Source organism: Ovis canadensis, chromosome X (genome assembly GCF_042477335.2).
Source record: "Ovis canadensis isolate MfBH-ARS-UI-01 breed Bighorn chromosome X, ARS-UI_OviCan_v2, whole genome shotgun sequence".
NCBI classification, from domain to species: Eukaryota; Metazoa; Chordata; class Mammalia; order Artiodactyla; family Bovidae; genus Ovis; species Ovis canadensis.
Window position 1 is genome coordinate 24,672,072 of NC_091727.1, and position 144,179 is coordinate 24,816,250.

Genomic DNA, 144,179 nt, shown 5'->3' on the forward strand with positions numbered 1-144,179 from the left:
CTGGAGACCTAAGCTTTGAGCCATGTCCTGACAGTTTTGTGGCTCTGCTGTCCAGCCATCCATGATATTTTCATTTTGCCCTTGTGGCAGCTTAAAACAGTCAGGCTCAAATATAGTCAGTGCTCAGCAGGATTACAGTTGTGCCATGTTTTATGGTCCAGTTTGAATTCCTTATAAATTAGAAGAATAGGGTTAATTTGTAGAGATGAAGAGGGATATTTAGGATTTAGAGATGGTCACTATTTCAACTTTCCTTTGAAAAATGCCAGGGTTGATTTTGAAATTTTAATATTGATTAGGGAATTGATACTTAATTTGTTATTTGATTACTAAAAGATTTGTTATAAACTTTTATTTTCCTAAGTTTATTAATACTTTGGCCTCTTAATGCAAAGGGCTGACTCATTGGAAAAGACCCTGATTCTGGGAAAGATTGAGGGCAGAAGGAGAGGGGGGTGCCAGAGGATGAGGTGGTTGAATGACATCACTGACTCAATGGACATGAATTTGAGCAAACTCCAGAAGGTAGTGGAGGACAGGGAAACCTGGTGTGCTGCAGTCCATAGCGTCGCAAAGAGTCGGACACAGCTTAGCGACTGAACAACAAAAGTTTAGGTAGGAATTTAAAGGCTAGCATTCCGTACCCAGGAAAATTGCTATCTGTGCCCATGCAAAGAACTTTATGATGTTTTTTCATCATTTAACATCTGTAACTGGCAAAGTGATTTTATTGATTGTCTTCATGCTAGGTTATCTAAAGCACCAATATCTGATTGTCCTGGTGAGAATTCTTTATGTTCAGCTTGTCTTTGGGACATGGATGGAATGTGAATTGGAATCCTGAGCCTTGTTGGTAAATAAATTTCATTTACAACATGTTGTAAACCTGAGTTACAGATGACAAACTCATAAAAACGGCCAATAGTGCATTGTGTGTTGTGCTAAGTGAGCTAAGTCAGACAGAAAGAGACAAATACTATATGATCTCACTTATATGTAGAATTTAGAAAAGGCAAATTTGTAACAACAGAGAGCAGAATGGTGGTTCCCAGGGGCTGAGGGGCTAGGGAGAGGGTGGGTAGGGGAGTTGGGCACATGTTGTTTAAGGGTAAAAACTTGCAACTATAGATAAGTTCTGGAGATCTAATGCACACCATAGTGATTATAGACAATGCTATATTATAAACTTCAAAGTTGCTAAGAGACTAGATCTTAATCATTCTAACCATAAAAAAAGAAATGCTAATTATGTGATGTGAGAGAGGTGTGAGCTAATGCTATGGTGGTAATCAACATGTTGTACACCTTAAACTCACACAATGTTGTATGTCAATAGTATCTCTAAAAAGAAATGGCCTACAGTCGATAATGTCAGTGCTGTATCCAGATCCCTCCCACCAAAAACCTTTTAAACATTTAACTAGGGAAACAGCACCTGAGACTCATTCTCTGTGGTATGCCCCCACTCTTGCCCCTCACATGCTGAGGGATAAGAGGAGCCTGGAAATTTATGTTCCCCTGGGGTGGCTCTTGCCTCATGGGTGATAGACTTGTAAATCTCCAGCCCCCTTGTCTCTCTGGTTTGGCAACTCTGAGGAGGAACTTAAATTCCAGCGGCCCCCTGAAGTTTCAGAGACCACCTGCTTGCATGGCTTTGAAATTCTGATTACCGTGTGAAGAATTAGCATAGGACTTAGCATTTCAAAACAACAAAAATATTTTAACACACAGTTCCTGAGGGTCAAAGATCTGGGAGTGGCTTACCTGGGTCATTCTAGCTGAGGATCTCTCATAAAATTGGAGTTAATGGTCATCTGAAGCTGGGGAATCTGCTCTCCTGCTCACTCATATGGCTATTGGCTGGAGAAGTCAATTTCTGGCCATGTAGACCTTTATACAGGGCTGCCTGAATGTCTTCAGGACATGACAGCTGCATTTTTCTAGTGCTAGTGAGACACACAGAGAGAGAATGTGCCCAAGACCAAAATCAGCAGTCTTTTATAACTTAATTGTGGAAATGACATACCATAATCTCTGTCGTGTTCCATTGCAGAGGCCAACTCCGGTACATCATGGGAGAGAACTACACAATGGTGTGAATAGGAGTAGGTGGGAACCATTGGGGGCCATCGTTTCTTTTTAACATTTATCTATTTATTTGACTGTGCCAGGTCTTCGTTACAGTACACAGGATTTTTAGATCTTCATTGCAGCATGCAGGCTCTTTAGCTGTGGCATGTGCAATTGTTAGCTGTGGCTTGTGGGACCTAGTTCCTGACCAGGGATCAAAGCCAGGCCTCCTGCATTGGGAGTATGGAGTCTTATCCACTGGACCACCAGGGAAGTTCCCATTGAGGGCCATCTTGAGAGGTGACTCTTACAGTTTCTCTTTCTTCTCTGTTCTTTGCTCCCTCTTCTCCTTGACTGGTTTCTCATGGTAGGACTTCCTAAATAAATTACTTGTACACTGATTCTTTTCTTCAGATCTGCTTCTGGGGAGCCTGGCCTAAATTCAGGCGATTTCTTTGTCTAAAACAAGGATCATTCTCTGCGCCAAATCCAGCTTATGACTTGTTTTTTACAGCTTGTAAGCTATTAATAAGGATAGTTTTTATGCTTTTACATTACTGAAAAAAACCTAAGGGAAAATAATTTTTATAATTACATATAAAGTTTCCTAACATTTGAAAATTATATGGAACTCACCATTCATAAATGAGTTTTATTAGAGTGTATTTTTGTGTATTGCCTATGACTGTTTTCACATGACAAGAACAGAGTTCAGTGGCTGTGACAGTTGCTACATGGTCTGCAAGGCCTTCATTATTTAATTCCTGACCCTTTTCAGGAAAAGTTTGTTGACTGCTGGTATAAAGTGAACCAACTCTGTATGGTTATGTTCTGAGCATTTCCAAAGCTTTGACACCACTGATCTGCTTGCCCATCAGTCTATGAGTTGTTTCAGTGTCCTTAAATTTTACTCAGTATCCTTTTGTCACTCCAGGGAGGAATAAAAATGAATTATTTTGAATTTTCCGGCACCATTCTTCTTGCAACAGTGGGGGGCTGACAGAAGAAACAAAGTTCTTGCTTGGCCCCGTAACGTGTGTCAGTTGTCAAAACTCGAAGCAGCTATGGCTTGATTCTCAGAAGAGGGAACTTTTAAAATTGTATTAAGAATTTCAAATAACTTAGAGAACAGCCTTTCAAATATCCTTGATGCTTTAACACCCAACCATTTCATGTCCCAAAACGTACTTACAGAAGCAAGTAGAGTTGATTATCATTGATCTTGGGGGATTTTAGTGATGATAAGATGCAGTTTTATAATAAAGTTTTTCTTTCCATAGCAGGATTATATAAAGGGGTAAATTAGTGAGCTGCAAAATGCTTTATAGTTTAAATAAAATGTTCCTTCTCAGTCATTTTCTCGTCTTCACCCAGGCCTCTGAGGCAGGCGAGGTAGATTCAATTCCTGTTTTACTGATGAGGAAATGGATAAAATGATAGATTCAAAGTTGGCTAATTATATAGTGGTGAAGCTGGAGCGAGAATCCAGTCCTCTTGACTTCTAATCCACTGTTCTTTCCACTAAACCACTTGACTATTTACTGTGTGCTGAGCATTGTATGAGGCACAGTGGGAACTTTCAGTGAAATAGTACTTACAATAGTACTTATCTTTAAATGCCACTTTAAACTCCCCCCTCCCACAAACATTTATTTTCTCCACTGAAATTAGTATATATTAGATTACTCTTGTTCATGCTGTCTTGTTTAGTAGCTGTCAAGTGAATTTCTATACACTTGAATTTTACATTATAATCGATGTAACACAATTGGTATCTAGAGGAAAAACCTTTTATCTATTAACTCCTCCTTTATTGGTTCTATATTCCCTGAGAAATAGAGCTAAAGCAAGAAACACTTTGTAATTTTAGGCTTTGACTAATAACTCTATATGCAAAGATATTTTATACGTTTTTAAAGTTAAAATGGGGAAACAATTTCTTGGTTTGACAGGTCTTATGAGTTTAAAAGGAAGAGAAATGGCAGTTTTAAGTGATATTGGGAGACGAATGTTTCATGTGAGAGCCTCCTGGATGAAGCTGGCCTTATTTACCTAACTGGAAAATAGGGAAAACAATTTAAAGGTTTTATCTCTATAATTTATCTTAATATTTGGAAAACATACAGAGTGTTGTTTCTGATTATAAAATTAGTATATGCTCATTATAACAATAATGGAAACTGCAGAAGGTTGTCCAAGATTAATGCATGACCTGCTGGAGGGTCTTTACTCTAAAGTATCATTTTATTCTTTATTTTTTGGTCATTTCATGTGGCATGTGGGATCTTTGTTCCCTGATCAGGATTGAATCCACGCCCCTTGCAGTGGGAGCTTGGTGTCTTAACCACTAAACTGCCTGGGAAGTCCCTAAAATATTCAGATAATTTTTCCTCCTGGGCTATACTGTACACACTTGGGTGAGTCTTTCAGGTTTTGTGGCCTAGATTTTAGCACACAGATTCAGCTTGGATACCGAGAAAAAAGCTTATAAAATCACTTATACAAGTGGTTCAGTTCTTGTCTAACTGGAAATACTTCTTCACTGAAGACAGCCTCACATCATGTGTCAGTATTTTATGCTTAGGAATCATCATTTTTCTTCTCATTAGGGTTATGAGTTCTGTGGGATGACTTGAGAGGTAATTTTTCCCTAGTTCCCCAGGAACAGGAATACTTCTGACTGACAGTCCTGAAAAGAGAATAAAGCCAGTCTTAAACTTGTCTTTAATTCTGCTCACATATTCTTTTGATGCATTTTGAACATCTTTTATTTTCATAATGAGTCATTTAAAAGAGAGATTAGCATTGACTTTTCCAGAGTGAATGGCAAATCCTTTCCTTTGTAGTGGCTTCCTTTTTTAACTGCTAATTTTCTTTCATGGTCTCCTATAAATATTCAGTGTGTTGAAGTTTTCATTTTTTGAGTAGAAAATCTAAATGAATCTTGTGGGATGTGCATACCTGTCTTTAGTATAGTCTTTGTATGGTCTGGTGACCAAGTTCTGATATTCTTGAATAGTAAACTTTTTGAGGGCTGTGTCTTTTAATATGGCTGTATCTCTCATTTTATGTATGTGATTAGCAAGAGATTTTTCTCCTCTCAATTACCACCCCTTTCTGAACTTTCATAGAGTAAGTCTATCTCTCCTGTTTGTGAGTATATTTGAAGATCAGTTCACCAATAGCATGGCAAGGATTCTACTGCAGTGCACAAAGAATGTGGTGGTAAAGTTTGAAAAATTTAGGGCAATAATTATGGATAATTACATATGAGAGAAGAACTCAGATATGTCCTTAGGCCTTTGAGGTATAGATGGAAGGTCTCCAATAGATTATATTATACCCCTATAAGGCTTAGTGTCAGCATGACTTACAAGTGCCATTTTCTTTGGCTAGCACTTCCTCCTCTCTTGCTAGTGGTCCTTACTCACATAGTTCCCATGACCGGGAAAGAAATATGAAAAGACAAATGTTTGAATTCACATACTAATTTAGTGAAGCTAGATAAAGACTGAAATGAATGTTTGTTTGATGTTAGTCTTTTGGGGTTGCCAAGCCATCTGCCTCATTCAGCAATGGTCTCATTATTTTTCAAGCTTATTCTGCATTTTGTTGATAGATTTATTTAATGGATTTTTCAGTTGCTGTTTGCCAGTCTTGCTCCTTCTTTCAGAAAGCACCCAATGCAATAAGAAATGATCTATGATGGTCTTCCTGCGTTCTAGTATGTCAGTAGGAATGGGCTGGAGTCAGTTGGAAAGTTGAGATAATATTTTAGATGGAGCCATCTTTCAAGGAAGAGAGTTGACAGTTTGGTCTGAGCCATAAACTTTGCAAAGGTTATTCTGTTGAATGTGTGTGAGTTATTGTAATTGCTGATGAGGCCAATTCTATGGAGTAAGTTGCTAACATCTAAGTGACACGTTAACTTTTTCAGTCCTGGGTCTTCTTGTAGCTTAGAGGTTAATATCTTAGTTAAATACATGAGTATTTAACTCGTTGCTGGTTTCAAGAATCAGAACAATTATATTCATCATCTGTGAAGTTCTTTCAAATATATCTTTATTGACATTTACTTACAGTACATTTATTTTCAAAAAAAGTATTAAGATAGATAACATGGGGTAAAACTGAAAGCTGATGATATCCCCAAAGCTAAACAGTAGTTAGAATAATTAAATTTAGTTTAAAAAGAGTAATTTTAAATTATGTAGTTAGTGGCATAAATTTGGAGGTGAGGAGTCTGTGTCAAACATTTGATAAGCTTATTTCCAAAAAGGATATTTTAATAGAAATTGTTAAAATAGATTTAATGACCTCATTAAACCTTTTTTTGTAAGGTAGACATAGGCTGTCTTAAAGTGGCTGATGGCTTCCAGAAGGAGGAAGAGTCGTGCCTTCCTTCATTTCTTCTTCCTGGAGGGAGTCAGACAGGAAGTTACTTTTCCCTTTGCTAAAGGAAGTTTAAAATGGTAGAGTTCCCCACTTTCTCCACTGTCTTCCCTCTGGACAAGTTAGGGAGGCAAAGTTAATTGAAAATGGAAAAGCACATTTCCTAGTTATTTTCTTTGAGTGCTATATTATTTTGACTTAACAGTTTTCCCCTCAGAATCAAGGTATTTCTAGAGAATGTTAAGTTTCTCCATCATCCACTTCTTGTGAGGTGTTAGGGAGGGAGAAAGGATTTTGGATTGAGAGACTCTTTGGGGGAAAGATAGCCACTGATGGGTCCTACAGACTGGGGCTTTAGAGAGTCATAGATCATTATGAGGGCAGAATGGGAAGCAGGTGAAAAAGGATGGGTTTTTATGAGGGCATGATGGGGGTCAGAGGTAGAAGGAAAGGCGATTCAGAAAGAAGGAAGGAAAGGCTCCAAGAAGGGTCTATCTATTTTGTACTTTGCCTCGGGCCTTGGAGGTGGGTCAGAGCTGCAGTTATTCTTGTGTGATATTGAAAATCTGCTCAGTACAGCCCTTTGAATACTGCCAGAGAGCCCGTATCTTCAGGCCACAAGGCAAATTAGCTATGTGGTCACTACATGGAACAGCTCAGAAAATTGGCTCAAACTCAGCCACCTGTCCAGTGGTATATCCAGGGAATAGCTTCTGGTAGTCTTTAAATGGGAAGAACACCGTAAATGGTAAGAATGTCAGCAATCCACATGCAATGCTTCCTTTCAATTTGGGAGCCCCAGATGACCTGCTCAGTGCACTGCCACACTGAAGCAGCAGTCTAACAACTCAACGCCTGGTGGATGAAAAACATGAGGGATTGACAGAGAAAGAGCACCCTCAATACCACATGCTTCTGCTGCTGGTTAGTTGCTAAGTCAAGTCCAACTATTTGTGACCCTGTGGACTGTCGCCAGCCAGGCTCCTCTGTCCATGGCATTCTCCAGGCAGTAATACTGGAGTGGGTAGCCATTCCCTTTTCCAGGGGATCTTCCTGACCCAGGGATCAAACCTGCATGCCCTGCATCTCCTGCATCAGCAGCCAGATTCTTTACCACTGAGCCACCTCGGAAGCCCTCAATATCATCTACATCCTCCCAAGAAGCACCCTGGACACAGCTACCACTGAGAGCTGAGTGGGGCAGCTATAGGACTTAGGATTTGTTGGGTGGCAACACCAGTGCCATGTTGAATATATAGTTGGTGAGCTTATAAGCACAACTTAAGCACAACTGCTTAAGGCCATGCTTGGCTTGCTCCCACTTTGTAGCTCTCTTTCTCATGTTGGCAGAGTTGTTTTTACTCCCATTGCAGCTGGAAATATACACAGAGATTAAACATTTTCTGAGTTTAAGGGAAGGATAAAGTCTGTCCTTTGGGGGATTGTGGGAAAAAAGTCAAAGTAAAACAGGTGTCATGTGTCCTAATCAGTGTCCTAAGAACTGAAATTAAACTGTATTTATCTTCAGGTGACCCAGTTTTCCGTGTAATTGTGTTTCAATTCTGGGACTGTATATAAATACATATACATACATACCTACTTATAACCCCTTGTTTAGTTATGAAGTCAGGACAGAAATATGTTACAGACAGAGTAAAAGATAAGTTTTTGAAAAGTGGAGAATCTCAGACTGTTTTTGCTTCTTGTATTATATTCAGATATTCATAATTCTATACCCTAAGATGGCAGAGTGAAGAAGGAAGCCCTATCTGAAGGCTGTACACTTGTTTTCTTTTTAGAACAAATCTCTAAAATCTTTAGCTCTTTACCTGAAGAAATCAGAAATCAAAATTTAGTCATACACTTATTTCTTTCAAGCATCTTGGTCAAACTTTTTATAGGCAACTGAGGTGCTTGTGCCTAACTAAAGATATTGAATGTCTCCCACTGGGTAAAGTTCAATTTCGCTGAATGAGAAACAGGTTTTAGCCCAAAGACTGAAGAGAATTCCATTCTTGAGGAACTAAGGATTATTCTGTGTGAAAGTCTGGTTACTAGAGAGCATGGAGGGAGATTTCAAAAGTTAGGTAGATTCCTAGACTCGTTTACATATCAGGGATTTTAGAAGGTGTCAGTCTACATACCTTTAGTAAATAGCATGGTCCTTGGTTTGCTCTCTTCATTCCACTCTTTCTAGGATCAATTCGTGGTCCCTCTGTGCCCTGACCTGAGTTGTAGAGGCTGACCACCATCACTTAACGCTCTCTTTCCAGTGAGCCTGTTGAGTTTAGCTAATGGAAGATACCAAAAGGAAATTGAGGAGGGGAGGAAAGAATTGATGTTTCCATGTTTCGTGATGTGGTTTTTGGCTTTGGCTCATTCTTTCCCTCCTTTACAGCTTCCTATCTCACTGGGTCCGTGTTACACCCTCACCTCTCTAACATCTTCAGGACTAAAGGAGGAAATAGCTTTCCATTACTGCTAACGTCTGGGTATTTCAACACTCCTTATTGATTCTCTTCAGTCTCCCAACACTTTGGAAGTCTCTTGAGCTATCTGATTTGACTTTTTTCCTGCTGAGACTTTGACAGATAGAAATGTAAAGTAACTCATTTAAGATCATGTCATGAATTAGTGGCAGATTTCGTGAATATCTACCTAGGTCTCCTGATTTTGCTGTCTAGTGCTCAATGCAGCATCCGTGCCTGTTTGATCTCTTTCAGGAAGCTTTTGGAGGAAAGGTTTTGCCAGTTGAGCGGACATGAATGCATTTTTATTTGGATAGGCAGGGCTAGTGCTTCTGTCCATGGTACTAAGGTCTTGCAAAGAGTGATATACTCTTCAGGGTCCTGTCTGCTGCTTCTCCAGATTGCATTTTAACTCTAGCATGGAAGTAAAAGGAGACAATGTGGCATAAGCAAATGTTGAAACAGGAAAATGTATCAGTAGTGAGGATGAGTAGTTTACCAATGAAGAGGAGTTCCTTGAGTTCTTTTTTCTACCTAGATTTATAAAGCAAATATACTCCAATAAAAATTTATTAAAAATTTAAAAATTGGGACCTCTTTTCAACTCTGTTCTATTCATAATAATTCCAGGTAGCTGGCAGAGCAAATCTGCTGGTATTTTTCAGAATTTCTTGGCTAATCTTGGAATTTAACTTTTCTATAAAATTTTATGACTAGCTCATCAACCTACATGAAAAACTGTTGAAATTCTGATGGAATTACATTAAATATATGGATTAGGGAAAATTGCCACCATTATGACTCTATCCTGAACAGGTATATATATCCTTCTATTTGTCTTAATATATTAGTGTAATTTTATTATTGTCCCTGTTTTATTACTGACCAATGTTCCATTCTACGTATGTACCACAATGTGTTTACCAATTCCACATCTCCCAGTGGAGGAAAATTTTGGTTGTTTTCGGGTTGGGATATTGTGAACAAAACTACCATAAACAGTCATGAACAGGTTTTTATGAAAACATAAATTTTCATTTCATCTAAGAGTGAAATGGCTAGGTCATATGGTAAATGTATATCTAACTTTATAAGAAGCTGCCAAACTCTTTTCCAAAATGGCTGTACTATTTTGCATCCCCACAATTCTGTAACTTTTTTTTATAAACAGCAGCAGACATTCAGTTCAGTTCAGTCACTCAGTTGTGTTCGACTCTTTGCGACCCCATGAATCACAGCACGCCAGGCCTCCCATCACCAACTCCCGGTGTTCACTCAAGCTCATGTCCATCAAGTTGGTGATGCCATCCAACTATCTCACCTCTGTCATCCCCTTCTCCTCCTGCCCCCAATCCCTCCCAGCATCAGGGTCTTTTCCAATGAGTCAACTCTTCGCATGAGGTGGCCAAAGTACTGGAGTTTCAGCTTCAGCATCATTCCCTCCAAAGAAATCCCAGGACTGATCTCCTTCAGAATGGACTGGTTGGATCTCCTTGCAGTCCAAGGGACTCTCAAGAGTCTTCTCCAACACCACATTTCAAAAGCATCAATTCTTCGGCGCTCAGCTTTCTTCACAGTCCAACTCTCACATCCGTACATGACCACTGGAAAAGCCATAGCCTTGACTAGCCAGACCTTTGTTGGCAAAGTAATGTCTCTGCTTTTGAATATGCTATCTAGGTTGGTCATAACTTTCCTTCCGAGGAGTAAGCATCTTTTAATTTCATGGCTGCAGTCACCATCTGCAGTGATTTTAGAGCCCCCCCAAAATAAAGTCTGACACTGTTTCCCCCGTTTCTCCATCTATTTCCCATGAAGTGATGGGACCAGATGCCATGATCTTCATTTTCTGAATGTTGAGCTTTAAGCCAACTTTTTCACTCTCCTCTTTCACTTTCATCAAGAGACTTTTTGTTCCTCTTTACTTTCTGCCATAAGGGTGGTGTCATCTGCATATCTGAGGTTACTGATATTTCTTCCAGCAATCTTGATTCCAGCTTGTGTTTCTTCCAGTCCAGCGTTTCTCATGATGTACTCTGCATATAAGTTAAATAAGCAGACATTAGAGCCAGACAAATATTTTCTCAAAATACGGTTTAAGCATAAATGATTTGACAAAAGAGGCTCTGTATTTTCTTTATTTACAGTGTTTGGCAAGTACTGAAATGAATTTTCTGAACTTCTTATCTTTACTTATTAGGTTCTGCCCTTTGGAAAGGTAACTCCACATACTGAAAGAGGACTTCTGGGCCGACGAGGACATAAGGCAAGTGGGGAGTAGGCTGAAAAACAGCTGAGGAGTCTTGGAAAATGAATCCCTACTTTCCCCCTTTTTAACAAAATTGGCCTTAATTATTAGGAATACACAAAACTTTGGTTTCTCTTTCTTATTACTGTGAGAAATAGGAAAGACACAGTATATGGTAAAATATGTTGGGACAAGGAATCTTCTCACTTGTCATTTGTCTGTGGCTGAGTTTTAGGATGGGTCTGGGCACTTGGCATGGAGTTGGTGCCCACTTTCTCCATTTCTTAGTTTGGAGCAGCCTATTGGTTTTGCTGTTATAAAGCACCAAGGCCAGAGAAATGGATAATACATGTTAACAACAAACCAGCAGTCTCTCCTGCCTGCCCCCTGCTGTTGCTGACTGTGTAGGGGGCAGTTGCCTAGTAGATGGGAATAATTGATTTTTCAGCTGGCACCCCAGCGTCAGTCATTTTCATCAGTCAGCAGGTGAGGACATTCTGCAGCTTCTGGCTGTCCCTGACTCTGAGCATGTGACATCTTTACTTAAGGCCCACGACTCAGTGACTGTTAATTGCCTGTGCTTATGAAGTTAGTTTTCCTGAGCTCTCATCCTGTTTCCTCAAACCCATATAAAAGTATCTAAGTTGATTTTTTTCCCCCTTTGTTGGATTGGCTGATAAGCTTTGGGGAGCTGTGATTTGTCATCTCTGTCATTATTTTCAGCTCTCAGATGACAGGTGATTAAAAAGCTGAATGAGTTGGGGAATATGGTGTTGGAGGCCATGAGGCAATGACCTTGGGTAGTTCCGAGTATCAGATAGCCCTTACTGTATTATAATAAATGTTCTCTTCATGTTTCTAGCAAAATCAGTCACATAGCTATTCTCTGAGATGGAGAATAGAATTGTCTTCTTGCTGGTAGGTTTTTCTGAAGGGAGTCATATTAGGGCCTGAGGAGACTTTCAGTACTCTAAATAATACAGAAGGTGACTGGTTTTTTTTATGATTACAGAAATGAGACATGAAATACATGAGTTATTTAAGAAGTAAAGTATAATATTGTAAAGATATTAAAAAAAAACCTTCCATGACCCAGAGAGATTATATAATCTATACATACACAGATTTTAAAAGATGAAACTGTATTCTTTAAACAGTTTTGTAAACCTACTCTTTTCATGTCAGGAAATGGAAATATGCATCACTGTTTTTAACAGCTAAATGCTCTCCTATTTGTGGAGGAATCAGCATTTTAATCAGTCTTCTGTTTTCCAGTATTCAAATAAATATTATAAAAAATGCTACAGTAAATTTCTCTAACCTACATCTCATGTACTTGTCTGATTATTTCTTTGCAAAAATTACTAGGAGTAAAATAGCTGGATCAACCATATGTGTGTTTGAATGGTTAAATGGTGTGTATATATATATATATATATATATAAATTATCCTCCCAGAATATTTTATCAGTTTACCTTCCTACCAGCAAGGAGATAATACCCATGGGTATTATCTGTGTTTTATTTTTGTTTTTGCTAAACTGGCCAAGAGAGAAATGGTATCTTGTTAGAGCTCTTATAATTCCTAGTGAGGATGAACATTTTTCATATTTTATAGGCCATTTACATTTTCCTTTTGTGAATTGTTTGTCCATAGCCCTTGTCCACAGAAAATGGTATATTTTTATGTTTATTTTTTTGTTTGCAAGAGTTCTTAATGAATCAGTGATATTAAGCCTTTGTCATAGTTATTTTTCTCTGTTTTCCAGATTTTCTGTAGAACGTGGTGAGTTAGAAGTTAAACTGCTTGATTTAAATACTGGCTCTGCTAAGTAGTACCTGAGTTTGGTGTCTCATGTAACCATTCTGCGCCTTTGTTTGCTCACCTAAAAATGAGGAAAATAATAGTATCTACCTCATAGGGCTAGTGTAAGGATCAAATGAATTAAGATACACAAAGTTCTTTGAATAGTACTTGGTTCTTAGTAAGTACTTGTTATTTTTATGTGTGTAATGTCATATGTGTATTTTTCATACAGAAGTCCTAAACTTGTATATATTTAAAACTATCAATCATTTCATCTACAGTTTCTGCCTGTGGGTCATGCTTAAAAAGATCTTTACCCAAAGATTATTTTTAAAAATGTACCCCTCATTTTCTATATGCACACTTTTAAGCATTCAAATCTTAAATCTTAAATTTGATAGGGGAAAAAAAGCCTAGCACTCCCTTTGGTGGCATTGTGTATTGACAATGTTGATTTTATATCCATCTTGGACATGACATGGTGATAACTGTTCAGTATATTTCCTAGTGCAGCATCTTGTTCAGGAAGCTTGTTAATGTATCTGACAATTACAATAAGGCAAATAACGCAGTGTCTCTCTGTTGGAAAATTTCAGTGTAGTGCAGCTAAAATATTTAGGAGTATAATCCAAAGGGATTTTAATTTCAATGGTGTCATTTTTAATTAGGTGTAAATGGCAGAAAAGTAGATATCTGAGCCTGGATCAGATTTTTTGTGGTAGAGCAAAAACCATGGCTACAACATTTTGCAGTTCATCCCATCAGAAAGTAGAGTGCTGCCTGCCCTACCTCTTGAGTCTGAGTTGGCCATGTGACTTGCTTTGACTGATAGATCGTGATAGGTGAGCTCCAGAGTCTTTATCCTCTTTGAGCACTGCCCAGGATCACCATTCCATGAAGTCCTGGATATAGGGCCACATGGAGAGAGAGACTTAGCTATGCCATCTGTCTCAGTTCATCGCAGCCCCCACCTAAGCTGCCGTGTGAGTGAGTCTGGCAGAGAGCAGAAGAACCATGCCGTCAACCTACAAACTTGTAAGAAATAATCCTTTGTTGTTTTAAGCCTCTGAGTTTTGAGGTGGTCATTTTGTAGCAATAAACTGAGCGTGCAGTTCTAGAGGATTCATTTTAGCTGTGCACTGTTGTCTTAGTTCAGGCTGTTGTATCAAGAATACATAGGCTAGATGGCTTAAACAATATTTATTTCTCATACTTCTGGAGGCTGGAAAGTCACAGATCAAGGCTCCAGCAGATTCATGGTCTGGTAAGAGCCTGTTTCTTGGTTCATGGATGGCCATCTTGTTGCTGTACCCTCATGTGGTGGAAGGCCTCTTTTATAAGAACACTAATCCCATGCATGAGGGCTCTGTCTTCATGACCCAATCACCTGCCAAAGGCTCCACCTTCAAATACCATCAATATTAGGGATTAGGTTGCAAAGTAGGAACTTTGGTGGCACAAACATTGTCTCCAGCAAAGTTTCCATCTGGAGTAGGTGGCAGCAAAGAAAGAATTCTAAGGCTTTAACAGAGTTCTTGTTATCTCTGCTGATAAGAATGTATCTGTCCTCTATTTTCAAAATTTAGTCTACTCTATATTTTGGGGGGCTCTATTGTTGCCTCAAAATTCTCCAAGCCAGGCTTCAACAGTACGTGAACCGTGAACTTCCAGATATTCAAGCTGGATTTATAAAAGGCAGAGGAACCAGAGATCAAATTGCCAACATCTGTTAGATCATCGAAAAAGCAAAAGAATTCAAGAAAAATATCAACTTCTGCTTTATTGACTATGCCAAAGCCTTTGACTGTGTGGATCACAACAAACTGTGGAAAATTCTTGAAGAGATGTGAATACCAGACCACCTTACCTGCTGTATGCAGGCCGAGAAGCAACAGTTAGAACTGGACGTGGAACAACAGACTGGTTCCAAATTGGGAAAGGAGTACATCAGGGCTGTATATTGTCACCCTGCTTATTTAACTTATATGCAGAGTACATCATGCAAAATGCCGGGCTGGAAGAAGCACAAGCTGGAATCAAGAATGGCTGGAGAAATATCAATAAACTCAGATATTCAGATGACACCACCCTTATGGCAGAAAGGCAAGAGTAACTAAACAGCCTCTTGATGAAAGTGAAGGAGGAGAGTGAAAAAGTTGGCTTAAAACTCAACATTCAGAAAGTGAAGATCATGGCATTTGGTCCCATTACTTCATGGCAGATAGGTGGGGAAAGAATGGAAACAGTGAGAGACTATTTTTCTGGGCTCCAAAATCACTGTGGATGGTGACTGCAGCCATGAAATTAAAAGATGCTTGCTCCTTGGAAGAAAAGCTATGACCAACCTAGACAGCATATTAAAAAGCAGAGACATTACTTTGCCAGCAAAGGTCCATCTAGTCAAAGCTATTGTTTTTCCAGTGTTCATGTATGTATGTGAGAATTGGACTATAAAGAAAGCTGAGCACTGAAGAATTGATGCGTTTGAACTGTGGTGTTGGAGAAGACTCTGGAGAGTCCCTTGGACTGCAAGGAGATCCATCCTGTCCATCCTAAAGGAAATCAGTCCTGAATATTCATTGGAAGGACTGATGCTGAAGCTGAAACTCCAATACTTTGGCCACCTGACGCAAAGAACTGACTCATGAGGAAAAGACCCTGATGCTGGGAAAGATTGAAGGCAGGAGGAGAAGGGGATGACAGGATGAGACGGTTGGATGGCATCACCGACTTGATGGACATGAGTTTGAGTAAGCTCTGGGAGTTGGTGATGGACAGGGAGGCCTGGCATGCTGCAGTCCATGGGGTTGCAAAGAGTAGGACACGACTCAGCAACTGAACTGAACTGATTGTTGAGGAAGAGCACACGAGTGCTGTTTTGTAACCAAGCCAATGTTTATGGGGAGCTCCTTGGACTAACCAAATTTGTTACACTGCTCAGGCAGTGTTCTGATTTGGAATTCCTAGACCCATTGTCTCTCAGGTTTTGAAATTGTTCTAAGTTTGAAATTAGAATCAAAAGGCCTACACAACAGAGAGAAGCATCTTTTTTTTTTTTTTGGAGTTGGCATAAGTTGTGAAAAACATAGGAAACAAATTCAGCTTTCTAAGTCTTGGTTTCCTCAACTGTTAATTGAAGTGCATGAATCTTATTTACTGTAAATTTTTTTCCAGTTCAAAACATAAATGATACCCCCAGCCATTACATTTCTTCTGAGAATTTTACGAGTGAAAAATACTGTATAATACTACTTGAACCTTGTAGCTTTAAAAATACCATGTTCATAATTGCTTTTATATATTGCTTCTGATTTCTTATTTCCTGCTTTAGTCATTTCTTTCCTATATTTCAGGACAAATAAGCTCAAGTAATGGTATGTATTTACTGGTAAATTAATCGTTTTTACCAATAAAACCTGTGCAACATGTGCTTTACCCTTCAAAATGAGTAAGCTAGAGGGGATCTTGTATTTACAGAGTGTGTAACACTCAATCACAAAACTTATGCTAAACAAGTGTGATTTTTTTCTCATAGTTTTGTGGATCATTTGGACGGCTCTTCTTGCCTGGGCCAGCATGGCCAGGGCTGTATGGCCTAGTATGGCCTCATTGACATGTCTGATAGCTGGCTTGATATCATCTGGGATGACAGACAGGGGTAATCTGGGCACAGGTCAGCACATTCGCCTAGGCTTGTTCATATATGGTAGTTTCAGGGTTCCCAAGAGTAACAAGAGAGCACAAGGTCTGATGTTGAAGAATTTTTCAAGTCTAGGCTTTGGTCACATTTACTGATGCTCCATTGACCAGAGCAAGTCATACGGCCAAGCTCAGATTTCAAGGAATTAAGGGAATTGATTCCACTTTTTGATGGAAGGAGCTGTAAAGTCACATTGCAAAGGGCCATAGATACAGAAATGGAGAGAATTTGTGTGCCATTTTTTGCAATCTCCCGTAGTATCTTAGACTATGTATTTGCCTTTTGACTACTGCAACATCATCTCTCACTGAGCAGTAAATATATATTAATTTCCTGAACAGAATTTCTTTGGAAAAGCCATTCCTTTACTTTTCATAAGATTGATAATAACCTCTACTTGAAACATAAGTTAATTTTAGAAAATTTATGAAATGAAGACAAGCATGCTGAAGAGAGTAAAATAATATCTAATTCTATCACTCAGAGATAGCTGTTATTATCTTCTTACTTGTATAAGGATCTAATGTTATAAAGATTAAGAAATATGCTCTTATTATATATCCTATATTATAGTTACATGAAATGCTATATATATGTGATAAAATGTACTCACAAACCCTTGTGGGTCCATTATTTAAAAATACTTTTTGCCATTTTTCTCTAGAACTTGGCCTTAATGAGTCTTTTCATATATTAAAGCACAAGTTAAACAGAAAGACTCCAAAATATAGTAGCTTAATCAAGACATATAAGATAGATGGATAAGATGCTTATTTATGTCTCAGGGCAAAGTCCAAAGGTTAGATGGGTAGTTTACGTTGGATAGTTAGGTTGACCTGGTCTACTGGGTCATTCAGTGACTCTGGCTAGTGGGTCAGCTTTCCCATCTTTTCAGAAAATGGCTTCTAGATCTTGGTACAAGTTGGCAGCTTCTCAGAGAGCGAGAAGGGAGAAAGAAGTTTCTAGAAACATCTTCATCCCGGAGATGAACTGAAAGTTGCACATGACGTTCACATCTCACCTTCCTAAACTTAGTCAAACAGCTACATCTAGCTGTAAGGGTGGTGAATTGAAAGTCACTCAGTCATGTCTGACTCTTTGTGACCCCATGGATTATAAAGTCCATGGAATTCTCCAGGCCAGAATACTGGAGTGGGTAGCCTTTCCCTTCTCCAGGGGATCTTCCCAACCCAGGGATCGAACCCAGGTCTCCTGCATTGCAGGTGGATTCTTTACCAGCTGAGCCTCAAGGGAAGCCCAAGAATACTAGAGTGGGTAGCCTATCCCTTCTCCAGGGGATCTTCCCAACCCAGGAGTTGCACCAGAGTCTCCTGCATTGCAGGCGGATCTTTACCAACTGAGTTATCAGGGAAACCTCTAAGGGTGGTAGTGTACTGGATAAAATCTGGTGACTCTATTACTGAAGAAAGGAAGAGAAAATGATATTGGGAAATTAGCAATTTCTATTATATTAACCAAATTGTACATATGTAAATTACATTGCATCCTTAAACACGTAACCATAATATGGTGGATGTCTTTTGCTTTGTGCTGGTCTGTGTTTGTTCTCTGTTGGGTTAATAGCACTTCAGTTTTTCCTTCAGAAAACTCTCAGATCATGAAGTTTGGGTTGGGTCAATATGCTCCTCCTCACTATACTTCCCCTCACAACAAGGATGGATATGTGACCTTGTCCTGGTCAGTGGAACCCAAATCTGGGTATTTTTAGTGGATATAATGAGAAGGTGAAGCGTTCTTTTTCTTCTGCTGGGATAATTTCAGCTGTTGGAATGAAAGACAGAAAAGAACTTCCTGAGAACAATAGAGCTGAAGAATGGAGAGGTGGAGAGAGATGAAGTCCTGAAAACATTGTTTGGGCCTCTGGTTCAAGCCATTCCTGAACCTAAAATCTCCCTTGATTTTTAAATTACATAATTCAAAAACTCCATTTATTTTTGTCATTTTTATATTAGATTTCTATCAATCACAACTGAAAGATTTATGATTAAACCACTCATCATGATCCTGACTAAACTCTATTTCCTTTGGGTCTCATTCCTTTTCCATCTTGGAGTGTATGAATTCAAATCCTGTCATCTAAGGTAAAGGGTATTTCTTAATATAGTCTCACTGACAAATTTGAGTCTTTTCTAATCTTCATGTCTTTGATGGAATGATACCACAGGTTCTGGTAGTGGGCCTTAGGGGACACAAGTTGTTACTGGATTTCTTTCTGTCCCAATTCTTCCATTTCTCTCGAACCTTTCTACCACCTAAAACACAAATATAGAAAGAAAGATAGGAATGAGTTTGGGGTGGGGAGTCATGGTGGTAGAGGAAGAAGTACTTAAATATATATATATATTAAAAAAAAAAAAACTATTTCGAGCCATTAACTTACCTTTGTTCCAGCTCTTCAATTGCAGTGGTTAGATGTTGGAATTGGTCAGAAGAGTCACGGCAAATTGAAAATTGTCAGTAAAAGTGATGCTACCTGTATTGTGACTGCCATGAATAGGATGTTTAGAGGGAAGCCAGTGGCATCCAGCAGAGACCAAGCTATTTGAGTGTCATTAAATTCATTATATGCCTTTTTGCGTTGCTCTCACTTTTATTCCATCTCCTGACAATTTGGGGGTTAAGGCCAGCCATTTCCCTATGCCTAGATTTCTTTTTGTAATGCACCTACCAGCACCATGATGTACAGAAATGCTGTTGATTCATTATTAAGACAGAAGAATAAATCATTGTACTATCTACTATGCCTTCCATTATGATAACTGATTTTGAGGATCTGATATAAAATTATTTGTGGAAATATAGAAAATTGCAACTAATTAAGGGAATCTCCAAGTAAGTCATTCCCTTCCCTTTTCCTAAAGTTTATGGAATTTAATTCCTGATAAATTCTTATGCAAAATTAATGTTCCTTGGGATGGGAAGACCAATTAGATGCATGGTTTTGATTTTAGTCTTCTGATGAGACACCTCATAAGTTAATCAGAAATTGTTATTGTTTCATAAAAATAGGAGGCATAGTGGTAGAGCACACATGTCATAAAATTACTCTATTCATATTATGTACTACATACCCATTATGAGCTGTGTCCATTTCTGGCCACATGACCTACTGTTGGCTGCCTCTAACAATACCCTTGAGTTGGGTGGTGGGGAGAAGGGATGGCATAGATAGTAAGTGTCTCCTTTAGACTGGCTGACACCCTTGGACTCTATTATTTGACATGCACCACTAGAGCTCCCTATGGCAATATTTTGAATAGACTTGAAACTTCAACTTCATGAATTATTTTGACCAGCATGGATGAATTTCAACACTCTATGAGCATATTATAGTCTTATTTTAAAAAGATGTTCCTCTCCATTCCCATAACAGATCTTTTAGCTGACTTTTTGTTATTTTCCCTTGTTACTGTGCCTCAGCAGGAACCATATTGGAGAAAATCAGCAGATCAACAGAATGCTGCTGGTGTGCTGGAGCTTTTGTTTGTGCCGTGTGCCGGTGTAAACATAGCAGCATTTCACTCACCCCCCCAGTGCTCATTATTTGAAGCCATTTCCACAGCATGGTCTCCCACAATACTAAGGAAAAGTTGAGTCCACTCTTACTTGAATGAAACTCAGAATAAAAGAACCCATTTTTAGTGGAAAGAAAATTTATCCATGCTCAAACTGAAGGAAATGACCGCAAATAGGCTATGTGTGTGTGTGTATTATTGTTGTTAAATCCAAGTAGACTGGTTCATTGGACTAAAATATATCTTTTTTTCCTGCATTCATCTTGATTAATTTTTGTGGATTTCCTTTTAATATATGCTTTATTTCTGTGACACTTTTTAAGTCAAAAAAATTTCATTAGCATTCTCCAAGCCCTTAAATGTAACATGGGGATCCCTTTTTCAGTTTATTTGCAAATCTTATTTCTAGTGGTCCTAAAGAAATACAAGAGGATGAAAATGAATAATGGGATTGGAAACAACTATCTCCTCCTATTTGGAGATGATATTCTTTTTCTTAAATGCCAGTTTTTTTGTTGTTGAAAAGTGAGTTTTGTAGGTCAACCCACAGGTAGCTGTTTTATTGTTTCCACTCAGCCAATCAGAATCACAGCAGGGTGGAAAATTCTTTGAGTTACCCAATCAAAGCCTTCAATGTTTGATACCATTATAACCCTTTTAAAAGAGAAGACTGATGTGGATTAAATCTGCTTGTGGTTGGGCGCGAGTGCTAAGAACAAAGTGAGATCTGTGTTTGAAAGCTGTTAGCACTAAGAACAGTCCCAATAGGAATTAACTACATCCTTTTCAGGAAAATAATGGCTATCATCTTTGCAATGATGATGTTCTCTTTTGGAGATAATGTCTGAGACTGACATTCTTAATATATATGCAGCTCAACAAACTTTTATTGTGAGTATACTATGCTCCAGCACTGTAATGGTCTATATAAATATTTATGAAATTTCCTGTTCTCTTAACAGTCTGGCATATTATTGTCCCCATTTTGTAGAGGAAAAGCACCCTGAGGCTTGGAGAGATTAAATAACTTAACATCATGAGCTGGTGAGAGATGAAACCAGAATTTGGACCCCTGTCTACCAGATATTAAAATCCATGTTTTCTTCAGCCTGAGACTGCCTCTCTCACTATACAAAATATGCATTATTTCCCAAAAGAAGCTCTTCATTTTGGCAGTGGCTCAAATATTCATTTTAGTAGAAAACATTCTGTGGGAGTCAAAAGAAGGTAAGAGAAACCTAAGCCACTCTGCCATTGGTATTCTGCAGAGCTTCTCTCTTGATTTCGCTCCCATTTTAGAATATTGCATTTAATTACCTGTCAAACATATATCTTAACTTTCTGGAGGCAGGAGGGTCAGCCCAATTAGTGTTGTTATTTTTCCGTTTAGGTTTTTGAATATACCTAATGCATTTTAAATCTGTCCTCAACAATAACAATTTCAAGTAGAGAGCTTCTTAAGAGTAAATCTTTTAACCCTGAGAATCTTGAAGTAAATGAATTTAATTTTGCAACCAAATTGGAGAGTCACTAAGAACACCCAAAGTTGGGATATTTTGATCTGATCCTCTGTATTTATCTTTTGTGGTGAACAGATAGAATTTCCGAATCTATTAGACCATGTTCTGTGCTTCCTTAGTAGAATCTGGGAATACCTTTTTTTTTTTTTTTTTTTTTTCCTTCCTAGGAATTGAGCGAACCCAAGAGCTTTGAAGTTTTCTTTTTCAAGGTTACAATTGTGATTCTGTAGGCTGTTTCCTTCTGTGTCCTCGAATTCCTATGTAATGCTCTCAAAGAAAGAGGAAACTTTTGCTTGCATTCTTGAAGGTCATTAGAGAAGGAGGGAGATTCTCAGTTTAGCTGACTGGAACATAAGGTTGATGAGGCCAAGGCAATACAATTATGTTAGGAACCAGTTAAGATTTTTGGCTCAGTTAGCAGGACTTGTTTCCAACTGGAACATTCAGACTTGTAATGAACATGACCTTTACCATGGTACCTAGATTCTACCAAGGAGAAAGATCTCATTAGATATTAATGTTAGCTGTCTGTACTAGGGACACTAGGGAGTTTACAAGCTTGTCTACAACTTATTTGATGACTTCATTATTTCTCTGTTTTTTCTTTTTTAAATGTTTTTTTTTTAAACTTCATCTTGAGAAAATTATGTACCTCTTATCTGCTGAATACGTCAAATGCTCTCTTCAAATACTCCCAAACCAAATGTTGGTTACTTCAGTGAATTTTTTTGAATAAGCCCTGGGAATTGGTCCAGACACGTGGTTCCACTTGCCATCTTATTAATTATTACCCTAACATATTTTCTGAAATATGAATCAGTTTTCTAAGGATTAGACATCATGTTGGGCTTTTTAATGTGAAAGTTTTGCTGACAGTTCAGCTCCTTGTCTGTGGTTGCGATAAGTTCAGTTTCACTCTTGAAATTCATAATGTCAATGCAATATCACATAGTACTTTATAAGGTTACTGTCTCATCTGACTCTCAGAATGACCTTGTGGAGTAGGTATTTTTATATCCTTTTTATGCAAATGGAAACTGAGAAATGAGTGGGTAGATACTTGCTTAGTGCTTAAAGAAAATCATCCAATATTTCTCCACTTGTCAATACAGTTTGATAAATCCTTCTTTTAAGTTATATTCACAGTTATGTTCACAATCCTTCTTTTAAGTTATATCACAGAGGATACTGTTATCAGATAAATGAGGTATAATAAGCTTACTTAATTGGTATTTTATTATAGCCTTCATCTAGTGTTAGCTTCACAGAAGAGTGAAGAATTATTACTTGAGTATTGAAAAGATCACTGTTTTCAAGGATATTATAGGTATTATTTTCCAGGTTCAAAGTTCTAACTAACTTCTTTTGCTCAACATCCATCTCTCAGGTATTTGATGTATAAATTCTTTATTGCTCTGTAAACTAACCACGCTAGTAAAGTAATGCTCAAAATTCTCCAAGCTAGGCTTCAGCAATACGTGAACTGTGAACTTCCTGATGTTCAAGCTGGTTTTAGAAAAGGCAGAGGAACCAGAGATCAAATTGCCAACATCCGCTGGATCATGGAAAAAGCAAGAGAGTTCCAGAAAAACATCTATTTCTGCTTTATTGACTATGCCAAAGCCTTTGACTGTGTGGATCACAATAAAATATGGAAAATTCTGAAAGAGATGGGAATACCAGACCACCGGACCTGCCTCTGGAAAAATCTGTATGCAGGTCAGGAAGCAAGAGTTAGAACTGGACATGGAACAACAGACTGGTTCCAAATAGGAAAAGGAGTACGTCAAGGCTGTATATTGTCACCCTGCTTATTTAACTTATATGCAGAGTACATCATGAGAAATGCTGGACTGGAAGAAACACAAGCTGAAATCAAGATTGCCGGGAGAAATATCAATAACCTCAGATATGCAGATGACACCACCCTTATGGCAGAAAGTGAAGAGGAAAAAGCCTCTTGATGAAAGTGAAAGAGGAGAGTGAAAAATTTGGCTTAAAGCTCAACATTCAGAAAACGAAGATCATGGCATCTGGTCCCATCACTTCATGGGAAATAGATGGGGAAACAGTGGAAACAGTGTCAGACTTTATTTTGGGGGGCTCCAAAATCACTGCAGATGGTGATCGCAGCCATGAAATTAAAAGACGCTTACTCCTTGGAAGAAAAGTTATGACCAACCTAGATAGTATATTCAAAAGCAGAGACATTACTTTGCCAACTAAGGTCCGTCTAGTCAAGGCTATGGTTTTTCTAGTAGTCATGTATGGATGTGAGAGTTGGACTGTGAAGAAGGCTGAGTGCCAAAGAATTGATGCTTTTGAACTGTGGAGTTGGAGAAGACTCTTGAGAGTCCCTTGGACTGCAAGGAGATCCAACCAGTCCAGTCTGAAGGAAATCAGTCCCGGGATTTCTTTGGAAGAAATGATGCTAAAGCTGAAGCTCCAGTACTTTGGCCACCTCATGCGAAGAGTTGACTCATTGGAAAAGACTCTGATGCTGGGAGGGATTGGGGCAGGAGGAGAAGGGGACGACAGAGGATGAGATGGCTGGATGGCATCACTGACTCGATGGACGTGAGTCTGAGTGAACGCTGGGAGTTGGTGATGGACAGGGAGGCCTGGCATGCTGCGATTCATGGGGTCGCAAAGAGTCGGACACGACTGAGCGACTGAGTTGAACTGAACTGAAACTAACCACAGTAATAGCATCAAGCAGCTTAATGCTTGATTAAGATTGGATTTTGTGTGTGATATGGACTTCATGAAACTAGTTTAATATAATATCTTAAAATCTATTCACATAGTAAAACCTGATCCAGAATAGCCTCCCAGAAGTCATAATGAATCATTGGGAAAAATGTTAAATATGTAGAAAGTTCCTAACATAAGCTAATTTGTACTGACAGAAAAAGAAATAGATGGCCAAAGGCATTAATTATTTTTATAAATACTTTTCAACATTTATCTGCATTGCACTGAAGAAGACATAAAGACTTTGAGGCAAAAAAGGATTTTATGATCTAGTCATATATACCTACATGCTTATCATTAAAAAACAACTCAGTAACCCTTAATGGATGTTTATATCTTATTGACAAATGCCTGAATGGCTTGGGAAAAATCGTTCCAGCCAGTGGCAAGGAGCCTTGGGGAGTTTCTCTCTATCTCTTTTTTTTGATTGTGGTAAAACATATGTAACATAAAATGTACCATTTTAACCATTTAAAGTGTGCAAGTTGGTGGCATTAAGAACATTTACAGTGCTGTGCAACCATCTCCACTATCCATTTCTGTAACTTTTTATCCTCCCAAACAGAAAGTTTGTACCCATTAAACAACTTGCCATTCTCCTCTTTCTCTAACCCCTGCTAACCTCTATCCAGCTTTCTGCCTCTGAATTTGCCTACTGTAGGTACTTCATTTAAGTGGAACCGTACAATAGTTGTTCTTTTGTGTCTGCTTATTTCACTTAGCAAAATGTTTTCTTTCTTTTTAATATAAATTTGTTTATTTTAATTGGAGGCTAATTACTTTACAATATTGTATTGGTTTTGCCATACATCAACATGAATCTGCCACAGGTGTACATGTACTCTCCATCCTGAACCCCCCTCCCTCCTCCCTCCCCGTACCATCCCTCTGGGTCGTCCCAGTGCACCAGCCCCAAGCATCCTGTATCCTGCATTAAACCTGGACTGGTGATTCATTTCATATATGATATTACACATGTTTCAATGCCATTCTCCCAAATCTTCCCACCCTCGCCCTCTCCCACAGAATCCAAAAGACTGTTCTATACACCTGTTTCTCTTTTGCTGTCTTGCATACAGGGTTATCATTACCATCTTTCTAAATTCCATATATATGTGGATGACAGAGGATGAGATGGCTGGATGGCATCACTGACTTGATGGACGCGAATCTGAGTGAACTCAGGGAGTTGGTGATGGACAGGGAGGCCTGGCATGCTATGATTCATGGGGTCGCAAAGAGTCGGACATGGCTGAGCGACTGAACTGAACTGATACTGTATTGGTGTTTTTCTTTCTGGCTTACTTCACTGTGTATAATAGGCTCCAGTTTCATCTACCTCATTAGAACTGATTCAAATGTATTCTTTTTAATGGCCGAGTAATATTCCATTGTGTATATGTACCACAGCTTTCTTATCTATTCGTCTTTGTTTCACTTAGCAAAATGTTTTCAAGTTTCATCCATGTTGTCAGGATGTCATTACTTTTAAAGTCTGAGTAAAATTCCATTGTGTGTATACTATATAAATATTTAATATATATTATCATATATATATAACATCTGAATAAAATAATATATATAAAGTTTGAGTAAAATTTCACTGTGTTTATATATTATATAAATAAGTAATACATATAATATATACATAAATATTATATATATGAAATCTGAGTAAAATAATATATAAAGTCTGAGTGAAGTTCCATTGTGTGTTTATATATTTGCTGCTGCTGCTAAGTCACTTCAGTCATATCCGACTCTGTGCGACCCCATAGACAGCAGCCTACCAGGCTCCCCCATCCCTGGGATTCTCCAGGCAAGAACACCGGAGTGGGTTGCCATTTCCTTCTCCAGTGCATGAAAGTGAAAAGTGAAAGTGAAGTATACACATATATAATAATATGCATATTTACAATTTACATATACATATTTATATATAAACACACAATGGAATTGTACTCAGACTTTATAAGGAATATATATTTTTCCTCTAAAAGAAATACATATATGTATATATATTTATATATATACACACATACTACCTTTTGTTTATCCATTCCTCTGTTGATGAGAAATGTACATTTGGGGACATTCCTTCTCTTCTGCCCCCCTTTTTTGATCAGCAACTGCCTGAGACCACTCCCCACTTTTTCTAATTATAGGTTCAATCCTGGGTAAAAATGAAGGGGAGGTAAGTTTGTCCATATTTAAATAAATAAAAACACAGGATGCTGTATTAAATTCAAATTTCAGATATACAACAAATACTTTTTTAGTATAAAAATGTTGTGTGCAGTATTTGAGATGCATTTATGTTTAAATAGTAGTTGTTTATCTGAAATTTAACTGGATGTCCTGTATTTTATCTGGTAACTCTAAAAGGGCGGCCAAGTTCTTCAGACATTCCCCTCAGCCCCGGTAATTCACTGTGCCTCTAGTGGGAGAAACTGTTAAGTAACTTGGCCAAGGTGAAGGGAAGAAAGAAACTTGGGACCAGTGGCGCAGTGTGCCACGTACTGAGTGATGGGGTTTGTAGAGACTGTCTACAAGTTCTTAGCTTTAAGATCATTCCTAGTGTTAATAGAAGAACTGAGACCAGCTCTAGTGCCAAAGACACAGGCCTAATATGCCCTAGTGGTTAATGTTGTTGAAGAGTGTGGGCCCTCCCTTGTTATAAATATTTGGGAATCTGGACCTACACTGTCCTTAATACAGACTCACCCAAGATCTCTCCTAGATAATTCTTTCCCTTTCTGGACTTGGCTCTCTCTCTTTTTCGTAAGTTATAACTATTTCTCTTTCCCACTGCTATGAGACTCTTTCATACATCTCTAAGGTGGCATACTGGCTGGAATGAAGGGTACATTTGAGGGGGATTAGAGCTGGGTAAGTGATTTGAGGCTAACTTGTAGAAAAAGCAAAAGGGTGGAAATTTCACTTTGCTAAAGGAGCTCCTGAAATACAGTTTCTTATCAAGTGTTAAGATATTTGGGGGAATTAGAAAAAGTATTATCTTTTGTAACCTAATTATGGGTGATACAAAATCAAGCCAAAGAGATCTTTCACAACATTAAAAATTTTAGTAAATATCATCTATTTAAATTTTACACTCAGATTTCAATATATTCCCATGGTTCAAAATTTCAAAATGTAAAAAGCTGTGTTCCCATCCCTGTCCTTGTCCTCCTTGATCCCCACTCTTACTCCTACAAATGATCACTTATTTTAGTTTCTTTTTTAAAAAATATATTTCCTATTTATCCTTGATGTTCTCAATAAGACTTTCTAGACCCAAGGAGTCATGTCTTCAATTCTGGAATGTTCTCAGGGACTTTTTATTTTTCTTGGCCGCACTGTGCAGCCTGTGGGATCTTAGTTTCCTGACCAGGGATTGAACCTGGGCCACGGGAGTGAAAGCACTGAGTCTTAACCCCTAGGCCACCAGGAGGCTCCCTTTAGTTTCTTATTTGCTCTTCCAATATTTATGCTGCTAGAAAAATATTTTCTTTTCTCCCCTTCCTAACACAGAAGGTAGTGTACTGGATGAACTGTTCTGCATCTTCCTTTCTTCATTAATAGTGTATTATGAGAATCTTTCTAAGTACATAGAGAGCTTCCTAATTGCACATTTATTATGTGAATGTACTATAGTTTGTTTAATCAGCATCCTTTTGTTGAACACTTGGATTGTTTCCAATCTTTCGGTATTACAAACAATACTATGAGAAAATAAGCTTGTACATACAATATTTCTTCTACATGTAGGTTTGTATACCTACAGAATGAATTCTTGGAAGTGAGATTGCCAGGTTAGAGAGATGTGTTTGTAATTTTGACAGATAGTGCCAAATTGTTCTTTGGAGGAATTTTCCCACTTTGCATTCTAAGCCGTCATGTATAATTTACCTTCACAGCTTTGCCGGCAGACTATGTCTCTTGTCACATTTGGGGATATTATGAGTGAGACTGAGTTTATTAACACATGTTTAAGGGTCAAGTAGACATGGAAAATGGAAAGATACACCATGTTCTTGGAAAGGAAAACAGCATTATAAATATATCAGTTAATCTAAATCAATCCATAAATTTAATATCATCCTCATAAAAATCCCAATAGATATTTTTTGAAGTTTACTTTTTTCTGCCCTCTAAGATTATGTCACAGTCTCTCTCATAGAGGTTTTGCAGTCCCAGTGCTATGAGAATCACATTTCACTCCTGGACTGACTCCTGATGTTTGTATTTTTCTTTTTGGTATAATTTCCCCCTTTTTTCCCCTCCTTGTTTTTGCCTGCCTGCTTGCTCTCTTCCTCCTCATCCCTCTCTTTTTCCTTATTTCATACTTAACAACGTTTAAGAAGATTTTCTGACATTTGGAATGGATTTAAATCTTGTGCCATCTTGAAGACCATTTGAAGCAGGAGCCTGTGGTGGGCCAAGAGGGAAACCCAGAAGATAGTGTGGGAAAAGCTTTAAAGTCTGGGCAGCTGTGTTACATAGGAGGTGCTACAGCCTGTGAAATCTGACCCAGTGAGGCTTTCATGCTGGCCCTCTGTCAGGAAGGTTACTCTTCCCTCGAGAAAACCAGAACCATACACACCCCTCCCATGGGTGGTTGCCAGGCAGAATACTGAAGCCATGAAGATTAGAGGACCGAGAGGGCAAGCCAGCAGGGTGACATGCTAGTGAGTAATTAATTTGCAGAGCACAGTGGAGATGTGTCATTGATCAAGATACAGTACTTCAGGTGATCTCTGTGTGACTCCAGACAGAGACTGAGCACATCTGCGATTGTGACTGTGCTCATGCTCAGTTGTGTCCAACTCTTTGCCCACCCCATGGGCTGTAGCCTGCCAGGCTCCTCTGTCCATGGAATTCTCCAGGCAAGAATACTGCAGAGGGTTGCCATGCCCTCCTCCAGGGGATTTTCCCGACCCAGGGATCAAACCTGCATCTCCTCCATTGGCAGGTGGATTCTTTACCACTGAACCAGTATATACACACTGGGCTTGCAGGTGAAAATCACCTGGAGAAGGGCATGCCGAAGAATCGATGCGTTTGAACTGTGGTGTTGGAGAAGACTCTTGAGAGTCCCTTGGACTGCAAGGAAATCCAACCAGTCCATTCTACAGGAGATCAGCCCTGGGATTTCTTTGGAAGGAATGATGCTAAAGCTGAAACTCCAGTACTTTGGCCACCTCAGGCGAAGAGTTGACTCATTGGGAAAGACTCTGATGCTGGGAGGGATTGGGGGCAGGAGGAGAAGGGGATGACAAAGGATGAGATGGCTGGATGGCATCACTGACTCGATGGACGTGAGTGTGAGTGAACTCCGGGAGTTGGTGATGGACAGGGAGGCCTGGCGTGCTGCGATTTATGGAGTCGCAAACAGTCAGACATGACTGAGTGACTGAACTGAACTGACTGATTTCTATTTTATTGTATCCTGTACATTATATTCCTATTATATTAATATATATGATATTAAATGTTATAGCCCCAAATTCCTTTCAGACATCCAACAAAATTTTCTCCAAACTTTATATTGCTGTAACAGTTCTAAGGGCTTCCCTGGTGTCTCAGCCAGTAAAGAATCCGCCTGCAATGTGGGACACCTGGGTTCAATTCCTGGGTTGGGAAAATTCCCCTGAATGAGGGCATGGCAACCCACTCAGTGTTCTTGCCTGGAGAATTCCCATGGACAGAGGAGCCTGGCAGGCTACAGTCCATGGGGCTGCAAAGAGTCAGACATGACTCAGCGACTAAGCACAGCACAGTACAGTTCTAACCACATATTTATGGCGTCTCATTATGATGATGGTCTGTATCTGGATTCCCCACTAGACATGAATTTTTCAAGCACAGGAACTGTATTCAGTTGTATTGCTGCGCCACCTGTAGGTCCACATAAAATAAAATCTCATCCCGCTGAAAACTGGTCTGGGACCAGAAATGTGTAAGTCATACAAAAGGGCAGAACCTGAGCAACGTGGGAAGAGAAGGATGGACAGGATCAAAGCAGAGACAATTTTCTCATCTACATTTGCTAGTATTTTGAAAGGACTTGAAATTAAAATAGAAACCATAACATTCCATTTGTGGCTTGTTATATAATTTTGTTTGATCAACTGGATTGTTGCTCAGCTGTTTCATTCCTTGGTGGGGAATCCAGTCTTTATTGTTGTATTCAATGAAACCCTGCTTCATTGAGTCCTCTAGAAGTTATTGTAAATAGTCATTTAGATTGGGAGGAAACGACAGACTATATAAGCTGAAATTTCTGAGCACAGAGTGGATAAAAATAAGCAGCAAAGAAAACCCCCTTTAGAGAATGTTGTGGTTTTTGTTTTGTTTTGAGAATTTGAGCATTTCAATGCCAAGTAGGCCTTCCAAGGTGTCACCCAGAAGAAGAACAGGGCCTGAGAGATAGAATCTTGTGTCATAGGCAGACATGTAATCTCTGGTTACATGAATTGTCATGATCCTGTGCTTTTTCAGTTGTAAAACAAAAAGAATATCTACCTTAGAGCTTCCCCAATGGCTGAGCGAGTAAAGAATATGCTTGCAATGCAGGAGACACAGGAGATGTGGGCTCGATCCATGGGTTGGGAAGATCCCCTGGAGAAAGAAATGGCAACCCACTCTAGTATTCTTGCCTGAAAAATCCCATGGACAGAGGCACCTGGTGGGGTACAGTCCAAAAGTCTAAAGGGTCACAAAGAGTTGGACCTGACTGAGTGACTAAGCATGGATGCCTAGGACATTTATGAGAAAATCAATACATGATGTATGTGAAGGGTTCAGCCCCCTACCTGGAGAATACTAAGTGTTTTATAACTGGTAATTAGTATTATTACTTCTGAATTTATAATAAAAGCTTGGCCTGATCACTTCCTCAGCTTGCACTTGGTTTTTCTCAACTGTTAAAACCTGGAACAAAGTTAATTGAAACTAGGAGTTTTTAAAATTCCTAGAGGACAACAGAAAAAATAACAATATCCAACTTCTGGTATGAATTGAATAACTTTAGTTATATTGCATCTCCACGACCCGCTCCTGTTTGAGTGTTTAACATGGCAGGACAGTCTTTCAGTCTGGGCCAAAATCGAAGGAGGGAAGAATGATGGCTTTTCTTTTTTCCTGTAGCTGTGAAACTGATAGGTTATCATCCAGCCTTTGAGGAGAATTGTAGAGTATGGCAAATTTGGGGATGGGAAGTTCCGTATAAAGCTTCGATTACAATAAAAGCTAAGCCATCCTCTTAAATGTTCTCTCTTTGTGTGTTAACATTTTTTTTTTTTTACTTTGTACCTTTTCCCTCCTTCAAGCAGTGTGTCATTGATGACTCGTCACTGACTGGCAACAACAGTCTCTCCTTCAGAGAGTTGAGACTTTTAACCCTAGGCATAGTTATCTAATCTAGAAATTATTTTTCTTCTCACTTATTTTATGTGTCCTTCTATTTTCTTGACTTGTTCCCTGATTTTGTTATCAGAAATCTATGGCTCCTAGTCATCTTCTTGTCATAGGAACATTAGAAAACAAAGAACACTGTCTTGGGGGTGATTAATTTAGTGGAATGCTTCAGATTGATTTAATCAGCACTGGGCAGGAAGAAGCAAAACTTCCCTGATTTTTCAACTTGTACCACATAAATTAAATTGCAAAGAGTTAGATAAGCATGTAAATGCATTCTCTTATCTTACTGGCCTTTAGTAAAATTTACAACATACAACATCTGTTCTCTTTGCCTGAGTAAATTATCTTCAAGTTTATCAATAGAAGGTGGAGGAAAAGTAACAAGCAATTAAGATACTTCAAGTTCCTTGCCTCAGGGCTAATGAAACATACTCTATACTTTGGTAATAATATCTTATAATTTGGTAAATACAAAGCTTTGATCATATGCCTTTAGTCATTTGTAGTATGACTACATTGAGTTTCATTTATCAAAAAGGTTAAAGAGCTAATTTACTTTATGTAATTTCTTAACCAAAAAAAAAAACTTCCCCTGCTTTGAAACATTTTTATTATCTGCTCACACACTTTAGAAATAGTTTTATGAATTTTAGACCACCTTAATGATAATGGAACCAACAATGATGGCAGAATTTTTATCAATAAATCATGATTTTTGCTAGAAGTAATGCAATTATAAAAAAATCACAGTCACTAACATTTTGTTTCTGCTGCATTTCAGATGCTGTTACAAGTGCTTTATATACTTTAACACTTCACTGTATCCACATAGTAATATAGTTATGTTCCCAGTTTTTACTGAAAAAGAAACAGGCTCAGATTAAATGACTTGCCAAGGTCTCACTGGCTTTAAGTGCGTGCCTGAGCTAGGATGTGAATTCATGCTTAGCTTTCCACCCTTCCCACCTTCCGTGTTAGACTAACATTAGACTTGGCACATAGTAAGTGCTCATAAAAATATTCATGGAATTAAATTGAAAGTGCATTTGGTCTTTGTACAACTTGGCTTATGTATTTTTAAATATTATTTCTTTTGTTTTGATAAAATGAATATTTCCCAATTATAAAATTTAAGCAGTAAAAAAGGAAAAGAAATCACTCTAAGTCCCACCACCTAAAATTAATCCATATTAGCATTAGTGACCATGATTCCAAATATTCTTCTGTGTAACTGTATAGAAAGGATAAAGATAATACTTTAAAATAAGACTACACAAACCATTTGTTTCTAATTTCATCTCAACAAAAGTTAAAATTCAGTGAAATAAACCCCAAAGAATTGTTGCCATTTAAATCATTGTTTCATTACCATAAGGGTTATTATTTCCTAAATGATCCCATGCTTCCTTTTAGGTTATGAAAAATTAAGAGTTTTTTGGGTGAGTGTGTGTGTATACGTATATATTCTTTAGTTTTAATTTAAATTCCTGATATGAAGTATGAAGATATTATCATTTTTATTCTTCAACTGCCCCATCTCCTCTTTATCTTATTATTTTTGAATTACTAAGGTTTATATTTGTTACATTCCATATTTACCATTTCCACCACATAGTGGAGGACAGGGGAGTCTGGTGTGCTGCAGTCCATGGAGTTACAAAGAGTTGGACATGACTTAGGGACTGGACAACAACAACAAATGAGTCCTTTATGATCAATTTTTTTACTATATATTCTTCATTCCCAAGTTCTTCATTCTAATACATCTCTTAACTGGATAGCTTGCATACTCATGTAATCTTGTTTTCTAAGAAAGGCTTATTTCCTGAGTTTTAAATGGTTGAAAAGGTCTGCCTGTTGACTTTTTATTTGAATATCATCATGATTGAGTATAATGCCCTTGGGTATACTTTCCTTTACAACGTTGTGGTCACATTTCCACTGTTGTGTCTTTGAGTGTTACTCTGAGGAGGACGGATTACAGCCAGATTCTCATTACTAGTCTCACTACCTAATGTACCAATTTGCTCTTTTCCCATGGATTTCCTAAAGAATTATTTCCTAATCTTTAAAGCTAAAAAACTTATATCGAATATGAGGAGTGCTCTGCATCAGTTTTTCTTGTACTCGTGAAGCTTTTCATTCTGCATATGCACATCTTGCTTAACTTCAGGAAAAGTTTCTTTTGTTAGATCTTTGCATACTTTTCTGTTATCTTTAGTGAGGTCTCTGGTATAGGAACACCTTTTATCTTTGTTTTGGGTTTCCTAAAAAAATCTTTTATGATTATTAGTTTTTCTTTGATATCTTAACTTTTTAATCTGTGATCATTGTGATGTCTCGAGTTTATTTTTTTCTTCTCCAGTTGAGCGAATCTCAGTCTTATCAATTTTGTGCCCTTTCTATCCATTTTATTTATTAGTTCTGTATCGTAGGAATTTGATCCCCGATTTGTTTCTTATGTCTGCAATCTCCCTTTTCATCTCCTTTTATCATCCTGCTTTTGAGCTTATCTTCTTTTGTTATCAACTAAAATATATTTCTTGTTCATCTAAAAAACTAGATAATGTATTTACGTTGTTCAGAAATCAAAGAAAACCTCCATGTGAGAATACCCTCTCTTCTCTTCTACCCATCCAGTTAACTTCCCCTATATATAACCCGTGTTATTGGTGACTTCTATATACTTCTGGACATATGAATGTTCAAGCAAAGATAAAAATATAGTCTTAAAAAAGCTCTTATTTTATGGAGCCCATAATATGTTGTTCTATAGTTTAATTGAGGACTTTCCTTGTGGCTCAGATGGTAAAGCGTCTGTCTACAATGCAGGAGACCTGGGTTCGATCCCTGGGTTAGGAAGATCCCCTGGAGAAGGAAATGGCAATCCACTCCGGTACTATATTGGTATAGTAACTTTCTTCTCTTCTTTAGGTAACATATAAACTTGCTTGGATGAATTTCTTTGTCTTTTCTTTCCTTCTCTCTGCTGTTTTTTTTTTTTTTTTTGGCTGTGGCATGCTTGCATATTTACCTTGTTATTTATTTTTCTAATACTTTACCTGGACAGCTCTATCTATGATTTTTAATTGTTCTTATACAGTATAGATAGCTTCCTTGTCATTTTCCACTTTATCTGAGATCAGTGTTATTTGTGTTGTAAGCCCCAGTTGAAAATTAGCCATTTAGTGCCTAATCTCTTTTTACACTCTGTTGACATGGCAGAGAATGGGGGACTCCATAAAGGTGTGTATTTTACTTTATATCCTTCAGCTTTTGATACTTTGTTAAATGCTCTGAACTAGGTTTCCTTTACCTGAATAAGAGGTATATCTTATTCACATGGTGGGAGGGACTGGGTACCATAGACTTTGGATTTGCTCCCCAATTCAACCTGCAGCTCTGGAGCCCTTACTTTATCCAAAGGTGAGCCTCTTTTTAAAAACTTCCTCTATTTCACTTATATCTCCAGCAGTCATTTCCATTGTGCTCCTATCAACAGAAGGAAAAGCTAGAGATACAAGCTTAGTTGGAGTCTCTCCAGATTTGGGGTTATGGGTGAGAATTTACATGATTTTGATGAGACATAATTTAGTGTTTGAGGGGAAGGGGAAAAATTAAGTGGAAAGCATTCCTACAACATTTTGGTTTGGTTTAGAATTGTTTCTTTCTTTTGCTATCAGTTTATGAAGTTTATGGATTCTTTATTTGGTTTAAACTCATAAATTCTTTTTTTGCTATTTTTCCTCTTCTTTTTGTTAAATATTTGAGAAGTAATTTCCCATTAATCTTTGTTTTTCAAAATATTTGACTTATATTTGTCCTCCTATTCCCTACCTGTAACCAAATTTTAGCATTGTATGGGAACTAATTACAATATATGCAAACATATAACCTCTTTGTGAGACCAAAAAATATGGGGAATAAGTATTACTTTGTTTAACGTCAGTCTGCTTATTGAATTTGAATAGGTAGATAGGTTGGGTTGATATTTTGAAACTTCTCTCAGTCTGCAGCTGTCCTAGAGCAGTGAAGTCTTTCAGGTCATTTTTTTTACAGCAGTGAAAAAAAGTCAGTTTCTCAGTCATTTCCAACTCTTTGCAACCCCATGGACAGTAGCTCGCCAGGCTCCTCTGTCCATGGAATTCTCCAGACAAGAATACTGGAGTGGATTGCCATTTCCTTCTCCAGGGGATCTTCCTGACCCAGGGAATGAACCTGAGTCTCCTGCATTGCAAGCTAATTCTTTACTGTTTAGAGCTCCATTTTTTAATGTGTTATTTGTGTACCATCACTGCAAATGGCCAGAGTCTAGAAGAAAGTAGAAGGTCTGATGAAGATCCTAGTTAGAGAACTGAATCCTCTCTTTACAAGGAGATCACACAATGTCATGTCATTGCAAGGAGCCCTGTCTGGCCTAGCTGCGGAAAGAGGATTGACTGAAGTCACAGCTTTAATCTTGGCCCATCACAGTCACAGCAGCCTCATACCCCACGTTTATAAAGGGACAGGTGGCCACTACTGCTGCTGACTTGGAGCCAAGGTGGTTGACAGAGGAAGATGGTTACAAAACCAATAGCCAAGGGAGTGAGAATTGGAAGCATTTGAGAAAGGGAGTGAAGGAATGCAGGACTACTCGTGGAGTCCTGCCAAATTCTCTGGCACTGTGAACCCTCTGCATACTGCTGTGACATGCTGAGTTTTACCAACTGTGAAGTTCTTATTTCTATGTCATGTTATTGTTGTTCAGTCACTCAGTTGTGTCTGACTCTTTGCAACCCCATGGACTGCAGCACTCCAGGCTTCTCTGTCCATCGCCATCTCTTGCTGAAACTCATGTCCATTGCCCTGGAGAAGGAAATGGCAACCCGCTCCAGTATTCTTGCCTGGAAAACCCCATGGACAGAAAAGCCTGGTGGGCTACAGTCCAAAGGGTCCACGGAGTCGGTGATGCCATCCAACCACCTCATCCTCTGTCATCTCCTTATCCTCCCACCTTCAATCTTTCCCAGCATCAGGGTCTTTCCCAATGAGTCAGCTCTTCACATCAGGTGGCCAGAGTATTGGAGCTTCAGCTTCAGTCATAATGTGTCTCTTCCCATTTTGATTTTGACATCATAATGTGACTCTTTTCCCTCAAAGAAGGATTCAAACAACAAACAAGAGTTTAAAACATTTCAAAAATAGATCCAAGTAAGCTGGAAACTGAATCCCATGATAGAGAAACAAGTTGTAGTTTGGGGGCCAGATTGAAACCTTTTTGGCTTCTCGCTCCAGGTATACAATTTTCAAGGAAACTTAGATTGGAATTCCCTCTTCCTTTTTTCTCAGTGCTTGAATTTTGCTGGCGGAAGTTCAAAGGTTATTTTTTTTTTGCCATATGAGGCTCTTCACACAAAATCCAAATGTCCTTTCCTTGTCTGATAAATTTGAAGCTGCTGTCACCTTCTTATTCATAGATAAAGTATATATGGACTGACATAGGTGCTGCACCGCTGTGACTGAGTTATCAAGGACGCCTAGCGAACAAGGTTTCTGTAGGTAGAACTTGAGGGTGACAGTATCCACAGCTCACTATGTTGTCTTCCCTAGGAAATTAGGATGGCCTGAAGGGTTAAACTGTAAAAGAAACATAATAGATCGCAGCAGAGTTATGTAGAAACACCATAAAGATATGGTATATTGCCTTTTCACTGAGGCTAGACTTTAGGCCAGCTAATGAATTACTGGATCACTGGGCATGGGATCAAGAGTGGAGGGGACTAATTGGTTCTACAACATAGGCAACACTGATGGAGGAGATGGTGACTGTGTCTTCAGCATGATCCTGAGGAGAGGATGCCCTGGGATCAGGTATATGTCATGCCATCCCATCTCACTTATCATCCAAACTGAGACATTGTTACAGAGTGAGAAAGAGAGGTGCTATTCATAATAAATTCAGGGCATCAGTGCAAATAGGAATGTCCTGGGTAAATACTAATAATTTCCCCCAACTCTGATGCTGTGTCTGCTAAGCAGGCTTTTGATTACAGTTGGCCTCCCTATAACATTTTGTCTACAGAGAGAATGTAATGACCATTCATTCATCAAGTGTTTATTGAGCATAACACTGAAGTTTTATGCTGTCATGGAGCTTACCAGTCTGATAGGAAGATGGTGTGATCGGTGCTGGGCTAGAGGAAGCATGAGGGAGCATAGGTGAGTCACTACTAAGACTTTGAACATTTCTCTGGAGGAAAGCACTAGCTTTTGAGCTGAGATCTGACGTGTGAGGAAAACTTACTGGGCAAAGGAGATGGGGGAGAGAGTTTTTCAAGCCCCAGGTCTACACAGACCAGAGAAGCATCAATTATTCTAGGTAATAGAAGATGTCTGTTACACTGAAGTATAGGCTGAGTGAAGGAGAGGAACAAGGCTTGTGGGGACAGAGATGGGAGAGGGTCACTCTCAGAGAATACAGTCCACTCAGCTGACTCCAAGGCAAGGGGCTGTTGCCCATCCCCAGAGGGAACATACGCCTCACTCCTCTAAATCTATAAGCCAGATTCAGAGTTGAGCTGGGAGAAGGGAGAAGCTTTAAACTGAATGGGAGTTGGACCTTTCAATTTAGATTCAGCTGGGCTTTTAAAAATCATTTGTGTTTATGAAAGTGATGTACTTAGACCACCAGTGACTTAAACAATACTATCACACTTCAAACCAAAATACACCCCTATCCCCACTCTGTCCTGCCCCTTTGATTTCTACTTTCTACAGGCAATCATTTTCACCTGAATACTTTCAGCTGCTATCTCTAGTATTTACTTCTAAATTCCTGTTATATCTGGCATTTTCAATTGTAAACATTCTCTGTTAACTTTGTCCTATTCTAAATGGGAATTTAGCTGCTATCTGTCATTACTACCCTGGCTTGCCCTCTTCCCCCATCATAGAGATCTACTCATTGCCCCTCTGTCTTCCCAATATAATTATATTTTGACTTATCTTTATTAAATCATCATTCCATGTTGACATCATTATGTTTAGTGGTCAACAGGGAAATTTGCAGCTGAGCAAGTTCTATTCCCTTGTATTATTTCTTACTCTTCCTGGTGTTAATAATTGTTGAGTTTTCTATGTACATTTCACTGTTTCTGCCACAAACAGTCAGTGAGGAAATCCATCAATTGGTGGCTTTTCCTTTTGCACTGTTCTTTCTGAAAGGTCATGTCCAGTTCCAGCTGGATATCTTGCCCTCCAGGTCTACTGTATCATCTCCATCTTTGAAATGCTCTTTAAAGACATCTTAGAAATTCCTTTTGCCTCTGTTCTGTGTTAAGGTCCCCAATCCATGCTTCTTTCCTCAAATAGACTGGGCTTTTCTGCTTCCCCCCAAAGCTGAGACATCATCTAGGGATGGAAACAGATCTGAAAATAATGGTGGGATAAAAAGTCACCCTACCCAGTCCAGTCTATTCAGTCAACTTGTTACATAAGTGAGGGGATATATGATCAGATTGTGTTTTAGAAACATTCCTTCAATTTCAAGTATTTACTGATATATTTTAGGCAGTGGGGACACACTGAAGACAAGTGGGCATGGACCCTGCCCTCTTATAGCTAAACTTTATCAAAGTACACAGACAAGTGTACATGAAAGGCAAGTGCAGCATGCTGTGGTGGGGCATGAGAAGGTCACCTAACTCTGGAGTAGAGTGAAGGGTGGACCGAAGGAGCAAACACCAAAGGGCACATCTTGTGTGGTACAGTATATATGATGCGTCCAAAAGAAGCAAATCAATCGAGACAGAAAGCAGAATTGGGAGTGACTGCTAATGGCTGCAGGGTTTCCTTTTAGGGTGATGAAAGTGTCCTGGAACTAGATGGTCGTGATGGTTGCAGAACATTATGAAAGTACTAAAGCCAATGAATTGTACACCTCAAAATGCTTAATTTTATGTTGTGCAAATTCTATCTGAATAGAAAGAAGAGAGTGTCAAGAAGAGTAGTTTGGAGATTACTACAGTAGTAGTCCTGATGTGAGATACATTTTACAGTATTTGCTTTCAAAACATTCTATTTATGTAGTTGGTGTATAGGCATCACATGGTACAAGTTTCAAAAAAGGACAAAGAAGTAAAGTGAAATGTAAGTCTCCTTCCTTCCCCATCTTCCACTTGCTTGGTTCCCTTCCCTTGGAGGAAAGCACTGTTCCCAGATTCTTAGGTATTTTGAGTCTATGCATAAATGTGTGCATTTGCGAATACAGATGGTCGCCAACTTATGATGTTTCAGCTTATAGTTTTTTCAGCTTATGATAGTGCAAAAGTGATCTGCATTCAGTAGAAACTGTACTTCAAATTTGGATTTTTGACCTTTCCCCAGGCAAATGCAGCTCCCATTTAGCCACTTAATCCTTAGGGGAAACAACCAATACACTTACAATCATTCTATCCCCTAGAGCCATTGTTTTTCATTTTCAGTATTTCATTTTTTTTCGGTACAGTATTAAATAAATTACCTTCAACTGAAGTGTGATATTCAACACATTATTATGGAATAGACTTTGTGTTTGATGATTTTGCCCCACTGTAGTCTAATGTAAGTGTTCTGAGTACATTTAAGTAGGTTAGGCTAAACTATGATATTTGGTAGGTTAGGTGTATTCAGTGCATTTTCAGCTTATAATATCTTCAACTTAAAATGGGGTTTCTTGGGATGTAACCCCATTGTAAGTGGAAGGCCCATGTGTTTGTGTATGTGTGTATGTGTGTAGTGTGTGTGTGTATACATATGTAAGTGTGTATTCAGTATATTACATACATTGTCAAAAAGCCAGAGATAATAACAGTTAAAACCAGATCAGTAGAATAGTAAAATAATATTTAGTATGAGTTGATTGTGCACAAAAGAACAGGTTGTGAACTGGGCGTCTTCAAATCCAACACTGAGATGAAGCTCAGAGGGATGTCATTAGCTTATAAAGTGGAAATGATGAAGTTGTTCAGCCTTTACAGTGATTGGTTGTTACAGCAGGACATTTCTAGATAGCAGGGTATTGGTTAAGAGTAGTTATCTTATACCATTTTAGGAAGATGACTTAAGTTTCTTTTATGATTTTTAGAGGCATTTATAAGGAGTAACCTAAGTTAAATTTTGCTTGTGTTTATGAAATAAGTTAGATTTAGTTTTACTTATGTGGCATAAATGGTTTTGTCTGCTTGGGGGATTTTCAATGCTGGTCTATATTTTATTTTAACAATATCACTTTAAAATTAAATTTTAGCATACTATAAACTAGTTTTTCATCTCAATCTCATTTAATATATTTTAGAGATAATTTTATATCACTTCATAGAATTTTATCTCATTCTTTTTAACAGCTTCATAGAATTTGATTGTTGGACCACAAATTATCTAACCAGTTCCCTATTCACAGGTATGTAGATATTAAGGCTTTTTCAGTTTTTCGCTTCTATACACAGTGCTATAGTGAATTATATATGTGTGTATATATACATATATAAGTTATATGGAAATAAAAATATAAAAATATAACATATGTATTACCTGGATATGAACATGTCATAAAGTCTTAAACTAGGTCAATAAGTCAATAGCAACCTAGAGGGAGATGAGTGTGAGACAGAGCAAGCTTACAAGGAGGCTGAGTTGTGAAGTGTTGTGACTGATGGCCTGTGATAGGTGAGGGAGAGAAACTTTGTATCACTGTGTCCTTCCAATCTCTAGCAGAGGCCAGGTACTTAGCAAATATTTTCTTAATGCAATCACAAGAATAGCTTAAAACTGTCTAGTATAAATTATGGGTTCTAGTAAACAAACCATTCTCACACCCACACATGTTTTGATTTTTCATGACCTCTCCCCTTCTGCTTTCCTGGACAGCTTTGGTTTGACAGTTTACTGACAACCAGTCAACGACTGTTTTTTTAAAAAAACACGTTCTGTGAATGTCAGGTTTTTTTTTTTTTTAATATTGTAGATTGTGGGCAGTACGGTGGTTAATAAGTAATTGCAAATCTGATTGTGGCATGCCAGGGTTTTTAAGAGAAGTGAATGTTTTATGAGTCAAAACAAACATAATATTTAGGCTTCTAGTTAATACCAAGGTTAATGATATTTAAGAAAATTGAAGTTTGTAGTAAGTAGTGCTTCTAATCAGTGTTCAGAAATAGATTTGCTGCTTTCTCCATCTCCTCATACAAAGGAATTCTGTATCTTGTCTCCCTTTAGAAACTTAAATTTGTTTCTTCTCTGAATTCCTTTAAAATCTCCTTTTCTCCCTAATAAACTATGATTTAAAGGCTCAGTAAGGTTATAATTCACCTAGTTTTTGACTCCATAATATAATCCTAATTTATGATGTGATTAGTGATTGATATAGTCACATTGCCATAGTAACTATGACATTTGTGTTTAGGTAAATTTTCAACTGCCAACTTAAAAATTGTTGAGAGCCTTATTTCATGTTGGCATGTGATTCTTTACTTTCAGAAACAAGCCTGATTAGTTGTTATTGTAAATTTCTTGCCTCTGTATATCCAAATCAATCTCTCTTTTTCTCTCTGTATGCACACACACACACACACTTATTTATTCATTCTGTCATCTGTCTGCTTTTGGCAACAAAGTGTAAAATTTCTACTTGTGGGGCTTTTTATTAACTTCATGTAGGTCTTTTGAAATTCTTTGATATAAGTGTGGTGGGCCAGATTCAATCTTAGGAAAAATTGTCCTCCAGCAGCCTAGCGACTCTTTGGCTGCTGTGTAAGTAGAAATATAAGAATGAGAGCTTTTATAGGCAAGCCTTATGGTTAAGGACATTTATTGTTATAAGAAAACTAAATTAAAGCTTGAAAAGAGAATCAGTAAAGAAATAGAATTTTCTTATCTCTTGCCATATTGGTTAGCAACTTAAGCATTTGGTGTGGCCAGAATCTTTATTAATAGCTCAAACAGCTCCTCAGGAGGCATTACCAGAAACCCTAGTACACTGACTTGGGCTCTTTCCCTTCTTCTTCCCTGTCTTCCTTTCCTGGCATCTTTCCCTTAATAGACATTGTCAGATTGTTTTTGTGCTTAAGTTATGCCAATTCATAGTTCTACCAGCAGTGTATGAGACACTGTATTTCCACAGTTGCACCAATACAGTGTACTATTTCAGTTGCTTTTTTGAACCTTCCTTAGCTTGATTATATCTTTCCTAAAGTTAGGTGACTAGATCTTCATCATTATTCTGGTTATAGACCATTCAGTGTGGAATCAGCTTTAATGAAGTTAATGAAGTTAGAGAAGGAAGATAAGAAAGCTTTCTAAACATGATATTTTACATAATATATAAAATATTTCAAGTGTACAAAATAGTATAAAGAATATTAGAATGAACACTCTTGTACAACACTACCTCACTGTACCAGGCTTTATTCTTTTTGCAATATTTGCTTTAAATCCTTTTAGAAGTGAAACATTGTATGCAGATTTGAATCTTCCTGTAGATACTTCCCTGATATAATTTACCTCCCTCTTTCCCCAGAAATACCATTCTCAAGTGTATTTTTACTTCTACAGTAAATTTTTCATTTTTCATGTTTCAGTTCAGTTCAGCTTTTTCATGCTAAGAGAGTTCTTCTGTGACCCATTTTTTCATCAACATCATATGCTTTGGATTTATTCATGTATATATCTCACTTATTTAATTGCCTCATATTGTTGTTCTTATTCAGTTGCTATGTCATGTCTGACTCTTTGTGACCCCTTGGACTGTAACATGCCTGGCTTCCCTGTCCTTCACTATCTCCAAGAATTTGCTCAGACTCATGTCCATTAAGTAAAGCCATCCAACCATCTCATCCTCTGCTGACCCCTTCTCCTCCTGCCTTCAGTCTTTCCCAGCATCAGGGTCTTTTCCAGTGAGTCAGCTCTTCACATCAGGTGGCCAAAGTACTGGTGCTTCAGCTTCAGCATCAATCCTTCCAATGAATATTCAGGACCGATTTCCTTTAAGATTGACTGGTTTGATCTCTTTGCAGTCCAAGGGACTCTAAAGAGTCTTCTCCAACACCATAGCTCAAGAGCATCAGTTCTTCGGCACTAAGCCTTCTTTATTTATGGTTCAACTCTCACATCCCTACATGACTACTAGAAAAACCATGGCTTTGAGTATATGGACCTTTGTTGGCAAAGTGATGTCTCTGCTTTTTAATATGTTGTCTGGCTTTAATATGTTTGTCATAGTTTTTCTTCCAAGGAACAAGCATCTTTTCATTTGATGGCTGCAGTCACTGCCCACAGTGATTTTGAAGCCCAATAATATAAAATCTGTCACTGTTTCCACTTTTCCCCCATCTATTTGGCACGAAGTGATGGGACCAAATACCATGATCTTCATTTTTTTTTTATTTTTTAGTTTTTTATTTTTTAAATTTTAAAATCTTTAATTCTTACATGCATTCCCAAACATGAACCCCCCTCCCACCTCCCTCCCCATAACATCTTTCTGGGTCATCCCCATGCACCAGCCCCAAGCATGCTGCATCCTGCGTCAGACATAGACTGGCGATTCAATTCTTACATGATAGTATACATGTTAGAATTGAATGTTGAGCTTAAACCAGCTCTTTCACTCTCCTCTTTCACCTTCAACAAGAGGCTGTTTAGTTCCTCTTTGCCTTCCGCCATAAGGGTGGTGTCATCTGCACATCTGAGGTTATTGATATTTCTCCTGGCAATCTTGATTCCACCTTGTGCTTCATCTGGCCTGGCATTTCTCATGATGTGCTCTGCATATAAATTAAGTAAGCATGGTGACAATATACAGCCTCAATCTACTCCTTTCCCAATTTTGAACCACTCTGTAGTTCCATGTCCAGTTCTAACTGTTGCTTCTTGACCTGCATTTGGGTTTCTCAGGAGGCAAGTAAGATAGTCTGGTATTCTCATCTCTTTAAGAATTGCCTCATAGTTTTATCTAAACATGTCATAATTCATTTATTCATTCTCCTGTGGATGGGCTTTCGAGTTGTTGCCAGCTTTCTCTTACTCTACTCAATTCTGTGACAGATGTCTCATAATAATATGTGTCTGCCTGTCTTTCAACATGGATTGGGATATATGTAGTTCCAAAAACCACTACATCTGTCCAGGAGGGGGAACTTGCTGCATCTTAAGGAAAGTAGTTCTGGGAAGGGAGTGTGGTGTAAGGGAAAAGTTTGGTGTAAGGGAAAAGTTCAGCGTTCCTGAAACAAAAGAGTCCCTGTTATTTCTGTATGTGAATTTTGTAGATTTGAAGACCATGAAATGAATTTGGAGTGCTAGATGGGCTAAAGGACCCACTATATTGGGCTAAAGTCTTAGGGAATCTTTCAGTGATCTTGAGTGGGAGATTATTTGATCAGGTTTTCACTTTAAAGATATTTTTTGTTGAGTTATATGGAGGATGAACTAGGGTTGGAATGAAGAGTGTATCAATTAGTACCCTTTGCATTGTAAGTAATAGAAAGTCACACTCAAATTGAATTATGTAACAGAATTTATTTTTTATGAACTTTTATCAGCTGTGCTGATTTGTTTTTAGTTTGACTGTGCCAAGTCTTTTTTGCATCATGTGGAATCTTTCAGTTGTGGCATATAAAATCTTCACTGTGGCATGTAAACTGAAGAGACCCCAAGGTGTAATAGCTTGAACCAAGTTTCTTTTTCACATTTAGAGTTTTCTAGGTTGGTTGCTGATATTGGTGATAGAGGGATCTGCTTCATCCCTCAGGGATCTCAGTTCATCACACCTGGACTGTCTTCAATATATATCTTCCACGATTGCTTTGATTATTGCTGTCCTAATCCTTAGGAAGGGAGAAAATGCATGAAGGCATGAACACAGGAGTTTTATGGGCCAGACCCAAAAAGGCCTCCATCACCTTTGTTCTCATTTCATAGGAGAGAAAGTTGCCATAAGACCGCTTGTAAAGTACATGGCATATGTGGTGTAGGAGAACAGAGATTTTGGTGACCAGCAGGCTGTCTCTGCTACAGGTGAAATATGGTGACTTCTGTGTTTCTGGCTTGAGCAATTGATGATGGATGGGATTAGCAAATGTATAGGAGACTACAAGAGGAGGATTTGAAGTGGGGAAGAAAGGGAGACAAAAAGTTCACATTGGAATATCTTCAGTTTGATGTGCTCGTGGGACATTCAGGTGGGAATATGTAATTGGCAGATGGTTGTACAAGCTTGGTTTTCAATAAGGGACATTAGGTTTAGAGATATTCAATTGGAGAGTCATCCATTATTAAGTGCCTAATTTGGGGGGTAATTTCTGCTTAAAAGCAATACTTGGCACTCACCTTAAAGTCCATCTGCCTCTTCTCTGCTGCCCACTCCTTCAGTCATGTAACATTTTAAGGCAGTTTATCCCTAACCAGTTTGACAGCTTAGTACTTGAGGAAGCTAAATTTATTCTTTGAATCTGAAGATGTCTCTGTCTAACAGATTGTTTATAAAAATGTCAAAATAATATCTGTGCTAGCATGATGGCTGGGGGATCCCATTGTTAGCATGACTCCAACTGGATAAGTGCTTTGTAATCACTGCCTTTGATTGCCTGTCTTTAATTCAGCTCTCCATGCTTGACAGAACAATTAAGATTTTAAACAAATTATCTATGGGTTATCCCTTATTCAAATGCTTATTTATGTAGCTGTGTATGACTTTTTCTGAGAGAAACTATGTTCTCATTCTTCTCATCAGTTGTGAGTGATAGTAATTCCTATGCTCCTAGAATTGTAATTGAGTTGAAGAATTTTACATGTTGGGGTTGGGGCACACAATTGTCCAAGTTTTCTCTCAGTTCAGTTCAGTCGCTCAGTCGCGTTTGACTCTTTGTGACCCTATGGATGGCAGCACGCTAGGCTTCCCTGTCCTTCAAGTTTTCTCTACTGTACCCCTTATTGAAGGGATAGAAAACTCCTTCAGAAAAAGGAAAGATTGTTGCAATTTCATTTCTGGGCTTTGGAAAATATTTGTCTTGGAATTATACAACTGTGGTGTGTTTCCAGATATTTTCAGACCTATTCTGTTGCTTGGATTTTCAGTATTAAAAGTGGTTTTAGAGATTATGCCCCTCTTCACTGTGGTGGCCTCTCCTATAATGATTCAAAAAATCCTGTAAGTTCTCTTTGGGTACTTTTAGTATCAGATGGATCAATACTTTTCTAAGAAGGTTGTTTCCTTGATGGAACAACCTTACGATTTTTTGTTTTTTTTTGAGTTCAAATCTGCTTTCTTGCTTCTAATTCTTCTCATTAGCTTTAGAGTAGCAGATGTTGACTCTTTTGTATCATGGTATTTGAGCCTTAGGGAACTTACTGTCTGACTTATGGGAGACTAATGAGGTGTGGGAACATAGATAATATAGGTAACTGGATATACATATAACTGTACTTATGGACCATTTAAGAAAACACTGAAATGTAAATGAGGGGGAGTGAGTATCTTGAAATTATTGATCCCTTTCTAGTTTATATAAAAATAAATCATTTGCAAAATCTGCACTTTAACCATTATAAGTAACAGATCCATATGCCACCCATCTCTAAAACAGTAGAGTCCATCACATCGTTCTAATATCCATCCTTAGTCTTCTTGCTGTGGACCATCCTTGCCCTTTTATCCCATCCATTTCTTATAACTTGTGATTTCTAGACCCTCACTGCCCTGGTCTCTCCTCCTTGGACAAATGCTTGTCATTGTTTTTCTTGAATTGCAGCATGTCCAGAATTAGTCATGATATTCCAAATATGATCTGTATAACACATGCCTCATTGCCTGGTGGGGATAGTATGTTCTGAAGCACTAGAAGACTGGGGGATAAGACTGTGGGAATAAGAATATTTCCTCTCAGCATTTAGATGTTATGTGCAAAGAATTGACATTCTGTGTGTGTGTGTGTGTACACTCAGATCCCAAAACTGCTATTAGCAGGAACATGTTACTCATCTTTGCAATCTATTTACTAATGACTGCTAAAAGCTTTGAAATATCAGATCCATAATAGGGGATGATTTAATTCGTTATTACTGTTCTGTTTACATTCTATTGAAAAAATTTGTTAGTTTCACTTAGCACCTATATTTTGGCAACAGGTATTAATAATTGAATATATTCATATTTAAACAGTTGAATATATTATCTGAAATGTTGTCCTGGTTGTGAAATGCCCTCTATCTTTGCATACCTCTCTGAGTGTTGAAGGCCACTTCAAATGCCACTGCTGCTTTTCCCTGCCCTTTCACCTGGAAATGATTTCTTCTTTATTTGAATTCTCTTAGTTCTTCCTTGGCACATATCCCACTCTCCATTATGTTAGGGATATTTGTGTATGTGTTTAATCTCCTGTAAGAGAATACAGATTTTAAGAGGATCAAATATATTTTATTTATCTTTGAATGCCTCAGACAGCCTAATCCAGTGTCTTGAGCCTAGTTTGCTCTCAGTAGTCATTGAATGAATGTTCAAATGCAAGAAAATAAAGATAAATTTAATGTATTTCTGGCCAGTAGTGGATTTAATTAGAAGTAAAAAATATAAAACAGAAAAGAACATATTTGGTAATAAAGTGCAAAAACACTCAATTAGTGAATTAAATAATTATGATTTTCTGATATGGATTGATTTGATGGGATTGTTATGAATTAGACATAATGTATGCTTTATACTCAATATTTAAAAATTAAGATCATGGCATCCAGGCCCATCACTTCATGCCAAATAGAAGGAGAAAAGGTGGGAGCAGTGATAGATTTCCTCTTCTTGGGCTCTAAAATCATTGCAGATGGTGACTGCAGCCATGAAATTAGAAGATGATTGCTCCTTGGCAGGGAAGCTATGACAAACCTAGACAGTGTGTTAAAAAGCAAAGACATCACTTTGCTGACAAAAGTCCATATAGTCAAGGCCATGGTCTTTCCAGTAGCTGTGTACAGATGTGAGAGCTGGACAGTAAAGAAGGCAGAGGGGCAAGAATTGATTCTTTCAAACTGTGGTGCTGGAGAAGACTCTTGGAAGTCTCTTGGACTGCAAGGAGATCAAACCAGTCAATCTTAAAGGAAATCAATCCTGAACACCCTTTGGAAGGACAGATGCTGAAGCTGAAGCTCCAGTACTTTGGCCACCTGATGTGAAGAGCCGACTCACTGGAGAAGAGCCTGATGCTGGGAAAGTTTGAAGGCAGGAGGAGAAGAGGGCTACAGAAGATGAGATGGTTGGATGAAATCACTGATTCAGTGGACGTGGACTTGGGCAAACTCTGGGAGATGGTGAGGGACAGGGAAGCCTTGCATGCTGTAGTCCATGGGGTCACAAAGAGTCAGACATGACTTGGCGACTGAACAACAACAACAACTTTCTTTATGATAGAAGAAAAGCAGCATTGTCCAGGAAGAATATATTACCAGCATTATCCAGTATAATGTACACGGAATGCAGCTATTTCAGATTTGCTGATGCCTATTTGCACACTATAATAGTGAGTTTAAAAGTTGGATTTTGCAAACCCATTTGTGCATGTGGAATGAGACAGCACTGTGGTGAGAGTTGCTCTTATTTTACGTTAATAGCAACTTCTTATTTTGCAAAACTTAGTACAACTGTTGTGCACATGTGTATACTCAGTCATTCAGTCATGTTTGATTCTTTGTGACCCCATGGACTACAGCCCGCCAGGCTCCTCTGTCCATGGGATTCTCCAGGCAAGAATACTGGAATGAGTTGCCTTGCCCTCCTCCAGGGGATCTCTCCAACCCAGGGGTCAAACTTGTGTCTCTTATGTCTCCTGCATTGGCAGACAAGTTTTTTTTTTTTTTTTTACCACTAGCATCACCTGAGAAGCCCCAGTACAATTGTGAGGCAAGAAGAAATATCCTTCTTGATCCTACTGATGATAATTTTAAAAATATCTGTCAGTTTTGAAGTTTGCTGTGTGCTATGCCACTGTGAAATAACAGAAAATAGACATATATTGGTCTCTGACCCCAGTTCTTGGCACAGAGATCCTAAGTTCCTTGTGATTTCCTAAGTGGTAAGACCACTAGGAAGATATTTTGTTCTAATGCTTGTTCTCTGACCCCGGTGCCTGCCACAGAGCTCCTAAATCTTTTGAAATTTCTCAGGTGATTGCAGTGTGTTTTATTATAATGAGATGACTCTTGGTGGACTCTTAAGTAGCTTTAGGATGGGGCCTGGTGGGTTGGTGAACACATAAGTGCCGGGAGGGTGGTGCATCCCGCCTCCATGAGGACAGAAGCTCCTGAGCTCAGTGCCATTTCAGATCCCACCCTCTCTAGATGAACAGGTTCATCTATAGCATTTATCATATCCTTTATTACATAGCTAACCAGCAAGTATAAGTGAGTATTTCCTTGATTTCCGTGAGCTCTTCTAGCAAATTTTGGGGAACCCCAATTTATAGCAGGTCAGTCAGAGGTATAGGTAACAACCTGGGAGTGATGATTGACATCCAAAGTGGGGGCAGTTATGAGACCGAGCCCTTAACTTGTTGGTCTGATGCTGACTACAGGTGATGGTATAAGAACTGAACTGAACAGTAGGACACCCAGCTGGTGTTGCCAGATTGCTTGGTGTTTGTGGAAAACCCACCTGCCTGGTGTCAGAAATATTGTGAATGTGAGCGTAAAGGAGAAATACAGGAAGTTTTTCTTATAGCTGCCTTGCATTCTCTCATTTAATCTTTACAAATCTTTATAATAGTGCAACAAGATAGATTTTATAATTATCCTTATTGTGTGAATGAGAAAATGGAGTCATAGAAGTTAAGTAAATTGTCCACAGTAAGATGGATAGCCAGTATGTGATCTAAAACACAAACTTTTTAACATGATGGTTTTTCTGTATTCTCATTATCAAACTGATCTACAAATACTCATCCAGTTCCCAGTATGTGTAAAGTAATTTTTTAGGCATTGTTTTAAGCATTCAGAATAAAAATATATAAAGCAAGAGCTCTTGAACAAGATTTCTATTGTTACAGAACTTAAAATTTTTCTGGAAGAACTACAGTCCCATCTAATGGAATAATAGAGCTATCCACAGTGACACACTGGCAGAGTGTCCTGTAGGAATGGATTTATAGGAAGGCTTTGAAGCAGGCCAGGCAGACTTTAATGGAGCAGGCCAGATTTAAGCTAGCTCTTGATGGAAAAGTAGAATTTGTATCAGCAGAGATACGGAGGAAGCTATTTCAACAGGAGCAGAAGGCAAAGGAGGAACATGACACAAGCCAAACACAGGTTGGGAGATCAAGGCCCGGGAATATCAGTGAACATTGTTAAAATGATTTTTTCCTGATTTTTGTCTTACAAAATAATGGATTAGTCATGAATGTAAATTATGTACATTAGAAGAATTATACAAAAACCCCCAATTTTTATATCTGGAGCTATTAAAAGCAAGATTTCTTACAGAAACAATTTATTAGGGGAAAGCACCTTCATTTAGGTTTTCAAAAATGAAAACTGCTATAAATTAGTGAAGAGGCAAATCTGTCACTATCACCCATGCTCTCTGCTGTTGTTTTGTAGCAGCTGTAAACATTTTTAATCTGTCTTGAGTATGAGATGAGAAAAAACTTGAAAGCTTCTTTCTAAAAGGTGTGTGAAAACAGTACATCTTTTTCTATCAGGAATAAATGTAATCCTGCTCTCTGAACATAGATCAAATATCAGTGAAGATATAAAGGTTGGATAATTGAAAGGACTCACAAGACTCTACTCACCTACAGCTTTAAGAAATATAAGTGTGGACAATCAGAGAGAGGACTGAGCCTTTCAGATGTGGCTCCCAAGGGCCCTTTCTCAGTTGCACAGGAGGCGCTTTATCTTTTGATTATAAACCACTAAGGTATGTGTGCAGTACCTTGGCCTCAGGGGAGTTGAAGCATCAATTTACTCAAGGGTCTTTCCTACCTTGCTGGTCATTTGGCAAGGCTGGTTAATAAAAATTATAAAGAAATGTACGCGGATGATAATTTGGGAAAGTTTTTACATTGAGGGCTTTGGGAATGTTAGATGAGCAGCACAGCAATACTATTATAAGATTTTACTCCACTTCTCTGGTGGCTAGTACCTGGGTAGTACATAATTCTCAGTTCTGTGTTGTATGTCTAATTTTAAGGGGCTTTTCTGGTAGCTGCCTGCATTGGTAGGCAGGTAGAGTCTGCCTGCAATACAGGAGACCCGGGTTTGATCCCAGGGTCAGAAAGACCCTCTGGAGAAGGGTATGGCTACCTGCTCCAGTGTTCTTAACTGGAGAATCCCATGGACAGAAGAGCCTGATGGGCTACAGTCCATGGGGTCACAAAAAGTCAGATATGACCAAGCAAGAAATATTTCATGACGAAAAGGGTCAAGTGCAAAACTTTTCCTCATGTTGTATAAAAATAAGCTTATAAGACTTCCCTTCACACTGTCAACTATAGGAGCCTAAGTAACCTCTTCATGGGTACAAAACTCATGTGACTCAATATATTTATCTCAGCAAGTCAACAAATTCACCTTTCTGAAGGGTTTTAGGTCCAGAACATTGATGAATCAGAGGGTTGTGAAAAAGTGAAAATGAGAAATTATGTTCCAACTCCCCTGCACTCGCAGTTACAATGTATATTCTCATCAACAGTATCTTTTTATTATGGTATGGTTGGGACAAACAGAGCCTTTCATAGAGGCCTAAAGATTAGAAAGATGAGTACAACACTCCATCTTTTCTCCTCTCACAAAAATATGAGGAGGTTATGCTTTTCTGCTCAAGGTCAGACTTCTTCTTAGCCAGTGGTTCTCGACTGGGGATGATTTTGTTCCCCAGGTGACACTGGGCAATATCTAGAGATATTTTTGGTTGTTGGTTGTAACACCTGGGGACATGCTTCTTGTTTCTAGTGGGTAGAGGCTAAGGATGCTGCTTAACCTGCTGCGGTGCATAGGACAGCCCCACAGCAAAGGCTTATCTGGCTTAAAATGTCATGAGGATCGAGGCTGAAAAATGCTAAGCCAGAAATTTTTCTTAGTTATTTTAACATCTTCCTGATTATTAAGACTTATTTATTGTGTAAAATCTAGAAAATCCGAGAAAACACAGAAAAGAAATAAATGACCCATAATGTCATCTTTCAGAAATCAGCGCTATTAAACATTTTATTGCAGTGACTCTCAAATCTGGCCGTGTCTGTGGAGCATTTAAAAAGGTTGGGGCTCCAATCTCAGATATTCAGATTCCAGTCTTTTCTCTGTGTTTACATTCTTTTATGTAATCTACTTTCATCCCTCACCAGTATTTTCTGAGTATTTTTCTCTGCCAGAGGTTGACAAACCATAGCTGCAGGCCAAATCCAGCCTGCCACCTGTTTGTGTATAGCCTTCCAGATAAGAATGGGTTTAAAATTTTTAAATGGTTGGTTGGAAAAAATCAAGAGAAGAAGATTATTTTATGACACTTGAAAACTATGTGAAAGTCAAATTACAGTGTCCTTCCTAAACTTTTCTCAGAATACAGCCATGTCCTTTGGTCTATGTAATGTCTGTGGTTGCTTTCACATGGCAGAGTTAAGTAGCTGTGATCAAGACCTTAGGGTCCCCCCAAAACGTGAAATATGTACTTGAGAATTATATGGAAAGTTTATGGACCTCTGTCCTATGCCATTAGGTGTTTCCATTGTTCTTTCTTAGACTGACAGCATTCTATCCCCTCTTGTTGATAAACTGTTTTTGATTTTTGGTTATTATAAATGATTCTTTGAGAAGTATCCTATTTGACTAAGCCAGGCATAAGTATATGATTATTTCTGTCACAAAATTTCCTAGAGGAAATAACTTGGTAAAGGTGTTTGTTCATATAGCCAAATTCCTATCCTAAAAGTTAATACCAATTTCCTCTTCAAATCAGAAATGTATTTGAATATCTGTTTGCTTACCTCCTTGCTATCTGTGGATGCTTTGCATTTTTGTCTCTGCCAACCGGACAACTTGCCTCCTTTTGTTTACTAATGAAGCTGAACTTTTTTTTTTTTTCCTACATGCTTATTGGTCATTTGTGTTTATTTTGTGAATCACCTCTTTTTGTCTTTTGCCCATTCTCTATTCTGGCTTCTGTTATTTTCTTGTTGCCTTGTAAGAAATTTTTTTCTTTTAAAATTAAGGATAATTGGGAGGAGGGAAAGATGGCGGAGGAATAGGACGGGAAGATCACTTTCTCCTTCACAAATTCCTCAAAAGAACATTTCAACGCTGAGCAAACTTCACAAAACAAATTATGTAGGCTGGCAGAGGACATCAGGCAACCAGAAAAGCAGACCTTTGTCTTCAAAAACAGATTTTTAATCTTTGCTCTTAGGTGTTTATTGCCAATTTTGTACATTTAAAAACCCAAACTTCACTACCCCAGTTTACCTGAGAGCGAGATTACTGGCTTGACCACTCTCTCCTCCTCTGGACTCTCCTTTTTCTCCACCAGGTGGCCTCTGTCTCTTTCCCCCCCCATCTCTCCTCTATCCAACTCTGTGAATCTCTGTGTGTTCCAGACGGTGGGGAACACCTAAGGAACAGGTTACTGGCAGGAATTGTCTCTCTCCCACTCATTCCTCTCTCTGATCCTCCTGGTCACCTCTGTCCACTTCCTCCCTCTCCTCTTCCCCGTATAACTCTGTAAATACCCCTGAGCGGGCCAAACTATAGAGCGCACATAAGGAAGTGACTACTGGCTAGTTTGCTCTCTTCTCTTTTGATCTCACCGCATCTCATTCCAGTTACCTCTAACTACCTCCTCCATCTTCTCTTCTCCTTATAACCCAGTGAACCTCTCTGAGTGTCCCTCAATGTGGAGAAACTTTTCATCTTTAACCTAGATGTTTTATCATCGGTGCTGTATAGATGGAGAAGTCTAGAGGCTACTGTAAAAATAAAACTGAAAGCCAGAAGCAGGAGGCTTAAATCCAAAGCCTGAAAACATTAGAGAACTCATGAATTCAGGGAACATTAAGCAATAGGAGCCCATCTAATGCCTTCATACCTACACCAAAACCAAGCTCCACCCAAGGGCCAACAAGTTCCAAAACAAGACATACCACGCAAATTCTCCAGCAACACAGAAACAATCCCCTGAGCCTCAATATACAGGCAGCTCAATATTATCCCAAAACCTTTGATGTCTTGTAACCCATTACGGGTTACTCCACTGCACTCGAGAGAGAAGAAACCCAGCTCCACCCGCCAAAACTCCAACACAAGCCTCCCTAACCAGGAAACCTTGACAAGCCACTGATAGAACCCCACCCAAAGTGAGGAAGCTCCAAAATAAAGAGAACTCCACAAATTACCAGAATATAAAAAGGCCACCCCAAACGCAGCAATATAACCAAGATGAAGAGACAGAGGAATACTCAGCAGGTAAAGGAACAGGAGAGCTGCCCACCAAACCAAACAAAAGAGGAAGAAGTAGGGAATCTACCGGAGAAGGAATTCCGAATATTGATAGTGAAAATGATCCAAAATCTTGAAATCAAAATGGAATCACAGATAAATAGGCTAGAGACAAAGATTGAGAAGATGCAAGAAAGGTTTAACAAGGACCTAGAAGAAATAAAAAAGAGTCAAAATATAATGAATAACGCAATAAATGAGATCAGAAACACTCTGGAGGCAACAAATAGTAGAATAACGGAGGCAGAAGATAGGATTAGTGAAATAGAAGATAGAATGATAGAAATAAATGATTCAGAGAGGAAACAAGAAAAACGAATTAAAAGAAATGAGGACAATCTCAGAGACCTCCAGGACAATATGAAACGCTCCAACATTCGAATTATAGGAGTCCCAGAAGAAGAAGACAGAAAGAAAGATCATGAGAAAATCCTTGAGGAGATAATAGTTGAAAACTTCCCTAAAATGGGGAAGGAAATAATCACTCAAGTCCAAGAAACACAGAGAGTTCCAAATAGGATTAACCCAAGGCGAAACACCCCAAGACACATATTAATCAAATTAACAAAGATCAAACACAAAGAACAAATATTAAAAGCAGCAAGGGAAAAACAACAAATAACACACAAGGGGATTCCCATAAGGATAACAGCTGATCTTTCAATAGAAACTCTTCAGGCCAGGAGAGAATGGCAAGACATACTTAAAGTGATGAAAGACAATAACCTACAGCCCAGATTACTGTACCCAGCAAGGATCTCATTCAAATACGAAGGAGAAATCAAAAGCTTTACAGACAAGCAAAAGCTGAGAGAATTCAGCACCACCAAACCAGCTCTCCAACAAATTCTAAAGGATATTCTCTAGAAAGGAAACACAAAAAGGGTGTATAAACCCGAACCCAAAACAACAAAGTAAATGGTAACGGGATCATACTTATCAATAATCACCTTAAACGTAAATGGGTTGAACGTCCCAACCAAAAGACAAAGACTGAACGAATGGATACAAAAACAAGACCCCTCTATTTGCTGCTTACAAGAGACCCACCTCAAAACAAGGGACACATACAGACTGAAAGTGAAGGGCTGGAAAAAGATATACCACGCAAATAGAGACCAAAAGAAAGCAGGAGTGGCAATACTCATATCCGATAAAATAGACTTTAAAACAAAGGCTGTGAAAAGAGACAAAGAAGGCCACTACATAATAATCAAAGGAACAATCCAAGAAGAAGATATAACAATTATAAATATATATGCACCTAATATAGGAGCACCGCAATATGTAAGACAAATGCTAACAAGTATGAAAGGGGAAATCAACAATAACACAATAATAGTGGGAGACTTTAATACCCCACTCACACCTATGGACAGATCAACTAAACAGAAAATTAACAAAGAAACGCAAACTTTAAATGATACATTAGATCAGTTAGATCTAATTGATATCTACAGGACATTTCACCCCAAAACAATGAATTTCACCTTTTTTTCAAATGCTCATGGAACATTCTCCAGGATAGATCACATCCTGGGCCATAAATCTAAACTTGATAAATTCAAAAAAATCGAAATCATTCCAAGCATCTTTTCTGACCATAATGCATTAAGGTTAGATCTCAATTACAGGAGAAAAACTATTAAAAATTCCAACATATGGAGGTTGAACAACACACTTCTGAATAACCAACAAATCACAGAAGAAATCAAAAAAGAAATCAAAATATGCATAGAAACTAATGAAAATGAAAACACAACAACCCAAAACCTGTGGGACACTATAAAAGCAGTGCTAAGAGGAAAGTTCATAGCAATACAGGCATACCTCAAGAAACAAGAAAAAAGTCAAATAAACAACCTAACTCTACAACTAAAGCAACTAGAAAAGGAAGAGTTGGAGAACCCCAGAGTGAGTAGAAGGAAAGAAATCTTAAAAATTAGGGCAGAAATAAATGCAAAAGAAACAAAAGAGACCATAGCAAAAATCAACAAAGCCAAAAGCTGGTTCTTTGAAAGGATAAATAAAATTGACAAACCATTAGCCAGACTCATCAAGAAGCAAAGAGAGAAAAATCAAATCAATAAAATTAGAAATGAAAATGGAGAGATCACAACTGACAACACAGAAATACAAAGGATCATAAGAGACTACTATCAGCAGTTGTATGCCAATAAAATGGACAACGTGGAAGAAATGGACCAATTCTTAGAAAAGTACAATTTTCCAAAACTGAACCAGGAAGAAATAGAAAACCTTAACAGACCCATCACAAGCACGGAAATTGAAACTGTAATCAGAAATCTTCCAGCAAACAAAAGCCCAGGTCCAGACGGCTTCACAGCTGAATTCTACCAAAAATTTCGAGAAGAGCTAACACCTATCCTCCTCAAACTCTTCCAGAAAATTGCAGAGGAAGGTAAACTTCCAAACTCATTCTATGAGGCCACCATCACCCTAATACCAAAACCTGACAAAGATGTCACAAAAAAAGAAAACTACAGGCCAATATCACTGATGAACATAGATGCAAAAATCCTCAACAAAATTCTAGCAATCAGAATCCAACAACACATTAAAAAGATCATACACCATGACCAAGTGGGCTTTATCCCAGGGATGCAAGGATTCTTCAATATCCGCAAATCAATCAATGTAATTCACCACATTAACAAATTGAAAAATAAAAACCATATGATTATCTCAATAGATGCAGAGAAGGCCTTTGACAAAATTCAACATCCATTTATGATAAAAACTCTCCAGAAAGCAGGAATAGAAGGAACATACCTCAACATAATAAAAGCTATATATGACAAACCCACAGCAAACATTATCCTCAATGGTGAAAAATTGAAAGCATTTCCCTTAAAGTCAGGAACAAGACAAGGGTGTCCACTTTCACCGCTACTATTCAACATAGTTCTGGAAGTTTTGGCCACAGCAATCAGAGCAGAAAAAGAAATAAAAGGAATCCAAATTGGAAAAGAAGAAGTAAAACTATCACTGTTTGCAGATGACATGATCCTCTACATGGAAAACCCTAAAGACTCCACCAGAAAATTACTAGTGATCATCAATGAATATAGTAAAGTTGCAGGATATAAAATCAACACACAGAAATCCCTTGCATTCCTATACACGAATAATGAGAAAGTAGAAAAAGAAATTAAGAAAACAATTCCATTTACCATTGCAACGAAAAGAATAAAATACTTAGGAATATATCTACCTAAAGAAACTAAAGACCTATATATAGAAAACTATAAAACACTGATGAAAGAAATCAAAGAGGACACTAATAGATGGAGAAATATACCATGTTCATGGATCGGAAGAATCAATATAGTGAAAATGAGTATACTACCCAAAGCAATTTACAAATTCAATGCAATCCCTGTCAAGCTACCAGCCACATTTTTCACAGAACTAGAACAAATAATTTCAAGATTTGTATGGAAATACAAAAAGCCTCGAATAGCCAAAGCAATCTTGAGAAAGAAGAATGGAACGGGAGGAATCAACTTGCCTGACTTCAGGCTCTACTACAAAGCCACAGTCATCAAGACAGTATGGTACTGGCACAAAGACAGACATATAGATCAATGGAACAAAATAGAAAGCCCAGAGATAAATCCACACACATATGGACACCTTATCTTTGACAAAGGAGGCAAGAATATACAATGGAGTAAAGACAATCTCTTTAACAAGTGGTGCTGGGAAAACTGGTCAACCACTTGTAAAAGAATGAAACTAGATCACTTTCTAACACCGTACACAAAAATAAACTCAAAATGGATTAAAGATCTAAATGTAAGATCAGAAACTATAAAACTCCTAGAGGAGAATATAGGCAAAACACTCTCAGAAATAAATCACAGCAGGATCCTCTATGATCCACCTCCCAGAATTCTGGAAATAAAAGCAAAAATAAACAAATGGGATCTAATTAAAATTAAAAGCTTCTGCACAACAAAGGAAAATATAAGCAAGGTGAAAAGACAGCCTTCTGAATGGGAGAAAATAATAGCAAATGAAGCAACTGACAAACAACTAATCTCAAAAATATACAAGCAACTTATGCAGCTCAACTCCAGAAAAATAAACGACCCAATCAAAAAATGGGCCAAAGAACTAAATAGACATTTCTCCAAAGAAGACATACGGATGGCTAACAAACACATGAAAAGATGCTCAACATCACTCATTATTAGAGAAATGCAAATCAAAACCACAATGAGGTACCACTTCACACCAGTCAGAATGGCTGCGATCCAAAAATGTGCAAGCCATAAATGCTGGAGAGGGTGTGGAGAAAAGGGAACCCTCCTACACTGTTGGTGGGAATGCAAACTAGTACAGCCACTATGGAGAACAGTGTGGAGATTCCTTAAAAAATTGCAAATAGAACTCCCTTATGACCCAGCAATCCCACTTCTGGGCATACACACCGAGGAAACCAGAATTGAAAGAGACACATGTACCCCAATGTTCATCGCAGCACTGTTTATAATAGCCAGGACATGGAAACAACCTAGATGTCCATCAGCAGATGAATGGATAAGAAAGCTGTGGTACATATACACAATGGAGTATTACTCAGCGGTTAAAAAGAATTCATTTGAATCAGTTCTGATGAGATGGATGAAACTGGAGCCGATTATACAGAGTGAAGTAAGCCAGAAAGAAAAACACCAATACAGTATACTAACACATATATATGGAATTTAGGAAGATGGCAATGACGACCCTGTATGCAAGTCAGGAAAAAAGACACAGATGGGTATAACGGACTTTTGGTCTCAGAGGGAGAGGGAGAGGGTGGGATGATTTGGGAGAATGGGAATTCTAACATGTATACTATCATGTAAGAATTGAATCGCCAGTCCATGTCTGACGTAGGGTGCAGCATGCTTGGGGCTGGTACATGGGGATGACCCAGAGAGATGTTGTGGGGAGGGAGGTGGGAGGGGGGGTCATGTTTGGGAACGCATGTAAGAATTAAAGATTTTAAAATTTAAAAAAAAAAATAAAATTAAAAAAAAAATAAAAAATAAAATTAAGGATAATTGAGGATAATTTTTTATTTTAAAATTAAGAATAGTAATAATTTTCCTGATATGTAAGCTGCTTATTCTTTGCCTAATATTACATTTTTTTTTTTAAAAAAGCTTTAATATATGGAAGTTTTAAAATCTAACAGTTGCTTCTTGACTTTTGGCTAAGATCAAGTGTAAATCTAACACTTTAAAAATATTTACTGCTTTTAGTGTCTGGCTTTATTCATTATGTTTATTGTGGGTGGATATAAACTAACTAAACATGCGATAAGAGGTGAAAGGGCACTGAAGGCTGAGAGGATAGCATATGGATGGAAAGACCTGCATCCTTTGGAAAAGGGAAGGAATAAGGGTGATGGTGGGGCTTCCCAGGTGGCTCAGTGGTAAAGAATCCACCTGCCAATGCAGGACACACAGGTTTGATCCTTGGGTTGGGAAGATCCCCTGGAGAAGGAAATGGCTACTGACTCCAATATTCTTGCCTGGGAAATCCCATGGACAGAGGAGCCTGGTGGGCTATAGTCCACAGTTTTGCATGTTGGAATTGGCACCACTTGGGGAGATTTACAAACACTCATGCTTGGGTCCCACCCCCAGTAATGTGGCTTTGATTGGCCCAGATTGTCACCTGGAAATTGGGATTTTTAAAAATCCAGTGTTCATCAGTGTTGCTGCTACAGATTACTAGTGGTTCTCTCAGTGTGGCTGCAGCATCACCCAGGAACTTGTTAGGAATGCAAATTGGTTTTTTTTAATTAATTAATTTTTTAATTGAAGGATAATTGCTTTACAGACTTTTGCTGTTTTCTGTCAAACCTCAACATGAATCAGCCATAGGTATACATATATCCCCTCCCTTTTGAACCTCCCTCCCATCTCCCTCCCCATCCCACCCCTCTAGGTTGATACAGACCCCTGTTTGAGTTTCCTGAGCCATACAGCAAATTCCCATTGGCTATCTACTTTACATATGGTAATGTAAGTTTCCATGTTACTCTTTCCATACATCTCATTCTCTGTTCCCCTCTCCCCATGTCCAATAAGTCTATTCTCTAAGTCTGTTTCTCCATTGCTGCCCTGTGAATAAATTCTTCATTACCATTTTTCTAGATTCTGTATATATGTGTTCAGTTCAGTTGCTCAGTCATGTCCAACTCTTTGTGACCCCATGAATGGCAGCACACCAGGCCTCCCTGTCCATCACCATCTCCCGGAGTTCACTCACACTCACGTCCATCGAGTCAGTGATGCCATCCAGCCGTCTCATCCTCTGTCGTCCCCTTCTCCTCCTGCCTCCAATCCCTCCCAGCATCAGAGTCTTTTCCAATGAGTCAACTCTTCGCATGAGGTGGCCAAAGTACTGGAGTTTCAGCTTTAGCATCACTCCTTCCAAAGAAATCCCAGGGCTGATCTCCCTTAGAATGGATGGTTGGATCTCCCTGCAGTCCAAGGGACTCTCAAGGGTCTTCTCCAACACCACAGTTCAAAAGCATCAATTCTTAAGCACTCAGCCTTCTTCACAGTCCAACTCTCACATCCACACATGACTACTGGAAAAACCATAGCCTTGACTAGACGGACCTTTGTTGGCAAAGTAATGTCTCTGCTTTTGAATATGCTATCTAGGTTGGTCATAACTTTCCTTCCAAGGAGTAAGCGTCTTTTAATTTCATGGCTGCAGTCACCATCTGCAGTGATTTTGGAGCCCCCCCAAAATAAAGTCTGACACTGTTTCCACTGTTTCCCCATCTATTTCCCATGAAGTGATGGGACCAGATGCCATGATCTTGGTTTTCTGAATGTTGAGCTTTAAGCCAAGTTTTTCACTCTCCTCTTTCACTTTCATCAAGAGGCTTTTTAGTTTCTCTTCACTTTCTGCCATAAGGGTGGTATCATCTGCATATCTGAAGTTATTGATATTTCTCCCAGCAATCTTGATTCCAGCTTGTGCTTCATCCAGCCCAGCGTTTCTCATGATGCACTCGGCATATAAGTTAAATAAGCTGGGTGACAATATACAGCCTTGACGTACTCCTTTTCCTATTTGGAACCGGTCTGTTGTTCCATGTCCAGTTCTAACTGTTGCTTCCTGACCTGCATACATGTTTCTCAAGAGGCAGGTCAGGTGGTCTGGTATTCCCATCTGTTAAAGAGTTTTCCACAGTTTATTGTGATCCACACAGTCAAAGGCTTTGGCATAGTCAATAAAGCAGAAATAGATGTTTTTCTGGAACTCTCTTGCTTTTTCGATGATCCAGCACATGTTGGCAATTTGATCTCTGGTTCCTCTGCCTTTTCTAAAACTAGCTTGAACATTAGGAAGTTCACGGTTCACGTACTGCTGAAGCCTGGCTTTTGAGCATTACTTTACTAGCGTGTGAGATGAGTGCAATTGTGCAGTAGTTTGAGCATTCTTTGGCATTGCCTTTCTTTGGGATTGGAATGAAAACTGACTTTTTCCAGTCCTGTGGCCACTGCTGAGTTTTCCAAATTTGCTGGCATATTGAGTGCAGCACTTTCCCAGCATCATCTTTCAGGATTTGAGATAACTCAACTGGAATTCCATCACCTCCACTAGCTTTGTTTGTAGTGATGCTTCCTAAGGCTTAACACATATATGTGTTAGAATAAAATATTTATCTTTCTCTTTCTGACTTACTTCACTCCATATAATAGGTTCTAGGTTCATCCACTTCATTAGAACTGACTCAGATGCATTCATTTTTATGGCTGAGTAACATTTGTGTATATGTACCACAGCTTTTTTATCCATTCATCTATCGATGGACATCTAGGTTGCTTCCATGTTCCAGCTATTGTAACTAGTGCTGCAATGAACAATGGGATACATGTGTCTTTTTCAATTTTCGTTTCCTCAGGGTATATGCCTAAGAGTGGGATTGCTGGGTCATATGGTGGTTTTATTCCTACTTTTTTAAGGAATCTCCATACTGTCTTCCACAGTGGCTGTATCAATTTACATTCCCACCAACAGTGCAAGTGTTCCCTTCTCTCCACACCCTCTCCAGCATTTGTTGTTTGTAGACTTTTTGTTGATGGCCATTCTGACTGGTGTGAAGTGATGTCTCATTGTAGTTTTGATAAAGATTTCTCTAATAATGAGCGATGTTGAGCATCTTTTCATGTGTTTGTTAGCCATGTGTGTGTCTTCTTTGGAGAAATGCCTGTTTAGGTCTTTTCCCCACTGTTTGATTGGGTTTGTTTTTCTGGTATTGAATTGTATGAGCTGCTTGTATATTTTGGAAATTAATCCTTTGTCAGTTGTTTCATTTGCTCTTATTTTCTCCCATTCTGAGGGTTGTCTTTTCACCTTGCTTATAGTTTCCTTTGCTGTGCAAAAGCTTTTAAGTTTAATCAGGTCCCAATTGTTTACTTTTGTTTTTATTTCCATTACTCTAGGAGGTGGGTCATAGAGGATCTTGCTTTGATTTATGTCATTGAGTGTTCTGCCTATGTTTTTGTCTAAGAGTTTTATAGCTTCTGGTCTTACATTTAGGTCTTTAATCCATTTTGAGTTTATCTTTGTGTATGGTGTTAGGAAGTGTTCTAATTTCATTTTTTTACATATAGGTGTCCAGCACCATTTACCAGCACCATTTATTGAACAGGCTGTCTTTGCCCCATTGTATATTCTTGCCTCCTTTGTTAAAAATAAGGTACCCATAGGTGCATGGGTTTATTTCTGGACTTTTAATCTTGTTCCATTGGTCTATATTTCTGTTTTTGTGCCAGTACCATACTGTCTTGATGACTGTAGCTTTGTAGTCAGGCAGGTTGATTCCTCCAACTCCATTCTTCTTTCTCAAGACTGCTTTTGGCTATTTGGAGTCTTTTGTGTTTCCATATGAATTGTGAAAATTTTTGTTCTAGTTCTGTGAAAAATGCCTTGGTAATTTTATAGGGATCATGTTGAATTTGTAGATTGCATTAGGTAGTATAGTCATTTTCACAATATTGATTCTTCCTACCCAGGAACATGGATTATCTCTCCATCTGTTTATGTTGGTTTGATTTCTTTCATTAGTGTCTTATAATTTTCTGTGTACAGTTCTTTTGTCTCCTTAGGTAAGTTTATTCCTAGATATTTAATTCTTTTTGTTGAAATGGTGAATAGGATTGATTCCTTAATTTCTCTTTCTGATTTTTCATTGTTAGTATGTAGAAATGCAAGTGATTTCTGTGTATTGATTTTGTATCCTGCAACTTTGCTAAATTCACTGATTAGCTCTAGTAATTTTCTGATACTATCTTTAGGGTTTTCTATGTACATTATCATGTCATCTGCAAACAGTGAGAGCTTTATTTCTTCTTTTCTGATCTGGATTCCTTTTATTTCTTTTTCTTCTCTGATTGCTGAAGCTAGGACTTCCAGAACTATGTTGAATAATAGTGGGGAAAGTGGACACCCTTGTCTTGTTCCTGATCTTAGGGGGAATGCTTTCAGTTTTTCACCATTGAGAATAATGTTTGCTGTAGGCTTATCATATATGGCCTTTATTATGTTGAGGTAGGTTCATTCCATTTTTTGAAGAGTTTTAATCATAAATGTGTGCTAAATTTTATCAAAGGCTTTTTCTGCATCTATTGAGATTATCATATTGTTTTTATCTTACAATTTGTTAATATGGTGTATCACATTGATTGATTTGCATATATTGAAGAATTCCTTATCCCTGGAATAAAGCCAACTTGATCATGGTGTATGAGCTTTTGATGTGTTGCTGAATTCTGTTTGCCTAAGTTTTGTTGAGGATTTTTGCATCTATGTTCATCAGTGATATTGGCCTGTAGTTTTCTTTTTCGTGTTGTCTTTGTCTGGTTTTGGTATCAGGGTGATGGTGGCCTCATAGAATGAGTTTGGAAGTGTTCCTTCCTCTGCAATTTTTGAAAGAGTTTTAGAAGGATAGGCATTAGCTCTTCTCTAAATGTTTGATAGAATTCTCCTGTGAAGCTATCTGGTTCTGGGCTTTTGTTTTTTGGGGAGATTTTTTTATCAGAGCTTCAATTTCAGTGCTTGTAATTGGGTTGCTCATAATTTCTATTTCTGTCAATTTATTCCTGGTTATCCATTTTATTGCCATATAGTTGTTCATAACAGTCTCTTATAATCCTTTGTATTTCTGCATTGTCTGTTGTAACCTCTCCTTTTTCATTTCTAATTTTGTTGATTTGATTCTTCTCTTTTTTTCTTGATGAGTCTGGCTAAAGGTTTGTAAATTTTGTTTATCTTCTTAAAGAGCCAGCTTTTAGTTTTATTAATCTTTACTATTGTTTCTTTAATTTCTTTTTCATTTATTTCTGCTCGGATCTTTATGATTTGTTTCCTTCTACTAATTTTTTTTTCTTCTTCTTTTTCTGGTTGTTTTAGGTGTAAAGTTAGATTGTCTATTAGCTGTTTTTCTTGTTTCTTGAGGTAAGATTGTATTGCAATAACTTTGCTCTTAGAACTGCTATTGTTGCATTCCATAGGTTTTGAGTTGTCATGTTTTCATTGTCATTAGTTTCTAGAAATTTTTTGATTTCCCTTTTGATTTCTTCAGTAACCTGTTGGTTATTTAGAAACGTGTGGTTTAATCTCCATGTGTTTGTGTTTCTTACAATTTTTTTCTTGTAATTGATATCTCATAATGTTGTGTTAGGAGAAGTTGCTCGATGTGATTTCAGTTTTCTTAAATTTACTGAGGTTTGATTTGTGACCCAGGATGTAGTCTATCCTGGAGAATATTCCATGTGCAGTTGAGAAGAAGGTGTATTCTTCTGCATTTGGATGAAATGCCCTGAAGATATCAATGAGATCGACCTCATCTAATGTATCATTTAAGACTTGTGTTTCCTTATTAATTTTCTGTTTTGATGATCTGTCCATTGGTGTGAGTGAGTGAGTGTGAGAGAAGTCGCTCAGTTGTGTTTGACTCTGCGACCCCATGGACTGTAGCCCACCAGGCTCCTCCATCCATGGGATTCTCCAGGCAAGAGTACTGAAGTGGGTTGCCATTTCCTTCTCCAGGGGATCTTCCCAACCCAGGGATCAAACCCAGGTCTCCCGCATTGCGGGCAGAAGCTTTACCCATTTACCTACTGAAGGACACCTTGGTTGCTTCCAAACATTGGTAGTCATGAATAAAAGGCAGAAATGGTATGGACCTAACAGAAGCAGAAGATATTAAGACGAGGTGGCAAGAATACACAGACCTGTACAAAAAAGATCTTCATGACCCAGATAATCATGATGATGTGATCACTCACCTAGAGCCAGACATATTGGAATGTGAAGTCAAGTGAGCCTTAGGAAGCATCACACGACCAAATCTAGTGAAGGTGATGGAATTCCAGTTGAGCTATTTCAAATCCTATAAGATGATGCTATGAAAGTGCTGCACTCAATATGCCAGCAAATTTGGAAAACTCGGCAGTGGCCACAGGACTGGAAAAGGTCAGTTTTCATTCCAATCCCAAAGAAAGGCAATGCCAAAGAATGCTCAAACTACTGCACAATTGTACTCATCTCACATGCTAGTAAAGTAATGCTCAAAATTCTCCAAGCCAGGCTTCAGCATGGACCATGAACTTCCAGATGTTCAAGCTGGTTTTAGAAAAGGCAGAGGAACCAGAGATCAAATTGCCAGTGTCCATCGGATCACTGAAAAAGCAAGAGAGTTCTAGAAAAACATCTATTTCTGCTTTATTGACTATGGTAAAGCCTTTGACTGTGTGGACCACAACAAACTGTGGAAAATTCTGAAAGAAATGGGAATACCAGACCACCTGACCTGCCTCTTGAGAAATCTGTATACAGGTCAAGAAGCAACAGTTAGAACTGGACATGGAACAACAGACTGGTTCCAAATTGGAAAAGGAGTACGTCAAGGCTGTATATTGTCATCCTGTTTATTTAACTTATATACAGAGTATATCATGAGAAATGCTGGGCTAGATGAAGCACAAGCTGGAATCAAGATTGCCAGGAGAAATATCAATAACCTCAGATATGCAGATGACACCACCCTTATGGCAGAAAGTAAAGAAGAACTAAAGAGCCTCTTGATGAAAGTGAAAGAGGAGAGTGAAAAAGCTTGCTTAAAACTCAACATTCAGAAAACGAAGATCATGGCATCTGGTCCCATCACTTCATGGGAAATAGATGGGGAAACAGTGGAAACAGTGGCAGACTTCATTTTTCTGGGCTCCAAAATCACTGCAGATGTTGACTGCAGCCATGAAATTAAAAGACGCTTGCTCCTTGGAAGAAAAGCTATGACAAACCTAGACAGCATATTAAAAAGCAGAGACATTACTTTGCCAACAAAGATCCATCTAGTCAAGGCTATGGTCTTACTAGTAGTCATGTATGGATGTGAGAGTTGGACTATACAGAAAGCTAAGTGCCGGAGAATTGATGCTTTTAAACTGTGGTGTTGGAGAAGACTCTTGAGAGTCCCTTGGACTGCAAGGAGGTCCAACCAGTCCATCCTAAAGGAAATCAGTCCTGAATATTCATTGGAAGGGCTGATGCTGAAGCTGAAATTCTGATACTTTGGCCACCTGATATGAAGAACTGACTCACTGGAAAAGACCCTGATTCTGGGAAAGATTGAAGACAGGAGGAGAGGGGCACGACAGAGGATGAGATGGTTGGATGGCATCACTGACTCAATGGACACGAGTTTAAGTAAACACTGGGAGTTGGTGATGGACAAGGAGGCCTGGCGTGCTGCAGTCCATGGAGCTGCAAAGAGGCAGACATTACTGAGCAACTGAACTGACTGATGAGTAAAGCTGCTAGAAATATCTGTGTGCAGATTTCTGTGTGGGCATAACTTTTCAACTCTTGGGTAAATATCAGTGAGTGTATTTTCCAGATTCTATGATAAGACAAGATAAGGCAATGGCACCCCAGTCCAGTACTCTTGTCTGGAAAATCCCATGGACGGAGTAGCCTGGAAGGCTGCAGTCCATGGGGTCTCTGAGGGTTGGACATGACTGAGCAACTTCACTTTCACTTTTCATTTCCTGCATTGGAGAAGGAAATGGCAACCCACTCCAGTGTTCTTGCCTGGAGAATCCCAGGGACGGGGGAGCCTGGTGGGCTGCCGTCTATGGGGTCGCACAAAGTCAGACATGACTTAAGTGACTTAGCAGTAGCAGTAGCAGTATGATAACGTTTACCTTTTTAAGAAACTGCCAAAGTGAAAGTCAATCATGTCTGACTCTTTCTAATCACATAGGTTGTAGCCTGACTAAACAACAACCATTTTGCATGCCCACCAGCAGTGAATGAAAATTCCTGTTGCTCCACATCTTCATCAGCATTTGATGTTATCACTGTTTTTGATTTTAGGCATTCTAATAAGGGTGTGGTGGTACCTCATTGTTTCAATTTGCAGTTCCCTATTGACACATGATATCAAGCCTCCTTTCCTGTGCTTAACTGCCATTTACATATCTTCTTTGGTGAGGTTTTTATTTAGATCTTTTGCTCACTTTGGGTTGTTTTTCTTACTGTTGAGTTTTAAGAGTGCTTTAGATATGTTGTTATAGACATATGTCCTTATCAGATATATGTTTTACAAAAATATTCTCCTGGTCTGTAGCTTGTCTTTTCATTCTGTTAACAGTGTCTTTGGCAGAGCAGAAATTTTGAATTTTAATAAAGTTCAACTTACCAGTTTTTTATTTCATGGATTGTGCTTTTGATGTTGTATCTAACAACTCATTGCCAAACCCAAGATCACTTGGATTTTATCCTACATTATCTTATAGAAGTTTTATAGTTTTGCATTTTACCCATAAGTATATGATACATTTTGAGTTAATTTTTGTGAAAGATGTAAGGTTTGTGCCTAGATTCTTTTTCTTTTCTGCATGTAGATGCCCAGTTGATCCAGCACCATTTGTTGGACTCATCTTTCTCCATTCTCTATTGAATTGTGTTTGCTCCTTTGTTAAAGGTTGGTTGACTGTATTGTGAGGTCTATTTCTGTGCTCCCTATTCTAACCCATTAAGTCTGTTTATCTATTCTTTGCCAATACCCCATTATCTTCTTTACTATAGCATTATCAGTTCAGTTGCTCAGTCGTCTCTGACTCTTTGCGACCCCATGAATCACAGCATGCCAGGCCTCCCTGTCCATCCCCAACTCCCAGTGTTTACTCAAACTCACATCCATTGAGTCAGTGATGCCATCCAGCCATCTCATCCTCTGTCATCCCCTCTTCCTCCTGCCCCCAATCCCTGCCAGCATCAGGGTCTTTTTCAAATGAGTCAAATCTTTGCATGAGGCAGCCAAAGTACTGGAATTTCAGCTTTAGCATCATTCCTTCCAAAGAACACCCAGAACTTATCTCCTTTAGGGTGGACTGGTTGGATCTCCTTGCAGTCCAAGGGACTCTCAAGAGTCTTCTCCAACACCACAGTTCAAAAGCATCAATTCTTTGGCGCTCAGCTTTCTTCACAGTCCAACTCTCACATCCATACATGACTACTGGAAAAAACATAGCCTTGACTAGATGGACTCTTGTTGGCAAAGAAATGTCTCTGGTTTTGAATATGCTATCTAGGTTGGTCATAACTTCCCTTCCAAGGAGTAAAGTTCTTGGAGGTCAGGGCAGCGGCCAAGAGTGGCAGGCTGCGACGGTACAGAAGTGGCCAAGAGGAGTTACCCTGCGTCCGAGGTCAGGGGTGGCGACCGGGAGGAGCTACCCCTCGCCTGAGGCCAGGGGCAGTGGCCGGGTAGACCTACTGCAACTCCAAGGCCAGGGACGGCGGCCAGTAGGAGCTACAACATCCCCGAGGCCAGGGGTGGCGGCCGGAAGGAGCTACACCACACCCGAGGCAGGGGCAGTGGCTGGGAGGAGCTACGCCACGCCCGAGGCCAGGGGCGGGGCTGGGAGGAGCTACCGCATCCCCGAGGCCAGGGGCAGTGGCCGGAAGGAGCTACCCCACGCCCGAGGCCAGGGGTGGTGGCTGGGAGGAGCTACCACATCCCTAAGGCCAGGGGTGGCGGTCAGAAGGAGCTACACCACGCCCGTGGCCAGGGGAGGTGGCTGAGAGGAGCTACAGCATCCCCGAGGCCAGGGGTGGTGACCGGGAGGAGCTACCCCTCGCCTGAGGCCAGGAGCGGTGTTCGGGTAGACCTACTGCAACTCCAAGGCCAGGGGCGGGGGCAAGGAGGAGCTAACGCATGCCTGAGGCCAGGGGCGGCGGCCGGAAGGAGCCACACCATGCCCGAGGCAGGGGCAGTGGCTGGGAGGAGCTACCCCACACCCGAGGCCAGGGGCAGTGGCTGGGAGGAGCTACCACATCACCGAGGCCAGGGGAGGTGGCCGAGAGGAGCTATACCACGCTCACGGCCAGGGGAGGTGGCTGGGAGGAGCTACCCCATCCCCGAGGCCAGGGGTGGCGGCTGGAAGGAACTACACCACACCTGAGGCCAGGGGAGGGGGCCGGGAGGAAGTACACCACACCAAGGCCAGGGACACCGGCCAGGAGGAGCTACACCACGCCCGAGGCCAGGGGAGGTGGCCGGGAGGAGCTACACCACGCCAGAGGCCGGGGGCAGCGGCTGGGAGGAGCTACCACATCTCTGAGGCCAGGGGCGGCTGCTCCGAGAGCTACCCCATGCCCGAGGCCCGGGGTGGTGGCTGGGAAGAGCTATCCCAAGCCCGAGGCCAGGGGCCGTGACTGGGAGGAGCTACCGCATCCCCCAGGCCAGGGGAGGTGGCCGGGAAGAGCTATACCACGCCCAAGGCCTGGGGCACCGGCCAGGAGGAGCTACACCATGCCCGAGGCCAGAGGTGGCGTCCGGAAGGAGCTATACAACGCCCGAGGCCAGGGGCACTGGCCAGGAGGAGCTACACTACGCCTGAGGCCCGGGGAGGTGGCCGGGAGGAGCTATACCATGCTCGAGGCCCGGGGTGGTGGCCGGGAGGAGCTGCCCCACACCCGAGGCCAGGTGAGGTGGCTCAGAGGAGCTACCCCATCCCCGAGGCCAGGGGTGGCGGCCAGGAGGAGCTACACCACGCCTGAGGCCAGCGGAGGTGCCTGGCATGAGCTTCTGCATCCCTGAGGCCAGGGGCGGTGGCCGGGCGGAGATACTGCATCCACAAGGCCAGTGGCGGCAGCTGGGAGGAGCTACACGACTCCCGAGGCCAGGGGCGGCGGCCGGGAAGAGCTACCCAACGCCCGAGGCCACGGCCCGTGACAGGGAGGAGTTACCGCATCCCCGAGGCCAGGGGAGGTGGCCGGGTGGAGCTATACCCCGCCCAAGGCCAGGGACGGTGGCCGGCAGGAGCTACACCACGCCAGAGGCCAGCGGCAGCGGCTGGGAGGAGCTACCACATCCCCGAGGCCAGGGGTGGCGGCCGGGAGGAGCTACCCCACGTCCGAGGGCAGGGGCGGTGGTACAGAGGAGCTACCACATCCTCGAAGCCAGGGGAGGTGGCCAGGAGGAGCTACACCTCGCCAGAGGCAGGGGCCGTTACTGAGGAGGAGCTATCACGTCCCCGACGCCAAGGGAGGTGGCCGGGAGGAGCTATACCACGCCCAAAGCCAGGGGCGGTGGCTGGGAGGAGCTACCCCACGCCCGAAGCCAGGGGTGGTGGCCGGAAGGTGCGGTACCACGCCCGAGGCCAGGGGCACCGGCCAGGAGGAGCTACACCACGCCCGAGGCCAGGGGAGGTGGCTGGGAGGAGCTACCGTATCCCCGAGGCCAGGGGTGGTGGCCAGAAGGAGCTATACCGTGCCAGAGGCCAGGGGCGCTGGCTGAGAGGAGCTACCGAATCCCCGAGTCCAGGGGATGTGGCCGGGAGGAGCTATACCACGCTCGAGGGCAGGGGAGGTGGCCGGGAGGAGCTATACCACGCTCGAGGCCAGGGGCGGTGGCCGGGTACACCTACTGCAACTCCAAGGCCAGGGGCGGGGGCCAGGAGGAGCTAACGCATGCCCGAGGCCAGGGGTGGCGGCTGGAAGGAGCTATACCACGCCCGAGGCCAGGGGAGGTGGCTGGGAGGAGCTACTGTATCCCCGAGGCCAGGGGTGGTGGCCAGAAGGAGCTATACCATGCCAGAGGCCAGGCGCGCTGGCTGAGAGGAGCTACCGAATCCCCGAGGCCAGGGGAGGTGGCCAGGAGGAGCTATACCACGCTCGAGGCCAGGGGCGGTGGCGGGGAGGAGCTATACCATGCTCGAGGCCAGGGGCGGTGGCCGGGAGGAGCTATACCACGCTCGAGGCCAGGGGAGGTGGCCGGGAGGAGCTATACCATGCTCGAGGCCAGGGGCGGTGGCCGGGAGGAGCTATACCACGCTCGAGGCCAGGGGAGGTGGCTGGGAGGAGCTACCCCATCCCCGAGGCCAGGGGTGGCTGCCGGGAGGAGCTTCACCATGCCCGAGGCCGGGGGAGGTGGCCGGGAGGAGCTATACCACGCCCGAGGGCCGGGGCGGCGGCTCGGAGGAGCTACCACATCCCCTAGGCCAGGGGAGATGACCAGGAGGAACTACACCACACCAAGGCCAGGGACACCGGCCAGGAGGAGCTATACCACGCCCGAGGCCAGGGGAGGTGGCCGGGAGGAGCTACACCACGCCAGAGGCCGGGGGCAGCGGCTGGGAGGAGCTACCACATCTCTGAGGCCAGGGGCGGCTGCTCCGAGAGCTACCCCACGCCCGAGGCCCGGGGTGGTGGCTGGGAAGAGCTATCCCAAGCCCGAGGCCAGGGGCCGTGACTGGGAGGAGCTACCGCATCCCTGAGGCCAGGGGAGGTGGCCGGGAAGAGCTATACCATGCCCAAGGCCTGGGGCACCGGCCAGGAGGAGCTACACCGTGCCCGAGGCCAGGGGTGGCGTCCGGAAGGAGCTATACCACGCCCGAGGCCAGGGGCACCGGCCAGGAGGAGCTACCACATCCCCGAGGCCAGGGGCGGCGGCCGGGAGGAGCTACCCCACACCCGAGGCCAGGGGAGGTGGCTGGGAGGAGCTACCCCATCCCCGAGGCCAGGGGTGGTGGCTGGGAAGAGCTATCCCAAGCCCGAGGCCAGGGGCCGTGACTGGGAGGAGCTACCCCATCCCCGAGGCCAGGGGAGGTGGCCGGGAAGAGCTATACCACGCCCAAGCCCTGGGGCACTGGCCAGGAGGAGCTACACCATGCCCGAGGCCAGGGGTGGCGTCCAGCAGGAGCTACACCACGCCAGAGGCCAGGGGAGGTGCCTGACAGGAGCTTCCGCATCCCTGAGGCCAGGGGCTGTGGCCGGGAGGAGATACTGCAACCCCGAGGCCAGGGGCGGCAGCTGGGAGGAGCTACACCACTCCCGAGGCCAGGGGCGATGGCTCGGAGGAGCTACCGCATCGCCGAGGCCAGGGGAGGTGGCCGGGAGGAGCTATACCACACCCAAGGCCAGGGACGGTGGCCGGCAGGAGCTACACCACGCCAGAGGCCAGGGGCAGCGGCTGGGAGGAGCTACCAGATCCCCGAGGCCAGGGGCACCGGCCGGGAGGAGCTACCCCACACCCGAGGCCAGGGGAGATGGCTGAGAGGAGCTACCCCATCCCCGAGGCCAGGGGTGGCGGCTGGGAGGAGCTACACCACGCCTGAGGCCAGGGGAGGTGCCTGGCAGGAGCTTCCGCATCCCCGAGGCCAGGGGCAGTGGCTGGGAGGAGCTACTGCATCCCCGAGGCCAGGGGAGGTGGCCGGGAGGAGCTATACCACGCCCAAGGCCAGGGACGGTGGCCGGCAGGAGCTACACCACACCACAGGCCAGGGGCAGCAGCTGGGAGGAGCTACCACATCCCCGAGGCCAGGGGCGGCGGCCGGGAGGAGCTACCCCTCGTCCGAGGGCAGGGGCGGCGTATCGGAGGAGCTACCGCATCCCCAAGAGCAGGGGAGGTGGCCGGGAGGAGCTACACCACGCCCAAGGCCAGGGGCAGTGGCCAGGAGGAGCTACACCACGCCCGAGGCCAGGGGCAGTGGCTGGGAGGAGCTACCACATCTCCGAGGCCAGGGGCGGCGGCTGCAAGAGGTACCGCTCGCCCGAGGCCAGAGGTGGCGGCTGGGAGGAGCTACACCACGCCCAAGGCCAGGGGCACCGGCCAGGAAGAGCTACACCATGCCCGAGGCCAGGGGCGGTGGTCGGGAGGAGCTACCCCACGCCCGAGGCCAGGGGAGGTGGCTTGGAGGAACTACTGCATCCCTGAGGCCAGGGGTGTCGGCTGGGAGCAGCTACCCCACGCCTGAGGGCAGGGGTGGCGGCTCGGAGGAGCTACCGCATCCCCGAGGCCAGGGGAGGTGGCCAGGAGGAGCTACACCACGCCCAAGGCCAGGGGCACCGGCCAGGAGGAGCTACACTACGCCCGAGGCCAGGGGAGGTGGCTTGGAGGAGCTACCCCACGCCCGAGGCCAGGGGAGGTGGCTGGGAGTATCTACCACATCCCCGAGGCCAGAGGTGGCGGCCGGGAGGAGCTACACCATGCCCGAGGCCAGGGGCGGCGGCTGGGAGGAGCTACCGGATCCCCGAGGCCAGGGGCAGCGGCTGGGAGGAGCTACCACATCTCCGAGGCCAGGGGCGGCGGCTGCAAGAGGTACCGCTCGCCCGAGGCCAGAGGTGGCGGCTGGGAGGAGCTACACCACGCCCAAGGCCAGGGGCACCGGCCAGGAAGAGCTACACCATGCCCGAGGCCAGGGGCGGTGGTCGGGAGGAGCTACCCCACGCCCGAGGCCAGGGGAGGTGGCTTGGAGGAACTACTGCATCCCTGAGGCCAGGGGTGTCGGCTGGGAGCAGCTACCCCACGCCTGAGGGCAGGGGTGGCGGCTCGGAGGAGCTACCGCATCCCCGAGGCCAGGGGAGGTGGCCAGGAGGAGCTACACCACGCCCAAGGCCAGGGGCACCGGCCAGGAGGAGCTACACTACGCCCGAGGCCAGGGGAGGTGGCTTGGAGGAGCTACCCCACGCCCGAGGCCAGGGGAGGTGGCTGGGAGTATCTACCACATCCCCGAGGCCAGAGGTGGCGGCCGGGAGGAGCTACACCATGCCCGAGGCCAGGGGCGGCGGCTGGGAGGAGCTACCGGATCCCCGAGGCCAGGGGCAGCGGCTGGGAGGAGCTACCGCATCCCCGAGGACAGGGGCGGCGTCCAGGAGGAGCTACTCCATGCCCTAGGCCAGGAATGGTGGCCGGGAGGACCTACCCCCTGTCCAAGGAGTGGTGGCTCCACGGGTGCAGGAGGGCTGAGAGGAGCTATTCCAGGTTCAAAGTCAGGAGGGGCAGTGGTGAGAAGATACCCTTCATCCAAGGAAGGAGTAGTGGCTGCGCTTTGCTGGAGCAGCTGTGAAGAGATACCCCATATCCAAGGTAAGAGAAACCCAAGTAAGCTGGTAGGTTTGGATGAGGGCATCAGAGGGCAGACACTGAAACCATAATCACTGAAAACTAGTTAATCTAATCACACAGACCACAGCCTTGTCAAAGAAACAAAGCCATGCTGTGTGGGGCCACCCAAGGTGGGCAGGTCATGGTGGAGAGGTCTGACAGAATGTGGTCCACTGGAGAAGGGAATGGCAAACCACTTCAGTATTCTTGCCTTGAGAACCCCATGAACAGTATGAAAAGGCAAAATGATAGGATACCAAAAGAGGAACTCCCCAGGTTGGTATGTGCCCAATGTGCTACTGGAGATCAGTGGAGAAATAAGTCCAGAAAGAATGAAGGGATGGAGCCAAAGCAAAAACAATACCCAGTTGTGGATGTGACTGGTGATAGAAGCAAGGTCCGATGCTATAAAGAGCAATATTACATAGGAACCTGGAATTGTTAGGTCCATGAATGAAGGCAAATTAGAAGTGGTCAAACAGAAGATGGCAAGAGTGAATGTTGACATTGTAGGAATCAGCAAACTAAAATGGACTGGAAAGGGTGAATTTAACTCAGATGACCATTATATCTACTATAGCATTATTGTAAGTCTTAAAATCGGGTGGAGTCCATCTTCCAGCTTTGTTCTTTTTCCAACACTAAGGTGAATGGCTTCTTGCTCATCATAGTGGACTACTGTCTGTGAACCAGCTCTGCCTATGGCATTCCAGTGATCTCCTTTGCCATCCAGTGGGCTACAGTCAAACCCTCTCCAGTGGGATAAAAATCTCAGTCTTGGTTGGGAATGGGGGTTCTTCCAAGTCTATTCTTTCCTTGGATAATCTCCCTAAGTCTTAGCGGGAGGAATTAGCTGGTCCCTCTGTTTACAAGTCCTTTATTCTTGAGTTCTGTTTACCCCATTAGTAGTTAACCAACTTTTACTAGTTAACAATTCTTTATATTGAATTCTTCCCTTTTCAAGACAGACTTGGTTTCTGTTTCCTGACTAGAACGACAGATTCTTATACATTTTTGTTTAACTTGAACCCTCAGGTGATCTCCCAACTGAAATTCTGTGATTGGACTTGAGGGGAGGGTCCCATAGAGGATAGGAAAGGGCACCTGGCCATGCAGCAGGCACAGTAGTTCTGTGAGTGACTCGGGTGTCTTGGCCGACTAGGTGGGTGAGATGTGAACAGTACTAACTGGTATATGGAGCAAATGGGACCCAGCATTTTTGAGGACTCCTTCCTCATGATTCTATTCTGGAGATGTGGCTGGAAGAGGTGCATGGTGGCACTATCTGAGATGTGGTGGGCTTGAAATAGCAGAGAGGAAAACCTTCTCAATTACTGTCCAAAAGAAGATGAACCATATTAGCAAGTCCAGATGGGGTCAGGGTCACTGGTTAAATCCTGAGAAGCACCCAGAGCAGCTATGATATTCCATCTGCTGCCACCCATAAGCAACTACTTACCTTGTTGATGAGCACAAAAAGAGATATTCCACAGCCCTGAAGGATTCTTTCTAATGAGCAGACAAGCTACAGATATTTCTGTGATACTCTTTAAACATTGTAAGATACAGCATTTTAGGAAATGGTTTGTACAAATTGTACATACTGATCGTTAATATAAATAATTTGTATTATGGGTTTGTTTTCCTTGGTGTGTACATTCACTCGTCCCTGGGGATGTGGATGAGCAAAGTGTTTTGTTACTTGCTTATGCTCCTGCTGGCAGTGACACAGGTGCAGAACTGTGGGCATGATGAATCAAGCGCCAATTGCATCACTGCCGTCTGTGCTCAGCTCGAATTGCCGTCAGTGGAGAAAATAGAATTCATTAGTTTTCTTTCAGGGCACATGCAAACACATGGATTTGAAAGAATATATCATGGTAGCAAGAAGAAATGGGCAAAGCTCAACGTTTTTTCCTCCTGAGCAGCTCTGGCGACAGATGAAACGATAAGCCTTTGGATGCACAGTGTTAGTAGATGTTTGAGAGGATGGTCACCCTGAGGCAAAATACTCTGTGGATATCAATCACAGTATTTTTACAATCTCTTAGAGCTATTGAGAAAATAATATTGATTTGTCACAGAATCCAAAGTACTCCAAATGCTCACAGGAAATGGAACCAAATACTCAAGTAACTATTTTGAAGAATTCAGAGAAAATAACATGCATGAAAATGACTTTCATGACTTCTGTGATGAGGTATCTAGGGAGATGAGTTGAGAGCCTTTATTTCATGTCTCTTTTCATTTTGGCATTGGCTGAGCTAATGCCATTTGACAGTAAGTGTGGAGCTCTGGCATGATGACAGAACACTCTATTTGGAGAGAGAGAAAGACTTTTGAAAAAATTAATCCTCCCAGGGTTTCTGAGGTGACGGAGGACTAGGAAGAAGCTTAACCCAAGTTCTAGCTTTGGGTTTTTCAAATGAGACTGATCTTGGAGATTTTCACTGGAATTCTGTGAGGGGACCCATGAATCTGTTTTAATAGTTACTTAAATTGCAAATTTGATTCTGCCAGTTTGGAAAACATCATTTCCCCATGTATATATTCAAAAGTGAAGTTTATTTTTAAATGCAATTTGATGCCCTTGTCCAGCCAGCTTTAGGTTGGCATGATTCACCTGCATAAATATATTTTTTAAGGTTTGGGAACACTGGGCTCAGCATTTGGGAGAAAACATGAAAAACAACAACAAAAACCAACTCCCTGTATTGAATTGAGCAGCTGAAAGGCAAACACCTGGTCTTTTCTTCCCAATTATGCTGCTTGGGCTGGTAGACTGTTGAGGATGAAATGTATTCACATAAAAAAAAATCATCCTTCTTGCTCCTTCCTGATGTATACTTCTTTTTTCCCCTTTAAAACATAACATTTATTGCCTTTTTCTAATTACAGGAAAATAATTCATGCTCAATGCCAAAAATCCAAAAGAAAACAGAAAACAAAAATCTATAATTTCACCACCCAGAGATAACCTTGCTACGTGTTTTCTAAAGACGTAGTGATATGTGCTTCTTGAGGCTTATAATTACAATACATCATGACCACTTGGTGAGAAAAAGTAATTGTAAGTTAAAACAAGAATGTTAAAGGTAACCTACAGAGAGTAGAATTTCACTTCTGCTACATTTTAATGTCTTTAGAAAGCTGATAAATCAAACCACAGTTAAAATTCTAAGAGACTCCACATTTTTAGAATTTATAAATACTTTCTATTCTAAAGTTGTCATGCCTTAGATATGTTTTTTTTTATTCTGTAAAGAGTTTTTTTTTACCTTTACATATCTATCATTCATTCATTCATACATTGTATCACTGTTGAATATTTATTATGCAGTTGCAGCAATTAAAGACTGATAAGGTCCATTCCTCCAGTGAGCTGATTTTCTGGGTTAAGGGAAAGAAAGAATGGATAAGTGAAATAAACAAGTAAACAAAGTTTTTTTGGATTGGGTGATTAAGGAAAGTTACTCTCAAAAGATCATATCAGAGTTGATACTTAAGAGGTTAAAAGGATCCCATCCTTGGGGAAATGAGAGTGGGTTTGTGTTTCCCCACAACCTGTACAGAATGTGTTACAGAGAAGTTTTGGTTTAGTTTAATTTGGTTAGTTTGCTAGGTGAGAGACAGTGTAGATTTATTTTACTTTTCTTTCGGTTTGAGTGGAGTTAAGCATCTTGTCATGTATTTAAGGGCCCTTTTAATATAATCTTTTGCTTATTTTCTTCCAATCAAGTTTTTGGTCTCTTTATCTCACAATTTTTGCAAAACTTTATATAGCAAGGGCTTATTTCTCATTCATACTGTTTGTCTATCAAGGGTTGGAGTTTTCCTCCACATTGTCCTTAACTTACAATTTGATATTGTGAACTGTGGGCATGATGTCATATAGCAGATCTCTAGAATCTATTCATTTTATATAACTAAAGTGTTACACCCATTGAATAAAGCTCTCCATTTCTCCCTTTCCACAGTCCCTGGCAACCACCATTCTGCTTTCTGTTTTAAAATTTGACTTTTTTAGATTTCACATATAAATGAAATTGTATAGTATGTTTCTTTCTGTGTCTGGCTTCTCTTATCATGATGTCTTCCAGGATCACCTGTGTTGCTGTAAATAGTAGGCATTCCCTCTTATAAAAAGTTGAATGATATTCCATCCATCCATCCATATATATATATATATATACATATATATATATATATCTCACATTTGTTTTAGCCATTCATCTATTGACAGACACTGAAGTTGTTTCCATGTCTTGTCCACTGTGACTTGGCTGCAGTGAACAAAAGAGTACAGCGATCTCTCCAGGATACTGATTTAATTTCCTTGGGATGTATACTCTGAAGTGGGGACTTCCCTCGTGGTTCATATTAGCCATTTTAAAATTTACTTAAAAAATGATTGGAGTATAGTTGATTTACAGTGTTGTGTTAGACACAATTATTTTTTTTTAAAAAAAGAAAGGATCTTCTAGGCTTAGGAGACTGCACTGCAGAAACCCAATGGAGTGACCTCAGGTGACTGAACAGAAGGTCTGAAATATTACAAGAAGAGAGGGAGAAAGGATTTTTATACCAAATTACTAAAGTCTTGGAGTGCTATCTTAAGTGGATTTGACTAAAACCTGTGGCACCCCACTCCAGTACTCTTGCCTGGAAAATCCCATGGAGAGAGGAGCCTGGTAGGCTGCAGTCCATGGGGTCGCTAAGAGTCAGATACGACTGAGTGACTTCACTTTGACTTTTCACTTTCATGCATTGGAGAAGGAAATGGCAACCCACTCCAGTATTCTTGTCTAGAGAATCCCAGGGATGGGAGAGCCTGGTGGGCTGCTGTCTGTGGGGTCGCACAGAGTCGGACATGACTGAAGCAACTTAGCAGCAGCAGCAGCAGTCCTCAAGCAGCCATTTAATAATTTTTTTGAGGAATATGAAGAGTTCAAAGTCCTTTTTGGAAGATTATTCTGGAGAAAGTAGGAATGTGGATTTCAGAAATGAGAATCTCAAAGAAAGCAGAAAGACCAGTTTGGAGAAATGATCAAAAAGCACAATGCTGATTCTCCATGTTAATTATCTATTTGCATCAATGAACAGTGTATTTCCAGTCATTCAGATTGAAACTCTATAAGAAACTCATACTTCACTTTCATCTAGTATGACTGCCTATACTAATCCACATGGAGCCTCTTTCTATTTTTTTTTTTTTGCATTTAGTGTTCACTTTGTCATTCTGAGAATGATTTTTTTTTTTTTGCTTTTCTGTTAGTAAATTTAGATCTTGGAGGTACCCCTCATCCATGGTAAGGAGCAGCGGCTGTGTTTTGCTGGAGCGGCTGTGGAGATACCCCATGTCCAAGGTAAGAGAAACCCAAGTAAGATGGTAGGTGTTGTGAGAGGGCATCAGAGGGCAGACACACTGAAACCATAATCAAAGAAAACTAGTCAGTCTGATCACAGGGGCCACAGCCTTGTCTAACTCAATGAAACAAAGACATGCCATGTGGGGATACCCAAGGCAGGCAGGTCATGGTGGAGAGGTCTGACAGAATGTGGTCCACTGGAGAAGGGAATGGCAAACCACTTCAGTATTCTTGCCTTGAGAACCCCATGAACAGTATGAAAAGGCAAAATGATAGGATACCAAAAGAGGAACTCCCCAAGTCGGTAGGTGCCCAATATGCTACTGGAGATCAGTGGAGAAATAAGTCCAGAGAGAATGAAGGGATGGAGCCAAAGCAGAAACAATACCCAGTTGTGGATGTGACTGGTGATAGAAGCAAGGTCTGATGCTGTAAAGAGCAATATTGCATAGAAACCTGGAATTGTTAGGTACATGAATGAAGGCAAATTAGAAGTGGTCAAACAGGAGATGGCAAGGAATCAACATTCTAGGAATCAGCAAACGAAAATGGACTGGAATGGGTGAATTTAACTCAGATGACCATTATATCTACTACTGTGGGCAGGAATCCCTTAGAAGAAATGGAGTAGCCATCATGGTCAACAAAAGAGTCTGAAATGCGGTACTTGGATGCAATCTCAAAAATGACAGAATGATCTCTGTTCGTTTCCAAGGCAAACCATTCAGTATCAAATTAATCTAAGTCTATGCCCCAACCCATAATGCTGAAGAAGCTAAAGTTGAATGGTTCTAAGAAGACCTACAAGACCTTTTACAACTAACACCCCCAAAAGATGTCCTTTTCATTATAGGGGACTGGAATGCAAAAGTATGAGCTCAAAAAACACCTGGAGTAACAGGCAAAGTTGGCCTTGGAATACAGAATGAAGCAGGGCAAAGGCTAACAGAGTTTTGGCAAGAGAACATAGCAAACACCCTCTTTCAACAAGAGAAGACTCTACACATGGACATCACCAGATGGTCAACACCAAAATCAGATTGATTATATTCTTTGCAGCCAAAGATGGAGAAGCTCTATACAGTCAACCAAAACAAGAGCGGGAGCTGACTGTGGCTCAGATCATGAACTCCTTATTGCCAAATTCAGACTTAAATTGAAGAAAGTGGGGAAACCACTAGACTATTCAGGTTTGACCTAAATCAAATCCCTTATGATTATACAGTGGAAGTGAGAAATAGATTTAAGGGACCAGATCTGATAGAGTGCCTGATGAACTATGGACGAAGGTTCGTGACACTGTAGAGGAGACAGGGATCAAAACCATCCCCATGAAAAAGAAATGCAAAAAAGCAAAATGGCTGTCTGGGGAGGCCTTACAAATAGCTGTGAAAAGAAGAGAGGCGAAAAGCAAAGGAGAAAAGGAAAGATATAAGCATCTGAATGCAGAGTTCTAGAGAATAGCAAGAAGAGTTAAGAAAGCCTTCCTCAGCAATCAGTGCAAAGAAATAGAGGAAAACAACAGAATGGGAAAGACTAGAGGTCTCAAGAAAATTAGAGATACCAAGGGAATATTTCATGCAAAGATAGGCTTGATAAAGGACAGAAATGGTATGGACCTAACAGAGGCAGAAGATATTAAGACAAGGTGGCAAGAATACACAGAAGAACTGGACAAAAAAGATCTTCACGATCAAGATAATCTCAATGGTGTGATCACTCACCTAGAGCCAGACATCCTGGAATGTGAAGTCAAGTGTGCCTTAGAAAGCATCATTATGAACAAAGCTAGTGGAGGTGATGGAATTCCAGTTGAGCTATTTCAAATCCTGAAAGATGGTGCTGTGAAAGTGCTGCATTCAATATGCCAGCGTATTTGGAAAACTCAGCAGTGGCCACAGGACTGGAAATGGTCAGTTTTCATTCCAATCCCAAAGAAAGGCAATGCCAAAGAATGCTCAAACTACTGCACAATTGCACTTGTCTCACATGCCAATAAAGTAATGCTCAAAATTCTCCAAGCCAGGTTTTAGCAGTACATGGACCGTGAACTTCCAGATGATAAAGCTGGTTTTAGAAAAGGCAGAGGAACCAGAGATCAAACTGCCAACATCCGCTAGATCATTGAAAAAGCAAGAGAGTTCCAGAAAAACATCTATTTCTGCTTTATTAACTATGCCAAAGCCTTTGACTGTGTGGATCAGAAGAAACAGTGGAAAATTCTGAAAGAGATGGGAATACCAGACCACCTAACCTGCCTCTTGAGAAACCTATATGCAGGACAGGAAGCAAGAGTTAGAACTGGACATGGAACAACAGACTGGTTCCAAATAGGAAAAGGAGTACGTCAAGGCTGTATATTGTCACCCTGCTTATTTAACTTATATGCAGAGTACATCATGAGAAACGCTGGGCTGGAAGAAGCACAAGCTGGAATCAAGATTGCCGGGAGAAATATCAATAACCTCAGATATGCAGATGACACCACCCTTATGGGAGAAAGTGAAGAGGAGCTAAAAAGCCTCTTGATGAAAGTGAAAGAGGAGAGTGAAAAAGTTGGCTTAAAGCTCAACATTCAGAGAACTACGAACAAGGCATCTGGTCCCATCACTTCATGGGAAATAGATGGGGAAACAGTGGAAACGCTGTCAGACTTTATTACTGCAGATGGTGATTGCTGCCATGAAATTAAAAGACTCCTTGGAAGGAAAGTTATGACCAACCTAGATAGCATATTCAAAAGTAGAGACATTACTTTGCCAACTAAGGTCCGTCTAGTCAAGGCTATGGTTTTTCCAGTGTTCATGTATGGATGTGAGAGTTGGACTGTGAAGAAAGCTGAGTGCCAAAGAATTGATGCTTTTGAACTGTGGTGTTGGAGAAGACTCTTGAGAATCCCTTGGACTGCAAGGAGATCCAACCATCCATTCTAAAGGAGATCAGCCCTGGGTGTTCTTTGGCAGGAATGATGCTGAAGCTGAAACTCCATTACTTTGGCCACCTTATGTGAAGAGTTGACTCATTGGAAAAGACTCTGATGCTGGGAGGGATTGGGGGCAGGAGGAAGAGGGGACGACAGAGGATGAGATGGCTGGATGGCATCACTGACTTGATGGACGTGAGTGTGAGTGAACTCCAGGAGTTGGTGATGGACAGGGAGGCCTGGCTTGCTGTGATTCATGGGTTGCAAAGAGTCAGACACTAATGAACGACCGAACTGAACTGAACTGATTAGTAAATTTATTGATGGATTGGCCATTTAAAAAGTTGGAATATTTTGACAGTCTTTGTTTTCTTTTTTTGGAGGCTAATTACTATATTGTATTGGTTTGGCCATACATTGACATGAATCCACCACGGGTGTACATTTGTTCCCCATCCTGAACCCCCCTCCCACCTCCCTCCCCATCCCATCCCTCTGGGTCATCCCAGTGCACCAGCCCCGAACACCCTATATCATGCATTGAACCTGGACTGGCGATTCATTTCACATATGATAATATACATGTTCCAATGCAATTCTCTCAAATCATCCCACCCTCACCTTCTTCCAGAGAGTCCAAAAGTCTGTTCTTTACATCTTTTTACTTTTGCTATCTCGCATATAGTATCATCATTACCATCTTTCTAAATTCCATATATATGTGCTAGTATACTGTATTGGTGTTTTTCTTTCTTGCTTACTTCACTCTGTATAATAGGCTCCAGTTTCATTCACCTCATTAGAACTGATTCAAATGCATTCTTTTTAATGGCTGAGTAATACTCCATTGTGTATATGTACCACAGCTTTCTTATCCATTCATCTGCTGATGGACATCTAGGTTGTTTCCATGTCCTGGCTATTATAAACAGTGCTGCGATGAACATTGGGGTACATGTGTCTCTTTCAATTCTGGTCTCCTTGGTGTGTATGCCCACCAGTGGGATTGCTAGGTCATGGCAGTTCTATTTCCAGTTTTTTAAGGAATCTCCACACTGTTCTCCATAGTGGCTGTACTAGTCTGCATTCCCACCAGCAGTGTAAGAGGGTTCCCTTTTCTCCACACCCTCTCCAGCATGTATTGCTTGTAGACTTTTGGATAGCAGCCATTCTGACAGGTGTGAAATGGTACTTCATTGTGGTTTTGATTTGCATTTCTCTGATAATGAGTGATGTTGAGCATCTTTTCATGTGTTTGTTAGCCATCCGTATGTCTTCTTTGGAGAAATGTCTGTTTAGTTCTTTGGCCCATTTTTTGATTGGGTCATTTATTTTTCTGGAATTGAGCTGCAGGAGTTGCTTGTATATTTTTGAGATTCTTTGTCCGTTGCTTCATTTGCTCTTATTTTCTCCCATTCTGAAGGCTGTCTTTTCACCTTGCTTATGGTTTCCTTTGTTGTGCAGAAGCTTTTGATTTTAATTAGGTCCCATTTGTTGATTTTTGCTTTTATTTCCAGTATTCTGAGAGGTGGGTCATAGAGGATCCCGCTGTGATATATGTCAGAGAGTGTTTTGCCTATGTTTTCCTCTAGGAGTTTGATAGTTTCTGGTCTTACATTTAGCTCTTTAATCCATTTTGAGTTTATTTTTGTGTGCGGTGTTAGAAAGTGTTCTAGTTTCATTCTTTTCCGGGTGGTTGACCAGTTTTCCCAGCACCACTTGTTAAAGAGACTGTCTTTTCTCCATTGTATATTCTTGCCTCCTTTTTGAATATAAGGTGTCCATAGGTGCATGGATTTATCTCTGGGCTTTCTGTTTTGTTCCATTGATTGATATTTCTGTCTTTGTGCCAGTACCATACTCTCCTGATGACTGTGGCTTTGTAGTATAGCCTGAAGTCAGGCAGGGTGATTCCTCCAGTTCCATTCTTCTTTCTCAAGATTGCTTTGGCTATTCTAGGTTTTTTGCATTTCCAAACAAACTGTGAAATTATTTGTTCTAGTTCTCTGAAAAATACTGTTGGTAGCTTGATAAGGATTGCATTGATTTTATAGATTGCTTTGGGTAGTATTTCACTATATTGATTCTTCCGATCCATGAACATGGTATATTTCTCCATCTTAGTGTCCTCTTTGAATTCTTTCATCAGTGTTTTATAGTTTTCTATATATAGGTTTTTAGTTTCTTTAGGTAGATATATTCCTAAGTATTGTATTTTTTGTTGCAATGTTGAATGTAATTGTTTCCTTAATTTCTCTTTCTGTTTTCTCATTGTTCGTGCATAGGAATGCAAGGGATTTCTGTGTGTTGATTTTATATCCTGCAACTCTACTATATTCATTCATTAGCTCTAGTAATTTTCTGGTGGAGTCTTTAGGGTTTTCTATGTAGAGGATCATGTGCAAACAGTGAGAATTTTACTTCTTCTTTTCCAATCTGGATTCCTTTTATTTCTTTTTCTGCTCTGATTATTGTGGCCAAAACTATGTTGAATAGTAGTGGTGAGAGTGGGCACCCTTGTCTTGTTCCTGCCTTTAGGGGAAATGCTTTCAATTTTTCACTGTTGAGGATAATGTTTGCTTTGGGTTTGTCACATATGGACTTCCCTGGTAGCTCAGAGGTTAAAGCGTCTGCCTGCACTGTGGGAGACGTGGGTACGATTCCTGGGTTGGGAAGATCCCTTGGAGAAGGAAATGGCAACCCACTCCAGTATTCTTGCCTGGAGAACCCCATGGACGGAGGAGCCTGGTGGGCTCCAGTCCACGGGGTCGCAAAGAGTCAGACACGACTGAGCGACTTCACTTTCACTTTCACTTTGTCATATATAGCTTTTATTATGTTGAGGTATGTTCCTTCTATTCCTGCCTTTTGGAGGGCTTTTAATCATAAATGGATGTTGAATTTTGTCAAAGGCTTTCTCTGCATTTATTGAGATAATCATATGGTTTTTATGTTTCATTTTGTTAATGTGGTGTATTACACTGATTTGAGGATATTGAAGAATCCTTGCATACCTTGGATAAAGCCTACTTGGTCATGATGTATGATCTTTTTAATATGTTGTTGGATTCTGTTTGCTAGAATGTTGTTAAGGATTTTTACATCTATGTTCATCAGTGATATTGGCCTGTAGTTTTCTTTTTTTGTGGCATCTTTGTCTGGTTTTGGGATTAGGGTGATGGTGGCCTCATAGAATGAGTTTGGAAGTTTACCTTCCTCTGCAGTTTTCTGGAAGAGTTTGAGTAGGATAGGTGTTAGCTCTTGTCTAAATTTTTGGTAGAATTCAGCTGTGAAGCCGTCTGGTCCTGAGCTTTTGTTTGTTGGAAGATTTCTGATTGCAGTTTCAATTTCCATGCTTGTGATGGGTCTGTTAAGATTGTCTATTTCTTCCTGGTTCAGTTTTGGGAAGTTGTACTTTTTAAAGAACTTGTCTATTTCTTCCAATGAACAAATATATTTTATTGGCATATAGTTGCTGATAGTAGTGTCTTATGATCCTTTGTATTTCTCTGTTGTCTGTTGTGATCTCTCCATTTTCATTTCTAATTTTATTAATTTGATTTTTCTCCCTTTTTTTCTTGATGAGTCTGGCTAATGGTTTGTCAATTTTATTTATCTTCTCAAAGAACCAGCTTTTGTCTTTGTTGATTTTTGCTATGGTCTCCTTTGTTTCTTTTGTATTTATTTCTGCCCTGATTTTTAAGATTTCTTTCCTTCTACTAACCCTGGGGTTCTTCATTTCTTTCTTTTCTAGTTGCTTTAGGCAAAGAGTTAGGTTATTTATTTGACTTTTTTCTTGTTTCTTGAGGTAAGCCTGTATTGCTATGAACCTTCCCCATAGCACTGCTTTTACAGTGTCCCATAGGTTTTGGGTTGTTGTGTTTTCATTTTCATTCATTGCTATGCATATTTTGATTTCTTATGTGATTTGTTGGTTATTCAGCAGCGTGTTGTTCAGCCTCCATATGTTGGAATTTTTAATAGTTTTTCTCCTGTAATTGAGATCTAATCCTACTGCATTGTGGTCAGAAAAGATGCTTGAAACGATTTCAGTTTTTTTGAATTTACCAAGGCTAGATTTATGGCCCAGGATGTGATCTATCCTGGAGAAGGTTCCGTGTGCTTTTGAGAAAAAGGTGAAATTCATTGTTTTGGGGTGAAATGACTGATAGATATCAATTAGGTCTAACTGGTCTGTTGTATCATTTAAAGTTTGTGTTTCCTTGTTAATTTTCAGTTTAGTTGATCTGTCCATAGGTGTGAGTGGGGTATTAAAGTCTCCCACTATTATTGTGTTACTGTTAATTTCCCCTTTCATACTTGTTAGCATTTGTCTTACATATTGTGGTGCTCCTATGTTGGGTGCATATATATTTATTATTGTTATATCTTCTTCTTGGATTGATGCTCTGATTATTATGTAGTGTCCTTCTTTGTCTCTTTTCACAGCCTTTGTTTTAAAGTCTATTTTATCTGATATGAGTATTAATACTCCTGCTTTCTTTTGGTCTCTATTTGCATGGTTGGAATATCTTTTTCCAGCCCTTCACTTTCAGTCTGTATGTGTCCCCTGTTTTGAGGTGGGTCTCTTGTAGACAACATATATAGGGGTCTTGTTTTTGTATCCATTCAGCCAGTCTTTGTCTTTTGGTTGGGGCATTCAACCCATTTATGTTTAAGGTAATTATTGATAAGTATGATCCCGTTGCCATTTACTTTATTGTTTTGGGTTCCAGTTTATACACCCTTTCTGTGTTTCCTGTCTAGAGAAGATCCTTTAGCATTTGTTGGAGAGCTGGTTTGGTGGTGCTGAATTCTCTCAGCTTTTGCTTGTCTGTAAAGCTTTTGATTTCTCCTTCATATTTGAATGAGATCCTTGCTGGGTACAGTAATCTGGGCTGTAGGTTATTTTCTTTCATCACTTTAAGTATGTCCTGCCATTCCCTCCTGGCCTGAAGAGTTTCTATTGAAAGATCAGCTGTTATCCTTATGGGAATCCCCTTGTGTGTTATTTGTTGTTTTTCCCTTGCTGCTTTTAATATTTGTTCTTTGTCTTTGATCTTTGTTAATTTGATTAATATGTGTCTTGGAGTGTTTTGCCTTGGGATTATCCTGTTTGGGACTCTCTGGGTTTCTTGGATTTGGGTGACTATGTCCTTCCCCATTTTAGGGAAGTTTTCAACTATTATCTCCTCAAGGATTTTCTCATGGTCTTTCTTTTTGTCTCCTTCTTCTGGGACTCCTATGATTCGAATATTGGGGCGTTTAACATTGTCCCAGAGGTCTCTGAGATTGTCCTCATTTCTTTTAATTCTTTTTTTTTCCTCTCTGATTCATTTATTTCTACCATTCTATCTTCTATTTCACTAATCCTATCTTCTGCCTCCATTATTCTACTATTTGTTCCCTCCAGAGTGTTTTTGATCTCATTTATTGCACTATTCATTATATATTGACTCTTTTATATTTCTTCCAGGTCTTTATTAAACCTTTCTTGCATCTTCGCGATCCTTGTCTCCAGGCTGTTTATCTGTAACTCCATTTTGTTTTCAAGATTTTGGATCATTTTCACTATCATTATTTGGAATTGTTTATCAGGTAGATTCCCTATCTCTTCCTCTTCGGTTTGGTCTGGTGGGCATTTATCCTGTTCCTTTAGTTGCTGGACATTTCTCTGCCTTTTCATCTTGTTTATATTGCTGTGTTTGGGGTGGCCTTTCTGTATTCTGGCAGTTTGTGGTTCCTGTTTATTGTGGAGGTTCCTCTGTGTGGGTGGGGTTGGATGGGTGGCTTGTCAAGGTTTCCTGGTTAGGGACGCTTGTGTCAGTGTTCTGGTGGGTGAAGCTGGATTTCTTCTCTCTGGAGTGCTCTGAAGTGTCCAGTAATGAGTTTTGAGATGTCAGTGGGTTTGGTGTGACTTTGGGTAGCCTGTATGTTGAAGCTCAGGGTTATGTTCCTGTGTTGCTGGAGAATTTGCATGGTATGTCTTCCTCTAGAACTTGTCGGCCCTTGAGTGGTGCTTGGTTTCAGTGTAGGTATGGAGGCGTTTGATGAGCACCTATTGATTAATGTTCCCTGGAGTCAGAAGTTCTCTGGTGTTCTCAGGATTTGGACTTAAGCCTCCTGCCTCTGATTTCAGTCTTATTCTTACAGTAGCCTCAAGACTTCTCCATCTATACAGCACTGATGGTAAAACATCTAGGTTAATGATGAAAAGTTTCTCCACAGTGAGGGACACCTGGAGAGGTACACAGAGTTACATGGAGAAGAGAAGAGGGAGGAGGGAGATAAAGGTGACCAGGAGGAGAAGAGGGGGAATAAAACGGGAGCGAGCAAGCTAGCCTGTAAACATTTCCCTATGTACTCTCCACAGTCTGGATCCCTCAGAAATGTTCATGGATTTATACAGAGAAGAGGAGAGGGAGAAGGGAGACAGAAGGGGCCGGGAAGATAAAAGGGAGAATCAAAAGGAGAGAGACAGATCTAGCCAGTAATCAGTTCCCTAAGTGTTCTCCACAGCCCAGAACACACAAAGAGATTCACAGAGTTGGGTAGAGAAGAGAAGGGGGAGGGAGGAGATAGAGGTGACCTGGTAGAGAAAAAGGAGAATCCAAAGGGGGAGAGAGCAATCCAGCCAGTAATCTTGCTCCCAGGTAAAAATGGGTACTGAAGATTGGGTTCTTAAAGGTACAAAATTGATAACAAATACCAAAAAGCAAAGATTAAAAATCTAGAGTAGAGATTAGATTCTCAAAAATACAATATTAAAAAAAACCAAAGTCACAAAAATTATAAAATATATATATGAAGTTTGCTTTAAAAACAGGGTCTTTCTTTTGCAAGGTAATAGTAGGTTATAAAATGGAAATTAAAGGAGTAATAGAGGACTTAAAAATTTTTTTAAATGATAATAGCAAAAATATATTAAGGACTTTCTCTGGTATTGTTGTGGACAGTGTGGGGTTAGTTCATTTTCAGATAGTTCCTTGAACCGGCTTATACTTCTCAAGATCTATAGGCCCCTTCCTATGTAGTTGGTGCTAACTGCAGGGTTTTAATCTATTGCACCTGTCAATTCCAAAGTGGTTCCCTCTTTATTTTAGCTTCTTCTGTTTGCTGGTCTCTTCAGTGTCTAATTTCCGCCCTGACACAAGGGGGCGATGGTGGTCACTTTTTTAGGCTTCAGTCCTGCTGTGGGGAGGGAGGAACACTGCAAACAAATATCACTGGTGTGTGTGGGGAGTGCTCGCAGTGTGTCGGCCACACTGGGTTTGCCCCCACTCACTGCTTTCCTAGTCTACACTGTTCAGGCTCTAGGTTGCTCTGCTGGGAACTGTCTGAGCTGGGCCCTGGGTTGCATGCATTTCCCAGGTCTAAGCTGCTCCGGTTCAGGTTCTCGGGTACTCCACAAAGGCGCAGACTTGGTTGGGCCTGCGTTTTGTGCCCTTCCTATGTCCGAGCAGCTCAGGTGACCAGGTGCTTGGCGAGCGCAGGTGCCCCCAGTTGGGGGCTGCGTCTTATCGCCTCCCCCGGTTTTCTGGGTGTACAACTGGTGCGCCTTCTCAGGTGTGCCGTGTGTCTCTTCTGGGGAGCTGATCTGTGGCTGCGACCCTCCTGGCGGATGTCGACTGTCCAGAATCCCAAGTCTTGGTTAGCAATGAAACCTGCTTGCCGTTGGTAGATGATGCCTCTCTGGGGCCGCAATTACCCCCTTCTGGCTCTGGCTGCCCTCGCCTGCTTGTCTCCGGTGGGGGATGGGCCGGTCCACAGCTGGCTAGCTCTGCTCAGTCCTTTGTTCTGTGAGCGGGCTTTTGGTGGGATAGCTATCCCACAGTCTGGGTTGCTATCTCAAGTTAGTTCCCTCAGATTGCCCTCGGGGCATTCAGGCCCAGTCCTTACCCTAAGCAATGCAGCCCGCGCCTCCCTGTCCAGTCCAGGCTTGCTAGTTGCGGATGTGAGCCTCTGCGCTGCTTCTCTGCTGGGAGTTGCTGTTAGGCACGTAATCTGTGGGTTTTAATTATCTATTTATTTCTCCTCCCGGTTTTGTTGCCCTCTGAGGTTCCAAGGCTCACCACTGAACCACCGTTCAGAGTGTTTCCTGGTGTTTGGAAACTTCTCTCTTTTTTAAGACTCCCTTCCTGGGGCGGATCTCCGTCCCTATCTCTTTTTTCTCTTTATCTTTTATATTTTTTCCTGCTGCTGCTGCTGCTGCTAAGTTGCTTCAGTCGTGTCCGACTCTGTGTGACCCCAGAGACAGCGGCCCACCAGGCTCTCCAGTCCCTGGGATTCTCCAGGCAAGAACACTGGAGTGGGTTGCCATTTCCTTCTCCAATGCATCAAAGTGAAAAGTGAAAGTGAAGTCGCTCAGTCGTGCCCGACAGTTAGCGACCCCATGGACTGCAGCCCACCAGGCTCCTCTGTCCATGGGATTATCCAGGCAAGAGTACTGGAGTGGAGTGCCATTGTCTTCTCCGATATTTTTTCCTACCTCCTTTCAAAGACAACGGGCTGTCTTTCTGGGTGCCTGATGTCCTCTGCCAGCATTCAGAAGTTGTTTTGTGGAATTTACTCAGCATTCATATGTTCTTTCGATGAATTTGTGGGGGAGAAAGTTGTCTCCCCATCCTATTCCTCCACCATCTTAGGACCACCCCCCCGAGAATGATTTTATTTCAGTCTTATGTCCTTTGTTGTCTTCTTCTTCTGCACAGTTTTTCTGGGTCACCCTAAATTCTGCTAATGCTGAAGGAGAGAGCTTGAAAGATAGCTCTACTAGAAACTGGTGTTTATTTTTCTATAGTTGTTTAGTTTCTCAGTTGTGTCTGACTCTTCTGCAACCCCATGGACTGTAGCCCACCAGTTTCCTCTGTCCATAGGATTTCCCAGGCAAGAATACTGGAGTGGGTAGCCATTCCCTTCTCCAGGGGATCTTCCTGACCCAGGGATCGAGCCCAGGTCTCCCTCATTGCAGGCAGATTCTTTACCATCTGAGCCACTAGGGAAGCCCATTTATTTTTCTACTTATAATTTGTTTCTGTTTTGTTTTGTTCTGGTATTTTTTGTCTTCTGGTTATGATAAGAGCATGGAAGTTTTGAGAGGTTTTATTTTCTTCTTTTTGATCCATATAGTTCTTTGGAGAATACATGAAAAACACTTATTTATGTTAGTTACCATTCCCTCACTGTATTTCTGTTCTTTTAAAGAAGAAACCAGCTTACATCAGATATACTGTTGTTCTCATAGAAAAACTCCTTCCAATAATCTAAAATGCTTTGTAACTTTTTTCAACCCTGGGTAGAGCAGTACCTGGTAGGAAGACAGAGGAGTAGAAAGTAAGGATCTAAGACCAAGAGAAAAGCTATTACAGTTTCCCCGAAATGCATTAATTTGTCAAGGATTGAGTAATAGTAGAAAGTTTTTCCTATAATAGTATTAGCATTTTCTAGCAGACCTTTTAATAATACCAATGTTTTATATACTTTCAAAGGGCTTTGATGTCAGTTGAATTATTTACTTATGATTTAATTATTATTTCTTATAGGCCTTCTGATTATCACTTAATATGAAGACAAAGTGTGTAATTCAGGCAATATTAATCTATTCTTAGAGGCTTGTTTGCAGCCCCTGTAAACAAGGGCTAGAAATGATTTACCCTGTCTTATTACAACTGTGCCTTTAACATTTGTTTTCAAATGGTAAAAGTGGTTGCTTGAACTGTATAATGTCTGGGGGAAAGTGACTTAATATTGCCAGTTGTTCTTGGAAGTTTGAAATTAATGAAGATACTGACATCCTAGTCTGTTAACTGTCAGTTAACTAACTATTTTGGGGGGATATTACTTTGTTAATTTTGCTTATTGGAATATCATTAGAAAACTTAACTGCCTTCCTAAAGGATTAGTGTGATAAACTTATATTCTTGATGTGATGAACTTGCCACTTAAAAAAACAAATTAACCGTTTCTTTCAGTAAAAGACAAAATATTTACTCAGTTAAGAGAGAAACAAGCGTATCATCTAAACTGTTTTTAAGCTGACAGTTCAGTAGTGTTAAGTATATCCACATTGTTATAAAAGAGGTATTAAGAGCTTTTTCATCTTTCACATCTGAAATTCTTTACCCATTAAAGGACAACTGCTTCTTTTCCCTTTTTCCCAACCCCTGGTAGCCACCACTCTACTTTATATTTCTATGAATTTGACTACTTTAGACACCACCCATAAATAGAATTATACTTGTCTTTGTATAAAGACAAACTGTATTTGTCTTTATGTGACTGGTTTATTTCATTTAGCATAAAGCAAGAACTTACAACTTTAAGAAAGACTTTTTTTGTTGTCTAATCTTATAAACTATGTGGCAGAGTAGATGGCTATGCTACATTGATTAATGATGTGAGGATAAGCCCATAAATTGTGTGCTATCAGTCTAATTCTGGTTAAGATTGGAATAACCAAAAGTTATTGCCAAATTTACTGACTTTTGTATCTATTTAACAAAATAAAAGATGTCCCATCATAATTAATATTAAAGTCTAATGAATAAATGGAAGAGCTACATTCTAAAATTATTTGAGAGGAGAATAGAGAATTATAAAAGGATCTGAATCATGTTTGAATCAAAATGTTTTAAAATAGTAGTGAAAGTGTTAGTCACTCAGTCATGTCTGACTCTTTGTGAACCCATGGACTGTAGCCTACCAGGCTCCTCTGTCCTCTCTTCTTCAGGTGAGAATACTGGAGTGGGTTGCCAGTCCCTTCTCCAGGGTATTTTCATGACCCAGGGATCAAACCTGGGTCTCCTGCATTACAGGCAGATTCTTTACTATCTGAGCCATAGTGTGAGTGTGTGTATATACACACAACTGTAAGATGAGAGATTATTTACTTCTGGGAATTCTGATATTTTGTAGATATTCTTGACTCAGTTTCTTTTGATTTTTTATTTACCCTATAGTCATGAATTTCATGGGCCCCCTAAAGTTACAGAAGAGTTAAGTAAGTAAGTAAAGTCGCTCAGTCGTGTCCAACTCTTTGCGACCCCATGGACTGTAGCCTATCAAGCTCCTCCCTCCATGGGATTCTCCAGGCAAGAGTACTGGAGTGGGTTGCCATTTCCTTCTCCAGGGGATCTTCCCAACCCAGGGATCAAACCCGGGTCTCCTGCATTCCAGGCAGACACTTGGGAAGCCACCAGGGAAGCCCATACACCTATATAAAGCAGTATAAGATTAATTTGAATTCAGTAATCCACTTTCCTGTACAATGTCAGGAACCTCCCTCCATAGTTCTTCAGGTACTCTGCCTATCAGATTTAATCCCTTGAATCTATTTCTCACTTCCACCGTATAATTGAAAGGGATTTGATTTACGTCATACCTGAATGGTCTAGTGGTTTTCCCTGCTTTCTTCAATTTAATGAAGAGTCTCTTGGACTGTAAGGAGATCAAACCAGTCAATTCTAAAAGAAGTCAGTCCTGAATATTCATTGGAAGGACTGATGCTAACGCTGAAGCTCCAGTACTTTGGCTACCTGATGTGAAGAGCCGATTCATTGGTAAAGACCCTGATGCTGGGAAAGATTGAAGGCAGGAGGAGACGGGGATGACAGAGGATGAGATGGTTGGATGGCATCACTGACTCAATGGACATGAGTTTGGGTAAACTCCAGGAGTTGGTGATGGACAGGGATGCCTTGCGTGCTTCAGTCCATGGGGTCTCAAAGAGTTGGACATGACTGAGTGACTGAACTGAACTGAAGATGTTTAAAAATATTCTATATTTTAGATATCCAAATAACTTTATTGTTCAAAAGTTTCACCCTGGGAGAAGGTACTTATTACATGAATGTTACCATTGCTCAAACATTTTTGAATATTATTTTCCAGAATTTCTTTGAAGCTAGTTTATGTGTCATGCAAGAAACTAGTGAAAGTATATACTGATATATCAGATTGAAGCACAGTTTTCCAATCTTTAGAAGCAAAACCAAAGTCACTCAAAACAATTTTGTATTTTAAGCATAATAAGTATAAGTTGAAAGTAGGAAAATCATGTTAGCTAGAAGCCTCTATTTTTAATTGATTTCTAGAAGTATCTGTGTAAATTAATGAAATGTTTGAATTGTTGCTATTTTCAAAATCATGACAATTGAGAATATTGATATATTCTGTACATAGGACAAAACCAGCAATCTATGTTAATTTAATACAGAATCAGTGTTTATCTTGGCTCATACATAATTGCCTTGTGTTAGTGTATACTCATAAGTTTCTGGAGTCAATTAATCTGAAGAAGTTAAGATTTAATTTATAGTCTTGTTGATATTGTAAATTTGCTTAGTAAGGTGTTCTTTTTATAATCAGTACCAAGTGATACTTCAGCTCAGTTCCTGCCCAAATGATTAAAAATATAGAATGTAGCTATATGATGCAAACTTTTCTGGTTAAATCTTGTCTTAGTTTGAAGTTTCTCCCATTATTTATATTCTTCTGTGTGTCACTGTGTATCTATATATCTACAACTAGTTGTGTAACTAATATATAATAAAATTGTATAATCATATATAACTGTATAGTTATAGTTGTATATAGTTATATATGGTTATATGTAATATGGGGCTTCCCATGTCGTCAAAGTGATAAAGAATCCACCTTCCAGTGCAGGAGACGCAAGAGACCTGGGGTCAATCCTTGGGTCAGAACAATCCCTTGAAGTAGGAAATGGAAACCCACTCCAGTATTCTTGCCTGGAAAATTCCATGGACAGGGAAGCCTGGTGGGCTATAGTTCATGGGGTGCAAAGCCACAACTGAGCACACAGCACTATGATAATAAACATATAAGTATATGTAATGTATTATCTCTCCTTATTTCTCTCTAGTTCTGGGCCTGTGAAGAAGTTACAAAATGCTGGTCTTTAGTCCAGATTTGCTTTTGTTTGTTCTGTAGAATGTTGATTTACATAGTATTTTAAGAATCAGATTTTAAAATCCAGCTTTCTGGCTTCTCTTGATCAGTCAGAAGTCCTGACAATACTATCGTCCTAACAACAATAAACAAGTAGAACTGAGCCTATGGAATCCTTGCAGTGTGGGCCTTGTGTCCTGCTAGTTGTCATTGATTCTAATACAGGGCCTGAGTTTGAAATCCTTGATCTCAGTCCTACTGAGGATTTTGATTTTAACCTTTAGGTCAACTGGTAAGGTTTTTTTTTTTTTTTTTTTTTTTTACTTTTTATTTTTTAAATTTTAAAATCTTTAATTCTTACATGCATTCCCAAACATGAACCCCCCTCCCACCTCCCTCCCCATAACATCTTTCTGGGTCATCCCCATGCACCAGCCCCAAGCATGCTGCATCCTGCGTCAGACATAGACTGGCGATTCAATTCACATGATAGTATACATGTTAGAATGTCATTCTCCCAAATCATCCCACCCTCTCCCTCTCCCTCTGAGTCCAAAAGTCCGTTGTACACATCTGTGTCTCTTTCCCTGTCTTGCATACAGGGTCGTCATTGCCATCTTCCTAAATTCCATATATATGTGTTAGTATACTGTATTGATGTTTTTCTTTCTGGCTTACTTCACTCTGTATAATCGGCTCCAGTTTCATCCATCTCATCAGAACTGATTCAAATGAATTCTTTTTAATGGCTGAGTAATACTCCATTGTGTATATGTACCACAGCTTTCTTATCCATTCATCTGCTGATGGACATCTAGGTTGTTTCCATGTCCTGGCTATTATAAACAGTGCTGCGATGAACATTGGGGTACATGTGTCTCTTTCAATTCTGGTTTCCTCGGTGTGTATGCCCAGCAGTGGGATTGCTGGGTCATAAGGTAGTTCTATTTGCAATTTTTTAAGGAATCTCCACACTGTTCTCCATAGTGGCTGTACTAGTTTGCATTCCCACCAACATAAGGTTTTAAGTAAGGGTGGGGTAACATGGTGTGGTGTCATGGAAATTTGACTGGCTTATTTTCAGCTCCTGTAAGGATAAGTATTTGTTCACACAATTTACTTTTTTTCAAGCCATAGGTAATACGTATTTGCTGACTGGCAGGTTTGTGATTCTCCCACTTCACTTTTTGACCAGAGAGGAGTCACTCTGACTGCACTTAACCAGCCTGTTTTGTATATTTGTCTACTGAGTGTGCTTTTCTTGTTTCCTGGGGCTGCACTCCATTGTGGAAAACAGTGATTTGGGGCCCCTGTGGCTGTATGAACACCAGAACTCTATTCAGGGACCCCCTCAGGTTTCCAACAAGTATGAATTGATTGAGGCTCCTGTTCACAACTCCTTCCTCACTGTTCTCCTTCATGGCCAAGCATCCCAGGATTTTAGACCTAGCTGTTAAATACTAAGGTGACAGAGATAAAATTAATATTACAGAATGACAGTCTCGCTTTTGCTAGAACTAAATGATGCAAATGCCCTTAATTAGATTCCATTCCATCTGCCTAGAGAGTAAACTCTTCTTCTCAAAAGATAGAATACTAATGTCTTGCATTGATGAAGGGCCTTTCATCTGGGAGTTTTCCCACATGGTTTATACACCAATATGGCATAGTAAAAGCAAAGCAAAGACAACTCCAGCCACAAATGGAATGTAACAACTGCTTAATGGTCTATGACAAAACGGGAGGGCAGGAACTGTAAAAAGCTATTGAAACATCATTAATGTATATTCTAAATAGAAAGTCTTATTGCAAATATGAAGTTAAATTTTCACAAAAGTAAGTTTTTAGGGAGTGAGTGCTAGCTGTTTTAAGTTCCGAGGACAGACCAAGAAATAGCCTAACAGTGTATAATGATCTTATTATATTTGATCTCCGGAGGGGGCTAGAGGATTTATCTTGATGTCTAAAGAATGGTGTGGGTCAGGGATGGAAGAGTGAGAGAAGGGGGAACCAAGACCTCTTGTGCGGGTCAGGGATGACTTAGCATGCCAGTCCTTACAGTGATCTTATAAAATACTTATTATTAGGGGCATTGTGGAGACGAGGAAACTGAAGCTCAGAGAAAGTAAGGAATTGATCCAAGTTGTTCAAGTGTTTGGGAACGTGGCTCCTTGTCTGGAAGTGCCACCCACTGTTCCGTGGTTCTTCTTGTCATTCTGTAGAGGCTCTAGGGTCCTAATGCAAGTAGTTTCCAGCCTCCATATGCTGGAGGGACAGAGCCTCTTGACAACTGTCTATGGGTTCTCTACCACTAGTGATAGTGAGTTAGCTGGTGACCTCTTCTTGCCCCTCACTCTGTCCGTGAATGTCTGTTACAGAATAACCTCCTTTGACCCTTATAAGGCAATCAGCAAGCTTGTTCTGCTGTTCTCACAGTCTCCCCTTCTTCCTCCATTTTTGATAGCTGTGTTATTATATTAATAGCTCCATTGCTAGAGCATAGAACATTTACATCACCCTTATTCTCATGAAAAGAACAAAATTTTTTAAAAAGTGGAGTCTTGCCTATAGAATTGAATGACCTCCTTTTCTGCTACTCACGTTGACGTGAGATAAGTTCCTGCACGTCAGACCAGAACAGTTCTCTACGCTGCAGAGCTCTGGGCTCTTTGTCTGGTGTTCTTTGAAATATTCACATTCATGGTCTCTCGCGGTATCCATCCCTCCAGTTAATTCTGAGAAGGGCCTCTTTTGGCTTCCCATCCCACCCACTCTCCCAAATCTGGGCTCTCTTCCCCCTCAAAGTCCTCACCCTGAGGTATGTCCTCAGTGTGGGACTCTCCTTTCTCTGAGCCTGTGCGGTCAGTCTCCCTGCGGTGCCCCCGCATGCACCTCAGATGGGGGTCTGAGGAGCCTCTTGCTGTCACCATCATTTTTCTCAGATGAGCCTGCTGAGCCTTCCAGTCCCAAAAAGGACATGTTCTCTGCATGATGATGCTGTGCCTGTGGTTTCTGGATTCCCTGGCTCTCAGGATGACCAGAATCCCCTCTGTCTTCCCTCCTATAGTACAGAGCTGCTGCCCCCACATTCCTCTTGCATCCACCTTGTATTCTGGATTTGTGGAGATTCATTTGAATTATTTTTTCTTGTGTTATCCTACTTGATTTTTGTATTCTTAAGAGGAGTGTAAGGAGCTGAAAAGTCTACAGCGTCTCCACCAGCATCTTGCCAAAGGACAACCTCTTAATTTGTCTCACAGCTTCTGCTCAGCCTCACCCCTAAGGTGCATTCTCCACCTGGAACGTGTCTGCTAAAAGGAAGTTAGACCACGTTTGCTTAAATCTCTTCAGTGGCTTCCTGTCTCATTCAGAGAAAAGCCCAGGTCCTACCAGGATTGAGAAGGCCTCCAGCATCCGGACCCTCATCACTCTCTCAGCCTTTCTTGCTTCTGCTCTCCCCTTGCCCTGTCTTTATTTCTATGTTTTCCACAAAAAAATATCACCTGCTTTAAACTTGGGGACTTTGTGCTTTCTGCTTTCTCTGTCTTGAGTGATGCTAAGATACCATCTTGGTCCACTCCTTCACCTGCTTCTGGTCTTTTCTCAGATGTCACCTTTTCTGTGAGCCTTGTGTGCCCATCTTCTCTAAGTAGCATACTCCATGACATTGACTAACCCCTTCTCTGTTTACTGCTTCTCCCCCACACCTCTCACTCTTTAACCTACTCTACATTTTACTTATTATTTTGTTTATATTCTGTCTCCCTACTAGCAAAGATTAATATCTGCATGGTTTATTGGTGTATTTCTAGACCTTATAACAATATCTGACATGGAGTAGCTTCACAATAAATATTAGTTGAATGTACTCATATGAGCAGGAAAATAGGTCAATTATGCAATAACAGTTGAGAGGGGAGAGTGGTTATACTTGGGTAGGCATAGGAGCCAGGGATAAGACAAGAGGTGACTTTGAACTAGTTCTTGAAGGATGAGTAGGATTTAAACAGGTTCATCTGTTGTGATTTCAGAGGTATGCATTTATTTCAGACAGTCATGTGACATGTTAAAGCAGTAGAAACGACAGGGTGATGAGGCAGATGAAGTTGTTAAAGTGATGCTAGGTTTGAGTGTGGATGATATGGAAGGTGATGGGTCTACATGTGTTGAAGGCAGATGTTAAGTTTGGATTGGGTTTGAGCCTTTCAGGGTTCTTGATTGTAAGAGACATAAACCAAGTTAAGCCCTCATAAGAAGAAAGAAATTTGCTGGAGGGATTAGCGTTTATCGCATTGATAGGAGGTGTCTTAGTCATTTTGGGCTGCTGCTACAAAAAGACCATAAAGTGGTTGACTGATAGAAACAACAAACATTTGTTTCTTACAGTTCTGGAGGCTGGGAAGTCCAAGATATGCTGGCAGATCTGATGTCTGGTGAGAGCCAGCTTCCTCCTTGATGACTGTCTTCTTACTGTGACCTCACATGGCAGAAGGGCCAAGCTAACTCAATGAAGCCTGTTTCATAAGGGCCCCAATTCCCATCCTGAGGGCTCTCCCCTGGTGACCTAATCAACTCCGAAGTGGGCCGGTTACGAAGCAGATGTTGGGATCATGGAGGAAGGTGGGTGAGTGTCTCTTACACAGCAGAAGTGAACCACAGATAATCCAGTCTGTGTATCCTGCTTAACTCATTTTTGTCTTCTTCCTCAAATGTTCTCTTTCTGTTTTTATTGGGTTGGCTAAAAGGTTTGTTCATCCATAACACCTTATGGAAATACCCACAGGAAACTTTTGACTGGCCTAATGGATATATTTCCATGAAATAAGTAAGAGTGAAAGCCACAATCCTAGGAAGCATGGTTACTTTTCTCATTTGGGGCAGTATTCTATAAAGTGGCAATTTAAATCTCTCCTAAGACTGACTCTAGGTAGCATATGAAAAAATTGAATATTGATATCTAGATCATAGAACATAGTCATTATGTTAAAACCAGACATCTCCTGTATCAGAAAAACTTGACATTGCTGTGCTCTTATTCTTACTTCCCAAGGCTGCCTTGTTTGCTGTTTTCCTTAAGAGCTGTAAGTTTCTACATAGAATCCTGCTTATCACAATAATGAATCATCATCTTCAGACAAATAAACACCTAAATGAATCAGCCTGAGGATGTATTTAAACATATGTATTTTGTAAATGTTTTTGAGTTTCTTTTTTTTTCTTCTCATTTTCTCCTTTATTATCCTGAAGTCACATGTGAGAATGCATCAATAAACTGGTGATGCAGTTTACTGATGAGGACAATGATTCAGCATTGTCTTCATGTATTATTTTATGAAGTGAAGTTTATCTTATGTGATTAGATTTGGTAGTTATTATTTTTATCAGGGAGAGATGTCATCTCTCACATATGTTAGTCTGGTTTGTCTAGAACTGTGTCAAGTAGTGTGAAGGGATAGAATACATTTTCCTAGGAGGATTACAGTCTAGTTAAGGTGAAAGAATAGATGCCTGTAGCTGCCGGATTTAGTACCAGAGGACTTAGACATTAATTATACACTGTCATATTGTTTCTAATCATTTGGTGGGTGTTAGAGGCAGTTTATGAACTGGAGAGTCACTGAAGTGTTTGTGGAAGTTTTGTTGTAGAAGTGTGATTTAGATAAATTGGAGAGAAAAAAAGATGAAAATTTTGGGCTAGAAGAACTAAATAGAAAACACACAGGGATAAATGTCTGTGTTTGTGGAGGGAACGGATGAGGAAATAATGGCATGAGGGGTAGAAGGCAGAGGATTTGAGGGCCTAGAATATGAAAAGAGGAGAGAATATGGAAAGAATATGAAGAGAGGAGACAGAAAGTTGGATTCCAAGGAAACATTTTGTTGTTCAGGGCATTTCCTTCATGGCTAACTCACAGACTTACTCCTTTATCTCTTGCAAATTAAGCTCTGCATTTTCCTTTTTTCTTAATGGTGTTTATGTTTGCATGTACATTGACTTCGCATTTTGTATCCCCAAATAGATTTAAGGATTGTGTCTTCTGTAGTAAATATATTAAACTATTGTTGAAATTTGATTCAGAAAACCAATTTAGGGGTCACCTAGTCCACTACCCTCTATAGTGGCCACTGACCTCCACCCACGTGCCACCCCCCCACAACTTCTGCCTTCTTTTGTTTCCAAAGGCTTTCTGTGATTTAAGGCATAGCTTTGGGCTGCTGGAGCCACGTTGTCCAGACACAGAGCTGGAAGTGCCTGGAGTTGAGCATTACCATACCTACTGCTGGCCCTGGCCCTGTATCGAGGAACCTTGGCCAATGCCTGACAGGTGTGACTATGAAAGTCCACCCCCTTGACTCAAGTAGGGACCGTGTTGAGGCTTCATTTGTGTGATCCAGAGCTCCCCTGCTCAGACTCAGGCTGACTTCACCTGAAGTCACACCCTTGTCTGTTTTTCCCTCCTCTCTTTTGCCCCCACCATCTTTCCTGGGAGCACTTTGTAAATCACTGGCACAGGAGTCCTCATCTTAAGATTTGTTGGGAATACCAACTTAAGGCATTCTTATTTCACTCTGGGGAAGCTGAGGCCTGACCAGTGTGTCCAAAGTAATGCACAGCCTAATTCCGTACCCAGATTTCTTGATTCCGTGTCTATGCTCTTTTAACTTCTCCTTTGTAGTTCTAGATATTCAGTAGACATATAATAGTTGTCTATTGAATTGATGAAAAATGACAGATGTACTAATTGTGTGCAAAGCATTTTATTAGATACTAAAGATGCAGTTCTTGCCTTCTAGAAGATGCGATTTTTGCCTTCCAGAAGCTTAAAAAGAAGAGAAGGGATAAGACTAATACTCATTAAGTGGAATAAGAAAGGCCAGACAAATTACTAGTGGAATCCAGAAGAAGATGGACAGAGAGATCATGCATGATTAGAGCAGGCAGAGAGCTAGAGAGAGATGCAAAAGCAGTGTGGCATCTGGATTGGGGCCGAGAAGGTTAGGTTTAAACAAGAGTTAATTTCAAAGCTGGTGATGTTTTTGTGTCCCAGTGTTTGTGGCCTAATGTTTTCACCCAGCATTGGTAACATTTCCATATTATTATGAAGTGGCAAAATGGCCTTCAAAATCATTTCAATGAATTTATTTAATATATAGATACATTGAATATATTTAACAATATTCCTGTTATTGAATTTTTAAAAAACATTTTTAGTTTTACTTTATTTTACTTTATAATACTGTATTGGTTTTGCCATACATTGACCTGAATCCACCACGGGTGTACATGCGTTCCCAAACATGAACCCCCCTCCCACCTCCCTCCCCACAACATCCCTCTGGGTCATCCCAGTGCACCAGCCCCAAGCATGCTGTATCCTGCATTGGACATAGACTGGCGATTCGATTCTTACATGATAGTATACATGTTTCAATGCCATTCTCCCAAATCATCCCACTCTCTCCTTCTCCCTCAGAGTCCAAAAGCCTGCTCTACACATCTGTGTCTTTTTTGCTGTCTTGCATACAGGGTCATCATTGCCATCTTTCTAAATTCCATATATATGCGCTAGTATACTGTATTGGTGTTTTTCTTTCTGGCTTACTTCACTCTGTATAATCAGCTCCAGTTTCATCCATCTCATCAGAACTGATTCAAATGTATTCTTTTTAATGGCTGAGTAATACTCCATTGTGTATATGTACCCCAGCTTTCTTATCCATTCATCTGCTGATGGACATCTAGGTTGTTTCCATGTCCTGGCTATTATAAACAGTGCTGCGATGAACATTGGGGTACATGTGTCTCTTTCAATTCTGGTTTCCTTGGTGTGTATGCCCAGCAGTGGGATTGCTGGGTCATAAGGCAGTTCTATTTGCAATTTTTTTAAGGAATCTCCACACTGTTCTCCATAGTGGCTGTACTAGTTTGCATTCCCACAAACAGTGTAGGAGGGTTCCCTTTTCTCCATACCCTCTCCAGCATTTATTGCTTGCAGATTTTTGGATCGCAGACATTCTGACTGGTGTGAAGTGGTACCTCATTGTGGTTTTGATTTGCATTTCTCTGATAATGAGTGATGTTGAGCATCTTTTCATGTGTTTGTTAGCCATCCGTATGTCTTCTTTGGAGAAATGTCTAGTTCTTTGGCCCATTTTTTTTAGAGTTCCCCAAATTTATGGTTATGGAATGATACTGTGCTGAAGATCTTTGCATATAAGCATTTGCTTCCATTTCTGACAAGATTTGTCAAGGATAAATTACTAAAAATATAATTACGGGGGAAACTTTTTTGGGCATTCCTGAGACATATTGCCAAATTGCTTTCCAGAAAAGATTTAGTATGCCAGCACATCACTTCTCAGTGATGCATGGCATGTTGCTTCTCCAGTAGCTCTAGTCGTTTATTGATTTATTTGTTAATTCACAAAATATTTATTGAGCACTCAGTGGGAGACCACATGCTAAGTGGCACATCATTATTATGTAGAATTCCTTACTAGATTTTCCTTCTCTAGTTTTTGTCTCCCTACCTGCAAAATTCAAATTTTGGGTTTTCTCTTTCTTACTAGAACCATGAGCACATTGGTTTCTGAGGGGGAAAGGCTGAGAATTTCAGCATTCAGCCCATGAAGTTGAACTCGTCTGTTTTCACTCAATTGGCCTGCTGTCACTCAGTTCAGAGGCCTGCAGGTTTACCCTTACCAGAGAACACGTCTCTGATCTTTTGACAAAATAGGGGAGGACCAGTGGATTGACTGCGCTGAGGTTGGGGAGGGCGTCTGGGAGGGTAACTGACTGCTGCTGCTGCTAAGTCGCTTCAGTCGTGTCCGGCTCTGGCTCCTCGGTCCCTGGGATTCTCCAGGCAAGAACAGTGGAGTGGGTTGCTGCCGGGGGCCAGCGTGAGGAATTCCGCCCATGGCAAAGGTCATGAGGAAGGAGGCTTGGCATACGCAAAGGCGTGATCAAGCCTCAGGAAACCCCCTGTTCCCGAGCATCTAACCCCAAAACCAGAGTCTGTTTTATGCTCTCACCTACACCTCTGACTTTACGGGGGGCTCTCCCCCATAACCGTTTCTCTCAGAGAAGGAGTAAACGTGCAGCTCCAAGGCAATAAAAATTCTTGGGCTTGACAAGAGTGTTTCAGCTTATGGACTCCTCTGAAGGTTATCTAGCCCACCTGTATAGGTTTGTCCAGCCACATGTGATTGTTTACAGCCTCCAAACCTGAGAGGCATGAGATGTTTTAGACTTACTAAAGGCAAATTATTTTGGGGAGTTAGAAATTATTAGTATAGTTGGTTAGGAATTATATTGGTGAAGGGTTTTTTCATTTGTTGTGTCAATAATTGCTGCTAATTCCCTGCTCTGGGTGGGACAAGGATGTCTCAGGTCAAACCTCTCTGCTGACAGACTAGCTTGTGTGACAGGATTATCCTTACTGCCGCCACTAGGCACATGATTGTTTACTACCTCTCAACCATAAACAGCACAGAGAGTTTTGGAGTATTTTGAGAGTCTTAATTAGCATAGGACTTTTTCTTCTTGTTGAGTCAATGATTGCCACCAGGCCTCTATATCCTTAGGCACCTGGGAATATATTAATCAATGTATTTGGAATATAGCAAAGGAAATATAGTAGTTTTTGATGTTAGCAATACTAGACTTTTTGAGTTAATGGATTTTCTCTTTTGTAATAGATCACTGTACTTTGTTATAAATCACTGTGTCCTTGCTATGTAAGAATGTAACTTTATCATATCTTAAGACTAAATAGATCTTAAGGGGAGCATTGGTGAAAGGATTTTCATTTGTTGGGCTGATGTTTGCTGCTAAATCTCCATGTTCCCTACACTTATAATGAATATAACTAGCATATAGGAAGAAATAAGTATTAACCTTTAAGCATATAGGAGAAATAAGTATTAACCTTTAAGACTAATCATGTTAACCTTGGGTTAAATAAATTCCTTTCTTGATTGTAACTCACTACACCCTCACCCTATAGGAATGCAGCTTTATTTGGAGGATGGTGCCTGGTTTAAGAAAAAACACCCTTGGAAAAAATAAGTTTTTTGGTTATCAGAAAGAAAGGATCATAAAATGTCAGCAGGTCTCACTCATGGCCAGAAGATGATGTACCTTTTTTATATACATTTATGTGAAGCACCTGATTTTGATAAAGGTCAGGACTGCTGACCCCCACGTGACTCTGTATTCATCCCTATGTGTAACAAAAGGTATATAAGCAAACCCCAAAATAAAGAAATCGGATCAGTTTCCAGAAAGACTGATTCCCCCATGTCGCTTCTTTCTTGCTCCCGTTTTTCTGGCTGAATTCCCATCTGGAGCATGGATGCTATTCCACGTAATCCAAGTTATTCAGCCTCCTTTTCTCCACTAATCTTCCTACTACACTATCCATTCCTAATCTCTCTATATCTGTGATTAAATATGTATTTTTCCAAAGACGCTGACTCCGTCACCCCACCTTCGAATCACCCTGGATCCACCGGGGCTGGACCCAGGCAGGTTGCCATTTCCTACTCCAATGCATGAAAGTGAAAAGTGAAAGTGAAGTTGCTCAGTCGTGCCCGACAGTTAGCGACCCCATGGACTGCAGCCCACCAGGCTCCTCTGTCCATGGGATTTTCCAGGCTAGAGTACTGGAGTGGGGTGCCATTGCTTTCTCCGTGTAACTGACTACTTGTTTTTAAAACATGGTTTTCTTGAGATACAACTCACCCACTTTAAAGTATTAAATTCGCGGTTTTTACTGAATTCACAGGGTTGTACAGCCATCGCCACAGTGCATTTTAGAACACTTTTAGAAAATAAAATCCTGTACCCCTTGGCAGGCATTCCCCATTCTCCCTCACCCTTCCAGCCCTAGTAACCACTAATCCATTTTCTGTCTCTATGGGTTTGCCTATTCTGGACATTTCACAGAACTGAAATCATACAGTATCCGGGCTTTTTGTGACTGGTTTCATTCACTTGGGATGTTGTCAAGGTTTATCCATGTTGTAGCATGTGTTGGAACTTCACTCCCTTTTATGACCAAATAACATTCCACTGTATGGACAGAGCGCATCTTGTTTTCTCATTCAGCAGCTGATGGACATTTGGGCTGCTTCCACTCTGGGGGCTGTTAGGCATGATGCTGCTATCAACATTCCTGCACAGGTTTTTGTGTGGATGTGTTTTTGTTTGTCTTGGGAGTGGAGTTGCTGGGTCCTGTGATAACTCTGTGTTTAGTCATTTGAGGAACTGTCAGATTGCTTTGCTAAGTATCTACTATTTTACATTTACAGTGGATGAAGTTTCCAGTTTTCAACTATTTCTTAAGTAGACTTTCAGGCAGTGTTTAAGCCTTGCCTTCCCTGTCACCTTTCCTGTCACTACTGAGGCACCTGCAGGTTTTGTGATATTTCAGTGTTTCTCACTGGCTGGTATTGGTTTCTGCTCATCTATTGGCCTTCCCCTCTCCAAAACCGTGTGCTGTCGTTTTCCCCCATTCTCTTTATTTCTCATATATGTATATTTTTTTCTCCTTTATCCATTTGCTCTTATTTCAATGAGGTTTCAAGATGTATTAGAGGTAAGCTCTTGTGTTCAATCTGCCAGCTTAAACTGGAAATTCCTTCAGTTTCTTCTCTTTTAAATGCATATAAATTTTAATACATCTGATTCAAAACAACATTTAAAATATTATCCCATTTTATGAGGTGGTCTCTATCATTCTGTGTTTCCCTGTTTATGTTTCCCTACCTCTCTTTCTTTCTCTCATCTATGTATATACCTATCCATTTCTTTATCCTGTTTCTACAGGCATAGAGAGAAATGTGTATTGCTCACCAGATATTAACACTGTTTATTTCTGTTTGATTTGGGTTAATTCTTTGCTTTCTGATATGTTTCTGTGTTGCTTTTTTAAAGTAATAAACATGGATAAATTTTATTAAAATGATGAAATCATTATCCCTCCAACACCTACAAAATTGGATGTCATGGAAACTGAGTAGGATGCCTCAAAGAGAGCATAAATAACATCAATAAAGTAGAGGAGTTGAAGAGGATAAAGACTGAAAAAGGATGATTTTTTCCTCCAGTTGTAGGCTCTACATTTATGTTTTTAATTGGCAAGTTTAATTTTGATCTCAGAGAGACTTAAATAGATACTACACATACACCATGTCATATTTAAAATCTAATAAGTAACAAGATACTTATTGATATCTCTAGAGAATCAAATGTTGCAACTGTCTCTGAGGTTAATGAAAACTCTGTTTATAAAAATAAAGCTAAAATTTGGCCTATTTTATCAGAATAGCATAAACAGAAATTTTTTTCAAGTAAAATTTTTTTTATTGTATTTATTGTACATTGCAGGCAGATTCCTTACCGTCAGAGCTACCAGGGAAGCCCATTTATTATACAGTCTATAACAAATGTGAATATGAACATGCATGTCTTGACTATACCATGTCAATAAATAAATGTTTTAGGGGAGGAAAAATGCAACATCACCTACTCAGGAAACTTTCTCAAGTGCAAGGTAAAATGAAGTTCAGTAAAAGAAGGAAACAAATGAGAACAAAGGCATTTTGTTTAGCATGAACTTCGCCTTTCAGATAGGGCTCATGTAGGATCATACCTCCCAGTTCTGAATCCTGAGCCTAGGAAAACAAAATGACTTTGTTACCTCCAAGCTGAAAGTCAGAGGTACAAAGTCACTGCTAGGTACCTAGTCCTGATATCCAAATTCTAATACTGTTCCCCCTGAGTGACAGTAGACCATCTCCTCTCCTTTCCGATTGTGGGTTTTGTCACCACCTTTTCCTCCAATTCTAATTTCAATTGCTTTTACACACCTGTGAAATAAGTTGTTATCTACACTAGTGCAGAAAGGGTGGTCCAGGAACCACCAGCATCAGTTTCACTTGGGATCTTTTAGAAATGCATTTTGTTGTGCACCACCCCTACCGAATCAGCATCTCTGGGGTAAAGCCCAGGAAGATGCATGTTTATTTCCAGGTGAGAACCAGCAGTATACAAGATATCATTTGGGATAGCTGGTGACAGTCTTTCTGAATAGGTGTTGAGAGACAATTCTCCAAGGATGTCTTATTTTTGTATAGCTTGTGAGCAGAGACAGTAACTGGCCTTTGTTCTGGACTCTTTTTCCTAGGATATTTGTATGGCAAATAGTCTTGGAAGATAGAGCTTACAACACTCTTCAGAAGAAGGTAGATTTACACCGTCTCAGTTCAGTTCAGTTCAGTCGCTCAGTCGTGTCCGACTCTTTGCGACCCCATGAATCGCAGCACGCCAGGCCTCCCTGTCCATTACCATCTCCCGGAGTTCACTCAGACTCACGTCCATCGAGTCCGTGATGCCATCCAGCCATCTCATCCTCAGTCAACCCCTTCTCCTCCTGCCCCCAATCCCTCTCAGCATCAGAGTCTTTTCCAATGAGTCAACTCTTTGCATGAGGTGGCCGAAGTACTGGAGTTTCAACTTTAGCATCAGTCCTTCCAAAGAAATCCCAGGGTTGATCTCCTTCAGAATGGACTGGTTGGATCTCCTTGCAGTCCAAGGGACTCTCAAGAGTCTTCTCCAACACCACAGTTCAAAAGCATCAATTCTTCGGTGCTCAGCCTTCTTCACAGTCCAACTCTCACATCCATACATGACCACAGGAAAAACCATAGCCTTGACTAGATGGACCTTAGTCGACAAAGTAATGTCTCTGCTTTTGAATATACTATCTAGGTTGGTCATAACTTTTCTTCCAAGGAGTAAGCATCTTTTAATTTCATGGCTGCAGTCACCATCTGCAGTGATTTTGGAGCCCCCCAAAACAAAAGTCTGACACTGTTTCCACTGTTAAATTTCTCCTAATGAGGCAAAGGGTAGACATGCTGAGTGTCCATTATAAAAGAATCAGGTTCCCTAAGTTTGGGGCTCATCAACTGTGACTCACACCCACTGCAGGAGAACATCCATTGGGTCTCCTCTGTATCACCCAATGGAACACTTAGAAGAATTGACATGAGCATGATATTCACGGTGCTGGCTGTGCTGTAATAAAGTCCTTTGTCTCTGGTCCAGAAATCTCTTGTCCTCTGCCAGCACCCAAGAAACTGTGGCAGAGTAACTTGTCAGCTTGCCACTAGGGTAAAATCTCAGACCTTTTCTAATTCTTGATAAATAGTTCTTCACTAATGTATCTTGGTACAAGGAATTTTTTGTTTTCACAATCCATTGCTTTTGGTTAAGATATTGAATCTCTAGATGTTCCCTACTCAAATACAAGATTATCTGCAAAGTATGACATTAGCTATCAGTCTCAATTCATTTTATCAGATGAACTAGCAAGTCTTGAGAAAACAAAAGGTGGTTTTTAAAGAGTCAGGAAGTGGGCATATCTTGAAAAGAGGGACAGTGGAAATGGTCGGCCTCAGAGGGGTGCCCTATAGGAAAGGCCCAGAAGATACACTTTTGTGCTTTGAAATTTTGCCTGGAATCTGTTCCATCAGCATCCATCTCAGCTGGACAAAATGCACTCTGATTTGCTCTAATTCCCTTCCTCATTCACAGTGAATCAAGGACATCTGCTGGCAATGCTGTGGATTCTGTTGTTTGCAAACAGCAAGTAAACATCATCCATTGTCTGGGCTTTTAGGAATGGAAGTTGTTATAACATGGGCAGTAAGAAGGTTTACCATGCAGTCAAAGAAGAAGGGATAAAGAGCTAATAAAACAAAGAAAAGGGCAATGGGGAGATTTCTAGGATTACCAATTTGTGCTGAAGCAAATTTGGCCCACATTCACTCTTAGGAATTTTCTCTCTTTGTTTGATAAGTCCCCATGTGAAGTAACACAGAGATGATTCAGCAATACTTCTTTTGAAATATCAATCGGATACTTCCATTCATAAACATAAGCCCAGTGACCTAGACTGGAGTTTCTGGTTCCATACACATTCCAATGAACTGAGAGTTAACAGTTAAATATGGAGACCAGAATTTTTGCATCTCAAATTGGAATATATACAGTCTGACAAATACATGTTTATTTATACAACAACAGAAAATATGAAATTGAGATAATCCTGGGAAAGCCAGAATGCTCAGCATATGGTTAAGTCACACACATTTTAACAATGCTAAAATTATGAGATGATAAAACAGTTTTAGTCCTAACATACAGAACACAGTTATCTGTTGATTCAATGACCTCAGGGTCACATCAACACCAATTAAAATGTTTTAACTCTTAAGCTATTTTAGTTTATATCTATTTTGGATAAATGGTGCATCTGTGGATCCAGTTTTGGTTTTGTTTTGTTTTTGGTTCTTTAATTCTGAGTGCAGGTACACTTCTATCTGAATGGTTCTGTGAGAAATGATGAAGATTTTCATTGGAAAGCTTTCTACCATGTCTAAGGGCTTAATTGTAAATTAATTTCTTATTTGGAATCTGTTTCATATGGATTTCCAAAGTATATAATAGAAGTAGTAATAGTGAAAACAATCCAGGACTGTCAGTGGAAACAGAGAAGAAACTGTCCTGTCTACATATTCTTTCTCCATTTTGTCCACCTGCTGTCTTGCCCTACAGAAGGTACTCTCATCAAACCTGGGCCTTTGGGAAAAAGAGGTCTCAAGTTACAAAGTCCCTTATTTAATTTCCCTGGTGGTAAGAAATGCAGAAAACTTGAACAAGCTCCTTCTGACTGAATTCATTTGGTCCGCAAAGGACACTAATGAAACCATAATAACAGAGCAATAAGCTCCAGAAATGTCTGAAGCTTTGTCGTTGTTGTTTGTGTTTGTTTGTTATACTGCTCTGTGCCCTTGTAGGATCTTAGTTCTGAGTCTAGGGACTGAAACCAGGCCTATGGCAGTGAAAGTCCAGAGTCCTAAGCACTGGATCACCAGGGAATTCCCAATGTCTAAATTTTGAAACCAACACTTTATATTTAAAGTTCACAGATTTCTGAAGTTGGTATTCTAAAACTTCAGAGGACTATGGTCTTTCAGAATAATGCTTCTAATGTTTATGCCTTTATATACCATCTCAGTATATTTATTCATTCGTTTAATCAAATACTTCTTGGATTCTTCCTATGTGCAGAACTTGATCAACACTAGGGCCAATATGTTAATAAGTTTAAAATTCCTGCACTTGAGGAGCTAAAAAAATTTGCCAAGAAAATGATGACCAAAACAGATTATTCCTGTACACTCTACTAAATGGTACAATACAAATAGTGAGCTTTGTCACCTTTGTCTGTGAAACCAAAGAGAGGGTGATGAATTTAGCCTGGAAGTAGGACCCATAAGGGAAGGTGACATCAGGTATCTGAAAAGGAGCAGTGCTCAAAAGAATCCTAGGGAGTACAAATTACTCCTTTCTATGTAGCAGCAGGGATAGAAGTAGATAAGATTACCAAGTGAATTCTTTACTGTCTGAGCCACCAGGGAAGCCCAGCTATTAGTTACAGGGTACTTACCAAGTGGGCTTCCCAGGTGGCTCAGTGGTGAAGAATCCACCTGCTAAAGCAGGAGATGCAGGATATGCGGGTTTGATCCCTGGGTTGGGAAGATCTCCTGGAGAAGGAAATGGCAACCCACTCCAGTCTTCTTGCCTGGAGAATCCCATGGACAGAGGAGCCTGGGGTGCTACAGGCCATAGGGTCACAGAGAGTCAGATATGACTTAGTGACTAAACAACAACTTACCAAGTGCCAGACAAAGCACTAAATATTTGGCATGAGCTATCTTCATATGATATACTCTCCAACCAAAATGGCAGATACTTGTATTACCATTTTACAGAGGAAAAGACTGAAACTTTAAGAAGTGAAGTAACTGGCCCAAGATCATATAGGTAGGAAAGAGTACATTTTTGATAAATGAGTGACTGAAATCATGTAACAGTCATAAATCTGGAATTGAAGTATCTCACCATCAAATGATAAGATCATGAGAAAGACCATGTGAGTGGTACAACACTGTCTAAACAATTTTCATGGCCTGAATTATTTCAGCTTCTCTTGGGAAAGAATCAGAAGCTCTTCATCTCCATCAGGCAAGGTAGCACTTAGCAGCAAAGTGTTCATGTTTGCCAGTTATACCAACATCTCCTCATAGGGCCCTAACCTCCTGAGTTCAGAGAGTGAGACACCTCCACTCAAAATCAAATCAAAATGGATTTTGTTTGTTGTCTTGTGACAGAATATAATTTGTTTTACTTTTAAAAACAGCGACTTGAATATAAATAACCTGTCTGGTTTGCGCATACATTAGTCATATGAATATTATAACACAGCAGTTCCTATTTCATTTGTAAATTTCTTTCCTGCTGGCCATAACATTTTTCCAACCAATATTTCACCAAATGTTTGGTTACCTCCCTTAAATCTCCCTCAGTAGACATCTGTTGGACTGTTAGACTCAGTCACATCTACTATAATATCTCTTTTAACCCTTAAAATTAACTTTGTAAAATAATTTATACTAGGCCTTGGACAATTTGGTGTATTGCTCAAGGTTGCACTTGTCCAATGTCATAGAGTTAACAGAGCCAAGTTGTGAATTCAAATTTTTAAAAATATTTATTTATTTATTTATGGCTACACTGGGTCTTTGTTGCAGGGCAGGCTTTTCTCTAGTTGTGCTGAGCAGGGGCTACCCTTCTGTTGTGGCGTACAGGCTTCTCATTGTGGTGGCTTCTCTCGTTGCAGTGCATGGGTTCAAGGGTACACAGGCCCAGTCGTTCTGGGACACAGGCTTAGTTGCTCCACGGCATGTAGGATCTTCCTGGACCAGGGATCAAATCTGTGTCTCCTGCATTGGCAAGTGGATTCTTTACCACTGAGCCACCAGGGAAGCCCAAGAATTCAAATATTTTAATACCACATCCCCTGTTCCACAAGACCAGAGGGTCTCCTTACAAATGAAATGAGACTATCCCTCCATAACTTGGCTGAAATAAAACATTAAATAATCAAGATAGCCAGTATCTGATTGTATCAGAAGGGTTGGCTTAGCAAATAAGTGTTATGGAGTGAAGTCATCATGGGCTCTGGTGATCAGACTGGGTTTGGCTGGGTGGGTAGAACAAGCGCAAGGCGGTGGCTTGCTTGGCTGGAATAAAAGCATCAGCAAATGTGTTGAGTTATGGCTAAGCATGTGGTCTGTGGACAAAGAAAAAGTCTTCCTGGTGTCAGTCTTTGGAATTATTTCAGAGGTAAGCTTTTTAGTGTTAGTACTAAGGCCTTTAGGACTTGCCAAGTACTTTAAGGACTAAGATAGTATGAAAATAAAGCACTCCTAGAAGGAGAACCTGGAGATATGTTTTAAACCATGTTGATGTGCAGAAAGCCTGAATGGTGGCTACTTAATTTGATAGACAGTCGACCATGTCCATATAAAAGCACAGGCTTCTAGACTTAAGGCAGGTTAAACACAGTGTATTTGATGACAGGTATACCACATAAAAATATGATCTTTGTTTTTAATTTTATCTTGGTGAATACAAGCATATTACATATTCCACTTGCAATCATTTTTCTCAGCGGTTCATCCATTGACATGCACACACACGCATGTGAGCAGATGTTTTCTAGCACCTTTGGCAGAAGAATTTAGTGCCTTGTACACATCACACCTGCCATGTCATGCTTATTGATCGAACGATTCAGCATGCTGAAAGGTACTGGGTGAGATATTAATTTTAAAATGAAAGCCTTCACATCTGCTAATGCCTGTCAGTCTCTGGAGTGAATGTGCCATTCGAGCCAACGGAAGTGGGCAGAAGCAGCCTTCATGGGTAGGGCTGACAAGTTATTTTGAGTCTTCTGAATTACCTTTATTGTTGCCCGGTACTTCCAGGCAGACCTCTACTTCCATTAAACTCCAGCACTAACAGTACTTCTGAAAACAGCTCTAGTGGTTTGGAACTCATCTTTCTGGCTTTTCGCATAAATGGAATATTTGTGGTAGTTGAACGATAAATGGTGAGATAATGGTGTTTTACAGGCAGTGAAATGACAAGGTCAGTTTTAATTAAGCTGAGATCAACCTCGGTCTGTATTGCACACTTCTGATTAGGTTATTTCAAATTAACATAAGTTTTGGGAGACTTCGCTGAAGTCAGTGGTGTTAAACACCAGCTGTGCTGGCAGAAAAGCGTGGGATATGAGAAGGAGATAGCATTCACATTGAAATTAGCACTTGGCACAATATAATTCTCTGATTGCAAACTATGTGGAGTTGCCTGTGCTAATTGGTTGATTTTATTTGAAGCAGATGTTGTTAGCTTTCCCACTAATGATCTGGAGAGAAATTCTTTTGAAAGACATGCCATGTTAGGATCTCTGCAGTATAATAAGCTAATTACAACTTTAAGTACTTGCAGTAATTAGCACAATGTGTATAAAGTGTTCGTGATCTTTTCACCCTGCCACATTATTGTCAGGGCAGCTTGAAAAACAAAAAGGAATGCTAGCTGGATTGAGTCTCCCTGGTCTAGGCGCTTCATTTCCCAGACTTCTGCACTAAAGAGATAATGAACTCGACTTCAGTCTTTCTCTTCAGGCATGTCAAAAAGGTTTAGTGCTGATCCCCACCCCACCCAAAAAATGGAGAGTGGAATTTGCCAAACTGAAATGTTCTTGTGCACACTTATGCCTTTATGACTTGTGAGGTCTTCATCACGTGAGTAAACCAAGGTATCTGAGGATACCAGTAACCTATTTATCTCATGTTCATTTATTTTATTATCAGTTCAATCTGGAGATCAAACCTATATTTTATTTGAGAACAGTTCCCCATCAAACTTCCAAGCCACAACTCAAACTTCTCTACAGAGAACGCTTTAATGTGTTTGATATTTCTGTAAGCCTAAAATCTAGTCTTTCTGTATTTTGAACAGCCAAGTTACTACATACATATATATATATATATATACACACACACACATATACATATATGTGTATCTTGCTTATAGTAATTTTTGGAGGGAAGACATAATAGGGGTAAATGTGAGAATTGTGACAAAAATGTAAAAAAAAAATGAATTGAGGAAAAAAAAAAGACTGGATAGAAACAAATTCTTAATAACATATCAAGCAAAAATCCAGAATTAACTGCTGTTAATATGAATGAATCTGACATTGAGACTGGTGGCTAAAATTCTTGTATCTCTAAGAAGATGCTAAACTGAACAGTAGAAAATAATTTATAGTAAAATGTCACTGTTTCAGCAATTCTTTGTGACTTTTTAGAGAATGTTTCAGAGTTCAGATTTTTCAGATCTGTTATTTGAGATAGATGCTTAAGAGTAAAAATGCAGCCATTCGTAATGGAGTCTTCTGCCAGAACAGGTGAACCTAAGTTTTTATATTTTCTTACGGCTCCTTCTTTAAGATACTTCCGAGAGGAGGCAGAGCCTGAACAAATGCTCCTTTTAGAGTACCTTTGAAGAAGTTGGCTGGCTCCCTTGGCTCTCATTTCTGGAAAGTAGGCAATCTGACTGCACTTTCTGAACTTGGCTAGAGAAATAAGATAGAAAATTCCCTTATTCTTACCTCTACTGCTGTTGTCTCCTCAGTTCTGGAATTGAAAGCTGGGGTTTCTGTGGTTGGTGCATTTGTATCTACTTCAGTAATGTAAAATTTCACAAGGTGAATAGCCAAGCTCCTGGTAACTTTAATGGATTAAAAGAGAGGAGGAGTTAAGCAAAAATAACACAGCTATATGGCTTCTTAGGAGGCTCAGTGGTTAAAAAAAAAAAATCAGCCTGCCAATTTAGGAGATGCAGGAGATGTGGGTTCGATCCCTGGGTTGGGAAGATCCCCTGGAGAAGAAATGGCAACCCACTCCAGTATTCTTGCCTAGAAATCCCATAGACTGAGGAGCCTGGTGGGCTGCAGTCCATAGGATCGCAAAAATAGTGGGACATGACTTAGCAACTGAACAACAACAAGAATTTGAGAAAAACAAAGGCAGAGATGCTGATGAAGATTCGCCCTCTTGAATTATTAAAAGAAAGGAAGGTTGTAGATTTAAGAGGATTCCAGTATTTTAACCATTCTTCATAAATACAAATTAACATTTATGGTTATGAAATTTTATTGATACCAGTAATGAAAAGCAGTAGAGACTTTGTACTTTTACTGAGTTCACAGAGCTTCAAGTCCTCAGTTGAACCCATAAGAAATAATTATGTTCAAGCAAAATATGCAAGGACAGAGTTGAGACCTAGTGCTGACATTTTTCACCTGTCACTATGTCTGGCATGTCTTAGGTGTAGAATAAATGGTAAATGGATGAAATGTTTTTAGTGAAAAGTTAATGACTCATTCTCTGTCACTGCCTTGAGGTTTGATAATTTTCCACATTCCTGAAAGTATTGTCATGAGTTAAAACTGCTTGAAGTGCCATAAATAATTATTTATCTAATTGGACTTGATATACTCCATGAGTATTTTAGTGCAAAAAGTTAAAAGGACATACTGGGTATCGGGAGCTTTGACATCCAGCATCCTTATTGATAAAATATAAAAGTGTTATGTGGCTTTGGAAGGGATCAACCCGCTTAGAAATGGAGCATCTGCTAGACTAACAAAAAGTTGTTTAACAATAAACCAATAAATTTCCTTTTTTTGGTCAGTAAGGGTCATTTATTCTTATCCTGTTTTATTTATTTAAACCCAAAGCTGCCATTCCTTATTCCTAATATAATATCATGATCACAGGAATATAAACTGGGTTCCTAACAATATATATATTTGTTCTCACTATAAATAATCTTCATTTTCATTAAGTTTGAGAAAACTAGAGGTCAAATTCTTGCTAGATGCTTGAAATCAATAATATATGTATATATGAATGTTATATATTATATGTTTTGTTAGATATAGATGTTTGTATATTACATACATTTATTACATATGATACTATGAATCATCTATTATATAGGTTTAAAAACTATCTACCTAATCAGTCTTTCATCTTTCAGAAGAGACCACCATTGGAAAGACCATAACCAAGTCAAATGATTAACTTTAAAATTTTATTATGTTTTGATAACAGTTTTTTGGAGAGCATTAATAGCTAAGCTATGACATTTTTTCATTCACTCTTCCATGAAAAGAAAATAGTCTGACATACAGAAGGGCAAGCCGACTTTCTTAAAGCTTTCAGCTTTCTAAGACTGAGGAGTTTCCTAAAAAGAAGCTCCCCAGCTTTCAGGGAGTCAGCAGATTGAGACATGACCTTTTCTAATGCATCTGCTCACTGCTACCCTCTGCGTTCCACCCTGGCACTCCACTGTCCTGTCAGGGGCTAATGAAGCATGTGATGCCAAAACACTTATTCCTGAGATGCCTGCAGAAATGGTCATTTATTTTACTTCCAAATGTGCCAAGTGGGGACAAGAAACCCCTACTTGATTGTTGGGGAAAAAACTTAAAGACTAACTCCAGATTTTAACATCAAAGAATTGAGTTTGTTTGATCTTTAGAGGATACAGCAATTACATACAAAAATCTCGTTCATATAAGATTTTTCTGAAAAAGTCAATTGCATGCCTTCATCTTTTATGTGATAGATTACAGGGATAGGACTAAAAAATATCACTTTGAAGACAACATTTTTTTCCCATTTCCCAATACATTTTTCTTTTTTGCCATAAAAAGCTTGAAAAACAAACTCCCTGAGGCACCAGAAGCAGGAGTAAGCAGGGTGGTTTGGCTGCAGACCAGAACAGCACAATGGGTTTCTGCTTCCTTTCTGTTCATTGCTCCCCCTTCCCTCCAAAACACACACACAGCTCTGCATGGCTTTCTGGTTTCAGGCTCCAGTTTTGCAGTTTTTTCCATCATGTGTTGGGAAGATATTGAAATGTAAAATTATATCCCCTGAAATAATCATATTGCTCTGGGGTCATAGGAAGGAGAGGTACAGAGATGAGTTTTTTCTTCTTAAAAAAGAGCTACTATGGGCCACAATACCTATCCCTTGCTGCTCTATGAACCTCTTGTGTGTTTTTTTTTTTTTTTTTTTTGGTAACTCTGATTTAATTTTGCAAAAAAAGTGGCTTAACCATCGAGAAAATTATGCAGAGGAAAGAAAATTTCTTCCTGATGAGGGATTATGCTCAGCAGAGATGCTATAATATACTGTGTGACTTGTTTCTATCTGCTATTTTCTTTCCTCTGGGCATACCCCGAGTTTGGCAGTGGAGAGTAGAGAAGGATGATTTCAGCTCTAGTCATAACAGGTAATGGAGTTGGCAAAGAAGGTTTCAGTATTGCTTCAAGGAAGTTGAAAATGACTAATGTAGTGACTAACAGTAACATCTAAAGCAAAAGTATGATTCTGCACTACAGTAAGAATGAGTGACCTTCTGGGCTTGGAAGAGGGAGGCGAGAGGGTGGAGGAATCTTTGGGAGGAAGATTTTAGAACAAACAGACCTATAATGTTGGTATTTAAATGCAATTTACTCATTCACTTTAGCAGATAAAGTCTTAATATGCATGTCATCTGTGGGCAGAGCCTGAAGAATTATAAGCATTAATTTGTTTTAAATACTTTGAAAAAGAACAGTTTTATTAAACACTATAGTCATCTAAGTAAAAAATTAAAATAAATCTTTATCTTTCAGAAACTAATTTCTGCCTACAGATCTTTTTCTATAAATAACATGGGCTTAAATCATGCTACAGTGGTTGCCTCAGCATCAACTACACTTCCTCAAATGCTGAAGTCAAGAAAGCTGGGGCCTTTAAGTCTATGATATGCTCCCTACTTGTGTGCCTGAGCCTTGACATGGGCCTGCAAATCAGGCATCAGATGAGCTAGGTGAATATGTGAAGTTAACCTCTGATGGACTCACATCTTTCTGTGGTTCTCTCTAGTGTCAGGCCTTCAGTGAGATGAAATAGGCTTCTCATATTTTGGATTTATCCCTGTTTTGCTTTGTTTCCCTGGAAACTTAGTTCCGTAAAATGGTGTCGCCTCTAGTATGATCATACTTAACACTTTTACGGACCACTGGTTTAGGGCAGGGACTCTTATTGGAGATTCAGATTTCATCTAATAATGGATGAAAAATTAGGTATATATAATATAAGGAAGAGATATATAATGAGTTTTATGGGAATAAGGCCTGTAATTTTCATCTCAAGATATGTGAATTATGAAACATAGTATTTGATTACAATAATAACTCTGAGACAAAGGTAAATTATCAGTACTACTTTATACCTGATTTCATGTAGACTCATGCAAGTTTGGTCACAAGTTTGAGAAGTCCAGATTTTTAATCCAGTTCTTTCCCTATGGGCTTCCCTGGTGGCAAAGAATCCACCTGCTAATGCAGGAGACGCAGGTTCAAGCCCTGGATCTGGAAGATCCTCTGAAGTAGGAAATGGCACCCCACTCCAGGATTCTTGCCTGGAAAATCCCATGGATGGAGGAGCCTGGTGGGCTATAGTCCATGGGGTCGCAAGGAGTCAGACATGACTTAGTGACTAAAGACAACAACAACAACAACAACAACAAAGTGGGTGAGGGATATGAGAACTCTATTATCTAAAAAATTCCAAAATAAAAAAAATAGTTAAATTTGCTTGAATCTAAAAAGATGACCACAAAGTCAACTCAGATTTTGTTCCTGGATTAACTAGAATACATATCATCTTCCCTGAAAATCCTTCCATATGACATTACATACTAGTCCAGTAACAGACTTTATGGTACTCTGCTGGAAGTTATGAGAGACGTTATTGCCTAGTGGTTATGAGTTTGTACTCCTGGAGTCAAACTGCTGTGGTCTGAAGCCATCTTTACCACTTATCAGCTGTGTGACCTCCAGCACATAGCTTGATCTTTCCCTGGATTAACCTACTTCATAGAGCTGTTACGGGCGTGTAATTTAAAGTTACACTTTTGAAGTTCTTAGAATAGAGCCTGGTACATAGTAAGTACTCAATAAATGGTGGTGGTGGTGATGATGATGATGGTGCTGATAATGATGCCAGCTCCATAGCATTGTCTTTATAACACTACCTTACGGTATCTAATCGCTTACCCCTACTCTTTCTTTTAGGTGGTGAGATCCTTGAGGACAGAAGCCATGTTTTACTTATCTTTGTGTCCTTCTGCCTGACAAATAGTAAGTGCTCAGTAATTGCTGATGGAATTACACTTCATTTCTTGGATCCTGACTTGCCATATCTGGGATTTGAGTATGACCCTTCTGTCACTATTGCCAAATTCCAGGCTTATGTGGGAGATAACTACTAATTAATTCAACACTCTTTAGTGCTCTTTTAGGTGCAGTGAGAGCTGCAAAGATGTATATCCAAGGTCTTTCCCTGTCCCTCCAGAAACTCACCAGCATATATACTCATATATATATATATATATATGTATATATATATATATGTATATATATGTATGTATATATACACATTAATTTATCTGAAAATGATAAAGGTCTAGATTAATCAGTACTGAGGACAAGTGCTTAAATTCTAAGAAGATAGAGATGATAGCAAAGGGTATCATGTAAAAGAATATAGGATAATCTACTTTTGTGGAACATTCAACAGGCCTAGCTCCCCTGTAGCGCATATGAGAAAATGAGCTAAAGTTTTACAGAGAAAAACCAAAGTTTGTTAGACATTCAAGAAGCACAGAGTTCCTGCTTTAGATTTATTGTGAGGTCATTCCATTATTGAGAGAGAACTTAAATAATCTAAAACTTTTACTAACTTGTGCAAGGATGTTTTTTTTAAGGTAAAGAGTTGAGATATGAGTTGTAATGGTATTGATGAGAGTGAGTGGACTGAGCTTGGTTTAAACATAAATTTATTACTACAAAATGCACTTCAAAGGTATTAATAAAAATTGGGAGGAGGGTGAATTTTTCTGGGACTTTTGTTCTCTTTTACCAGTGTCATATTGCATCCTTTGAGTTGCTCCTTAACCAGCATTCATAGGGGAAGTTTTTTAATCAGTATATAGTCATCAACTTTAGCAAATTTTTTTTCTAAATTCTTCTCTCAGTAGTCAAAACATGCATTATGAGCAGGAAGAGTGTTCACAGTGACTGAAGCTACCTGACCAGAGGTCTCTGGCATATGTTTGAAAACTTAACCTTGCCCTGTTTTTCATTCTGGGACAGCCCCAAACCAAGCTCACATCCTGGCCATATATTTGGAAGTCCAGATCCTGCCCACATAATTTAGGTACCTGAATACAGTGTTACATCTTACAGTCTTTGAATAAAAGGGATATCCATGTTACAAGCACTGTTTCCATTCCATCCAAGGCTCTGAATTACTGTATGGTCTGAAAGAGATCATCTTCATTTGGGGGACCAAGCTGCTGGGCTGTAGTTGATATGGCTAATTCTTGAACCCTGGTCTTTAGGTTGAATTGCCAGGGTTGGACCTGACCAGATTTGGCTTATAGAATTCTAGATGCTCTGGTAATTATAGTGCAAGACTAAATTTTCTGTTCTCATTTGTCTTTTTAAAATACTTTCATTCCTCATTTGGTCTCTTTCACCCAGTATTTAGGGGTTATAACTTCTATGAGTAAAATTTAGTTTTAAATGGAAGAAAATTTAGCTCCTGCTACTTTGGAACTAGTTAATCATAAGTTCATAAAAAAGCTAACATACTGGGTCAGAGAGGCAGCATTAAAATTTGATGCGTTTGGGGAAAATAAATTAAAAAGGTCTGGTAGAAAGCTTGCACTCTGGAGCTTTTTCTCTGCCGTCTGTCATCTGAGGCATAAACCTGTGCCCTTATGTGTATCCAATTGCAATCTATCTCTTCTATCTAAAGCCAGATAATTATAAGGTTCCATAGTCCCTTGGCAGACTGAATAAATGGTTACTTTAATTTCTTTTCTTAGGCTCTAGATGTATATTGTGTTCTGTAGAGATACTGCACACAGTTCTGTAGTAAGGCTGATTATCAGCATTTATAAATTAATCTCTATTTAGCTAATGGTAAGCCAAGATTGACTCAAGAGCACGTAGCATGTGTCTACATTTAGGATGTAGGATGACTATGTTGATTTTGTTTATCACCATCTTCATTAAGAAGTAACGTGTGCAAACTGAGTAGTAGAAAAGCATCCGATGCTCCTGGACCCCAATATGACATATATTCATCTAAACAACTAGCGAACCAAAGAGAATAGTGATAAATGTAGTGACAGCTGGAGAAAATTGCTTCTTTAGCTAAGGAACATTTTGTATCACTGTCCTAATTCATCAGGGAATACATTAGGAAAGAGTTTTGGATTTCATAGGGGAAGAAGAAGGCTTTATGAGCAAGGGTTTGTTTTCTTTTTAATTAGAGACAGGAAAGAAGGTATTATTGAGCAAGTTTCTGTGGTAGAGGTTTGGAAGATGAGGGCCAGGTTATTTCACAAGGACTGTGAGGTTGAACTTGGAAGTAATACATTTTTAAGATATGACAAAGAACAGTGTCTCTGCTGCCTTTTTTATATGTAATTAAAGATGAGTTTTTAAAAATAAAGAAATTGTACTAATTTCTTCATTTAACTAATTAATTAACTTATTTACAATAACATTATGGCAGTACTAAGTATATTCATGTGACATGAGAAAAAGGAGTTGGAAAGCATTCAATGAATCTTCAATAAATACTAATTTATGGTGGTAAATAAAAAAAATAATTTAAGGGCCAGTAAATGTAACGGATGACCAAAGATTAGTGTAATTCCTATTGCTTTTCTTTTCAGAAGAGAAGAATATGGGATGATAGAGTTGCTGGTTTTAAGTCTGGGGATTAGTCTGGTGAGTACTGGTGAAGGGGACATTCTTAGTTCTGCTCAAGAAGGAGCAAGATGATATATGCTTACCATGTAGACTAGAAAAATTTCAAAGTTTTAAAAAAAAGATTTGGCACCCAAATACACTTATTTTAAGTGTTCATTTTTGATGAGTTTTGACAAATGTATACACCCATGTATCCACCACTACAGGAGATTTAGAACATTGCCATAACTCAAGAATGTTTTCTTGAGCTTTTCCTAGTCGATTCTGTATCTATCTGTGCCCAGAAACAACCACTTAATCTGTTTTCTATCACTATAAGTTAATTTGCCTTTTAAAACAAATGAATTTCAGATAAATAAAATTATACAGTATATGCTCTTTTGTATTGAGATTCTTTTGCACAGCATAAAGTTTTTAAGATTTATCTGTTTTGTTGTTGCATTTGTCAGTAATTTATTCCTTTTTTATTGCTGAGTAGTATTCCTCTGCATAGGTATTCCACATTTATCTATCCAGTGGTACAGCTTTTTGTAAAAAAAATTATGTGTTTATTTATTGATGGCTGCACTGGGTCTTTGTTGCTGTGTGTGGGCTTTCTCCAGTTGTGGCGAGCAGGGGCTACTCTTCATCGTGGTGTGTGGGCTTCTCATTGTGCTGGCTTCTCTTGTTGTGGAGCATCTCCTCTATGAGCAGGCTTCAGTAGTTTCAGCATATGGGCTCAGTAGTTGCAGCTCCCGGGCTCTAAAACACAGGCTCAGTAGTTGTGGTGCATGGGCTTAGGTACTCCTCAGCACGTGGGATCTTCCTGGACCAGGGATCGAACCCATGTCCCCTGCCCAGCAGGCAGATTCTTAATCCAAGAGGTATAGCTCTTATAAAAAGTTCTGTCTTCAGTGAGACAGGAATGCTAGATAAGCGGCTGGAGTGGGAGAAATTCCCGTCCTCCAGTTGTAATAAAGCTCTGGAAAAGTCTTTTCCTCTGGATAGCGGACCTTCATCATGGAGAAGGCATGTTTCTTAGTGATTACTCTTCCCTTTCCCTTGCCAGAGTCATGAGTGTTTCTTAGATCTTCACTGGGAGAACCTGGTCAGTTTCCTGGAGGTAAAGCCTGTGAGAAGGTGGGGCCCCCCAAGAAGTGACCCTCAGAAATTTCTTACTCTCACACTCGTGCGTTCTCAGTCTCCAGCAACTGGTCAGCCCTCCCATTCGGTGTTCCCAGTAGCTTCTGCTCCCACAGCTTCTGCTCCCAGTCAGGGAATCATGGCTATGCCTCTCTGGATGCATCTGTCTCTCCAGATTTCAAGGTGATGTTTGCCCTGTGACCTCAATTCTCTGATGGCTCCAAGGAAAAACTTGATTTTTCAGTTTGTTCAGTGTATTTTTGTTGTAAGGACAGGTGTGACATCTAAGTTCTTTACATATTGGAGCTGAAACAAGAAGTTTCCTTCATTTTCATTTTTGAAAGATATTTTCACTGGGATTACAATTCTTAATTGTAATTGATTACAGTTTTTTTCTTTGACTAAAGATGTCATTTCATTGTCTTTAGGCATTAATGGTTTCTAACAAGAACTCTGCAATGATTCTTAGTCTTGTTTCTCTGTACGTAGAGCACCTTCTTCTGACTGCATTTAATATTTTCTCTTTTAAACAATTTGATTATGATATGCCTCTCTCTGGTTTTCTTTTTGTTTATTCTTCTTGGGATTCATTGATACTCTTGGTTCTGGGGGCTTATAGTTTACGTAATTTGGAAATTTTTCAACCATTATTTTTTCAAATAATTTTTCTATTCTTCCTTCTGTCTGTTCTTTCTGTGACTCCAATAAGTACATTAGACCACTTAATATTGTTCCATAGGTTGTTGAGTTTCTATTCATTTTTTCCAGATTTTTTTCTGCTTGTGTTTCAGTTTGGTTAGTTTATATTGCTAATGTCTTCAAGTTTCATATTTTTTTTCTGTAGTATCCAATCTGCTGTGTTCAGTGAATTTCACATATTATGTTGTTCATTCCTAAAACTTTCATTTGACTTTGTATTTTCGGTCCTCTCCTCATTATGTTCATGTTTTTCTTAGAAAATTGGAACATCTCAATTATATTTTCCATTGTGATTTTAATATAATTGTTAATTCCTTCCTCTTTGTCGAATCTTGATCTCTATATATCAGCTGTTTTTTTCATGGTTATATGTCAAGTTTTCCTGATGCTTCATAGGTCTAGTAGTTTTTTTATTGGCTGCTGGACAGTGTGAAGTTTACACTAAATGTTGGGGTTAATTGTATTCCTTTAGATAGTGCCGGGCTTTGTTCCACAGTTAGCTCACTTGTTAGTTTGTATTTACCTGACGTGGGAACTCTTTTGTCTCCCTTTTGATTCTAAGAAGGCGCTAGTAAACATACATATGATGCTCACCTTCTCACTTTACACTTTTCCTTAATTGTAAGTATGAACCTAGGGCAACCCCCTATCCTCCAGGGGATCTTCCCAACCCAGGGATTGAACCCAGGTCTCCTGCATTGCAGGCAGATGCTTTACCATCTGAGCCACCAGGGAAGCCCTGTTTCAATTTAAAGAGGCCCAAACAGAAGATTCTTAGATTCTTGGTATCCTGCTCTACAATAGAGAGAGGGGGCAAAGTTGCTGATTGAAAAATTCACTGAACTCCAGGTGTCAGGGTTCTACAGCTGGTTCTTCTATTTTTTGTTGGACTGAAAACTCACTTGATCCCTCCCTCTAGTACTCTTTGGGTTAGATGATCTTCAGTCCTTTTCAGCTCAGATAACCTATTCTAATATAGAACAGAGGTCAGATTTCTGGTATTCTCAGTGACCCCAAATTAGAGGGCAATAGGTAAATATTCTGGGCATTATAAATCAGGCAAAAGACCAGATTCCTCTTTTTCTTTAGCCTCCAGTGAGTTCAAGTACAAATTGCCTTCTCTGTGCTCTACACTATAGTGAAGTTTCCCATGGGTGGCTGATATGCATCCTGAATTGCTCCCTGGAATTTATCTATCAATTCTAATTTATATTTTACCTGATCTCATTACTGTGTTTCTTTCTCAATTTTATTTCTTGTCTTACTTTGCTGTATGGATTCTTGTATGTTACATCAAATCTTTATAGAGCATGGTGCTGGTGATGGGAAATTTTAAAATCCTTAAATGAGGAAACAGTGAAAACAGATGCAAAAAAGTACCATAAACATGTAACGTATGACATTCAGATAATGTATTTAAATATATAATTCTTAACACGTTTCCTTACGTGTCTTTCTCTGAAGACAGCAAATGAAAAGTCTAAATTGGAAGGTGAGTGGAAGGATGATAGAGACAGGAAGAAATAGCAGCAGCAAGAGGTGACCATTTATTTTTCATGTTAGATGGAGAAGAGAGATTCCCCAAAGTTATAGAAAACTGCCTTGTTTTATAGCTTCTCACCCAAGTTGATATTCAGTATGACAACATCTCATCATGAAGACTAAACAGTTATCACTACTCTTTTGCTTGAGAAGGCGGGGAAGAAATACCTTTTTTGTTTGAGATTGAAATAGCCAGAAAGCTTTAATTACTTTTACTGTAATGTGAGTTCACTTCTCACCAAAATCATAGAAAAATACATTATTTTGATTTGCTTGACAGATGCATTTCTAATGCAACTGGTAGGTTATGGTAACAGAAGTGCCATCAGTGATCCACTGCCTTCAGAATTCTACAAAGAATTCTGAATGTCACAGGTCCTGGAGGAAGGATTTTTCCATACCAGCCTTCCTGACATTTGAGGTCTGATTTTCTAATCTGTTTTCTTGATGTGGCATGAATGGGATTTCTGCCCTTTAGCACACCTCAGATGTCTGATTGTGGCCCTTCTCTCTTCTTGGATTCGATAGACACTTACCAGACTGTGACTGAGTTACCTTCTTGTGTTCTGATTTCTCTTTCCCCAGATTCCACACCTGTGTGCCAGAACCTGGTAGATTAGAGGCCCTCATCACTGAGCACAGATTAGCATCATCTACATACCTAGAGACTTCCTCAAGAGCTGAGTCTTTGGGGCACCTCTCCAAGTGACACCTCTGCTCTGCCGGCTTACTTGAGATGAGAGACCATTTGTTCCTAGGATGTCCTTGTTTTGTTCTTTGCTCAAAGACACTCCCTTTAACACTTTATATAACTAAGTGACCTATGCCTTAGTTCAGCCATAAGAGTCTCTCAGCCTTACTTAAGATAAGGAGGGATACTCTCAGGATGGTAACTCCATTTTGCCCAATCTTTATAAACATTAAATTCTTTTTTTAAAAAAATTTACCTGTTAAACTTAATTTGCATTATTCTCATCTGAGTGCCTCATCTCTGGGCCCTTGACTGAAACAAAACTTATTAACAGTGGGTTAAAATTTCTTCAGATTTCACTTAATGAGTGTTTGGATTCTGAAATTTGTTATAGATTCATTCTTCTCTATCTCAAACCTGAGTCTTTGGTGATTTTTCCACTTTGCATTTATTAATCCTTAATGCCTGCCAGGAATGTGAAATTATATTTCTTTTGTTATAAGAAATGCAGTGATGAAGCTATTAGTATTATATGTTCTACCCAGGCAATGGTATCTTTTGGGGAATCAAATTCTGGTTTATGTGTAACATTTAGCATATAGGTAATCATTTTACTTCAAATATTAGGATATATGTTTCATAGCATAATTTAAATATTTTAAAATAAAGCTAAATCAATTAATTTTTTCCATGTAATTTAGAAGGTACTTAAGGATTTTTTCCATTGTTTTTCAGTCACTAAGTCATGTCCAGCTCTTTGCGACCCCATGGACTGCAGCATGCCAAGGTTCTCTGTCCTTTACGATCTCCCAGAGTTTGCTCAAATTCATATCCATTGAGTTGGTGATACTGTCTAACCATCTCATCCTCTGCCACCCTCGTCTCCTTTTGCCTTCGATCTTTCCCAGCGTCAAGGTCTTTTCCAATGAGTTGGCTCTTCCCATCAGGTGGCCAAAGTATTGGAGCTTCAGCTTCAGCATCAGTCCTTCCAATGAATATTCAGTTGATTTCCTTCATAATTGGTTTGATCTCCTTGCTTTCCAAGGGACTCTCGAGTCTTCTCCAGCACTTTTTCTTCATTAGCTAAGTATATTTTGAACATTATCGTGGTATTCCCGAAGTAGCTAAATGTTTTATTTACAAGAATTGGAAGAAATAATATTGTAATCTTTTTAAAAAATGAAATGTATTCTGACAGTATTTTGGTTGGAATACATTCCTCAGTTAGATATATGAAAAATAGAGGAAAAAGAATACACTCAGCTGGTATTTAAGGAGAAGTCATTTTCCTTTTCCTTTCTCTGTGGGCAAGAAACATGAGATAAAAATAATCAGAATAAGGTCCTTAGGTATCGAGAATTTATTAGAATCAGAGCACTTACTAATTCAGAGCAAATGAGATCTATAGATCGTTAATTGCAGCTTGGTGTCTTTTATAAGAATGCCTCATGTAGTGAGCACATTGTCCCTTCACTAAATGAGTAGTGATTATCTGGGAGATTACTGTGATTTATAAGCTCATTTTCTTGATTTTACTTTACATGTGCCAGACACTGACTCATTCAATAGAGAAGCAAAACAAGCCTGATTTTTTAGAAATTAAATGCTTTATTGATTATTGTTATTCTCACCAGAACGTTATAATATATAGGATTGTTGAACATGTACTATATAAATTAAAAAAAAAATAACTTTACTGCAGCCTTTAGGTGATAAACCCTGATTTTGGTATACTACATTCCTGCCAGAGTCTAAAGAATGCTACCCAAATGGAGTAGAACAGTATTTATTGTTATGGGAGGAGAGATTATTTTCTTGGAAAAAGATTCTAACTTTATCCTGAAATATACCCTTTTCAGACAAGTGTGACCTCTACAGTAACTTGAAGAATTTTATGTCTTCCATCTTTAAGGTGAAAAAGAGCCAGACACTAAAGTGTGATGAGTAATCAGAGAGTATGATGCGCAAGCAACGTGTTACTCCTTGTAACAGGCCTAAATGAGTTAAGACACATACATTGAATGGTGGCAAACATAAACGATAAGTGCTAGCTGTCACTATCATTTAGTCAAAAGGAATATGTATACAGATTCGTGGGCTGGTTTTTGTTGATCAAGGAGTAAATTACTTTGGAACTTGAACATTAAAAAAAAAAAACATTTTGAAGTAGTTTGTTAATTTATAGGTAATGGTGTAGTGATGGGGAATGTGATAGAGTGAGAAAGGAATCTACCATTTTTGAAGAGCCCTTATAGATACCTTGAAGTAAAACAAACAAGGGTTTACATTTCCAGCTCTGTTCCTTGCTGGTTTGTCAACTTGAGAACACTGTTTGATCTTAAATTTTTCCATCTGGTAAGGGGTGGGGGGCAGTGCTACCTTACACTGTTGTGAGCATTTGCAACAATGAATATAGAATTTTTAGCATAATGCTGGTATATAATAGGAATCAGGCAATAATTTAGTGGCTGTCTTTCAACAGCTTGATGGTAGAATTCCATCTCATCCAAATAGCTCTCTCAAAGTCAGGGAAGGGACCTGGGGCAAAGACAATCCACTACTTTTTATTTTTTATTTCTGCTTTGAAAGTGAGGAACACTTGTGATATAGGAGTTTCAGAAGGCATTCCATGGGTAGACCCAGGAGTCATCTCGGCAGGATTTTGGAGACACTTCTCAGTAGAATTCAGGGCAGGCACTAGGGTACAAGTCTCAGTTCCCGTGGTACAGAGTTGTTGAGCCAGGATGCAGTATAAAATTCTGAAAGAGCATTAGGAGAGAAGAAAATCAGTCATGTGTCTCAAGAAGCACAGGTCCCATAGACGTCAATGTTGAGCAAAGTTGCAAATTTGAGTAGGCAAAAGACGTTGCTGACTTATTTCAGAGGCTTAGCCCTAGGCGTGGCATATAGATTTGAAAGAGCAGCAAGACAAATTCCCAGTTCCAGAGGTTCTGGTAAACTTCTCAGTTATCAAAGAAAAATCAGCAGAAAAGATGTGTGTTGTGGGGATTAACATTTATCTAGCGTCTACTTTGTGACATACACTGTGCTACATTTTCTGTGTGCTAAGTATTGTTATCCTGCCATTTTAAACTGAGGTTTGGAGAAACTAAGAAACTTGCCCAAAGTAAGAGAGCTCTCAAGTGCTGGAGCTGAGATCCACACCAAGATCTGTCTTGTTTAGCCTCTAGATTCTCAGGGATTCTGGAACTAGAGAACAAGTCGTGTACTTAGCTGCTAGAACAAGGATACTGAAAGAAACCTTACCTTGTGAAAATGGTTGAAAACCTACCAATTATAATTAGGCACCCTGTCAAACAAAGCTAGAGGTGTAGAGTGACTTGATCCTAAGTCACTGCAATAGACTTAAATTTCTGAAGACTAAGGTCAGGATTTATCTTGGAACATGGGAGTGGATAAGCCTTAAGGAGAGGAAAGGTGACTTAAGTGACAGGAGGAGGGCTGCAGGGAAGTAACCTCACCACTCATTGTCTTCTGCCCTACCTTCACACAGTACTTTATTTTTTAAAATTATTTTTTATTGGAATATAGTTGATTTACAGTCTTAGGTTATTTTCTGTCATGCAGCAAAGTAAATTAGCTATATATACACACATATATTCACCCTTTTAATATTCTTTTCCCATAATCGGTCATTACAGAGTATGGAGTAGAGTTCCCTGTGCTGTATAGTAGGTCCTTGTTTGTTTCATATTTTATATATAGTAGTCCTACAGTACTTCAGACGGGCCCCTGGAGTCTGCAAAGTGCAAAGCATTAATGTAAAGCTCTAAGTGCTTTTGCTGTCTAATTTGCTATCATGGAGTAGCCAAGTAATATTTCTGGTAAGCAACAAGGATCCTTAAGTTTTAAGTGTGTAGAGGTATGTTGGCAGTGTTTTATGTGGAAATTCTGTTCTCTGAATTTCATTAAAGTAAATCATGGCCTGATTATCCTACCTCTAAAGGAAATAGAAAAATTAAGGGAAATAATATCACCAAGTTGCAAACAAGATAAAAACAGAGATGTCTCTATTACAAAGCTGTGCCAAAAAGTTTCATATTTAACTACTTATTTTTAGGATCTCAGGACAGAAATTATATCTTAGGTACTTAAATTAGTATATGAAGGTTGGATTTTTGAGGCTAGTAAAATCAGGATTTGATTCTATCAAACTGATTACTCTTTAATGCTACCTCAAAGGTGAAACATTTTATATCACACTCAGTTATTTGATTTCTAAAATTTCTATGTATGTCACAAGATTTGTTTACTATCAGGAGAAATGGGAAACAGTTTGGGACCAATTGAATATTCTCTTTAATCATGTAGTAAGTTGCTTGTTTGGTTAACAAAAAGAATCCCTCTTATCTACTCTGGGAAGGCTTGCTTCCAGAACCCAGAAGCATTTTTACATCAGGCAAGTGTCTCATTGGATTGTCAAAATTTGTGAGTAAGGAAATAGTTCAATTGAAATTTGAAATATTCCAAGGACATATTTATCTTTTTTTCTAAATAGTGAAATAGTGACACATTTTGAAATGGGAGATTAGCTTGTTAGTCACTTCAGACTTTTGTTTCCAAAATCTTCTTGCCATGTTTGGTAATTTTTAAACTGTCTCATTGAGTTGGAGCAGCCATACAACCCAGCTTCAGGTAAAAACCTTAGAATATTTTTTTAAATGCTCAGGATTATACCACCTTAAATCAAAATGTACAATTGTTTACATTAAAATTTTTTTCTTCTTTCTTTTCAGGATATTTCCACATAAATATGTGATCTTTATTATTTAATTTTTATTTTTTTAAATTTTATTAAATTTTTTGTTTGGCCACACCATGCATAGCCTGTGGGATCCTAGTTCCCAACCAGGGATTGAACCTGTGCTCCCTGCAGTGGAAGCATGGAGTCCTAGCCACTGGACTACCATGGAAGTCCCAATATTTACATTTTAATCACACAGTTACATGAATATATTTTCATTGGAAAAATTCAAATGCAGAAATATACAGAGTAAAAAATAGAAGTCACTCTTTACTTACTCTTCTTCTCTTAAATCTCATGATCCTTATTAGGTCATCCTTAATCATTCTTGGCTTAGCTGGTAAAGAATCTGCCTGCAATGTGGGAGACCTGGATTCAATCCCTGGGTTGGGAAGATCCCCTGGAGAAGGGAAAGGCTACCCAGTCCAGTATTCTGGCCTGGAGAATTCCATGGACTGTATAATCCATGGGGTCGCAAAGAGTTGGACAAGACTGAGTGACTTTCACTTCACTTCACCATTCTTAAAGGCTTAATATGCATCCAATTAATTCTTTCAATAATTTAATATACATATATACACATATAAACACAAATAAAATTTTAAGCTATACCAATGGGGCAACACATTTTCTTCACTTATTATGGTTTTGACATATTTTTCCTTTGAAATCTGTCTCATTTTTAAAACTGCTACATAGTATTTCAAAATATATATGGAGCATAAGATAGTTAACCACTCCTCTATTGATGGACATTTAGATTGTTTCTGATTTTCTATTCTTATAAATAATATTGAAGTAAGTATCCTTGAATACATGTATTTGTTCTTTTCTAGAATAGATATTTAGAAGTGGAATTGTTGGGTGAAATCTATCTTCTGCTTAATAAAGTTTAGATTAGATTGAAACTGTCAACTTCTCATTTAAAATGCTATAAAGTTTATGCTCCTAGCAGTAGTGCAAGAGAGTACCATTTCCACATACCACTGCCAACACTGACTATAATAAATCTTTTAATATTTTGCTAATCTGATGGGTCAAAAGGATAGAAATTGTTTCTATTTTTATTACTTGATGATAATATATTATTTTAATCACAGACTCAATTTGCAAATATTTACTTAGAATTTTTATCGATACTTATAGCGGTCTTATGTTTTTTATTTATTTTTAATTGAAGGATAATTGCTTTACAGAATTATGTTGGTTTCTACCAAACATCAACATGAATCAGCCATAGACTGCCTATGTCCCCTCTCACTTGAACATCCCTCTCACCTCCCTCGCCACCCTACCCTTCTAGGTTGTTACTGAGCCCTGGTTTGAGTTCCCCGAGTCATACAGCAAATTCCCACTGGCTATCTATTTTACATATGGTAATGTATGTTTCCACGTTACTGTCACCATTGGTCTGATATAGTAATGAGGTTAAATTAAGCTTACATTATAATTTGAGAAGATTTTCTTATTTTCCTATGATCTGGAACTGTTTATACAAAGTACAGGAATATTTCCTTTGTGGAACCTTCTCTGCCTGGTGACTTTGTCATGGTAGGTTTTTAACTTTCTTTCATGATTATCAGTGTCTTGATGTTTTTTACTTCAAGCCTATTTCGGTAACTAACTTACATAGTTTAGAAAATCATTCAGGTCATCTTGCTTTCAAGTTTATTAAGTACAAAGTGATACATATTTATTTTTTTACAATTTTATTTAGTATTACCTCTATCTCTAGTTACGTTTTCATTTCAGAATCCAAGTGTGTATGTCTGTGTGTTATCTTTCTCTTAGCTGTTTTTGTTACTTAATTAGCTTTTTGAAAAAACTAGACTTGTTTTTTTTCTTTTTGTGGTTATTTTCTACATTATTATTTTAGCTTTTATTTTTAAAACTTGTTTTTCATTTTTGTCAAAGTCACACATGCACATAGTTTAAAGAATCAAGCAGTTCTATATGGCATGTTATAAGAAACACAGAGTCCCCCTGCTCGTATTTCTTACTCTCAAGTGTTTTAGAAGATTCATTTGATATTATCTCCATATCTCTATATAATATGTGCTTGTGGCTACTTCTTGATGTCTCAAGTTCAACCATTATCACCTGACTTCCCTTTGTATATAAGGAAAAATTAATTTTCTGTCCACCTACTCCTCATCTTTATCACCCCTCCCCCCATTTTTTAACCATATTCCCAGGCTCCTGATTTTTTGTTGTTTTGCTTACATGCATATTTCACATTTATATTATTATGACTAAATCAGTGGTTTTCATATTGGCTGCCCATTTAAATCACTTGGGGAGCTTAAAACATAAATACCGATGCCTATTATTGATTTAATTGGTCCAGACATGGTTTGGGTATCTGAAGTTTTAAAAGCTCCTTAGTGAAAGTGAAAGTGAAGTTGCTCAGTCGTGTCCGACTCTTTGCCACCCCATGGACTGTAGCCCACCAGGCTTCTCTGTCCATGGGATTCTTCAGGCAAGAGTACTGGAGTGGGTAATGTCTGTCCAGTGTTGAGAACCAAGGAAATGTTATTCACAGTTGATTACTCAGTTTAACTTTCCTTTCTAGGAAACTTTTTCATTTGCCTTGGAGCTATTAATTATCTTTCTACATTTGCTTCATTTTCTATATTCTTATCCCTAAATCAACTCAAAATTCCTCTCATTATATTCATGTTTGTCAAGTGTTCATTCATTGTCCTCTTCTGGAGGAGATCACTGTGGTAGCCTTCAGAACAGTTCTTGCCTTACCGAGCTGGGCTCTAAGCTATCCCTATTGTCATCTCAGCATCTTACTTGACCGGCCTCCTGAGTACTCCTTTCTCCTCTCTTTCTTTGGCTCCTGGTTTTCTGGATCCCATGTCTTCTTGTCCTCTTGCTTTACTACCTCATTATGGTAGAGCACCTCTCTTAATGACTTCCCTAGAGAGAAGAGTTCAGAGAAGGTGACTTTTTAGAAATTATCTTTACAATAATAAATTAGCTGGCTATACAGATGTTGGTTGGAGATCATTTTTTCTTCAGAATTTTAAAATAAAATGCCTCCTTGTCTTCTAATTTCCAGTGATGCCGCTGAGAAGTCTGATGTCATTCTGATATTTTATGAGAACCTATGTTTTTCCTCTCTCTCTGAAATCTTTGAGGATCCTCTCTTTACTCAGTGTTCTGAAATTTCCTGATGATGTGACATGAAGAGGATCTAATATCTATTGGTGGATCCTTTCAGTCTGGAAACTCAGGTCTTTCAGTTGTGGAAAGTATTTTTGGATAATGATTTTGATGATTTCTTCCTCTCCATTTTGTCTTCTCTCTTTCTGGAGCTCTCTTATTGGGGTGTTAGACCTCTTGGAAGTGTCCAGCTATCATTTAACTTTTGTTTCCAAGAGCTCTTTTTAATTCTTGAAATGTTTCTTCTGTAGCATCCTTCTCTTCTTTCCTAGAAGCAATATCTCATTTTCTTATGAGGAAGATAACAATAGTTTTTCTTTAAGCTTTCTTTCTCTTGTATAATCTATCCATTCCAACTTTTTCTTTGCTTTCCCCCCACCCCCGTGTGTGTGTGTGTGTGTGTGTGTGTGTGTGAGAGAGAGAGAGAGAGAGAGAGAGAGAGAGAGAGAGAGAGAGAGAGAAAGAGAAAGAGAGAGAGAGAGAAAGAGAGAGAGAGAGAGAGAGAGAGAGAGAGAGAGAGAGAGAGATTTAGAGGTCTTCTAATGTCTAGGGCATAACAGTAAGCACTAAAATGCTCACTGGGGTATTTCTTTGCAGATAGCTGAGACTTGTTGAGTATAGCTTCTGGCTAGACCTTTCTGTAGAGAAACTCCACAATGTTACTGTATTGAGTATATTTTTCCTTAGTGGTCAGAGTTCCTAGAAAAATACTCTTCCACTTCCCTGCTGGGTAGGGATGGAGGGGTGGTAGTGGTATATAATCCTGGTTGCAATATTGTAAGAGCCAAGATAGGAAGAAAGAAGTCCTAACATTCAGCATGCAGACTTCCACAACATACCACACTTTCAGTGTCCTTCTCCTAACTCTGCATAGTATCCTGCAGTCTACAGAACCTGTATTTTTTTTCCCCTCCAGAGAATAAACTCCTGTCTTCTGGATAGGAAAGGAAGCTTACTTGGCTGCATGAAATGAGAAGGGAGATTTTTTTTTTCTCCCTCACCAGATGTTGATTTTATCTTCTTGTCTTAGCTACTTCATCACTCTATTTCAGAAATAGCTGAAACAACACATTTTGAAGCATTATGGAGGATCTGTGGTATAAATCAAGTTATTCCTTGGTGTTCTCTATTGCTTACATAGGATTCAGCTTTCTCAATTCTATTACATAGGTAACCACTTGTTCATTTGCTTTTCAGGTTCCAGAATTGTGTTTCAGTTTGCTCTTCTGTTGTGTCATTGGAATATATAACTATTTTAAAAAGTCCATAATTGTCATGGATTTAATTGTTTTGCTTATTTTGTTTTTGCTTTTTTTTTTTTTAGAAATTAATAAGAAGCATCTGCTTTCTTTCTATAAAATTGTTTAATCCTGTGGTACCTCAAATGGTAAAGAATCTGCCTGCAATGCAGGATACCTGGGTTTGATCCTGGGGTCGGGAAGCTCCCCTGGAGGAGGGCATGGCAACCCACTCCAGTATTCTTGCCTGGAGAATCCCCATGGCCAGAGGAGCCTGGCAGGCTACAGTCCATGGGATCACAAAGAGTCCGACACAACTGAGCAACTCTGCACAGCACATTATTTTCAGAGAATATATTTTGTATTATTTCAGCCTTTTGAAATTTGTTAAGATCTGTTTTACAACCTAGCTTATCTTGGTGAATGTTCCATGTATATTTGACAAAAATGTTTATTCTGCTGTTGTATCATGGAGTGTCCTACAAAAGTCAGGTCAAGCTATTTGGCAGTGCTATTCAGGTCAACTACAAGAAAGGTTTTGGTTTTCTTTTCTTAATACAATTTTTATTTATTTTTGGCTGTGCTGGGTCTTCATTGCTACCTGGGCTCTTCTCTAGTTGTGGGAAGCGGGGGCTGCTCTCTAGTTGCAGTGCTTGGGCGTCTCATTGCAGTGACTCCTCTTGTTGGGGAGCACGGGCTCTAGGGCATGTGGGCTCAGTAGTTGCAGTTCATGGGCTCTAGAGCACAGGCTCAATATTTGTGGCACAAGGGCTTAGCTACTCCACGACATGTAGGATCCTCCTGGATCAGGGACTGAACTCATGTTCTCCTGAGTTGGCAGGCAGATTCTTTACCACTGAGCCACAGGGAAGCCTATGTTTTTCTAATAAACACTTTTAATGCAATAAATTTTTCTTTGAGTATCACAATGCAATGTTTTGAGATGTAGTACTCTGATTATCAGTCATTTCTAGAGGATTTTAAAATACAGTTTTTCAATGCAGCTTAAGATTTTTTTCCATTTAACTTTTAGTAAAGTAGCATGTAGTAAAATTGTTTCTTCTTTTTTTATTTTTTTAAATTTTTATTTTTACTTTATTTTACTTTACAATACTGTATTGGTTTTGCCATACATTGACATGAATCCATTTGTTGGAATTCATAGAAGGCTACTCAAAGTTTTCACAGTTAAAATTGTTTTCTTTCCACTCTTTTCAGAGAATTTGATTCAAATGTTCTCTTTAATTTTTTTTTTGAAATTTTTCATATGGCTTAACATGGTCATTTGTAAATATTTTTATGGATATTTAAAAAGATGGTATACAGGTGGCCTGTCAAGGTTTCTTGGTTAGGGAAGCTTGTGTCGGTGTTCTGGTGGGTGGAGCTGGATTTCTTCTCTCTGGAGTGCAATGAAGTGTCCAGTAATGAGTTATGAGATGTCAATGGTTTTGGAGTAACTTTGGGCAGCCTGTATATTGGAGCTCAGGGCTGTGTTCCTGTGTTGCTGGAGAATTTTCGTGGTATGTCTTGCTCTGGAACTTGCTGGCCCTTGAGTAGTGCTTGGTTTCAGTGTAGGTATGGAGGCATTTGATGAGCTCCTGTCAATTAATGTTCCCTGGAGTCAGGAGTCTGGTGTTCTCAGAGTTTGGACTTAGGGTTAGGGAAAACTGGTCAACCACTTGTAAAAGAATGAAACTAGAACACTTTCTAACACCATACACAAAAATAAACTCAAAATGGATTAAAGATCTAAACATAAGACCAGAAACTATAAAACTCCTAGAGAACAACATAGGCAAAACACTCTCTGACATACATCACAGCAGGATCCTCTATGACCCACCTCCCAGAATATTGGAAATAAAAGCAAAAATAAACAAATGGGACCTAATTAAACTTAAAAGCTTCTGCACAACAAAGGAAACTAAGCAAGGTGAAAAGACAGCCTTCAGAATGGGAGAAAATAAGAGCAAATGAAGCAACTGACAAACAACTAATCTCAAAAATATACAAGCAACTCCTGCAGCTCAATTCCAGAAAAATAAACGACCCAATCAAAAAATGGGCCAAAGAACTAAGCAGACATTTCTCCAAAGAAGACATACAGATGGCTAACAAACACATGAAAAGATGCTCAACATCACTCATTATCAGAGAAATGCAAATCAAAACCACAATGAGGTACCATTTCACGCCAGTCAGAATAGCTGCTATCCAAAAGTCTACAAGCAATAAATGCTGGAGAGGGTCTGGAGAAAAGGGAACCCTCTTACACTGTTGGTGGGAATGCAGACTAGTACAGCCACTATGGAGAACAGTGTGGAGATTCCTTAAAAAACTGGAAATAGAACTGCCTTATGACCCAGCAATCCCACTGGTGGGCATACACACTGAGGAAACCAGAACTGAAAGAGACACGTGTACCCCAATGTTCATCACAGCACTGTTTATAATAGCCAGGACATGGAAACAACCTAGATGTCCATCAGCAGATGAATGGATATGAAAGCAGTGGTACATATACACAATGGAGTATTACTCAGCCATTAAAAAGAATACATTTGAATCAGTTCTAATGAGGTGGATGAAACTGGAGCCTATTATACAGAGTGAAGCAAGCCAGAAAGCAAAATACCAATACAGTATACTAACACATATATATGGAATTTAGAAAGATGGTAATGATAACCCTGTATGCAAGACAGCAAAAGAGACACAGATGTATAGAACAGTCTTTTGGACTCTGTGGGAGAGGGCAAGGGTGGGATGATTTGGGAGAATGGCATTGAAACATGTATATCATATATGAAACGAATTGCCAGTCCAGGTTCAATGCATGATACTGGATGCTTGGGGCTGGCACACTGAGATGACCTAGAGGGATGGTACAGGGAGGGAGGTGGCAGGGGGGTTCAGGATGGGGAACATGTGTACACCTTTGGTGGATTCATGTTGATGTATGGCAAAACCAATACAATATTGTAAAGTAATTAACCTTCAATTAAAATAAATAAATTTATATTTAAAAAAAGATGGTATATAAGATATTTAGTATATGGCATTCAGTTGTCAGTCATCTTACTCTTCTGACTTAATTTATAAACTGAACTTGTTCAAAAAGTGATTACAGTGTTCCACTGCAATTCATGACTCAAAATTTATCCTTTTATGGTTTATTCATTTTGTAAGTAGTTACCATTTAAATATTTTGAAGCCATTTTGTTACATGCAAAAAAAGTTTGTGATAATTATATCTCCATGTTGTATTATATCATTAGCCAATATAAAAAGGAATATAAAGTTTTTGTGCAGTTTAATGTTCGCCTTGAAATCTACTCCACTTTTCATCTAGCTTGGATATCATTTTACATCCTTGTATTTTAAAGCATTCTTTCTCATTTTAAGAATACCTTTTGAGATAATCTCTTCAGCAAGTGGTGCTGGGAAAGTTGGACAACCATATGTGAATCAGTGAAGTTAGAACATACCCTCTTACCATACACAAAAATAAGCTCAAAATGGCTTAAACATAAGACATGACATCATAAAACTCCCAGAAGAGAACATGGGCAAAACGTTCCCTGTCATTCCCAATGTTTTCTTAGGTCAGTCTCCCCAAGCGATAAAAATAAAAGCAAAGATAAACATATGGGACCTAATCAAACTTACAAGCTTCTCCACAGCAAAGGAAACCATAAGCAAAATGAAAAGATAACCTACAGATTGGGAGAAAATATTTCCAAATGATGCAATCAACAAGGTCTTAATTTCTAAAATATAGAAACAGCTTATACAACTCAATGACGAAAAGCAAACAACCCCATCAAAAAATGAGCAGAAGACCTAAATAGACATTTCTCAGAGATGACATATAAATGGCTGATAAGCACATGAAAAGATGCTCATCATCACTAAATATTAGAGAAATGCAAATCACAACTACAATGAGGTACCACCTCACATTGGTCAGAATGGCCATCATTAAAATGTGTATAAATAATAAATGTTGGAGAGAATATGGAGAAAAGAGAGCTCTTACACTTTTGGTGAGACTATAAATTAGTGCAGCCATTATGGAAAACAGTGTGGAGGTTCCTCAGAAAATGAAAACTAGAATTACCATATGATCAAGCAATCCCACTCCTATCCATGTATTCAGACAAAACTATAATTCAAAAAGATACATGCACCCTTATGTTCATAGTGGTACTAGTTACAATAGTCAAGACATGGAAACAACCTAAATGTCCACTGACAAATGAATGCATAAAGAAGATGTGGTTCACATATAAAATGGGATACTATTCAGCCATTCAGAAGAATGAAATAATGCCATTTGCAATATCACATATAGACACAGAGAGTATCATCCTAAGTGAAGTAAGAAGTAAACAGATAACATATGATATCACTTATATGTGGAATCTAAAATATGACTCAAAGGAACATATCTATAAAATAGAAACAGGCTCACAGAGAAGACACCTTGATTGCCAAGGTGGGAGAAGGAGGGCAGAAGGGAGGATTAGGATTTTGGAATTAGAAGATGTCAACTATTATACATAGGATGGATAAACAACAAGGTCCTATTGCATAGCACAGGAAACTGTCTTCAATATCCTGTGATAGACTGGAATGGAAAAGAATATATTTATATGTATAAGTGAGTCACTTTGCTGTACAGCAGAAATTAATGCACTGTAAATCAACTGTTACGTTCAGTCACTCAGTTGTGTCCGACTCTTTGCAACCCCATGAATCACAGCACGCCAGGCCTCCCTGTCCATCACCAACTCCCAGAATTTACTCAAACTCATATCCATCGAGTTGTGATGCCATCCAGCCATCTCATCCTCCATCATCCCCTTCTCCTCCTGCCCCCAATCCCTCCCAGCATCAGGGTCTTTTCCAATGAGTCAACTCTTTGCATGAGGTGGCCAAAGTATTAGAGTTTCAGCTTTAGCATCAGTCCTTCCAATGAACACCCAGGACTGATCTCTTTTAGAATGGACTCGTTGGATCTCCTTGCAGTCCAAGGGTACTTCAGTGAAATAAGAAAAAGAATGTCTGTTGTAAATAATTGTCTCGAATTTATTTATTTATTTTTTTTCCCCTGAGACTCTTTCAACATAGTTATTTAACCACTTTTACGTTTACTGTTATTCTGGATATGCAGGATGCATTCTTGCCATCTGATTTATTTCATGTTTTCTCTTAATCATGATTTCTCTCTTAATTTCTAGCCTTTTGTTTTACTTATTGAAATTCCTTTGTTTTGGTTTTTATCTCTAGTTGTTTGATAATTGCATATGCTATTTATGTTCTTCTATTAGCTAGCTTTAAAATTCACCACACATTTAAACATGTTTCTACCACTTCTAGAATCAATTAGTATCACTATTCTCTTCTTAGAGAATAGCTATACTAAAATCAGAGAAACATTTTCATGATAGATTTTTATTAATATTATATACATATGTTCACTGTTGTTAAACACCTTCATAATTATTTTTTAATAGCTACTTAACATTCTGTTGGATTGTTATAAAATACATATCATATTAGATTAAGGGCACACCCTACTCTAGTATGACTTCATCTTAACTAATTACATCTGCAATGATTATATATTTAAAATGTATATAAAATTAAAATAAGCAACAGATATCTGTTCCCCTACTATATGTAATTTTATTTAAATGATTGACTAAAAATGATTATGATATCTAATGCTGTGGTTAATATATTTGTGCCTGTATAGTTTCTATTTCAGTACACTAATTTTCTGGGTTGAGTTTGTGTGACAGCAGTCTTCTCTTTATAAGTATCAACAATTTTCTCTCCATTGGATAACATTCTTTTCGGTATATAGTGTAAAGGGACTGTAGAAACAGTCTAGTGCACTGGCTAAGGTGCTAAAGGAGAATAGGATAGATGAATGACAGGCAGACAGCAGACAAGAGGGCCCCAGAGTGAGATCCATGCAGACAGATAGTAGAGAGTTCAGTTAGAATGTGCTTGGAAATACCAGGGGAATTAAATAGAAACAGAAGTGAACAGGAAGGTTAAAGGT